General features: G+C 40.2%; 2 pseudogenes; both read right to left on the bottom strand.

Annotated features, from left to right (window-relative positions):
- Positions 1–1,681: 1,681 nt before the first annotated feature.
- On the bottom strand, positions 1,682–1,978 carry LOC110194606 (small EDRK-rich factor 2 pseudogene; annotated as a pseudogene).
- A 29,777-nt stretch (positions 1,979–31,755) lies between these two features.
- On the bottom strand, positions 31,756–122,239 carry LOC144456584 (fructose-bisphosphate aldolase A pseudogene; annotated as a pseudogene).
- Positions 122,240–144,179: the final 21,940 nt, after the last annotated feature.

Genomic DNA, 144,179 nt, shown 5'->3' with positions numbered 1-144,179 from the left:
TATTTTCACCTAGATTTCCCCAGTATTCCTCCCTCCTTCCCCTCTCCCTCTCTGGGAGCTATCCCTTATGACAATATTTGTTTTTCTGTTTTAAAGAGGCAGAAAAGGAAAAATAAATGCACCAAACTGATTAGCATCTTGCTCATAACACTAGATTTTTCCATTCCACACCCTTGGACCCACATGTCTGTAAAGGAGCAGGGGGAGGTGTCTTGAGGTGAATTCTCATAGCTCTTTCTTGGGGGCCAAGCTTGCTCTTTATAGTTTCACAGCCTTCAGATTCAATGATTTTATGGTAGTTGTTCCATTTACATTTTTGCTGTCATTGTATATGTCATTTTCTCTGCTTAATTCACTTTGCATCAGTTCATAGAAATCTTTCCATGCTTTTCTGTATTCATTATGCGTGTCCTTTCTTATAGCATAGTAATTTTCCATTATATTCGTGAATTTGTTTAGCCATTCTTCAATTGGTTGGCACCCATTTTGTTTCCAGTTCTTTCAAGGAGTTTACATTCTTAAAGAAATTGGGTAAGGGGAGAGGGGGATGCCATTTATAGAGATGAGTGTAATGCAAAATAGAGTGTGATAGAGGCAAGGAGAGGATGGGGCAGAGTTCCATTGAACAGAAGGCTCAATAAAGTGCTTTCCCATATATTTGTTTCCACCAGGTGGCAAAACCTTATCAATGAGATAATGTTACTGCATTGTTAAATCTTGTCAAAGAGCAGAATATATTTTCTATTGGGCAGAGCTTCTGAGTTTGCTACCTAGACCATGAATCGCTTTCATAATCTCCCCAATAAATGGTCATCCAGACTCTGCTTGAATATCTCTAGTCATGGGGAACTCACTATTTTATGATGCCTCTTTCCAGTTTGGGAAAGCTCTTATTATTAGGAAGTTCTGTGCATGAGTTAGATAAAGCATTTATGAGATGCTTACTATGTACCAGACACTGCATTGAGCACTGGGAATATTAAATAGAAATCCACCCAGAACCAGTCTTTCCCCTCTCATACATAAAAGCTCTTCAGATATTTTATGTCAAAGATTGTCTTCTGTTTACCAGGGCTAAAAATCATTAGGGTGGCAATTTTCTGCTTATCACAAATCAGTAGTGCCAGAAAAAATCAGAAGAATAGGCCACCTGTTGTGTAAATACAGGAAGTAAAAATTTCTAGAGTTTCTCTGGAGATACGGGTAGTAGAAAGAAGACCACTGCACTTGAAACCATATATTCTATCTCACAGTCCTAGTTCTGCTGCTTACTTGCTGAGTGAACTGGGGCAAGTCACTTTGCTTCTCTGATCCTCAGTTTTCTCAGCTCTAAAATGGGGATAATTACACATCTCACGGGAGAGTATTTATAAACAGTTAAAATTAATAGAACTTTGGGATGCTTTTATTGTAGAATCAGATAATGTCAGAGCCAAAAGGAACCTTAGAGACTATTGTATCTAACCCCTCCATTAGATAAATGAGGAAATTGATATCAAGAGAAATATGACCTGCCCAGGATCCTACACTGAGGGTTTTTTTTTCCCCACAAAGTTATTTTTAATACTCTGGGATGAGCCTCATAAGCACGAAAAACACTGAGGGAAGATAATCCCCTCACCCTCCGGAGTGCCTTGGGGGAAAGCAAGGCTGCCTGGGTGGAAGAATGCATAGAAGGAACTTATTGCAGACACAGGGTGAAGGGAATGCCATCAGTTCTGAGACCTACAGAAGGAGGAGTGAGCATGTTGGAACTGGTTCCGTGCACATGGTCGATGGGCAAGAGAGAGGGGCATGAGCCATGGATTTGCTTGGGCTCTTCCTTCTTCTCCTTTTTCTGCTTTTCTTATATGATCTGTGAGTCTCTCTGCATTCAGGCAGTGGCAGAGAGCCCATCATCCTGGTGTTTTCCATTGCCTGACTTGCTTTGCTTTTTCATGTTTCGGTGAGCATGCTCATGCTGATTTCCGTGAGTCATGATGGTGGCAGCAGCTTCCCATACATTGAGTTTTTATAATTTTTTTGGTAGGTAGATAGGAAAGAAATAATCAACTAAAACCTGGTCCCTAGGAAACTGGACCATCTTTCTCATAGGGTATGCCACACAATGTTGGCAGAATTAGATGTAGAGTTGAGGAAGGAAGGATTGAAAAGGACTGAACTTGTTGGGGGTGGTGGTGGTGTGTGCTGGGGTAGAAGTAGGAACAATCAGTAGATGTCAATACAGAGGCTGGTTTAGGTTTGATATGAGAAAAAGGATTCAACATGGTACAATAGAAAGATGACTGGCTTCAGAGTCAGAGGACTTGGGTTTGAATTCTTCCTCTTACACCTAGTACTACTATGAGCCTGAACAACACGTTTAACATCTCTGGGACTCAACTATAAAATGACAGGTTTGACGAGATGTCTTCTGAGGTCATTTCTGGCTCTCAATCGATGCTCCTATGAACTTCTTAACAATTAGAACTATCCAAGAGTGAAGTGGACAGCCTTGGGAGAAAGCAGGTTCCCATTTATTACAGCCAGGAATAATAATAATAGCTTGCATTTATGGATAGTGCTTTAGGATTTAGAGAACACTTTCTACATGTTACCTCATTTGACCTTCCCAACAACCCCATGAGATAGGTGTTATTATTATCTCTGTCTTAACAGATGAAAAGACTGAGGCAGAGAGAGGTTAAGTGATGTGCCCAGGGAAACACAGCTAATGGGTGTTTGAGGTACAAGTTGAACATTCAGGTCTTTCTGACCCTAACTGTAACACGATTCAGTAGGCTGTTTAGCTATCTTAAAGATCACCCAGGGACAGGGGTAACCACTTGTAGATGCTGATAATATGACCACTTGTAGATGCCTAGAGGACCTCTCTGTGCCTTTCTAATTTTGAGGTTCTGTGATTTTGATTCTGTAGAAGTGGGAAGGATCTGAGATTAGCCATCAGGACTCTTTATGTGGGAGAAAACAGAAGCTCTTCCATAGCTATAAATTAGAATTGTAATTTCATCTTGGAACTCTGCTGACATTAAACAAATGTTCTAGCTTTGTTCTGGTTATAACACTGAGTTTCCATCACGAGATGATATCCACATTATATCAGTGGGCAATGGTTATGGCCTGTGGGTCTTGCACCTTGCCAACTTTTCAGAATTGAGTTCCAGTGACTCAAGAGGCATAGTAGAAGGAAATAAAGAGCCACTTTTGAAATTTAGTACGGCTACATAATGGTGACAAAAATAAACCCGCTATGATAAGCAATCAAAAAATACTTCTAGTATTAGACACTCCCTTGTGCTTTGTACTATCAATCAATCACAAGCATTTGTTAAGCACCTACTATATTTTGGCACTCTGCTAGGTTATGGGGATCATAAGATCATAGATCAAAAACTATAAAGGCCTCCAAAGGCTATGTGGTACAACATTCTTATTTTGCAGATGAGGAAACTAATGCCTGGAAAAGTTACATAGGTAGAAAAGGATCATAGGAGGCATTTAAAGTCAGATTCTCTAAAACGAAAACCAGTGCTCTTTCTATTGTAGCATGCTGGGGATATAAAAACAAAAATAAGAATCTTTACTTTCAAGGAGCGTATATTCTATAGTTTTGTTTATGCCCATGTCTTATCTTTCCTACTGGATTTCACATTCCTTGTGTACAGGACACATACATACACACACACACACACATACACATATATATGTGTATGTATGTATATATATACATACACATACATGTATATGTATGTGTATGTATATATATACATACACATGATATGTGTATATACATACATGCACACATATATAAATTTGTCTTGGAAATATTTACCAAGCACACATGCAAAATACTATGTTAGGCACTGGGAGAGTTACAAAATATCATAGAAAATTAGGGCTGGAAGGGACTTGAGAGGTTGGGTTAGGTGAACCTTAATTTTACATTCAAGAAAATGGAGGATGGCGGGTGAGGTAGAGATGAAAAATGAGGTGGCTGCCAGTTTTTCTCGCAGGGTAAGAGGCAGCAAAGAAAGAGGAAAGAGGTAGCTGGAAGCTGGATTTTTACATAAGACTTTCTCATAGACTATAGCTTTTAGTAACTACTGTTTACATTAGGGCTTTGGCAGGAATCGGCTAATTATGAAACAAAAGCTGCTGAACAGGCAAGGAAGTAGAATTACATTGTGAGAAAAAGCAGGGAAAGCCTCCGAAAGAAGTAGGAAAACCTAGTTCAGGAGTCCACAACCAAAGAGGTGCCCTGGCGCCTGACCCGACCTAACAAATAGGTACAGGAAGTAACTATTTCTATGTGACCGCTAACCAGTAGGAGTAGAGAAAGATGGTGAGAGGACTGAAGAGCTCCACTGTGGCAAGTGGGGAAGATGAGAGGAATTTTCCAGATTGCTGCAGAGTGTGTGCTGTTTATGTTTCTGCCAGTGGCCAAAAACAAAACAAAACAAAAGAAAAAAGCCAGATACATTAATACAATACAGGTTGGTTTCCTTACTAGAATAGACAAAAGGTCTACCAGAATCTTTCTTTACTCTTCAAATTATCAGGAAGAATGAAATGTTCTGCGAACTACTTGAAGCATTTCTTACATTCTTTTAGAGAGAAAATATAGAAAAATGAATCTGGAAAGGTGGATGAAAATTATCATTGTCACCATTATTTAGCCCTACTGAATTTCAAAGGTATCTCCTTATTTCCTTCTTATTATGTGTCTTGAGTCACCAGGACTCAACTCTGTGGCAAGACGTTAGAAGGTGGAAGAATATGACATAGAATTATGAATTGGATTCAAGAGGCAATCAGGAGGAATGCCATTTAGTACTGAACAGAGGAAGAAGACATGAGTCCTGGTGATTGGTGAATCCTTGCTAAGGGTTACCAAGGTGTTCTATAATAAAGATGAATGCTGCCTTCCTTGGTTTGTATCTCAGGAATGATTGAGAACCACTCAAGATTTGACTGAATGTTTGGCACAGAGGAGGCACTTAAGGCTGCCCATCTCTTAACAGAGAAATGGGGGACTTAAGATAGAAAATAAAACATGTTTTCAGATGCAGCCACTATGAGGATTTGTTTCACTTAACTGTGCATATGTGTTACAAGAACTTTTCTCTTTTTTAAAAATTTTTGCCAGTTGTGGTGGGGTGGGGACAAGGTTAAGGGGGAGATTGGGATAGGTTAGCCATGAAAAAAAAAGAAGGAAAAGCGTATTTTTAAAAGCAGAGCAAAGAGAAGAAAAGGAAGAGTAGAAAAGCACAGACAAGTAGGATGACTTTGAAAGTTATGGGTTGAGTACTCTAAAAAGCAAGCTCTACATGATAGACACGTGAGGTCTATTAAGATGTATAATCTTCCTTTCTTTTTCTCCTATGTATAAGGAAACGGCCATTTTATGTGGCAGTTGCTGAGTTCAATTTTTTTCTTAAAATATTAAGTAACAGTAATAAATGTATTCTTCATTTAGAAACTATCTCTTCCCTCAAGGAAGTTACATTCATTTCTTTTCATAGTGCTAATACCTTTTATTTCATTTTCCCTCTCTCAGACTTAGTCTTTATTTTCTCCCTCATTTCACTACACACTCACTTAAAAAAAGAGCCTATGATAACATTTTGCAAGTTACTTTCAAAACTGTCCTGCTTATCTGTGCTTCCTTCTGAACTTCTTTTTTCTATAGTACACTTTAAAAAGTGTTATAATCGCCTTTTCTTTTGGTATCACTATTTCTAACTCTATTTTTCCCCTGACACTTTTCCTACCTAATTAACTGGAAAAAACCCCCAAACCTCTTATAACAAATAGACACAGTCAAACAAAATGAATCCACATAATGGGCATGTACAAAATTGTGTGTCTGTACCTTGTATCTATCACTTCTGTATCAGGAGATGGGTAACATGCTTCATTATAGGTCCTCTAGAGACAAACATGGTTTTTAGTGCTTTGATCAGAGTTCTTTAGTCCTTCCAAGTTACTTTCCTTTACAAGTTTGCCATCTTTGTATAAATTGTTGTCTTGATTCTGTTCACTTCACTTCATCAATTCATACTATGCAGGATTCTCTGAACTTGTCTTTTTCATCATTTTTTATGGCACAATAATAATCTATCACATTCATATATCACAATTTGTTCAGCCATTCCCCAATGGTCTGAGAGGAAATTTAAGGTACCACCTTATCCTAGTTATTTACTTTTCCTTTTGTTTCCCTCTTTTAATCCCTTCTTCAGGACCAGGAAGATTGTTTTGTTTGTGATTATTCTTTGACCAGTTTTATCACCCCTTTTAACTACTCCCCCCATCATCCTGTTTAGTTTAATATATACCTATACCAAAACCATGTGTCCATTTCAGATAAGATTGAATTTCATCTGATGCATGCCCTAACTCTTAGTCAATGTTTGCATACTCATCTTCTCATCCCAATTATGAGATAATAGCAAGTTTTACTTTCCCCCCCATCTATATTAGTGCATTCTTTTTACCCTTCTTTCATCCACACCCCCACCGACATCCTTAAAATAGAATCAATCCACCCTGAAGACCTCTGTTCTTATTTATTTTCCTCAATTATGAAACATTAAGGTCCTAAAAGGATACCATTCTTTTCCCCCTCTCAGAATGTTAGCATGCTATCATCGTGCAGCTCCTTCTAGTCCCTCAAATCAATTATCTCATTACATGTATCTGGACTCACATGTTTGTATTTCAAAGTTCATATTCAGCTCTATTTTCTTTTCATCAGGAATGCTTAAAAGTCCTCTATTCCTTTAAAAATTCATATTTTTCTTCCTCTAGGATTATATTTAGCCTTGAAGAATATCTTAGTCTTGGATGTAAGCCGAACTCTCTTTAACTCTTGGAATACTGTATTCGAAGATCTTCTTTGGTTTTAATTAAAAGCTTCTAGGTCTTGGTGATCCTGACCCTAATTCCTTAGTATTTGAACTACTTTCCATGATTTGATGTGGGAGCTCTGGATTTTGGATATGACATTCCTGTAACTTTTCCTTTTGGGGGTCCCTTTCTGGAGTTGATTGTGGGATTCATTCTATTTTTACTTTGCCCTTTGTTTTTAACACACACACACAGACACACAGACACACAGACAGACACACAGACACACACACACGAGAGAGAAATCTCACAACCTAGATATAATATATAAATATGTATACACATATATGCAGTTTTAATTTGTGATTCCTTATAATATTGTATTTAGGTTTTAAAAAAAATAATATGGTTTTCAGGGATTCCAGTGATTCTTAAATTATCTCTCTTTGACCTATTTTCCACGTCAGTTAAAAAAAGATTTTTTCCCTATTTTTTCTATATTTTGTTTTTGTTTTAATATTTCTTAGTGTCTTACAGTCACAAATTTCTCTTTGGTCTATTCTAGTTTTCAGGGATTTTATTTATTGGGTAAGGTTTATCATTTTGTCTCCTTTCAATTCTTTCCACAAGACTTTGTTTCTTCTAGGCATTTAAGTAGTCCTTAGGGAAAATCTATTTTTTTCACTTTGATTTGTCTGCTTGCAGTTGTTATGAAGTTAGATTTGTAATAATTTTTATACTGGTTATGAGTTTCTTTGATTTACTCATCTCTTCTTAGTTCTTGAATTGGGGCTTTGTGCCTGGGCCATACTCTGCCCCCGGTCACATTTTTAGGTGGGGTGGTCAGTTTTGCTTGGGCTTGTCCTGGGTCCCCTGGGGGGTTCTTGTACTGACTCCTGGAGTTCAACTCCCTTGGATCTTCGAGATTTAGAGTGTTGAGTCTTGGAGCCTTTCCTGGAGTCTAGGAACAGAATGCTAGGGACTTCCAAGCCCCCAGGCCTAGACTGTTCTGTTCTGAGTGCTGTAGCATCATGGTCTCAGTCACCCAGGGACTTCCAGTATTTTACCCTGAGGCTTTCTCAGGTAAGCTTTCCACTTTCTGCCTCCAAACACAGAATGTTATAGGTTTTAGGTGTCCCTGGACATCACTATGTTTTTGCAAGACTGTACTTTGGCTTTGGTGGGCAGGCTGGGGGTGTGCTTTTCTATTGCCTGAGGATTTCCGGCTGACTATTTTTGAAGTTTCTGTATGAAGGGCTGTAGTTTCTCATTAGATGTCTTGATTGTTATTCAGTCTGGTGCAAATGTCAAGGTTTTGCTGGAATAGGCATATGGGAGCTGGGCAGCCAGCATCCTGGTCAGGCAGCCTTGTAGGCAGGAACTCTAAGGAGCTTACATCCTACTGGTGAGGATAATAGAAGGAAGGCAGTGGTAACCAGGATGGGACTCTTTGTTCCAAAAGTTACAATGGTGGTGTGTAGGGGCAAAGGAGAGTAAGAATACTGGTAGAGTTGGTTTGATTATTCATGGTTCCTGGCTTCAGAACTGGAGGTGAGGTGAAAATAGAGAGAGGAAAGAACATCTGTTTGTCCATTTATCTATCTATCTATCTATCTGTCTCTCTCTGTCTCTGTCTCTCTGTCTCTCTGTCTCTCTCTCTATCACAGCTACGTGGCACAGTGGATAGAGTGCCAAGCTGGGATACAGGAGGACCTGAGTTAAAATCTGGCTTCAGACACTTACTAGCTGTGTGACCCTGAGCAAGTCACTTAACCCTGCCTTAGTTTCCTCATCTGTAAAATGAGCTGGAGAAAGAAATTACAAACCAGTCTAACATCTTTGCCAAGAAAACCCCAAATGTGGTCATGAAGAGTCTGAAATGGCTCAACAACAACATTTAATTATTATCTCCCTATTAAAATGAGAGTTCCTTGAGGGTAAGGACTCTTTTTGCTTATCTTTGTAACCCTTGGACTTAGCTCTGTGCCTGGCACATAGTAAGGGCTTAATAAATGCTTATTGATTGACTGAAATATACATATATGTATAATAATAATAACTAGCATTTATATAGTGCTTTAAGGTTTGCAAAATGCTTTGCAAATATGGTGTCATTTTAGTCTCACAAAAGCTCTGGATGGTAGGTACTGTTATTATCTCCATTTTTACAGATATACAAAATAGATACACCATGATTTTGAGGAGAAGACATGAGCAGGGGGCATCAGGAAAAGTAGAAAATCATCTTTGAGCTCAGCCTTGTAGGAACCTAGAGCTTCTAGGAGACGGAGGTGAGAAGGTAGTATGTTCCAGGCATGGGGAATAGCTAGGGAAAGAGATAGAGTGCTGTATATGAAGAACAGCAAGATGCTAAGTCACTGTGGACCCCAGTGTGCATGAGGGAAAGAAATAAAGATCCTGGACAAGGAACTGAAGGTATTAGGACCATAGGTGGTGTTTTTTTTTGTTTGTTTTTTAAATCACTGTTAACCATTAAAGGTTTGAATTTAGAAGGGAGAAGCAGACATGGCAAATTCATAACCAGTTAAGGAGATGATGTTTGAGAACAGGATTTGGATTTCTAGAAGATGCTTAGAAGCTCTTGGCCAAGAATCAAGTAAGCCTTAAAGAGGACCAGAAAAATTCTATCTGCATGGAGATTTGTGAGTGTCATCAGGAGGACATTCAACCTGAAAATGCAGGTGAGATGGGAAGAGAGGGAAGGAGGCATAAACTGCCCATGTAAATTTGCTAAGCCGGATACCATAGAGAGCAGCAGGTATGATTCAATTCAATTCAATTTGATGAACACTTATTAAGCATCTACTGTGTACCAGTCACCATGCTAAGCACTGGGGCTACAACTAGGAAAAAGAAAGACAAGCTCTCAAGGACCTTATAATCTAATGGGGGAAGATAATACATAAAAGGGACTTGAAAAGGAGGGGGTGTGGGCTGATATTCTGTGGAGTGGAAACCAAGCAGAGTGACTGATGGAAAATGGAAAGTTACCTGGCAAGTTCTGAGCCCTCTACAAAGGAATGTTTTGGAAGTTTATTGCTTCTCCCTCCATCCCTCCAATCAGAGGGGAGAGCCAGTTGAAGGAGTTGAGGTGTTGACTATCAAATTCTGAGTCAACCAGCATATTGATGAGATTGAAGCTGATCAGCTTATCCTAGGGGAGGCATGATATTCTGTGGAGTTGAAACTAGCAGAGTCACTGATGAAAAATAGAGAATATGATGTAGGAAATTACATAGGAAAAGTAACTGCCTACATTAGTATAACACCTACTATGTTCCAAACATTGCACTAAGGAGTTTACAATTGTTATTGTATTTGATCCTCATAACAATCCTGGGAGGTTGGTGCTACTATTATTCCCATTTCTTATAGATGCAGAAACTGAGGCAAACAGAGGTTAAGTGATTGCCAAGGGTCACACGGCTAGTATGTATGTGAGGTGGATTTACTCAGAAAAATAAGTCTTCCTAACTTCAAGTCCAGTACTCTATCCACTGTGTCATCCAGCTGTGAATGAAGAAAATTAGTAATTCACAGGAGGCAATATTCAAGAAGAGATGAAGTAATGAACAGTATATTTGCATATAGACATATGAGACTATCAGAGTTATGTCTGACAAAAGAAGGTGATTACTATTACTACAGGGAAGGAGATAAGGGTGGTATCTTTTCCTATAATGGCCTTCTTGTCTTGAGATGCTTAGAGAGACGAGTGTGTGGGATCCATAGAAGAGGAAATAGGGAGCATTTGTTTAGGGCTAACTTGAGGCTCAAAGTAAACAAGTCAAAGAATAAAATTCTTACTTTTTAGGCTATACAACCGAGGTCCATAGGATAGGAAAGATGGCATGAATTTGGGGGGGGGCATTCACTTCCAACTAGCAATGAAGACAATGTATGTGGTTCAACTTGTAGGTGATGCAGCACTCAGGAAGCTCCAGTTACTTCCTCCACTCAAATGCCTCCCAAATCTCTATCTCCATTCCTAAATGCTTACCTGAATTCTTTTCTCATATTTCCAGGTGGTAGTGGTGGACATTCCAGTTGGGTATGCCTGAGCACTGAAAACTCAAGTGGTCTTAAACTGACCTTATCTTTCCTCATGGACCATCCTACCCCCCAACTTCCTACTTCTGTAGATGACACTGCCATCCTCTCAGTCACCCAAACTGGACACTATGGAGTCATCTTTAACTCTTAGCTCTCTGTCACCCATCCATCCAATAAGTTGTTGAGTCTTGCCAATTCTATCTTTGTAATATCTCTCAAATATGTCCCTTCTATGCCAGATATTCTTAACCTTTTCTTTCTTTCTTTTTTGGTCATGGTCCCTCTTGGAAGTATGGCAAAAAACTTCTTAGAATAATTTTTTTAAATGAGATGAGTAATGACACCAGTGAAACCAATTAAATTAAAATACAGTCATCAAAATATTTAAAAAAATCAAAGTCCATCCATCCAAAGTTAAGAACCCCTGTCCTAAGAGTTATTACTTGAACAGAACCTTGAAAAAGGAAATTATTCTAAGAAGAAGTGAGGGAAGAGCACATTTAAGGCATGAGGAGCAGCTGGGTTTACAAGCAAGAAGGTGAGAGGTTCATTGTCAAATTTAGGGAACAGAAAGTAGGCCAGTTGGGCTGGACCATAGAATTTGTGGTGGCTTTCCGCTAACTCAGAGATTCTTTACCTTTTTGTATCATGGACCTGTTTGGCAATGTGGTGAAAGCTGTGTATCTTTTCTCAGAACAACTCTACATTTACAAAATAAAGCAAAGAAAATCAATCATATGGAAACAGTTATCAAAATATTTTTGAAAAAGGCAAGTTTATAGACCCCAGGTTACAAACCCCTGCTCTATACTAACATGATCATCACCATAGTTTAGGAGCTCATCCCTTTTTCACCTTATTTTAGCATTTTTTGGAAATGCCATAAGCATACTGGACTCTCTTTCCCTTCTAATCCACCATTGATACTGCAGCTTGAATCATTTTTCTAGTGGACCCATTTGGTCACCAACTCTACTACCCCAACAGTGTCTTTTTCTCCTCAGTTTTGTGGCATCCAATTTTGCTGAATACTTTTTTATAACACTAATACAACCAATTATTGCTAACTCTCTGTGTGACCTTTGATAAATATTAGGAAATCTTGTAGGACCCTTCCTTTTTAAGATTCTATGAACATACTCATGAAAACTGCATTTGAGATCATTTAGTTCAATCTTTTATTTGACAAATAAGGAACCTGCTGCTAAGAGAGGTTTATTTATTTAAGAAACATTTATTAAGCCTCTACTGTGTGCACAGCACCATGCTAGGTGCTAAGAGAGAGAGAGAGAGAGAGAGAGAGAGAGAGAGAGAGAGAGAGGAGAGAGAGAGAGAGAGAGAGAGGAGAGAAGAGAGAGAGAGAGAGAGAGAGAGAGAGAGAGAAGTTGAGATAAGAAAAAGGCCATGCTGTCCTGTAGTTTAAATCACTCGCCCAAGGTTCTTTCCAGCTGTTCCTTTGATGTATTATTTGATGGGTCGGTGATTTTTGCTCTAAAAAAAACATTCTAAGATAAAAATAGAGCCTTCCAGTTATTTTCTTGGAGAATTTGGAAGCAGAATCATGATAAAAAAAAATTCCAAAGAAAAAAACTAACACAGGGTGAGTGATCTCAGGGAATTCATTCTGGGTGGAATCAACAAGGGAATTTAAAAATTTCAGTACAATACAGTGAATAATGGCCCCTCAAGTGGAGACCTGTCAGCATTTTATTGATCTGCTCTCCTGACTTCTTATTTTCTGAGTGCAGTTTCTAGACCGACACTTTTTTCCCCCACTCTGTAAGAAATTCAACCCACCCACAGCCTGGCTTTTGTCATCAGGAGAGTTTCTACCTGGGATTAGCACTGACCTTTTTCAAGGAGCAGGGATTACACCCTCTTATCTTTCTTATTTCTTTTTTAATGGACAAATCTAGTAGAATAGCTGGAATAGCCTTTTCTCTGTTTTGTTGAGCTAAAGATGTTTCTTCTTTTCCTTCTTACCCTTCCTCTCCTTCTTCCCCCGCTTTTCTTTCTGACAGTTCTTATCCTACTATGGGACCTTGCCATTTGAAATGCTCTATTTTTCTTCCTGTTTTATTTTTCAACTCAACCTGCATCCTTCCCCCTTTATGGCTCATGCAAAAGCCCTCTATATTTCTTGGCTTTCTTTTGGGAATGACATAAGCATCTTAAAAAAAAAAGCAGTGTCTGGCACCATTCCATTGGGGTATTATGCAACATTAAAATCATAAAATGTCAGGGCTGGAAGGGACCTTAGAAGATAGAATGTAGACTTTCAGAACTGGAAGGGATGTTAGGACATAGACCACAGATTGTTAGAGTTGGAAGGAATCTTAGAATGTAGAATTTTAGAACTTGTAAAGGACTTTAAAACATTTAATGATAGAAAATGGTATTGAATTAGGTTGTCTCTAAGATTACTTTCAGCTTTTAAAAATTCTCTAATTTTACAAAGCAGGAAACCAAGACTCCATGAGATGGCTAGCCCATGGTCACATATCTCTGGACTCTGGAATAGAACCCAGCACTCAGGTTTCCCAATGCCCTAACCAATATTCTTTCTGTGCTGCCATACAATTATTTCTGAAATTGATGAAAAGTTTATTTGCGGAATCTGAATTGTTTACATTTGTGAAGTGATTAGAATAATCCCAGGGGAAGGCTAATCTGTATTTAGAAGTATGTGCTTTCTTAGAATCACAGAAATTTAGAATTTGAAAGGATGTTGGTGATCAAAGTGAAATTCCCTGACTTGTAGGGAGATTACCTTTCCAGAATAATGCCGGACAAGCACTTGATATCTTGTACTTGAACACCATCAGGTGGAGCTCACCACCTTTCAAGATAACTCATTCCATGGTCATATACTATTAACTGTTAAGAAGTACTTCCTGGTACAACCAGAGAGTGGTGCTGTCAGTAGGGCTGGTAAACAAGGTGAAGAACTCTTTCTGGAATAACCGTTGGTCTTGGAAAAATAAAACAGGTATAGCCACTCGTTCACAACTTCTCCTAAACAAAATTCTCTCTCTCTCTCTCTCTCTCTCTCTCTCTCTCTCTCTCTCTCTCTCTCTCTTCTGTTTCTTTGTCTTTTTCTCTGTGCCTCTCTTTGTCTCTCTCTTTCTCATTCCCTTGGTTTATGGCTCTACTCTGTCTCTCACTTAAGTGGTCAAAAGATTTGCATCCGCTTCTGAGAGAGGACAAGGGGTAGGGGAGGGAGGAGATAAAATTGTCTAAAGTACTTGCTTCTGTGAGAAAAAAAAAAGAAGTTTGTTTCCTAAGCCTCCTTTACTACTTAAACCTGCTTGTTCATGACTCCTAATCTAGGGTTAATGCTTGTGTCCAGAATCATGTGATTTAATCTTTTGCTGCTATTGAAGAGCTTAAAATAGTTATTAATAAATAAATACCGTATGGTTCTCTGTCATATGCCTCAAGCCCTCAGCCAGAAGAACTCCTGACAATTTTTAGAGCATAACTTGAACGAACCTTGATCCTTTGGGTATCTCTGTATAACAGTACCAAACATTGTTCCTTTGGTGCTTCAGCCACCTTGATTGCTTTTTGAGTTGTATGTTTCCTTATTTTCAATCACGATCACTTCTTTATATCAAATAGGCCAGTTTGCTGCTAATTAAAATAGCACCTTGTGTATTACAGAGCAAAAATCTGTGAAGTGAGCTCCACCATATCTTCCATGATTATTTCCCTTCAAGTATCTGGGATTACATCTCCCAGAAACCCAACTCCAAAAGTCAGCTAGATTCCTCCCCAGGGTTTGTAAATTTGCAGTCCCTTGCAAAATCAGCTGCAGTACACTTGACATCTGGAATTTTACAAAACAGCATCAGCATAAATATCAGCACTTAGAACAAAGATGATTATCCTAAGCCTCTGGCACCTCAAGGTGCCATTCATAGCAAATGTACATCAACAATACAATAGATATGTGTAGAACTGTGTAAAGCATTGCTTGACAGTCTGATTCAGTGACTTGAAGTCTAAACTACATTTAGCACATAATATGTGCTCATGTTATAGCAGTAGCTAGCTACATGCAGTCTATGCGTATCCATAGAACACAATCAGATTTGCATAATAGCAAGCAGAAGTAAAGCAATAATAACATCATAAGCCTACAAAATAGTAACATATGCAAAACCATCAACATTTGGGCAAAGTAACAGTGCCACACATTTTCTCATGTTTCCCTGGTGCTCGTCCTTATTTCTTCCTCTTTGAGAGGAAAAACTACATTGTCTGTGTAAGATTTCATCTCCCAGAAACCCCCTCATGCTAGGAACTTATTTCCAAAGTCTGTTACACTGGTATTGCACTGACTACTGGGCCCTTTGAAGGGTTAACCCCAGTCAATCAATCAGCCAGGAAGCATTTTTAAGTGCCTACTCTGTGCTAGGTACTGTGCTAAGCCTCAGAGTGCCCTGAATGAAACAGTCCCTTCCCTCAAAGTCTCTAAAACAAGTAGGGGAAGTTTGTTTTCTGTGTGGCTCCCTTGTCTCCTTTTAGTGCCTATAGTTCTCAGATGAGCAGAGTTTTCATACTACCCATCCTTCCATCCCTCTACTCAGCACCAGTCTTTCTGCAAAGTTCTGATATTATCATGTTCATTAGCCCTTTCCCCTCTTGAACTACTGGTCAGTCCTCTCCAGACCTTTTTTTAGGCGACTCAGGTGGATCTCATAGAACATTTTGTCCCAGGGTGTTAATAGCTGATACTAGCAGAATTCTCCCAGTATCTTCTAGGTATCAACTCTTCATGTTTGCCCTCATAGTCATTCATATGTGTGTATGTATACACATATATATGTATGTATATATATATATATATATGTATATGTGTGTATATAAGGAGAAAGAGAGAGAGAGAGAGAGAGAGAGAGAGAGAGAGAGAGAGAGAGAGAGAGAGAGAGAGAGAGAGAGAATTCCTTCACTCAAAAATCTTGAGTGCTCCCAGGTGCCTCTGGAAGAAAGGTCAGACTTCTCTGCCTGTCATTCAAGGCCCTTCAAGATCTGGTAACAGCCCATTTTTCTAGCCTTAGTTCATACTACTTTGCTCTATGCACTCTGCATACCCAGTATACTGGACTATTATTTGTATCCAAAAAGTGCAACAAGCTCTCTTGCCTCATGTCTTTGGTCAAACTGTTCCCAGGACCATACTGAGAGTCAGCCTTGTACAGTGGAAGATTCACTGACCTAGGAGCCAGAAGATTTGGGTTCTACACTTAGCTCTCCCTTCTCTGAAACTCAGTTCTCTCCTTTGCAAGTAAGAGCATTGTGTTAGATAATCTCTAAGATCCCTTTCAGCAGAAATTCTGTGTCCAGAGGTTCCTTCTATAGCTAACATTCTTACAAGATCAGGTCACTACAATGCACAATATTATGCTCTAAGTAGACTAGAGAATTTCAAAACAAGGTCTATGTAAGGTCCTGAGTGAGATCAAGGAAGGCTTCCTGGAGTAGGTGGCCTTTGATTTGAACTTTAAAGGGTGAAATACATGAAGGGGAGTAGCTAATAATAATAGCTACCTTTTATATATTAAGGTTTGCAAAGCATTTTATGCATTTCATTCTCACAATAACTATGTGAGGTAGGGGCTATTATTGCCCCCCCCTATTTTATAGATGAGGAAACTGAGGCAGAGAGAGGTCAAAATGACTTAGTACCACACAGGTAGTGTCTGAGTCAGTACTGAACTTAGGTCATTGTGACTCCAAGTCTGGCACTGTAGCTATTATGCCACCTACCTAAATTTCATAGGATTTAGATCTGGAAGCAACATTAAAAATTACCCATTTTATTTTATATGTGAATAAAGGGAGAATTGAAGAAATCAGGTGACTTGCCGAATTCCTTGGACTTAACCTCCATTGAGTGCTATTACAATAGAGATGATCTACACCCTGGTGGGATCTATTTAAACATATTAAGGAATTTCATGTTTTTTTCAGTTAAATTCACTTTAACTAAGCTCCTACTATGCACAGAGAAGTCTGAGATGTGGAAAGGTCCAGAAGGTCTGGTAGGGTATATAGAAGAAAGATACAACATTCACACTAGACACAATCTCTACCATCAGGACATTTACAGTCTAGATGTGACTTGTCTACAGAATAAACATAACATAAAGCAGGGTGTGAACAAACATAAAAGTGGTACAGCATGCTATGAGATCATAGCTGCAGAGGCAACATGGAAGGCTTTGTGTAGGAGGTGGCAAAGAGTAAGGCCTTGAATCATAGCTAGAATTTCAGTTGGCAGAATTGGGGTGCAAGTGTATTGCAGGCTTAAGGAATGTCTTGAGTGAGGCATACAGATGTGTCCAGCTCTGGCTAGGCACATTTTGGGAATACAAAAAAAAAAGACTCAGTGTTTGTGTCTATGGAGCTTATGATATGGTTGGGGAGAAAAGTTATTCACACTTGATATAAGGCATGAGGCACCAATACAAGAGATATCACAGGGCATTAAGTTTCAAAGAGGGAGAGACTGCTTTGGATCATGGTGGTTCAGGGAAGGCATTCTGGAAGAGATGCAACTTGAGTTGGGCTGTGAAGGATGGGTTGGGTCATCATGTAGAATCTTTATTCTCACTCCCTTTTATATTGGCCCCTCATTTCTGCTCCTAACACTTCTCTTTGCCTTCAGTCTCTCCCCATTCCAATACATCTTTCATGCAGCTGCCAAAATAATCTTCCTAATGTACAGGTCTGATCACGTCATTCCCCTATTCAAAAATCTCCATCAAACGATTGAGGAGTGTGCACTCTAGGTTCTCTTAGTCTGGTAGTGTTCTGTTCTAGTCAGACCACATCTGGAATCCTGAAGACTGTGCTCAGATCTGAGTACATATTTTAGGAAACCATAGCCTGTGCAAAGGAGAGTGTCTGGGATGGGAGGGGGACTGATGGCTATTTTCTATAATGATCATTGGAAGGAACTGGGATATTCAGCTTGCAAAAGAGAAGATTATTATGTGGCAGAGGGGTCTACTTGGCTCCAAAAGAAAGAACTGGGAGCTTTGGGTAGAAGTTGCAGGCTGTAAGGAATCCTTTTTAACAATTAGCGCTTCCTACTAGTTAGGCTACTTTGGGAGGGAAAGAAGGAGTTTCTTTTCACTGGAGATCTTTGAGGAGAAGGTGGATGACTACTTATCATGTACATTGTAGAAAGCATTCTCACTGAGGTAGGAGTCTGAAGGTGATCTGCTCCAGTTCCGAGATTCTACAATGCTTAGTGACAAAACAGAAACTTTTCAACCTGGCATTTTGGGCAGTCATCAATCTAGCTTCAACTTATTTCATCTTCCAGTTTTATTTTATACTACTTTCTATCACACTAATTAGTGCTTCTGCCTATCCAGATTCCCAGTCTTGTCCTTTCCTGTCCTAACATCAAGCTTTTGTGACATTCAATCTCCGTGCCTGGGACTAACTTCCCTCATGTCTTTACTTATTGGCATCTCCTTTAAATATGATCTCTTCCTTGAAGCCTCCTGATCATTCCACATAAAAGTGGTCCATCCTTAGTCAGTCAACTAGAATTTATTACATGCCTACTATGTGATAGGAATACTGCTAAGGCAAATGGCAATCCTTATTCTCAAATATCACAGAATTTAATGGGGGAGACAACATGCAAACACCTATACACAAACAAGATTATCTATCATTTTTCTTTCTTTCTATCTATCTATCTATCTATCTATCTATCTATCTATCTATCTATCTATCTATCTATCTATCTAACGTGTATGTATTGGGGGTAATATCAGAGGGAAGGATCTAAGATTAGGGAGGGCTAGGAGAGGGTCTTATAGAAGGTAGGATTTTAGCTGAGACTTGAAGAAAAGCCGGGAAGCCAGGAGGCAAGAGATGAGGATAGTGTTCTAGGCATGGGGGACAGGTAGTGAAAATGCTCAGAGTCTAGAGATGGAGTCTCATGTGAAAGGAAAGGTAAAGCAGCCAGTGTCACTTTATTGAAAGTATGTATGTGGGGTGTGTTTGTGTGGGGAATAAGGTGTAAGAAGACTGAGTAGGTAGGAAGGGATTGAGTTATGAAGGGCTGTGAAAGCCAAATGGTTGATGTGGTCAGATAAGTAAGAAGAAAACCAGGAGAGTAGCGTCACAAAAACCTTGAGAGAAGAGAGCATCAAGGAGAAGAAGGTGTGTGCTTAATAAGGTTCTCTCTTCTATTACAGTTATCTATGCCAGTGCCCCATGCCTTATCCCTCTAATGGCGTGTAAGTTCCTTGAGGGCAAGACAATATAATTTTTCATCTTTGTATCTCCCCTAGTACTGAGCACAGTTAGTAGAACATATCTAGTCAATGTTTGCTAAATTACATTGTTTTTTGAAGGTGGAATGGTAGTAGATGGGGGGAAGAACTGGAGAAAAATATAACCTCTGCTTAAGCCATACAGAAAACTGGAGCCATGGGAATGTACTCCCAATTTACTATTTCTAACCATTCCCAGCCACTGTGATACCATTCAGCCTAAGTTAGAAGATGTCAAACTCCCATTCTATTGGCTGGATGGACTTCAGAAGATCCTCATTACCAGTGGTGTTAAATGCAAATAAAAAAAGGAACTACTAAACTGTACATAAGGATTCCTGCAGGCTACACATTGACTTCAAAAAACCACATATTAAAATTATCTTCATTCTATTGTATTTTTATTTATGTTGTTAAATATTTCCTACATTTTAATCTAGAGTTCAGGCTGCACTCAGGAGTGTTGCTGGCCACAGCATAATTGACACCTCTGTTCATAGCTATGCTTTAACCATTGTGGTATAGAAGTCAGAGCACATGGAATATTGGGAATCTGAAGACCTAGACTTGGGTTCTAGCTCTGTCTCTAGCACTGACTTTCTGTGCTACCTTGGGTACACCACCACCTCTATCTAAGACTCAGTCTTAGCTCTGTAAAATGAGTACACATGGGACTAGGTGACCTTTAAGGGCCCATTCAGCTCTAATAGTCCTACTTTTTATATTCTAAAGCATCTTCCAGTTCTGATATTCTATGAATCCATGATTCCTTGATTCCAAGAGCCATGGAAAAACCTTCTTGGTCTAGATCAGTACTCATGAATGACCAAGGTATAATGAAGGTAGGTAGGTGTAAATGAAGTACCTGTTTTATCCTCCACAAATTGGATTTGAAGACCTGAGTCTGTTTTTTATAGTCTATAGCCTAATGATGAGCCATTACACTTCTGAAGGGCTTAGAACACTTTTGCACCTGTGATCCCATTTTATCTTTCCAACAGCCTTTTGTGGTTGAGTCAGAGATTAGTGTGATTTTTTGTTTTTTGGCTGAATGGACTTGGGAAGATCCTCATTGCCAGTGGTGTTAAACTCAGACAGAAAAAAGGAACCACTAAGTTGTACATAAGGATTCCTGCAGGCTACATGTTGACTTCAAAAACCACATAACCAGAAACCATCACAGGCTATGGTTTCTGTGGTTTTCATAGTCTTCATGTGCCAACTGAGGCTGTTGGGGTCGATGACTTATGCGGTCTCTTCTAGTAACTGTATTCTGTGATCTGTGTTCCACCATTCTGTGTTATAAGGTATGTTCCAATTCTCTTTTCTGTTTTGACATTCTATATTCTGAGGCTTCTTCCGACTATAACATTTTATATTCTACTGTAGGATTCTATGCTCTAAGGTCTCTTCTAATGCTAACATTCAATTCTAAAGGCCCTTTCAACTTTCAACATTTTACATTTTAAGGACCCTTTTAGTGCTGATGTTCTATGGTCTTCTAGAAATTTTGGCTTATGTTAGTTTGGCATAACCAGTTTGTAGAATCTTAGACCAAGGACATAAACTGGGAGGAATGTGCATGAATGACTGGCACTTTTGCCAATGGGGGAAGATTGGTGTCATTAGGAGTTAGTCCATGAATAGGCACCTAGGGGCTCATTTTGATGTTTGGGAAATAATAGACATTATTCAGAACAGCTTCATTTTTTTCATTGTTGAAAAAAATGGTTGTAATTTGGATTTTCATTATTGCTAAGGTTCTATTTTTTAATTTATTTTGGCTGAGGCCCTGGAACCTCGCAGAGGTAATTTTCTTCTTAGAAAATACACCCACATACTCTCACTTACTGAAAAGTTTTTTTTTCTTTCTGTTGAACAGCTCTGTTAATGTAACGGCTTCATTGGAATGGGAATTGCAATTTGCTCATTGTAGTGCACAGCAGCATTTTGAAGACTTGGGTTGTAATTTGCCAGAAATGGAGTTCCACCACATTGGTATTTTCTGTGTATGGCTATTGCTGGATTTAGGTCAAGAAGAAACATGGCATTTTGTGTGTATTCAAGGTAGCAATCAGAGAGTTAGAGAATATTAGAGTTTTAAGTGAGATCAGACCTTAGAATATTAGATCTGGAAGTAACATTAGAACATAGAATGTTAGACTTGGAAGGGGCTTCCCCAGAGTTACAGAGCACTAGAACCAAATTCTGTCCTCTTTGAGCAGGGACTTTTTCCTTAGATTTATCCCTTTGCCCTATCCTATTCCTGAACCCCATTAAGGCTTGGATCCTTTCTTTTCTCTTTTCAAGGATGAAAGCTACTGATCTGAGATACTAATTAATACTAAACTCCATGAGGTATCTTTATCCCCCAGTACATGGTACAATGGTTTGCATGTGAACACAATATTTATTGATTGTTCAAATTTAGAGATCACTCATATTGCTTTTTCTAAGGTAATTTATTTGTTCAAAAGCCACCTGACTTCAGTTTAGCTGTAAGTCATTTATATCTGCATATAGTCTATTAATTCATTGCTGATGGTGACAATTTGTTGACAGTGATTGTGCTGGAATTTGCCAGAAAGGGAAATTCCATCACATCATTTGCTATTTGTGTGACCTTTAACTTGTTATTTTGGGTACAAAATAACCATAGTAAGATCAAAGATTGTTAGAGCTGGAAGATACCTAGAAGAAGAACAGGATGTAAAACAGTCATCCTTGAAATCAAGAACCATGACCTAGGGATGATGAAAGATGTTGACCTTCCCTGAAATCAAGGAGGCAGTGTAACATAATAGAAAAAGCACTGGGGCTTGTGTCAGAGCATTTGTGTTTAAATCCCACTCTGATGATTACTTACCTGTGTGACCAGAGGCAAATCAAATGACCTCTCTGGGCCTTGGTCTGCTCAATTGTAAAAAAAGAGAGCTTTGGAGTAGATAGCCTCTGAGGTCCTTTGCAGTCTACATCTAGGATCCTGTGATCACCCACTGTGCGCAGGGCACTATACAAGGCACATGTAGGGATGCAGAAAAGTGCCTATGCAGTTTGTTGTAAGCTCTTTGAAGATTTGAAGTCTGAGATCCACTCACATGAAAAGATACCTAGCAGTACAAGATGGCAAGTGCCATGTGAATGGTACAGGTTACGAAGAGCAGGTGAATGCACAAAAAGGAAGAATGCCATAGGCGTGAAAGCAAGGATCCAGTATGGAGGGTATAATCAGAGGAAATGGAAGCCCTCTCTCTCCGGCTGTGATGTTGGGCATGCGAGTGGGCAGATGAGGCTTACAGGAGAGGCTAGAACTAGACTGGGTTGGGTCCAGAGAACGTCAAGCTGAGGGGTTTGGATGCTCTTTCCTGAGCTGGGGGGTGTCATGGAAGATTTTTGAGTGGTGGAGTTGAGTGTACAGAACCAAACACAATACTCTGGAGGTGGTCTGGATAATGCAGAAGGCGGCAGAATGATCACCTGTAGGAACTGGAATGCTTAGCCTCTTCCTGAACAGTGGGACTTAGCAACAGAGACACCTGTCACTGGGCACCAGTTATTAGCCAATCAGACACATATGGATCCCAAACAGGGTAGCTGATGGATTTATTCAAGAACAAAATGGAATTATGAACAGACAGTTCTCAGATGAAGAAATTAAAGCCATCTATAGTCATGTGAAAAAATGCTCTAAATCGTTATTGATTAGAGAAATGCAAATCAAAACAACTCTGAGGTACCACATCACACCTGTCAGATTGGCAAACATGACAAAACAGGAAAATGATAAATGTTGGAGAGGATGTGGGAAAATTGGAATGCTAATACATCTTTGGTGGAGTTGTGAAATGATCCAACCATTTTGGAGAACAATTTGGAACGATCCCCAAAGGGCTACAAAAATGGGCATACCCTTTGATCCAGCAATAGCACTTCTAGGGCTATATCCCAAAGAGATCAAACAAATGGGAAAAGGACCCACATGTACAAAAATATTCACAGCAGCTTTTTTTGTGGTGGCAAAGAATTGGAAATTGAGAGGATGCCCATCCATTGGGGATGGCTGAGCAAGTTGTGGTATATGAATGTAATGGAATACTATTGTGCTATAAGAAATGATGAACAGGCTGACTTCAGAAAAACCTGGAAAGACTTATATGGTCTGATGCTGAGTGAAGTGAGCAGAACCAGGAGGACTTTGTACACAACAGCAGCCACGTTATGCAATGACTAAGATTGTTAAACTGAACCCTTCTCAGCATTACAAGGATCTAAGACATCTCCAGAGGCCTCGGGATGGAAAATGCTGTCCACATCCAAAGAAAGAACTATGGACGTCGAATCGCTATCACTTATTTTTACCTTCTGTGGAGTTTTGTTTCATCTTTCTGATGGTTCCTCCTATTGGTTTTAATTTTTACTTACAACTTCACTAATGTGAAAATACGTTTAATGGGTATGTAAATGTAAAGCCTATGTCAGATTGTGCGCTGTCTTGGGGAGAGTGGGGGGGAGGAAAAGGGAGAAAAATTTTCAACTCAAAAGCATATGGAAAAAAAAATTAAAACATAAAAATTAAAAAAAAAACAAAATTGAATTGAAGTAAACATTTTGGGCATCTTACCAACTGCTGATCTGCTGTTTGCCTCCTCACCCCTTTTTCTTAAACAAAAAAGAGTGGAACCATAGAATGAGGGTGCTGCAAGGAATTTTTGAATATAAATTGTTAGAGCAGGAAGGAGCTGGGAGGCAGTTATATTATAATGGAGAGAGTACTGGATTTGGAGCCAATGTATTGGCTAAGTGACCTTGAGAAAGTCGCTTTCCTCCCTAGGTCTCAGTTTCCTCATCTATAAAATTAATCAGTTGTATTTATCTCTAAGGCTCCTTCCAGTTTTACATACCCTAATCTTAGAACACAGAATATTGGAACAAGAAGAGAACTTAGACTTCAAATAATAGTACTACTAGTAGTGATTGTAGTAGTAGTAATTGTAGTAGCAATGATAGATAGTATTTAAGTAGTGCTTTAAGGTTTGCAAAGCACTTTACAAATATTAGCGCACAAAATCCTTGGGAGGCAGATACTATTATTATCTCCATTGTACAAATGAAAAAAACTGACTTTCCAAGGGTCACAGCTAGTAAGTGCCAGATTTGAACTTAGGACTTCCTCACTCCAGGCCCAGCATTCTATACATAACCCCCTAGCTACCCTCCTTTTACAGATGAGGACATTGAGACCTGGTAAAGTGATGTATCTTGTCTAAGGTTGCATACTAAGTTAGCAGTAGAACTGTTTTGTTTTTTTTTTTAAGCAGACCCAGGTTTTCTGATCCCAGGTCTAAGCCTTTTCTACTATTCTCCTCTGCTATCTAACTGCCTTTTACTGTAAAAAACTTCCCCCCACCTTTTTTTTTGGTTTGTTTCTAGAACTCCTCTGATCCAAGACCCATTCATATCTGAAACCTTCACACAGATTCAGAGAAAGTTCCACTGAGGGAGCCTCAGGCATTCTGTGTTTTTATGGTTTCCCATAGCTCTGCTACTTCAAATCACATTAGCCTGAGACAATGAGGTCTTATTTTCCCCCTTGACTCATGCACAAAGAGTCCCGGTGTTGGTGTCCAGCAGTGTTAGGGATAAAACAGGACCATCAGGATGTTTGGTTCAACTTCTCTGCCTGGGGGTGACGCTGGACACATACCAATATGACCTCAGTCTACCTGGCTTGCCCAACTGTCCTATCTCCATTAGGCACTACTTCCTAGACTCTCAGAGAAAGAGTGAGGGAGGGGGAATGGTGGCAGCAGGGAGAACGGAAGAATTTGCTTTGCTATGTTGGTGGTTCCCTTCTTTAAGAAACTCATTATATATGTAAATATGTTTTGCATGATTACATGTGTATAACCTATATCAATTTGCTCATCGTTTTAGGTGGGGGGGGAGGAGAGAGAGGGAGAGAGAGAATTTGGAATTCAAAATTTAAAAAATGAGTGTTAAAAATTGTTTTTACATGCAATCAGGGAAAAATAAAATATTATTAAAAACATTTTATGAAAATTTTATGAAAGCTTGCATTTCCACATTGGTTAACTGAGTCATAGATTCATAGTATGTTAAAACTGCAAGGGACAGAATCCCAGAATCTCAGAGTGAGGAGTTTTAGAGGTCATTGAGTAGGAATGCCTAACTGAGTAGGAATCCCATTTATACACTCTGAAAAGTTATCACTTGTCATTGTTGTTCTTGAAGAGGACCAGTGACATCAGGAGGGTAATGTCTCGACTTGCAAGTGAATTAGATTTAAGTGAGGCAGAGCTGTGTAAAGTCATCAGCCTCATTCTTTCCTCCAGTGTTATTGGAGTCCACTGGCAAGATATAGATCAGGATGATCGGAGATGGCACCAGATGCAGTGGGAAACGTTGGCCCTTTTTTTTTTTTTTTTGCTTTTTGCTGGGCAGTCGGGGTTAAGTGACTTGCCCAGGGTCATACAACTAGTAAGTGTTGTGTGTTGTGTGTCTGAGACCGGGTTTGAACCAAGGTCCTCCTGACTTCAAGGCCAGAGCTCTATCTACTGTGCCACCCAGCTGCCCCTGGCCCTTTTAAGCTAAGGTCTTTCCCAGGTCCGAGTTTGTCTGAGGCAACACCCATTCAGTGACTAAGGGCTAGGTAAAAATTGAGGCAAAAGATGGCCTAGTTTCCTCCACAAACAAGTCAGTCTTGGAAAGGAAAACCCCTCAGAGTTTCTGGCCCAAGTTGTCATTCAATCTTTGTTAGAAGACCTCCAGTGTTGGTGAACTTCTCATCTCCCACGGCTGACCATTTCTCTTCTGGGAAAGCTCTGAGGAGGTTTTTCCTTGCTTGGACCCTAAATCTGTACCTCTGCTGCTTCCATTCATTGGTCATTGTTCTGCCCTTGGGGGCCAAGCAGAACCATGTCTGATCCCTCTTCCATGTGACAGGGAGCTTGTGACTACTGCTGTCTACAAGCGCTGGCTAACCATGCTAGTTCCTTAACCGTTCTGCATTTGACAAGGCCTCCGGCTCTCTTGCCATCCTGGTTGCCTTTCTCTGGATGTGCTCCTGTTTGTCAAAGTCCTTTCTAAAATGTAGGTCTCAGAGTTAAGCACAACACCTTAGGGACCATCAAAGCTAACCCCCTTGGGTGGTTTTTTTTTTTTACATTGGGATCTGTGGCCTAGAGATCCTTAGAGTCTTGTCCAAGGTCAAACATGTACTTCATGCCAGGAACTGGGAGTGGAAATAGTCAGGCTTGATTTTTTTTCTATGACGGTCTTGACATTTATTAAACTGAACTCATCAGTGGTCCCTCAAAACCTGTCTTTTCTCCCAACCTTCCTTTTTCTGCTGATGGCATCATCATCCTAGTCACCTAGGTTGGAAGCCTCGGAGTCATTTTTGACTAATTGGATGTGAGAAATGAGGGAGAGGGAAGAATTTCTTTTCGACATCACCACATTCAAGTTCCACCAGCATTCTGGAAGGTAGAACTAGGCACAGTGGGTAAGCCATTTGGGACCCTGATGCTACCTCAATTCAAGAAAGAATCTTCTTTACAAACAAACAAAACAGAACTGCCCTGTAAAGGAATAGCATGCTTTGCCAGGTAAATAATTAGCTCCTTCTCACTGGAGATAGTGAAGCAGAAGCTGGCTAAGCACTTGTCAATCATACTACAGAGGTAGTTTATTCATCTGAAAGAAGTTTGGACTGGATCAGAGGTGTCAAATACTCAGGTACATATACTGGTTATATTCTCAAACATAACCCATAATAGATTAAAATATAATTGGAAAATATTTAATGAAATAAATAAAAATACAATAAGACATCTTATGTCATTTCAGTTGCATCCAACTCTTTGTGCCCCCGTTTGGGGTTTTCTTGGCAAAAATACTGGAGTAGTTTGCCATTTCCTTCTCCAACTCATTTACAGATGAGGAAACTGAGGCAAACAAGGTGAAATGACTTGCCCAGGGTCACATAACTAGTAAGTGTCTGAGGCTGGATCTGAACTCAGGTCTTTGGACTCCAGGCCCAGCACTCTATCTGCTGTGCCACCCAGCTACCCACAATAAAACATAGATAACCTATTTTAAAAACCAAAACATCATGCGACCCACAGGAATGCTTGTATACAGAATAGTGTTTGCCATTTCTTATTTGAGTTTGATGACACTGACCTAGAGGACTCCTTAAGTCACTTCCTGGCTTAGAATTCTATTATAAATTTCATTTAATTGTGAGATCCATCGCATATAAAGTTTTTATTTATCTATTGCAAAAGTGGAATGTCTGCTAGAGTGGGAAGAACTTTAGACTGTCTGAAGATCTGAGTTTTAGTGTGTGTGACCCTGGTGATTCCCTTTATTTTTCTCATTCTCATTTTCCTCATCTCTGTGTAACATAGGCTACTGGAAGGCCAGGTATGTTAGATTTCACTCTATCTTCAGGGCTCTCTAGTACTCTAAAGGGGGCTTAGGATGTCTTGGTTTTCTGCCAGCAGCTCCAGCACCCACTGATGGCATTCTCCCAAAGTGTAGAGCAGTCCCCTACACTCCAGTTCCATTAGTCGTGAACAATCTGATTAGCTTTTAGATAGAAATATTTACTTCAGAAGGTGTAATCACAAAATAAATAAACTTACTCCTCCAGCATAGGGGAGGTATAATCCTCTTCTTCCCTTGCACTACCTCAGTCTTTGGAGAAGGGAAGAGGATGAGGTTCATAGCTTAGCTTAATTCCTACTCTATTACAAATCTGAACCTGCCTCAGGTTCACATTCTAGGCATCCTGTCTTCCCAGGGCTTCCATGCCAGGATGGCTGGCTGCACCATCCCACCTGCAATCTTGTCTCCAAGGTCATGTCTCCAACTTCTAGTCTGTGGGGACCATCTCTGACACTGAAAACTGAGGCTGGACAACACAACACAGAATCAAACACCCTCAGGCTCATGTCTTGGTGTTGGGTAAGTGGACAGAGGCAATAAAAGTCTGAGTGCAACAGAAAAAGAGTGAGTGACTCGGTCTCACCAATTTTAAAGACACAGGTGGCTAATCAAACCAGGCTACTCTCAGGGTAGGGGATGCAGAAGGATCCATGTTAGCCAAACTGGGTAGTCTCGAAAGGTCTCTCAAGAGTGTTTCCGTGTTAAGAGAACTGGGCATGCCTAGAGAATCCTGAGTTACATATAAAATGGAGATAATAACAATTACCTACCTTACAGAATTAAAACATTAAAATTTTTTTTTTCATTAAAACCCAGAATTTCATTGATATACGGAGATCTTGGTGAGGAAACAAATTGCTTCAAGGCAGCTTTCTAAGACAATAACGTGTAAATAGTTGCTATCTGCATTGCTAGGGAATTTAATTTGCTCAGTTTATTGTAGCCAGTTTATGTCCAGTCTGGACCTGAACTCAAGTCTTACTGATTCTGAGTCTAGCCTTCTAGCCATTATGACTCTCAAAAGGATTATTATGAGGATAAAATGAAATAATAATAAAAACTGACATTTAAATAGAAATTCATGATTAACAAAACCTTTTACACAAAATCACTTAGGTGATCACTTAGTTGATGAGAAATTCATAGAACTGAAGCTCTTTAGATCTGGAAGTGACTTTAGATCCCAGAATATTTGAGATCGAAGGGAGCCTCAATCATCTAATTCAGCCCTATTTTTCCATAGATGGGAGAACTGAGGCTCAAAGAGGTTAGTAAATGACTTGCCTAGGGTCACACACAGTGATTTAATAGCAGAACTGGGACTGGAACCCAAGTGCCCTGACTCTCAGTCCAGGGATTTTTCTAGTGTTCCTAAAGAGGGACATCATGAGAAACAAAGTTCTAACTGCCAATCAAACTTCAATTGGAAATGGAGGTGGGGGGGTGGTAACCTGGAATGGGATCATCAGGTCAGCGGGGAAAACCAAATTCTCTTTGGAAGTGGTTTGAGACAGAGCCGTAATGCACAGAGGCAGCCGGGCAGTACCCCTCACTTCTGGGTGCTGAGCTAAAAGCACACGTTCCCTGCTAACTCCCCAGGCCACTTCCACAGCAAAGATTTCACAGCCCTGAAAGCCTTTGCTTGCATAACTACTGTCCTATTAGTCCACGTAAAGTGATACATTAAAGTTAATAGGCATTATGTAAAAACAGAAGCAGTGCAGACCTCCAACATTTCTGAATCCAGACTTCCTGCTCCCCAGTGTGGCTCACAATTTTCTCCTGTGTATGTGGTAGCTTTTCCTTCTGTGCTTTGATTTAATGGAATTATAGGATCATTGAATCTCAATGTCAGAAAGGACCATTTAGATAATTTAGTCCTGGGGAATGCCTGCTTCTGCTCTCTTGGAAGAATTCTCACAAGACCTACAACTGCAGGTCTTGCTTCTTAGGGAAGATTTCTGACCCTTCTACCTTTCTCACAGGCCCTGAAACTCACTAGGGAGGATCCTGAATGCCATGCCTATTCAGGAATAGTCCTAGGCCATATTTCTTTCCCATTACCAGGGTTGTAGCCACTGTTTTCTCTTCATGCATGATTGTAAGTAAAACTATGATTTGAGAGTCCTTCCTTCCACCTCAGCTTTCTCACTGACAGATTGTAGAAAGGAATTTGATGAGGATGGGATCTAGACCCCCCAAAAGGAAAAGCTCTGGACTTTCCCACATGGCCAAATCTCTGGCATTCCCCTGAGACTATAATCTCATCAACTAGCCTTTCATTGTGGACCTCCCTATGGCCCCAGGCCACTTCTCCATTCTCCCTTGGCTATGTGGTCCAGGTTCATGGAATTCTATTACTTCATAGACTACTTGGCCACTCCTAGATCCCTCCCATGGTCTTTCTGTTTATAAGGTCCATCTTGTCTCCATTAAGATGCTTAAATTCTTACAATCTAGCCACTGCTTAGATTCCTATAATCTAGCCAGGGCTCAGATTTTTATAATCTAGCCAGGGCTCAGATTCCTAAAATCTAGCCACTGCTTAGATTCTTATAATCTAGCCAACAGCTTACTAATATTCAGACTCCTTAAGAGTCTGCCCAATATGATGGATGTTCTAATAAGCCTTGTCTTTGGCTGAAAGAAGGGTTGGGTTGAATTCTTTCAGACAGGACCCATGTGTTCTGATTTTGGGGTCCCAGGACCCCTGAACTCTTAAACTGCATCAAATTCATTGGAGAAGAATAGGGTTGGGTCCATGACCTGACATACTGAAAAAGAGCACAGGATTAAGAGACTGACATTTTTGTCCCAGGTTTGCCATGATCATTATGTGACCTCGCTTAAATTACTCCCACTTTCTGGACCAGTTTTATTTAGCCATAAAAATGAAGATGTTGCACTTGTGATTTCTAAGATCTTTCTAGCTCCAATATGGCTAGCCTTGGAGTTATGGACAAACAGAATCATAAACTCTCAGTTGGAAGGGATCTCATCTAGTCCAATCCTATTGGAGCAAGAATCTTTCTCAAAATATACTGGACAAATGGTCATCCAACCTCAGCTTAAAAATCTTCAAATTACTAAAACTTTAACCACCTCTTAAAGCAGTCTGTTCTACCTTTTTGGGCCTCTATATCACAGTGTTCACCCTTATTGCATTTTTAGTTCAATAAAATCCCCAGATCTTTTGTCAGATTGATAACTCTCTAGTCATGCCTGCTCCAGCCCACCATCTTATATTTGTGAAATTGATTTTTTGAACCCAAGAGTAATATTTTCATTTATCTTATTATATTTTATCTTATTAGATTTAATCTTCCAGCCTGTCAGGTTTTTTTTGTCCCTGACTCTGTCCGGTAGCATGTTAACTATGCCTTTGAGCTTTGTGTCATTGACAAATATGACAAGTGTATCATTTATACCTTTATCCAAACCACTGATAAAAAAGGTGAAACAGCATAAAACAATAGGCCAATCCTTGGTACATGCTACTAGAAATGTCTTTCAACATTGACATTGAACCATCAATGACTATCCTTTGTTTGATTTTTCAACCAGTTCTGAATCTACCAAGTCGTACTACTGTCTGAATACATCTTTCCATTTTATCCACAGCATAACAAGAGAGACATTGTCAAATGCTTTTCTAAGATTTAGGTAAACTGTATCTATAATATTATTCTGATTTACCAATTTGATAATCTTTTTAAAAAAATCAAGTTAGTCTGGCCTACCCTGTTTTTAATGAAGCCATGCTGGTTCTTTGAGATCACTGCTTCCTTTCTTTAAAAAGTATATTGCTAGCTTCTATTTTCATAGCACCTTTGTTTCTTTCTCCCCCACCCCCTCTCTGTCCCACTTGTTAAATAATTGTTTATTGGAAGAAGTAGACTGAGGATGGACCACTAGACACTACAGATCAATAATACTGCACAATTTAGGAGTGATGAGAGAGGTCAGCACAAAGCTTTGGGATCTCAGTCTCTGCCTAGCCTAGACTGTAAGGGATGGTCCTGGAGGATTAGGGCATACCTGGGTAGAAGGCCTTGACTTAGTAGGAGTGGTCAGCAACAAAGAGTGACTAGCTGGCTGCGGCTCCTGACTTTCCACTTGGGGCATACAGCCTGGAGCAGCTGTAGTCCATTTAATATGTTCCTCCTGGAAAGCTTTGACATTTTCTCTTTTTCCAGCCTAGGTCCTGAGGGCAGATGTCTACAGAGCTTGGTCATTAAAAAAAGTTAGGTCCATGGCTTGTGAAAGGGGCAGGTGTTGATGGCATTGAGGTTGATGGAGGCTTGCTCTTCACTCTGGCCCCCAGAAGTATCACGAAGGTGACACCAGTGACTGCAAGGGGCTCAATCTGGCAAAGGATAATTACAGTTGCCATTGTGATAGTCTCCTGTGAATACTTGTGGGTATAGGCATGGCTAGCTGTGACCATTTTAGGCTTCAGCAAGGTCCTTTCCAGATAGATATGGTGGTCACTCAGACCTTTGTAGAGAGAAGCTTGGACCTTCTTGGTGACATGCCAACAATGCTTCAGATCATGTTCTCCATCAGGGAGGATCTTTAACTATACAATGGGGACAGTGCAATTCTGCTGGCAAATTCTGGAATATCAGGCCAGCATGTTGCCATTCTCTGGGAGTGAGTGGGGAAGGCATATTATCCACAATCTGCAGTGCCCAATGCTACTTGGCAAAGTCAGTCTATCCTTGTTCTACTGGGCACAGGGCTTAGCTAGTCCATCCAGAGCTTGGATGGTAGTCTTCCCATTGGATCTCTGTCAGGGCCCCTGTGCCTTTGTCTACATTGATGCCTACACACTACCTTTGGCCTTGATGACCTTGGAGAATGGATGATCATTCTGGAGGAGTACCTCATGGAAAAGGATTATACCCCCAAGACAGGTGTCTACTCAGTCATCTGCTATGACATCTGCTTCCTCTATAGAGGTGCCCATTTCCTCTCTGTTCTCAGTTCCAATGCGCAATGAAATGCTTTGGAATGCTGCTGGTGGATTCATCTGCTGCCAGGATTCCTTTGCCTGGAGCAACGATTGGTGAGCAGTATCAAATGGTTCTGTCCTTTGCTCTGGTGTCGATACTGGGTGTTGATGAGGCGTCTTTTCTTTGGCTGTGATTGTAGTAGCAGAAAGAGACACAGCAGGGGCAGCAGCGGACTGTGGTACTTAGTGGTGGGTGGACAAGATGGAACCAAACTGCTTATAATCAGCACCTGAACTTCTATCCTTCATTTTGCAATATACTCTTTCTCACCCCCAGAGCCATCTCAAATCAAAGAAGAAGAAAAGAAATAAGGGGGGGAAAAGATGTTGACCAACTGCCTATTATTCTGACATTTGAAGCTATGGTCCAGAAATCCAAGTTACATTCTTAGGTTTCATTTTCTCAAATAACAGGTTACTTCCCAAGTCCACCTAAAACTGTTCCCTTTGTTGGTGCAGTGATAAACAGGGAACTTGTGCCCATAGGTTCTTAAGTTTCCTGCCCACAACTTCATAATACTTAGTAATACTCTCTATATTCCTTCGGACGAGGAAGGGAGCAAATATTTATTAAATGGCTACTATGTGCCAGGCCGTGGGTGGAGGTCTTCATAAATGTTATCTTAGAACTGATCAGAATCCTTTATGTTCACGAGAACCATAGTAGGTATGGAAGTAGGTCTCTGTAAATAGTTCCAGCAAGTCTTGATAAACTCTCTGTCACCTCTTAATTATGTTCTTGTTTTGGGAAATTCTCTCAGAGATTTTCTTATCCAACCTGTCCTATGTTGAGAATCTCCTAAAAAAAGTTTCTGATTGATGGCCATATTTTGAGATCATGAATCTTTCATCCAGTATGTTCCCTTTCCCTCCTAACTTTGTGTCATCTGAAATTTGATAAAGTCTTCAACTATTTGAATGGTGTGTCATACGGAAGAGGAATTAGATTGGTTCTTCTTGGTCCAAGAGGTCAGAACTGGAGATTCTACTTCTGACCTCACTGGAAGGAAGTCATGTGGGAAAAGGAGCAGGATGTGGGCTACAGAAGAAGGAAAAGACATTGTGAAGGATTTGGCAATTGTGAAGGAGGCTAGAGGTTGAATTTAGAAAAGGGAAATTTGGGAGGTCTTGGAAAGTTGAAGGAAGAGAAGGAAGAGGAAAAGGTCTAGAGCAGAAGGAGAAGGATTCAAGAATAAGGATTGGAGTAAGACTACAGGAGATGGGAGAACTAGGAACACTGGGTAGAAGTTGAGCAGAGGCAGATTTAGCCTTAAAAATACCAAAAATGTCCTAATAAATTAGAGCTTTCCAAAGTGGAATGGATTGTCTTGGAAGGTTGTTGTTATTTTAGTCATTTTTCAGTCATGTCTGACTATTTCTGACCCATCTGGGGTTTTCTTGGCAAGGATACTGGAGTGGTTACTGTTTCCTTCTCTAGCTCATTTTACAGATGAGGAAACTGAGGCAAACAGCATTAAGTGACCTGCCCAGGATCATAGTTATTAAGTGTCTGAGGCCGTATTTGAACTCAGGAAGATGGGTCTTCTTGACTCCAGGCCCAGAACTGTATTCATTGTGCCACTTTGCTGACCTGTCTTGGGAGGCAAGACCCTTCAAATGAAGACTGGGTTACCATTTTACTACAGAGGGGATTCCTGTATAGCTAGGAATTCAATTAGATGGTCCCTTACAAACTTAAGATTTGACTATTCTGTGGCAAGTATTCCATTTATGCATTTATCCGAGTCACTGATAAAATATGGAATTAAATAAGGCCAAGGATAGATCTATTCCACTAGGGAACTCTCTCCACGTTTATGCTGATTCATTAATAATTACTAGAGAACAGATGATCATTTTGGGTTCTATAGGACAGATAATCATAGAATCATAGATCTAGATCTGGGTAAGGTTTTCAAGGCTATCCAGTACAACTCCCTAATTTTAAAGATGAATAAACTAAAGCCCAGGGAAGTTAAATGATTTGCCTAAAATCATGGGTCAAGAGGTGGGATTTAAAGCCTGGTTCTCTAATTTCAGAGCTAGTGCTTTTCTATTGAAAGTCCCAGAACAAGTGGAAGGGAACTCTGTAAATATAGTTGACCTGAATTTTTGTCAAGAATTTAACAAATTTCTCAAGTCAATATATACTTGATCATTTATTGATGGGCTTTGAGACTAAGTCTTCTGACTCCAGAGTTAGTACTTCTTCTATTGTTCCATTTTGAGTGTGGTCATTCTACCAGTTTGGAAACTTCCTGTTATTCATCCTGCATAGGTCTTTCCATCTTATTCATGAAGGCTAGCATAATTTCTTTGTCAAATACTTTGGTGAAATTTCACACGTACTATATCTAGGGCACTCTACTGATATATGGATCTCATGGAATGTTTCCTATTTGTCTTTGAGAAATGGTTGTTGATTGATTGTTCCAAGAACCTAAAAGAAATGAGGTTAGTTTGGCATGATCTGTTCATGATGACATCATATTGGTTCTTAGTGATCACTGCTTCCTTGAGTTCAAATATCTGAAGCTCTATAATCTGAGTAGACTTTTTATAGATCACTGCAAAGGGCAATATTAGAACCTGTTGGGGGAAGGAATCTTACTCAGTTTAAGGAAGAACTTTTTTTGCCCTTGACATCTCTTCTTTCATAGTATTTTATTTTCCATCCAATTATATGTAAAGACAATTTTTAACATTCACTTGAAATTTTTTTGAGTTCCAAATTTTCTTCCTCCTTTACCTCCCCCTATCCCTAAGACTGTAAGCAATTAGATATAAATCATATATGTGCGATCATTTAAAATGTATTTCCATATTAGTCATGTTGTGGAAGAAAAAATAGAACAAAAGAAAAAATAAAATGAAAAACAGTATGCTTTCATCTGCATTCAGACTCCATCAGTTCTTCCTCTGGATATGTATAGCACTTTTCATCATGAATCCTTTCGAATTGTCTTAGATCATTATATTGCTGAGACTAGCTAAGTCATTTACAATTGATCTTTGTGCAATGTTGCTATTACTATGTACAATGTTCTCTTCATTTTGCTCACTTCACTTTGCATCAGTTCATTTAAAACTTTCCAGTTTTTTAAATCATCCTGTCCATAATTTCTTATAGCAAAATAGTAATCCATCACAATCATCTACCACAACTTGTTCATCCATTCTCCAATTAATGGGCATCACCTCAATTTCCAACTCATTGCCACCACAAAAAGAGCTGCCATAAATATTTTTGTACAAATTTTTGTACAAAAATCCCTCCCCCACTTTTAAAAAATCTCTTTGGGATATAGACCTAATGCCATTGCTAGATCGAAGGGTATGCACAAAAGAAAGAACTTTCTAGCAGTCAGAATAATTTCACAACAGAATGGGCTGCCTAGTTAGGCATCACTGAAGTGTTCAAGGAAAGTTTGGGTGGCTTCTTTCTCAGAGCTATCTTTTACAAAGTGGCACATTGGACTAGATGCTTTCTGAGGTCTTTTTCATCTCTGAGAATTAATGATGCTGTGATCAGATCATTTCCTTCCTTGGTTGACATTGGCAAATGCTTAAAAGGGCATCATTAGGGCACCCCAAAACAAGGGTTCTTTCTGGGTATTTCTTTAGCACGTGAGCTGCCCAGTCCTGGAAACAAACATATCTTTACACTTCATTTCTCCTTTGGCAGGCTGTAGGCAACAGGGCCGTTGCCATAGGAATTGTGTGTTTTGAGAGTATTTTGAGAAGCAGTTTGTATTATCAGGTTTTTTTGTTTTGTTTTTCTCTAAACTTCATCCATTTGATGGTTGCTTTTTCTCTAATAGCTTGCAGGGGATATATATTGACTGGAGTAACGTAGGTACAGAATCTTATTTCCGACTGCTGGGGGTAGGGAGTGATTATATGAAATAATAATAACTATGTTGCCTTTAAGATGATTTCCATAAGTCTACAGAAGGTGAGTTTACATTATAATACTCTTAGTTATTATCTCCTCCTTTTGCAAAAGTTTATAAAATGTTAAATATAAATGAATAATAGCAGGATAGTGACTTACCCTTGGATCATTTCTTTCTGAATGCCATTAAATAAGACAAGAAGAATGAGATCACAACAACAGAAACAATAGTAGCAAATATTTTATTCATAACAACCTAAGGAGGTCCCCATTTTACAAATAAGAAAATTAAGGAAGGTTAAGAGATGTTAAATGTCTTCATTAGAGCTGGTTATGGGATGAGACCAGTTGGTAAAGTAGGTTTCTTTTTTCTCTTTTTCTTTTTGGTGAGGCAGTTGGGGTTAAGTGACTTGCCCAGGGTCACATAGCTAGTAAGTGTCAAATGTCCAAGGCTAAATTTGAACTCAGGTCCCTTCTACCTCTGAGTCAGTAGCTCTATCCACTGTTGCCACCTAGGTGCCCCCAGTAGCTTTCTTTATGGGGGAATCAACTGCTTCTCATCAAGACTGGATACTCTCTTTTTAGCTCCACTGGCATGAATCAGGGTGTCATGAAAAAGAACCCTGGACTGGGTTCAGTAGCCTTGAATTCTAGTCTCAGCTCTGTATCTCCTGGCTATGTGACTCCTCTTGACCATGATTTCCTCACCCGAAGATGTGAAATAATAATAATTCAGCTAGGGGCAGTGGAAATGAAAAGAGCAAGGTATGAGAAGTTTTTCAAAGGAATAATCAGGATTTTGTGACTGAATAGATATGGGAAGCTGAGATTATGTTAACACATCAAACCTAAGCAATGGTGAAAATGGCAAGGTCATTGAAGGGAGTAAGAAGGAAAGGAAGATGTAGTGGGTGATTGGATTTGTAGAGGAGGTGAGTTGAGAAGAAATGTCAGAGCTATCTTGCACAAAGTGCACGACATGAGTTAGAAGTGTCTGTTGGGAAAGGTTGTATGGAATCAGTGGAAAAAGGCAAATGCAGTGACAGTTTGGGTCTCTATTTTCTCATCTCTTGACTACTCCTATGGCTTGGATGAGATAGAAGTCAACCACCTCTTTTCTTTCAGCAAGATATAAGATCATCTCCTTGCTAACTGCCCTGCCTCTATGCACTCTAACCACCTCTCCCCCACCCCCCCATTTGCCCTACTGATGTAACCTAAGGGCCCCTAGATTTTGTAGTCCACTTTGTCTTGGAACTCTTAGGACCTCTTGGCTTTCCCATCCTTACAGATGAAATATGTTCTCTTCCCCAGTTAGAGCATAAGATCCATAACAGCAGGGACTGTCTCTTTTTTTCTATTTGTTTCCTCAGTGCTTAGTAAAGTGCTGGGCATATCACAAGTGCTTACTGTGTTTTTCATTCATTTTAACAGTTTATGTTATTCCAACGTTTTATTTTAGAAGGTACCTTCTCCACAGCTTCCATCTATCTTATCCTATCTAACAACAATCCCCACTCTTTTGTCCCTTATCTTTTCTAACATGGGCAATTATAACAGCCTTCTTACTGGGATCCCTGCCTCTCCTCTCTCCCCTTTCTAATCAGTTGTCATCCATGTAATCTCTGTCTCTGTTTGTCTCTGTCTCTCTAATCTTCAGTGGCACCCTGAATAAGTGTATACTCATGATCATAATATTAAAGGCCCTTAATACCTTGATTCTTACTTTTCTGGTCTTCTCAGGTATGATTCTCATTCATTTTTCTCTATGTTTTAACCAAGTGGAATTATAATTTGGCTTCATCCTCTTATTTTGCCTTCTGTTCCTTTGCTCAAGTAATTGCCAATGTCTGGAATGGACATATCCCCCATTTTCATCTGTTCCGCTCTTCCTTTAAAGCTTAGCTTGGGAGCCACTTCCTCCATGAAGGCTTACCTAAAGGTCTTCCCTCCTGTCATCTGTCCCTCTTCAAATTTCCTATATCACTGTGTCTGTGCTTCCCCTATGCACTTATGTGTACAGATGACTATGGTGTAAAGCAAATTGTGATGTTTTTCTTTGTATTATATTGTAAGCTCCCTGAAAGGAGGGCTCACATCATATAGACTTTTGCACTCCCAGCACTGTGAATCTGGCCTTAAACATAGTAAGCACTTAATAAATGTTAGATGAATTGAATCGAATGGGACAGAATTGATTTCAAGGAGTTTCCAGGGTATGCAGAGCAAGGATGGTACTGTAAAAATCACAAAGGACGTAAAAGTTGTTTTCGGGACCATGGTCTTTATCACAGCTGTCTGGTCCCACCGCACCAGCTTAATTATTATTATACCTGTAAGAGAGGGTGCCCTAATGAGGTTCAGAAAAAGTGAAAAGTCTGGAGGAGCTAAAGCACAGAGACTTTGAAATATAAATGCAAGGCCACCAAGCACGAGTTGGAAGCTTGAATAGCTTAATTGCATATGAAGAGGCCAGCCAGACAATGGACTTTCCTTCAGGGCACAGACTGCATTCATACCTTTGTTCCTAGCCTTCATCTACATAAAATCCCCGCAGTAGTGGTGGAGGTGGAACTGATTGAATTGGAACTGATGATCCCAAGGCAGGGGTTCATAACCTTTTTTATATTATGGTCCCCTTCAGAAGTCTGGTGAAGCTTATGGACCCCTTCTCAGAATATTTTTAAAATTCACAAATGAAGGAAATGTTAAATTTCGTTTAAACATTAGTAAAAATAAAGGTATAATTTTTTTTTCCTCTTCTACATGTTTGCCACTGTAAATTTTATCCATAGGGGGTGGGTGGACCTGAGGTTAAAAACATCTGCTCTAAGTCAAGGTAGAGTATCTTATTGAAGGATAAGGGCTTTGTGCTGTAGGGAGGGTTGTTTAATAGGAAAAGCTGGACTCTCTACCATCTGGCACCTGGAAGTGACAAACAGCCTCAGTGCCATGGTTCTGAGAGAGTCAAAGGCTTCTGCTGATCCTGAGCAAGGGGTTGTTGCTATAACTGAAAGAGCATTGTAGCACTCCAGATGAAAAGATCACTGTAACACTCCAACTGAAGAGAGTGTGGTAACATCCAGTTAAACCAGTGGGTGAAGATGGAAAAGACTGAAGCTGCTTATTGAATAGTGAGCATAGGGAGTGCAGTGGATTGGCTCATCTAGCAGAGATACTAAACTATGAGAGGAGCCCAATGGTCTCACAACCTGCCTGGCCCAGCCTGGAAGTAGCTACCCATCAGTAGAGTGGCTTGTCCAGCCAAATCCAGCAATCACTGTTCAATAGTAGCAGGGCCTGCCTGGCACCATCAGACAGCCGCTTAGCCCAGTTAAGAGCCTGAATAGCCACCAAGGCATCTGCTTGACACAACCTAGAATCATATTAACCTATTCTTCCAACATGCCATGCCTCTGAGTGACCCAGGCCAACAGAGTTGTGGAACAACTTATCCATCAACCCTTTGGAGGGAGAATAGACATTGATGCTTTGCAGTTGTGAGTTGCTTTGGCCACATGTGCTTCCTACATATGTGCCTCATTACTGCTGTACTTTAAGTTTCTGTCTATTCTTCCTCCTACTCCAGTGGACTCTGTGTATATTTGCAGAAGAGTAAACCCCTGGTATTGGGGAGGGGGGAGTGCTTTGTAACTATTATTTGTTGTTCAGTGATTTTTCAGTCATGTCTAATTCTTCATGACTTCACTTGGGGTTTTCTTGGCAAAGATACTGGAGTAGTTTGCCATTTTCTTCCTCAACTCAGGATGAGGAAACCAGCAAACAGGGTTAAATGCCTTTCCCAGATTTGGACTCAGGGAGATGAGTCTTCTTGACTCCAGGCCTGGTGCTTTATCCGCTGTGCCACCTCACTAACAATCCATTAGTAGACCCAGTTCTTTAGCAAAGAAATTCACTCAAATAACATAGATTTAACTATTATCACTGTTATTTTACTTGAGCAAATTCATTTGCTGAAGAACTGGGTCTACTGATGGATTGCTAAAGGAAACACAGTGGTGGGGGCTCTGATATTGTGTTAGGAAGCTAGCCACCCATACTTTTATCCTTAGAACCCTGAAAGTGATAGTGATCACACCTCTGGAGATCCATATTGTTATTGACAGTGCAGGTTGGGTGAATGAACCTAGATAGCAGTGTTACATATCTATTCTGGAGATGTGGAAATTGAGGCACAGAGGATTTTACATGACAAGCCCAGGGTTTATCCTTGTATATGCTACCTGCTGCCCTCACACCAATCCCTGACTTCTCAAGATCTTCCATTGTGAGGCCCCAAACTCTTCCATGACTCTGTCATTGTGTTTTTTTCTAGAATAACATGAAACTTTAGCCCACTGAAAATGCAGGTCTTCTTGAGTGGCAGTTTGGTGTAGAGGAAGGAATGAGTCCTTAACCTGCAGTCCAGAGACTCAGCTTTGCTTTGCTACTATTAAATCCTGGTCCTTAGTTGCCTCATCTGTCAAATGAAAGGGTTGGCCTAGTTGATCTCCAAGGTGTCTTCTTGCTTCAAGCACCTGTGACTCCATGATGAAAATTCCAGGGACCAGAGGCCCTACCCCATCAACTCAGAAGGGATCTTCCACAAAACCTTGGGAGCTCCTTCCTGTCCTCTGGCTCCACGGACATTCCAGCTTCCCCACTGCTAGAGTCAAACTCAGGCTGAATTGTAGAGGGAGTATGTGCTCTGGGGCCAAGCAGGGCTGTGTGGTGGATATTTTTTTTTTGTCAGGTGGTGGCTTTTAGTGAGCCTTGTGTCATATTATTTAGCTAGTTGATCATACTCAGTTCATGTTTGCCGAATGAATGAATAAGAATGGGGCAGTTCCTGAAAATATAATTCCTTTTTTTGAGGTTCAGGGCATGGTTTTGAGAATAAATATGTTTTAAAAACTAACTTGAAACACACTTGACTCTGTGAGGTCATCTCCCTTATTTAGGAGGGAGTAAGAGAAGAAATAGTGGAAATAAAAGTGATAATAACAAAAGAAATCAATAAAATTTATTAAAAATAAATTTATTTTGAGCAAAGTAGTTGCATTCTTTTATTGCTAATGATAACAATGATCAGAACCAATCTTTATGGTGCTTTTCAAAGTGTTTTCTCATGGAATACTAGAATGTCAGCTGGAAGGGATCTTGGGACATTGAATGAACATAATGCCTTGCACTTGGAAGGTGATGAATAAATAAATAAATACTTTGTTGACTGATTGATTTCATGAAGGAAATTAAAAAAATGCTTATTATGTATCTATAAGCACTATGCTTTTCATTGGGTAAATTTAGGTAACACGTGGCTTTGCCCTTATGCAACCTTAAGATCATATTCTCTTTGAGGGATGTGATGACAAATATACAGAGAGCTAAAATATACATTATAAAACAAGTGTACAGGCAGCCAGGTGGCACATTGGATAGAGTGCCAAGCCTGGAGTCAGGAGGACTCATTTTCCTGAGTTCAAATCTGGCCTCGGATACTTACTAGCTATATGACCCTGGGCAAGTCACTTAGCCCTGTTTGCCTCATCTGTAAAAATGAAATGGAGAATAAAATGTCAAACCACTCCAGTGTCTTTGCCAAGAAAACCTCAAGTGGGTTCGCAAAGAGCTGGACACAACTGAAATGACTGAACAACAATAACAACAATAATATAAGACAAGCGTGTTAGAAAATCACAAGACAAATGCTGTCTAAGGTCTAGGGCAATGAGAGGGTTGGCATCATAGAATCATAGAACCTGAGCTTGAGGTGACCTTAGAGGCTGAGAGGTTCAACCCCCTTCTTTTTATAGATGAATCCCAGGGACAAAGTCACAAAGGAAATATGTATCAGAGGTAGGACCTGAACTCAGGTCTTCTGACTCAAAAGCCACTTCTTTCTCCTCTCCCAATCTGTATGTGCATGTCTCTGTGCATGTGTGTGCGTATGTGTATATGTACGCATGTGCATGTGTGCGCGCGCATGTATTAGGATGGGGTTGGAAATCAGTAAAGGCTTCATGTAAGGACATTTGAGTTGCACTTTCAAGGATAGCTAAGAAATTCAGTGGAGAAAGAGAGGAAGGGAAGGGACCCAGGCAGAGGAAACAACATGAACAAAAGTGTGGAGGTGGGAGAATAAGGTGCTCTGTGGGAGGGGGTGGGCAGCATTGTCCTGTTTATCTAGAGCATAGACCAGTGGAGTGAAAAGATAGAAGAATGGAAAGGTAAGATGGTGAGAGGCTGGAGGGTTTTAACTATCAGATGATTTTGAGCTGTACCAGGGAGACAATAAAGGATTCATGGGAGAATTTTGAATTAATGAATGACATGACCAGATCTTTGCATGCAACTGATTCACTGTTTCCTCTCCTTTGCCTCTCATATCCAAAGATAACAACAAAGTTAAAAACACAGGAGACTGGGTGAATGGTGTTGCCACAAATAAAAATAATGAAGTCGGGAGGAGAAACAAGTTTATTGTTGTTGTTCAGTCATGTCTGACTCTTTGTGACCCTATTTGGGGTTGTTTTGGCAGAAATACTGGAGTGCTTTACCATTTCCTTCTCCAGCTCAATTTACAGTTGAGGTAACTGAGGCAAACAGAGTTAAGTGACTTGCTCAAGGTTACATAGCTGATAGGTGTCTGAGGCTGGATTTGAACTCAGGAGGATGAGTTTTCCTGCCTCCAGGCCCAGCCCTCTATCCACGGCACCACCTAGAAAGAGTTTTAGGGGTTATGAACAGGTTGGATTTGAGGAGTCTGTGGGACACGTGGATGGAGATGTCCTATAGACAGTTAAAGAGTCAGGTCCAAATCTCAGAAGAGAGGTCAGGGCTAGATAGATAAATAGTCTTCATAGACATGGTAGTGGAAACTGTGAGAATCCATGAGCCTGCCAAAGGACTGAGTATAAAGGGACAAGGCAAGAGGCAGCACAGTGGGAAAAAGAACCAGACTTGGAATCAGCAGGAAGCTGTGTTTGAATGCTGCCTCTTGAACTTACTAGCTGTGTGATCTTGGGTAAGGCACAACATCACTTCAGTTCTTTGCAAAATAGGGTTGATGATACTTGGGCTATCTGTCTCATAGAGCTGGTGTGAAGATCCAGTATGATCATGTATGTAAAGTGCTGTGCAAGTATCAGTCATCATTGCTATTCGTTAGCCTATAAGCTCCTTGAGGTCAGGGACTGTTCCATTTTTATCTGTGTATTTCTACTCCCAAGTACAGTGTCATCCATGTAGTGAGTACTTAGTAATGTTTGTGTTTATGACCTTAACTCTCTTCAATTAAACCAAGTTCAACATAGAAATGAAGAGCTAGCATATAAAATGGCAGACTAGAGAATGTTTCAGCCTCTATTTTCTTATGTCTAAAAGGAGGGCTTAGGCTATATGAGCCATGTAGCTATTTCTGGTTCTGAAATTGGAAGTGATTCACCCAAAGCAAAACATCTCGTTTTGGGCTGATTTATCTTAAAGATAAGGTAGTAGTAGCAGTAGCAGCCATCATAATGGTGGTGGTGGTGGTGGTGGTGGTGGTGATGGTAATAGTAGTAGCTAGCATTTATATAGTTCCTACCATGTTCCAGAGGCCATGCTAAGCACTTTATAAATATGATCTCATCTGATCCTCACAAAAATCCTGGGAGGTGGTTGTGGTGGTGGTGGTAGATGGCAATTAGATGGTGCAGTGGTTAGAGCACTAGGCTTGCTGTCAGGAAGACTCATCATCCTAAGTTCAAATCTGGCCTCAGGCCATGTGATCCTGAGCAAGTCACTTTACTTTGTTTGCCTCAGTTTCCTTATCTGTAAAATGAGCTGGAGAAGGAAATGGCAAACAACTGTAATGACTTTGTCAAGAAAACCCCAAATGGGGTCATGAAGAGTCAGACACTGTGAAATGGGCTTTGGAAACACAACAATTTTTTAAAAATCATAGAAGGTATGTGTGTATTAGTAATAAATAATATTAATGCATATAGCTAGATGCATATAGAATTGACTTGTGAAATTAGGAACTAGCCAACCAAATCATGCGGATGATAGTATATAATATCTGCCAGGATTATGTGGAAACTAGAGATTTTCTGCCAGAATGTTGAACTCTATATGGTTTGTGCCTTCCTGGGAATGCTAAGAATATAACATCATGTATCCTTAAAAAACAAACAAACCCTAAACTAAAAACAGTAGTAGTAGTAGTGGTGGTGGTGGTGGTAGTAGTAATAGTAGAAGTAGTAGTAAACATTTATATAGTACTTTAAGGTATGCAAAGTGCTTTATCTCTCCCTCTCTCTTTCTGTATTTTATATATATATATATATATATATATATATATATATATATATGTATATATATATATGTATATATATATGTATATATATATATATATGTGTGTGTGTGTGTGTGTGTGTGTGTGTGTGTGTGTGTGTGTGTGAGTGTGTATAAAATCTCATTTGATCCTCAGAACCTTGGGAGGCACAGTTGCTATTATTATCCTCATTTTATAAATAAGGAAACTGAGGCAGACAAGAAGTTATATATAACATCTATTAAGTGTCTGAGGCTTAATTTGAACTCAGGTCTTTCTGACTTTAAGTAACACTCTATCTACTGTGCTGCCTAGCTGCCTCCAATCTGGATTTAGATCCTACTTCCATTTTATGGATGAAGAAACTGAGGACTTTATAGAAGTAAAGAAATACAGTAATTGGTTTGCCTCTTGTATCTCGTGGGAAAGGGCCATGTGTCTGAAATTAAATGAAGAAAACAAAAAATTTGTACTATTGGCAATGGACATGGGTCTCAGAATATGAAATGAAGATTTCGAGAAAAGCTGTGTTCTTGCTTTTCCCATCTGATCAGTGTCATTCTGCTTGGGCAGTATCTTGTGAGAGCTTGTATAATACACATTGCAATGGTGAAAGATGTTGCCACCTTTGGCAAAAATGCCTAGTGGATAAAGTTTTTCTAGGAGAGCCCTTCTCTGAGTTTGTGATAAGTTTGGTTTTATGACTGGAGTAGTTAATCATTCCCCATTTGAGGATTGTCGGTTTTTTCCTTCCCTTGATGCAATTAACATTGAGCTCATTCAATTTCATTTTTCACGTCAGGAAGACAGTGGCCCTGAAGAAGAGAATGGGAGGGGCTGCCAGGAGAGAGGAATGAAGGCCAAGCTGATGCACTGAGGCAAAATGCCCTGGAGAAATAGCGATGTTTCTTGCACAATCACTGCCTGAAAGTGCGTGGCCAAGCACGAGGTCATCTGTAACTGGCAGTGATGGACCTGAAGCATCTTTTATGTCAGGAAGGTACCACCTCTGTGTCTGACATGTCTCCTGATGTGTATTTAACTTGCAGAGTACCAAATGTGGAGATGGGAAAGAGCTTTGTGACCCACAGAAGGAAATGACTTCCCCAAGGTCAGGCACTTAGTAAGTGGCAGAGCTGTGATTTGATTTCTGGCTTTCTGCATCCATTCTCTGATTTGTGAAAACAAAAACAAAACAAAATAAATAAGGAAGAGGTTGCATGGCATAGTGGACAGGGAGCTGGCCTTGGAGTCAGGAAGACCTGGGTTCAAGCTTGCCTCTGTGTGCTCCAGGAAACTTTCTTAAGACTGTTAGGAATAAACTGGGGATCTGTGCCACTGCTGGAAGGAGTTATCCACACTGGGAATTCCCCATCATGATTTAATCACAGATCAGCCTCTGTCACACCCATGGAGGTAATCTCTTTGTCTTTTATTTAGACTTCGCAGGTTTGTTGTGAAGATCAAAAAAGGTAATGGGTGTGAAGAGTTTTATGGCATTTAATGCTCTCCATGATCTGGTATTAACCTCATTTTCCATATTTGTATCATACTTCTCTCCCTCATAGAACTTGCTCTCCAGGCAAAGTGAACAAACTCACAAATTCCTTGAGCACACTCTGTGCTTTCCCACATTTGTCTTTGTTCACCTGATTCCCTGTGGCTGGGGTGTCCTCCCCCAATACTCTGCTGAGATTCTACCTAATTTTTTAAACTCAGATTCAATGTCACCTCTTCCTTAGACTGATTTTTCCTAGACATAGGTGATCTTTCCTTCCTCCTAATCTTGATAGTACCTTCTTTTGAATTTAGTTTTTGTGAGTTTAATACTTACTAGTTATGTGACTATACATAAGTCCCTTAATGCTATCTGGCATTCAGTTTCTGCATTTGTAAAATGGAGATAATCATACTTGCAACCACTCATCCATCTCATAGCATTGTGGTGAGGATGGTACTTCGTAGACCTAAAAGTACTATAGAAATATGTTTGGCATCATGGTTGGCTCTTCAGCCCACTTGATTTCCCAAGACCAGTATTCATTATATTATACCAGGCCAATTGTGGAGAGATACACCACCAAAAAATAGCCTGATGAGTTTTTTTACCCATAGTAACAGATGGGAAAAAGTCTAATAGAGGCAGCTAGATGGCACCGAGGATAGAGTACTGGATTCTGAAGCGGGAAGACCTGAATTTAATTCCTACTTTAGACATTTACTAGCTGTGTGACCCTGGGCGAGTCATTTAAACTCTCTCAGCCTCAGTTTCCTCATCTGTAAAATGGGGATAACAACCACACCTACCTCCCAAGGCTGTTGTAAGGATCAAATGAAATAACATCTACAAACCTCAAAGCATTTTACTATTATTATTATTATTATTATTATTATTATTATTATAGTTATTTTACTGAGGTCATAGGATCATAGGATTTAGGGCCAGAATGGACCTCAATTGGCAAGGCAACTTGGAGGAGCTATAGTCCAGTACAATCACAGCTCCTTGAAGGTAGGAATGGTTTCATTTTTGTCTTGGCATCCAGGCACTTAATGGATACTTGTTCATTGATTGATTGATTGATTGGAGGGAGTGCCCACACCGATGAAATCACAGGCCCTTGAGGCATTGAAGTGTGTTGTCATTAACAATAATAACTGGAACAAACAGAAGGAGTCCTGGAGGGAGACACGCTTCTACACCAGGAGGCTGGCGCTATCACCAGCCGAATTATAGACAGTTGGGGAAGCTGAATTAACAATTCTATCAGCGATGCCAGTCAATGTGGGTGCAGTAACACGGGGAGATGCTGGGAGAGAACATCTGGGATCCACAGTAAGCTTAGGGTTAAGTATTGGGAAAAAGCGTGTTCCCGATTGCTGCAGGTGTTCACACATCCGATTATATTTACATGAAAAATTGTGTGGGATGTTCAGCTGATGGCGCATCATGCATAAAGTCATCGGGTTTGCATAAGGATTAGCTTTAAACACATGTTTTCCTGCCAGATTTATGTCTAGTGTTAATCACATATTTTGAGTCTGCAACGAAAAGACAAAAAGGGCCAGAGCACCCTTGGAACAGCCTCATCACTCCTATTCACTTTAGACAGAATCTCACTGAAGGAGATTATGAGAAGAGTCTCACATATCTTTCTATGAAGCATTATGGTCTCAGTGCCGCTAGGCCTGGGAAGTAAACAGTGTAAATAATGGCACTCCCATTTTAGAGATGAGCAAAGTGAGGCACAGAAAGATGAAGTTTATTGACTAACTGTTCATCACAGGCCCTTAAAAAATAGGAGTGTTGCATTGAAGAGGCAGTGATGAGATTTTAGCCTTGTTTCATGTTGGCAGCTGTCTTCCTATACCCTATTGCCTCTCCAGGACTACTTCATGTAAATACTGTAGTGAAAATTTCCCTTCCTCTGGGCATGCAACATGATGGCCTCAAGAGGTAGCTTGGCCAAAAGTGAACACCTTAAAGAGTAATGTAATTTATTATTTCTGGCATTCAAGGACATGTTGCTGCTGGTACTACTGCTACTACTACTACTACTACTACTACTACTACTACTGCAACTACGACTATTTGTACCTACTAGTACCACTACCACTCCTCCTCCTCCTCCTCCTACTGCTACCATCACCACTACCATAACCACCACCATCACTACTACTACCACCACTTACTACTGTTCTTACTACTACTACCACCACCACTACTACCGCCTCAACTATTCAACTACTACTACTATGACTACCACCATGACCTACTGCTACTATCGCTACCACTAGCATTACCACCACCACCACCATTACTTCTATTACAATTACTACTATGACTACCAGTATGACAACTACTACCACTACCACTACTACCACTACTACTACCACCACCATCACTACCACTACTACTACTGCCACTATTACCAGTACCACCACCACCACCACCACTATTACTACTACTGTTCAGTTGTTTCAATCATGTCTGACTCGTCATGAACCCATTTGGAGTTTTTTTTTTCAATTTAATATTTTCCCCAAGTACATGTAAAAAACAATTTTTAACAATAGATTTTTTTAATTTAATTTTATTTTTTGGCTAGGCAATGGTGTTAAATAACTTGCCCAAGGTCACACAGCTGGTAAGTGTTAAGTGTCTGAGGCCAGGTTTGAACTCAGGTCCTCCTGACTCCAGGGTCGGTGCTCTATCCACTGTGCCACCTAGCTGCCCCAACATTAGGTTTTTTAAAAAACATTTTGAGTTCCAAAATTCTCTCCCTTCTTCCCCACCCCCACTCATTGAGAAGGCAAGGAATTTGATATAGGTTACACATATGTAGTCATGCAAAACATATTTCCATGTTAGTCATATTCTGAAAGAAATTAGACAAAAAAAACAAGAAAAAAAGTAAAGAAAAAGTATGCTTCAATCTGCATTCAGACTCCATCAATTCTTTCTTCGGGGATGGATAGCGTTTTTCATCATCACTCCTTCAGAATCTTCTCAGATCTTTGTATTGCTGAGAAAAGCTTAGTCATTCACAGTTGATCATCTTATAATATTGCCGTTACTGTGTACAGTATTCTCCTGGTTCTGCTCATTTCACTTTGTATCAGTTCATGTAAGTTTTTCCAGGTTTTTCTGAGAACATCCCACTCATCATTTCTTACAGCACAATAGTATTCCATAGCAATCATATAATGACTTGTTTAACCATTCCCCAATTGATGAATTTCTTCAATTTCTAATTCCTTGCCACAACTAAAAGGATTGTTATAAATATATTTGCACATATGGGTCCTTTTCCTTTTTTTAAGTCTCTTTAGGTTATAGACCTAGGAGTGGTATTGCTTGGTCAAAGGGTATGCGTGGTTTTATAGCCCTTTGGGCATAGTTCCAAATTGGATCAATATAAAACTTCACTAACAGTACATCAGTGTTTCAATTTTCCCATATCCCCTCCAACATTTTTCATTTTCCTCTTCTGTCATGTTAGCCAATCTGATAGGTGTAGGATGATAACTCAGAGCTGTTTTAATTTGCATTCATCTAATCAATAGTGATTTAGAGCATTTTTTTCATATGACTATAGATAGCTTTGATTACTTCATCTGAAAACTGCCTGTTCATAGCCTTTGACCATTTATCAATTGAGGAATGGCTCTTATTTTTATAAATTTGACTGGGTTCTCTATATAGTTGAGAATGAGGTTTTTATCAGAAAAATTTACTGTAAATTTTTTTTCACAGTTACAATTACTACATATTTCCTTCCATTCTATTTCCCCCCAGTTCTCTCTCTCTCTCTCTCTCTCTCTCTCTCTCTCTCTCTCTCTCTCTCTCTCTCTCTCTCTCTCTCTGTCGTCTCTCTCCTTTCACCCTGTCCATTCCAAACATGTTTTGCTTCTGACTTTTACCTCCCCATCCCACCCTCCCTTCTATCCTCTTTCCCTCTTATTCTCCTGTAGGGTAAGACAGATTTTTCTACTTAACTGAGTGTGTATGTTATTCCCTTTTTGCGCCAATTTATCTCCCTGGTCTTCCTCTCCATTATGAAAACTCTTTGTGCTTCTTTTATGCCAGATAATTTGCCCCATTTGACTTGTCTCTTTCCCATTCTCCCAGTGCATTACTGTTTCTCACCTCTTAATATTTTTTAAAGATGATCATTCCACTATATTCAACTCATACCCATGCCCTCTGTCTATGTATAGTCCTTCTTACTGGCCTAATAATGAGAAAGTTTTAGGAGTTAAAAGTTTCATTTTTTCCATGGAGGAATGTAAACCATTTAATTTTATTGAATCTTTTATGATTTCTCTTTCTGGTTTACCTTTTTAAGCTTTTCTTGAGTCTTATATTTGAAAGTCAGCTTTTCTATTCACATCTAGTCATTTCACTAGGAATGCTTGAAAGTCTAATTCTCCTTTTTTAGGAGTTCTTTTCTTCAGTGAATTTTTGTAACTCTGTCCATTTCATTGAATGTCCATTCTCCCCCCCCCCCCACCCCTAAGGATTATGCTCAGTTTTGCTGGGTAGGTTGTAATTGGTTGTAATCTCAGCTCTTTTGCACTCTGGAATATCATATTCCAAGTTCTCTGATCTTTTAATGTAGAAACTGCTAAATCTTGTGTTATGGTGACTGTAGTTCTACAATATTTAAATTGTTTCTTTTTGACTACTTGCAATATTTTCTCCTTGACCTAGGACCTCTGGAATTTGCCTATAATATTCCTGGGAGTTTTCATTTTGAGATCTCTTTCAGGAGGTGATTGGTGGATTCTTTCAATTTCTATTTTACCCTCTGGTTCTAGACTATCAGGCCAATTTTCCTTGATAATTTCTTGGAAGATGATGTCTAGGTTCTTTTTTTGATCATAGCTTTCAGGTAGTCCAATAATTCTTAAATTATCTCTCCTGGATCTATTTTCCAGGTCAGTAGTTTTTCCAATGAGATATTTTCACATTTTCTTGTATTTTTTCATTCTTTTGATTTTGCTTTATTGTTTCTTGTGGTCTCATAGAGTCATTAGCTTCCACTTGCCCAATGCTAACTTTTAAAGAATTACTTTCTTCAGTGAGCTTTTGTACTTCCTTTTCCATTTGACCAATTCTACTTTTTTAGGAGTTTTTTCCTTCAGTGAGTTTTTGTAGCTCTGTCCATTTGGCCAATTCTGCTTTTCAAGGCATCCTTCTTTTCATTGGATTTTTGTGTCTCTTTTTCTACTTTTCCATTTCTTTTCCATTTGGTCTCTTTTTCCATTTCCATTTTCCATTTGGCCATTTTTCCATAAGGTGTTATTTTCCTCAGTATTTTTTTGTGCCTCCTTTACCAAGCTATTGACTCTTTTTTCATTATTTTCTTGTAGTACTCTCATTTCTCTTCTCGATTTTTTTTCTACCAATCTTACTTGATTTTGAAAATCCCCTTTGAGCTCTTCTCTGGCCTGAGACTAATTCGTATTTTTCTTTGAGGCTTTGGATGTAGCAGTTTTGACCTTCTCTGTCACCATAGTAACTTTCTATAGTCATGGTATTTTTCTGCTGTTTGCTCATTTTCCAGCTTATTTCTTGACTTTTAACTCTTTGCTAATGTGGGACTCTGCTTCATGAGTGGAGAAGGCACTCCTAATCTTCAGGAGTTTTTTGTAGCTGCCTTCAGAGATAATTCGTGGGACCTGTAAATTTTCATTTCTTCAAAGGTGTTATGATCTAGGGAGAGGTGCATTTATTACTCTCCTGTCTGGTGCTCTGGTCTGCAAGTGACTACAACCACTCTTTTCCATCCTGGAATTTTGACCAGGGTCCCAACTCCCCTGGGGCTGCAAGTTCTGGTGTGCTAGTCCTCCTCCTTGCCCTGACAATGAGACCTAGGACAGCTACCTAGATCCAAATATAGGCAATGTAATAGAATCTTGCCCCCTAGTGCTAGCAAAGGGGCCCCTGTAATATCCTTCTGACCACTTGTCTGCCCCCTTTACCATCTGCAGGCTGAAAAGTCTGGAAACTGCCACTGCCACTACTGATTCAGTTATCCCAAGGTTTACTGGTGGTTAGCCAGGGGTTGGTCTGTGCTGGACTGTATTTCACTCTCACCTGGGTGCAACAGACCTTTCCTGTTGTAGGCTGAAAAATTGTTTTACCCTGTCCTTTTGTGTGTTCTGCCACTCTAGAATTTGTTTTGGAGTATTATTTAAAGTTGTTTGAAGGGGTTTTGTGGAGAGCTCAGGTAAGCCCCTGGCTTTTATCTGCCATCTTGGCTCTGCTCCCCCTATTTGGGGTTTTCTTGGCAAAGATGCTAGATTAGTCTGCTGTTTCCTTTCCCAGCTCATTTTACAGATGAAGAAAATAAGGCAAACATGATTAAGTGACTTGCCCAGAGTCACACAGCTGGTAAGTGTCTAAAGCTGGATTTGAACTCAGGTCTTCCTAACTCCTGGCCTGGTACTTTATTCATTGTGCCATCTAGCTGCTCCAATACCACCACCACCACCACCACAATTACCACCATAGTTGTGATGCTACAGCTACTATGATTATCACTATGACTGCTATGACCATTACCACTACTACTACCACCACCACCACCACCATTACTACTACTACTACCACCACCACTGCCACCTATATCACTAATATCACCATCACCACTACCACTACTGCCACCACTACCTCCTCCTCCTACTATCACCACCACTACCACCTCCATTGTGACTATTAGCTCCCATATATATATATATAGCGCGTCAAGGTTTCCAAAGTGTTTTTTTATGCATCATCTCATTTATTCCTCACAACAACGCTGGGTGTTGGGTATTATTTTTATCTACATTTCACAGATGAAGAAGCTGAGACTGGAGAAGTTAAAAGATTCACCGCGGGTCACATAGGTAATAAGTGTCAGGGTTAAATTCTAGGCAGCAAAGATCACTGGATTTGGAACCCAAGAACCTGAGTTTGAATTCTACCTCTGTCACTTCCAATGTGACCTTGGGCAAATCATTCATCCTCTGTGTGCCCAGGTTTTCTCATCAGTCAAATGAGGGAGTTGGATTAAATGGCCTCTAAGGTCTATTCTAGCTCTAAATCTATGAATTTATGAACCGAGGTCTCCTTGGCTCCCAGCCTAGCACTTTATTCTCCATACTGTGCTGGAAATGAAAGATGGATCTCTACACACAAAAACTCACTGGAAAAACAAATACCAACCAGTCATTTGAACAAATAGAAGTTCTAAAAGATTATAGATTTTATATTAGGCCCTAGAATAAACCACTTGTCTATACATATTTCACAAGTGGCAATATGATGATGTTTGTTGAATTGAGTTAAACATGTATTATGTACTTACTATAAGAAAGGCCCTGCACTGAGGGTAAAAAAGATAAAAAATGGTGAGTCCTGACTCTACCATGTCTTAAAAGTGTGACCTTGAACATACCTTCTTTCATCTTCTTCATTTGTAAAGTAAGCATAATAATACTTGTCCTACCAACCTTGCTGGGTGTGATGAGGATCAAGGAAGATAATGAATATGGACTGCTTTGGTTTTTTCCTTTTCTTTCTTTCTTTTTTAAAAATCCTGAACTTAAGAAATAAAACAAACATTTCCATAACAAAGTAGAGTAGAAAAAAAGAGGATCACATATCTATTATGTATAACTTGCCTTCCTTTTAAATATATAATAAAGTTATCATGTAACTCTTCCCTACTATGCTCCTTGTCCTAGAGATGGCTACAGACAGAAATATGTATATATGTGTATGCGTATACACACATATATGTATATGTGTATATGTGTGTATATCTATATATCTCTATAGTTACATATACCTCCATACTATACACACTTCTGCTTATCAGTTCTTTCTCTGGATGCAGATAGCATATTCTTTTATAGGTCCATTGTAGTTAATTTGGGTATTTATAATAGTCAAAATGACTTGGTCGCTCAAAGTTGTCCTTAAAACAATATTGCTGTTACTGTGTATAATGTTCTCTTGGTTCTGCTCATTTTGCTTTTAACTATTTCATGCAAATCTTTCCTTGTTTTTTTTTTTAATCACCAAGGTCATAATTTCTTATAGCACAGTAGTATTCCATAATGCTCATATACCATAACTCATTTGGCCATTCCCCAATTGACAAGTATCTCTGCAATTTTCAGTTCTTTGCCAACACAAAGAAAACTGCTACAAATATTTTAGAACATATAGGTTCTTTTCCTTTTTCCTAAACATCTTAGGAAATAGATCTAATGGTGGTAATGCTGGGTCAAAGGTGATAGGCAGTTTTATAACTCTTTGAGCATAATTTCAAATATGACTGGACCAATTCACAGTTCCATCAACAGTGAATTAGTGTCCTGATTTTTCCACATCCACTCCAATATTTGTCACTTTCCCCTTCTATCGTTTTGGCCCATCTGATAGATGCAAAATGATATCTCAAGATTGTTTTAATTTTCATTTCTCTAATCAATAATGATTTAGAGCATTTTTTCATGTGACTATAAAATTGTGTTGATTTCTTCATCAGAAAATTGACTGTTCATATCCTTTGGCCATTTATCAATTAGGAAATGACTCATATTCTTATAGATTTGACAAAGTTCTTTATGTTTTTGAGATATGAGATCTTTATCTGAGAAACTGTCTATAACCTTCCCCCCACCCCATTTCCTCCTTTTCTTCTGATCTTGTCTCCATTGGTTTTATTTGCACAAATTTAATTTAATTTAATTTAATCAAAATTATCCATTTTATACTTCATAACATTCTCTGTCTTTTGTTATTCACCTATCCATAAGTCTGATAAGTAATATGTTCCATGTTCTTCAAATTTTCTTGTAACATCTCCCTTTATATGTAGGTCATGTATCCATTTCGACCTTATCTTGTTAATGGTGTGAGATATTGGTCTATGCCCAATTTCTGCCAGATTGCTTTCCAGCTTTCCCAACAATTTTTTTTTACCGGATAATGAACACTTATTCCAAAAACTCAAGTTTTTACACTTGTCAAGCACAAGGTTATTATAGTAATTTGCTGCTGTAGAATGTATGTCTACTCTGTTCCACTGATCTGCCTTTCTATTTCTTAGCCAGTACCAGATTGTTTCAATAATTACTGCCTTATAATATAGTTTAAGATCTGGTACCATTAAATATCCTTCCTTTACATTTTTTAAAAGTTTCTTTGATACTCTTGACCTTTTGTTCTTCCAAATGAATTTTGTTATAACTCAGTAAATTTTTGTTGGTAATTTATTTGAGATGGCATTGAATATATAGATTAATTTAGGTAAAACTGTCATTTTTATTATACTGGCCCTGCCTACCCACGACAATTAATATTTCTTCAATGATTTAAATCAATTTTATTTATATAAAAAGTTTTTTATAATTTTGTTCATATAGTTCCTTGTTTGTTTTGGTAGGTATACTACTATGTATTTTATACTGTCTAGAGTTATTTTAAATGAGATATCTCTTGCTATCTCTTCTTGCGGGATTTTTTTTTCTTTTTTAATGATTTCTTTTTAAATTATCAAGAATTAATTTTCTTCTCCCTCCTTCCTTTCCCACCCCTTGGGGGAAACATTGAAGAAAGGAGAGGAAAGAAAAGGAAAGGAAAGGAAAGGAAAGGAAAGGAAAGGAAAGGAAAGGAAAGAAAGAAAGAAAGAAAGAAAGAAAGAAAGAAAGAAAGAAAGAAAGAAAGAAAGAAAGAAAGAAAGAAATATGGAACATTTATATCATATAAACTTTGTCAAGCAAAACAAATTCCCACTTTGGCTATGTCCAAAAATTCCTTTTTCATTACACATATTAGTCCATCATCTTTCTGTCAGGAGGTTGGCAGTATTCTTTATAATCCCTCTGGAATTATGGTTGAGCATTTCCTTCATTAGAGTTATCATTTTTTTTTTCCAGAATTTTTCACTATTGTTTTTATGATATTAAAATTATAGTGTAAACTGTCCTGGTTCTATTCACTTTGCTCTGCATCACTTTACACAAGTATTTCCAGTTCTCCCAGAAATTGCCTCTTTCTTCTCTTCTCATAGCACAAGTCTTCCTTTATATTTGTACAGCTATCCCCCAATTTATGGGCACCCCCTTAGTTTTGAGTTTGTTGACACAAAAACAACTATTATGAATATTTTTTCATGCATGTGGGACTTTTCCTTTTTTGAGGGTGGGGATATAGGTCTAACAGTGATATTACTGAGTCAGAGAGCATAGACAGTTTGATAAGTCTTGCAGGATAATTCCAAGTAGCTTTTTAGAATGACTAGACCAATTCATAGCTCCACAAAGAATGCACCAATGTACCTGTTTTCCCACAGTGCCACTTGCATTTGAGCTACTACTATTGCAGTGGGGATTTAGGGTCTACTACCCTTACATGATGTAGGAGATTCTATACTGTTACACTATTATTAACAGACAATAGAATATTGGAAGACTAGCACTTTAATTGTCCTGTTATCTCCAATAGCTGAAGAGATGACAGGAGAAAAGGACTAAGTGAACTTATGCCCTGAGAGAACTGGGTTTTACCTTTGTCTTAGCAAAGAATATAAAGAAAACTCTTAAGAAAAGACATTAATGGTATCCAGAAAGAACTGACTTTTAGAACTATGTTTCCAGAATCAAAAGAAGATCACCATTTGTTGTGATGGTAACTTTAGCTATAATCTTTCTCAGAATTGATATATTATAAATACTTATTTATATCTTTGTTATATTGCTTGTTATTCTGTTAATAAATGGTTTAGTTAGTAACCTTATCACATTATCTTTATTTAAACCTAGGAGATTGTGTGTGTGTGTGTGTGTGTGTCTTTGAGATTATCTCTTTCTCTCTCTGGAGATGAGCAAAAGCTTATGGGAAAAGGGCTGGTCTTAATTTATTAAATAAAGAACCAGAAGACCGCTGTTATTTCCAGGTATTATGTAGTTACTTGTTACTATTACAAGACCTGAGAATGACTTCATTTTTAAAAAATTTATTAAATTTTGTTGGAAGCCAAGTGCTAGGTGCTGAGGATACAGGGAAATAGTTCAGAACCAACAAGAACATTACAAGCTGTCAAGAAATCACAAAGATATTTTGGTAGGTGCATATACTTTAATTTCATGGAAAAATGCGAAAAACTATACCATGGAAATTGATGTTATGCTAGAAAGGTCTCTTCTTGGAGTAAGTATACAACTTAAGGAAGAAAAATGGATGGAGAAATCATAAGAGATAGGAAAAGAAAAATTTGAATTTAATATCCTTGAGAGTATAATGGTTATAGGTGGCCAACACAAATTAACACACACACACACACACACACACACACATGCACAACTATTACTTCAAATTTGAGTAACTTCATCTATCCATCCTTTTACACAACCATCCATCCATCCATCTGTTCATACCTTTCTTCCTTCCATCCTTCCTTCCTTCCTTCCTTTGGTCATTCATTTATTCAGTCAAATATTTGTTGAGTCCCATATGATGTTTTTTAAGCATTGGTAGAGAGGATATAAAAATGAATAATGCAATTTATACTTTTAAGGAGCTTATAATCTAGGAGGTGGCCCAAAGTTTAGACATTAAAAATAAAATAGTGAAAAAAACCCCCAAATGTCAAATTCAAACTCCTCAACCTAGCATTTGTAGCCCTGTATTAAGTGGGGCAGGTAAGTGGAACAGTAGATAGAGTGTTGGGGCTGGAGTCAGGAAGATTCATCTTCCGGAGTTCAAATCTATGTGACCCTGGGCAATTCACTTGATCCTGTTTGTCTCAGTTTCCTCATCTATAAAATAAGCTGGAGAAGAAAATGGCAAACCACTCCAGTATCTTTGCCAAGAATACCCCAAATGGGGTCTTGAAGAGTCAGACACAACTCAACAACACAAAGTGGCTTCATCCTATTTTTCCATTCTTCATCGTTGAGTTCTTTTTGTTACTACAAAAATACATTATTCAGTGAGTTAGCCTCCAAAACATTTGCTTTCCTGCTTCTTCATCTTGTTTCACCCTTTTCTCTGTGCTTGGAATGCCACTCCGCCACCTCTCCATTTCTCCTTATTTAAGTTATACCCATGCTTGAAGAACTAGCTCAGATATTCCTTCTTCTCATCTACCCATCCAATGATCTCATTTTGTCTAGATCTCTCAAAATTTTTTTAATTTTCTACTTTGTAATAAAGTTATTTTTGTAAATATCTTATTAACTGTACTAAATTGTAAACTCCTTGAAGACAATAGTCAGTTAACAAGATTTTATTAAATACTCACTGTGCTTTCCCCAGGGGATACAAAGAAAGGATGGATAAAAACAGTTGCTGTCCTCAAGGTGCTTACACTCTAATAGAGGAAAGGACAAATTAGTTAACTAGGTACTTATGAGATATTTAGTAGCTGGAGGTAGTAATCCCAGGAGGGAGGTATGAATAGCTTGAATGATAGCAAGGAAAGGCCTCAAGTTGTAGGTATGATTTGAACTGAGTCTTGAAGTAAGCTAGGGAAATAGGCAGCCACACTGTATTTTTCTTCATAACCCTGCTAGAGCTTAGCAGTGGTATTTGCAGAGAGTAGGTGCTTAGTAAATATTTCTCAAAACAACTGAAAGAATGAAAGAGTGAACAAATGAATGAAAACATGGAGCAGTATGAATGGTAGCCAGGGAAGGGTACTTTGGTTTGGAAAGTTACGGGGATGATGAATAAATTTATAGCAGAGTAAACACACACACTCTTTTCAATGGCTGTAGTAGTATCAGTCTGAGGATGGCTTTAGACAGGAGGGTGGATCCAGGTGAGAAGACTGCTGGCACCACTTATATATAGTGGTCCTCGTGAAGCACTCCCCTATCAGGAGAGCAGTGCAAAGGAGGGGCTGTAGTTTTGGAGCTGAAAGAGTTAAGTCCTCCAGACTTGCAGTGGTGTCAAACATGAAGACAAACATATCTTTCAGTTACATATTGACTTAGAAAACTGTAAATTAACATTATCTATGTTGATTTGTACTTTTGAACTTAATTCTGCTAAAGATTTTCCAATTACATTTTCATCTGGTTCAGGCATCACTCGGGAGTTTATGCAGGCTACTTGAGGCTAATGGTCATCAACCTCTACTCTAGAGTGTGGTCTCTGGTCTAAGGCTACCTGGAAGGTTGCCCTTAAGATGACCAGGGCATGCTCAGGGGCACTACCATACCATCGTGAGACATTAATTATTATTTATCATAATAGCAACACTTTAGCAGCTGTAGCCTACATGGGATTACATATTCTCCTTGCTACAGGTTGCAAAGAAGTCTTTCTGGTTAAGATCTTATTACTGACAATGTCAAAGAGGGAACTTTGGGTCTTAGAGTTCAAGGTTCTTGTTCCACTGGTAGCACTGATTTGACTTTGAGCTGGACAAAATGAAGCTGGCCCTAATTTTCCTTACTAGTAAAATGGGAATAATAATAATACTTGATCTGTCTACTTGGGGAGGGGAAATGTTGTGATAAGAAAATAAGGGATCAGATGTGAATGTGCTATAGAGCAAGTTAAAGGGGAAGGTGTTATCAAATTCTTATTCTAGACGTGTTTAGTTAAAAAAAACGTAGATGTTTGTGAGTTCAGTAGAGCCTGCAGATCTCAGATGGATTTCCCTTGAAACTGTTATGTTACAAAAGTAAACACACAGTTTTCACAAAAACCTCTGCAGAAGAAACATCTTAGAATATCTTATTAGAATCAAAGGATGTCAGTAAAAGGAGATCTTAGAATACGGAGCTCGAAGGGACCTTACAGCATCAATTCTCAGTGTTTTTGAGTACCCTTGGGTGTCCTTGAGACACTTTTAAGGGGTCCTCAAGGCCAAATTCATTTCCACAATTATAGTAAGATGATATTTCACTATTAAGATACTTCTCCTTTTTCCAACCATAAACCTATGCGAGGCCAGATTTTCTTCATATACTTCAATTCAAACAATATAACACAACAGATTGAATGAAGAAACACAGATGAGAATCCATGTCTTCTGAGAAGCCATTAAAAGATTTACAAAAGTATGTAAAACAATGGCACTCTTTTCATTTTTTTTGGAAAATAGTTATTTAAAAAAAGCATGCTGAAAACATGTAATGGATTCATTATTTTTAAATGAGTATGTAAAAAATTAAAAAAATTTCAGTTTAAATTTTGAGTGTGGTAAATATCTAACACACGGCATATCTCATACCTCTATGGTACTCTTTCTCTTTTTAAATTTTAGGTGTTTTATTGTTACTTCCCAATGACACACTCCTCTCTCTCTCTCTCCCAACAGAATCCTCCCTTGTAATAAATAAGTCAAATAAACAGTCTAGCAAAACAAATTAATACATTGGGGTATAGATTTAGGACTGGGAAGGATCTCAGAGAGCAACTAACTCAACCTTCTCATTTTACAGATGAGGAAACCAATACTCAGGTATATCAAGTGACTTGTTCAAAGCCACATAGGTAGAAGTCATCAGAGATAATGTTTGAACCCAGGATCTCTGACCCCAGAGCCACCAATCTTTGTACTGCACCACACTACCTCTCCATGCCTCATTCTGTATCTATAGAATACTTTGTCTGCTTAGTTCCAGATACCTTCTTTACCTTGCCAATCCAAATCCAAATTCGAGGTAGTCATCCCCATTTATGCACACTTTAACCATAGAGCTGCAAGTTTCTTAGATGAGCAGAATGTCAGATCCGGAAAGTATTTCCATATTTTCTTTACTTTTAATTATATAATGCTGCTTTAGAGCTTCTCCTGGGAGCTTGAAGACATACTTCACCATCAGTGCTCTGAAGTCTTAGGTTGGCTGCTAAAATACTCCCAAACTGTAGTCAATGTAATGATGTTTTCCTTCACACTGCCATGGTCATCATGTAACTTGTTTTTCTCATTCTACACACCTTGTTCTTATCAGTTCATACAAGTCTTCCCAAACTTCTCTGAATTTTAGAAATTTCACCATTTCTTACTATGCAAAAGATATTCTATTCCACTCATATACCAAATTTTGTTTAGCCATTTCCCAACAGATGGGCACCTGCTTTCCTTCCAGTGCTTTCTTCTGTGACTTGATATCAGTGAACTTGGCTGACCTAACTCTGGGGAGATGGTGTCATGGTCTTTACTGAATCATTCAGAAAGACAACCAAAGCACTTTCTTTGGTTCTATCATAGGTTTCTTTGAATTCTAGATTCTGTGATCATAAAAGATATTTAGTCCAAATTCCTCATTTTGTACTTGAGGAAGCTGGGGCTGAAATAAGTGAAGAAAGTCATTGCATTGTGAGAGGAAGACCCAACATTTAAATCCAGGTCCTCTGACTCTTTCTGTCTACTCTACTGCCCCTTTGGTTTTATTCTCCTCTCCCATTTGGAATGTCCTTGTAGCAAAGAGCTGGATTTGGGAAGAGGAGAGGAAGAATCATATTTGGATCAGGCGCCAGATGGAGAATTGGAAGAACAGGCACAGCCAGGTACAGGCAGGCTATTCATGGAGTTTCAAAGGGTATTTTTTCCTTCTCTTATTCTCTGAGATGACCCCACCCTCCTGTTCTTGACTGTTTTTAAGAAACAGGCTAGAAAGTTCATTTGATCCTAGGAAGGGACCAGGATATCATCTAATTCAACCAGTTCATTTTACAGAAAAGGAAACCAAGGTCACAGAATCACAGAATTTGAGTGTTGGAAGGGACCTTAGCGGCCATCTAGTCCAGGGGTGACCTTGAGGTCACATGTGGCCCTCTAGGTCCTCAAGTGTGACTCTTCGGTCAAAGAGCTGTCCACTTTTGGACAGTTCCATTTGTTAGGAAGCTTCCTCCTTTCCTCTCTGAAGTCTAAATTGATCTCTGCAACTTTCACCCTTTGTTTCTGGTTTTACTCTGGAGTCTAATTCCTCTTCCATGTGACAGTCTTTCAGATACTTGAAGACAGCTATTGTGTTTTGTTTGAGTCTTCTCCAGGCTAAAAGGTCTAGGTTAAATGACTTGCCCAAGGATATATAACCAGTAAGTGTCTGAGTTGGGATTCCAACCCAGGTCTTCCTGATTCCAGATTTGGCACTCTCTCCACTACACCATGAGACCTTGAAGGGACCACAAGAGTCATCTGTCCTCAATCTCTCATTTTGCAGATTAGGACAATGTTGCTGATGGAAGGAATTTTTGGAACCATTTAGTCTAATTACTTTATTATACAGATGAGTATAATTTTTTAGTGGAAAAAAAATCTGGATTGGAAATAAGACCTGTGTTTGGATTTCAGCCTTGCTACTTATTTACTCCCCATGTTACCTTGGGCAAGTCACTTACCATCTCTGAGTTTCCTTATCTGTAAAATGAAGGGGTTAGACTTGATGATCTTGTAAGTTCTCTTCCAAGTCTAAGTTGATGATCCTATGATCTCTTATTACTCTAATATTCTATATTCTAAGGCTCCTTCCACTTCTAAAATTCAATATTTGGTGCTTTAATATGCTTTGTTCAGTGCTAACATTCTATGATTCTTTCTTTCTCAATCCTTGAGTACCACATATGTGTTTGGGATGTGTGCATGGTAGAATGACAAATTGTTCCTGGCCTTAAGGAGCTTACCATCTCCTCAGGGAGATAAAGACATAAATGACCAAGAAGTTAAATAATTATACATGATTGTAGGTTCTTTAAAATAATAATGGAAGACATTCATAAAGTGATTACAAGATTGCTAAATGAGGAGTTGGACTCAACTGAAAAATAATTGAATAACAACAAACAGAGGACTGGGCTGCCTAATGGGGTACTGGCTTCCTCCAGAAAATAATGACAATCACTTGGTATGTTGCAGAGCTGTGCTGTTAAACTCAAATAGAAATGAATCCCCAAGGGCCACAAATTGACTTAGAAAACCACAAATCAACATCATCTATTTTGTATTATATTTTTATTTATTTTGTTGAGCACTTCCCAATTGCATTTTAATCTGGTTTGGCAGCCCTCCTTGGTAGCCTCAATTTGACACCTCTGCTGTAGAGGACAATCTTGTTCAGAACTAGGGGTGCTAGATTCCATGATTATGTTCTTCTCATCACACTAGGCTTGGAACCAACAGAGAGGACTCTAGCACCTTGGGAGCTTGTAATCTTTGCCAGACATTGTACTTCTCTTGAATGAGAAGTAAAAGTTAAGTTTTCTGAATTTATGCCCCTTCTTCCTGTCTTCCTTAGTATAGAATCATAGTTTTTGAGAAGGAAGGGATTTAAGAGATCTAGTCAAAGCCCCTTGTTCTACAGATTTTACAGAGCAAGACAGAGAAATTAAGTGACTTGCCCCTGGTCATACAGAGAGAACAAGGTTAGCTCCTCCATGAACTATCTCCCCCTCCTTTCTTCTCTCTGGTGTCATTTTTCTGACATGTCACGTCCTGCCTTGTCTTAGTTATTTATATAACTCTTGGATGACAGGGATTGCATTTTTTCATCTCTATTTTCTACAAATAAGAACCTGGGCCTTGAACTTAGTGATGAACATTTATTGAACTGATTTGTTTTGTTGATATGAATTGATGATGAATAAATAATAGTAGAGCTAAGTGGTGTAGGTCATATTTATATCTAGGAGAGGGGAAACTGAGAGCTGTGAAGTTAATTAATGTCATATGGTAAGTTCATGGCTAAGTTGACACCAGAGGACTGCATCCCAGTGCAAGTGTCATGAAAGCTACCCTCAAGTCAGCTTTTAAAGATAAATTCATTTAGGCATGGGAGAGAGACTTTGGACCTTGGATAATAGAACACATGATCTGGTGAGGAACAAGACCTTAAGACTCTTCTCTGCTGAGGAGAGATAGCTACTCCAGGGCGTCTCTAGGCAGCTGTTGCAGGGAGGAAGCAGAGTGGATAGCTCACCTGGAATGCAGCATGTCATTTGATACCTTCCTATTGTAACTAATTGTCCTGGCTAACTAGGTGCTGAATTCACTTTGTTTTCCTACCTGCCAAAGGGGTACAGGTGCTGTTAGAGCCACCTCAATTTTCCCACCCTGGGACAAAATGCTGCTTCCTCCTGCAGTCCCCACTTCCTTTCTTCCCTGGTTCCTTCCAGCTCTGCCCAGAGGCATGCAGAGAAATTCTGTGATATAATAGAAAGAATAATGGAATTGGAGTTAAAAGACCTTGGTTTGAGTCCTTTCTCCTGAATTCCTAGCTGGGTGACCTTGGGCAAGTTAACTGTCCTTCCTGACCCTCGGTTTCCTGATCTCCCATGAGATGATGTATAGAAATCACTCTGTAACCACAACATGTTCTATAAATGGAAGCTTCCATTGTGCATGTGGGTAAGGCCTCAAAGGCCCAGGCCAGTCTGGATTTTCCATAGTCGTCAAGAGAGAGCCTAGGCAGGGAAGTGAGCATTGGGGGGAAAATCTGCCAGCTCTGCAGGAGAGGGAAAGGATGTTGGCAGGAGGACTGAGGCCACTTGGCTTCCAGCCAGGGGAGAGGGAATAGGGGCCAGAAAGCAGAAGGCTGGACAGCTGGAGAGCTCATATATCTCCTCCTAGGGCATAGCCTGCTAGCAAGGGAATAGATTTTCTGTTCTGGCTACATATATAAATTAAAAGGAAAAGCAAGGAGGGAAAAGATTTGCCCAAAGGCTGACTTACTCATCCCCTACCCTTGTCAAACACCTCCTTAGCTCACCATTGTCTGGAGGATCACATTTACTTCTGAAAGTCTTCACTGAGTTCCTGCAAAGTGAAAAGGTTCGTGGGAGGCATGAGGCAGGACAGATCTTAAATCTTTTTTGTTTGTTTGCAGTGACTATCAAGGCTTATATTTACCCAACACTTTCCTCACTGTGAAGTTGGTAGGGCAAATGTTATTTTCTCATTTTATGGATAAGAAAAGTAGGAATTAAAGTAATTTGCTCAAGGTCATATAATTGGATAGTCTTGGTTTCACTAGTAGGAAATAGTTAAATAGCAATATAAATACTGGGTCATACCCTTTCCCACCTCCCTGCCTTTGTCCCACAAACAAGATTCTCCATCTCTTGGCTCCAGGTATTTTCCTCCTACCTGGAATGTTCTCCTTCCTCTGCTCTACTGACCTCCTTGGCTTCTTTTAAATCCCAGCTAAAATTCCACCTTCTACAGAAAGCCTTCCCTAATCCATCAAAATTCCAATGCTTTCCCTCTTTTATTATTTCTGATTCATCTTGTTTATAGCTTGCTTTGTATGTATTTGTTTGCATGCTGTCTTCCTCATTAGATTGTAAGCTCCTTGAGGGCAGGCACTGTCTTAACTTTTTTTTTTTTTTGGTATCCCTAACGCTTACCACAGTGCCTGGCACGTAGTAGGTGCTTAATAAGTGTTTATTGATTGATATTTCTAACCCCACTACCTAGGTCCAATTTACTATTTGTATACTACTTACTATTTGTCCATCTACTCTTCAAGGACCATAGGTTTAGAGATGGAAAGGACCTTGAGGCCATTGAATAGATGAGGAAACTGAGACACAGACAGGTTAAATAGCTTGCCCATGTCCACACTGCTAGTAAGTGTCTGAGGCAGGATTTGAATTCAGTTCTTCCTGAGTCTAAGTCCAGCAGTAACCATCATTGCTATGCCACCTAGCTAGCACAGTTTTAAAGGACATCAACTCTGTCATCTGGGCCATACCCAGCCTATCTTTCCAGCCTCTTCTTCCAAGAACTTTTCAGTTGTGCAAGATCACAGCTTTAGAACTTGAATGCACCTTACAGAGAGAGAGAGAGAGAGAGAGAGAGAGAGAGAGAGAGAGAGAGAGAGAGAGATTGAAAAGACAAGACACATAGAAACAGAGGCAGAGAGATAGAGACAGATGCAGAGGAAGAGACACAGAGAGCCAGAGACAGGAAGACAGAGAGAGAGAGGGAGACAGACTTGGTAGGAATAAGTTGGCTGCAGCACATTACCAATCCTAATTTGAGGATGAGAAAGATGTTATCCAAGAAATATATGATGGGAAAAGGTGATGGACTGGTGGTGTAGCAAGAGCTAAGAACAACAGATGGTCAGCCTGAGTATTTCAGTGGTCCCCATGAAATGTTAAAGGCAGTAGAGAAAGGCCTTTAACAGTTGGGTAGACCCTTTTATGGAAGATTTGTGGGATGACATGGAAAAGAATTGCACAGATGATCAGGAATGGCTGGGTTCTGATCTGTAGTACAGGAGAAAATCTAAGTGTGTTATAAATGAAGAAACTGAGGTTCAGAGAGTTTAAGCCATTTGCTCGTGGTCACACAGGAGTAGAGAGCATTGGAGCTAATCAGATATGGAGTAACTGCCCTAAATCCGACAATGTTTCTGGTGCACCGGGCTGCCTCTAAGGAGGCAAACATGAAGGATAGAACAGTCTTTCAATAACAGATTTCTCCCAGGATTTTTGAGGCAGATCAGGGACTCAGACCCAGGTCTTCTGAGCCTAGACTCTGGTGTCTTTCCACAATATTTCATGTCTGCTGAAGTTAAGCTTCTGATCCCTTAAGCACATGACTATATGGATGCATTTACACCAGAGACCTTGGGCTCAACAAATAAACTCTATAAAGTCTCATCTTACAGCTTCAGAGAGAGAAAGGAGTAAAAAAAAGTGCTGTCACCCACCTCTTGTCTTCTCTCTGTCTCTCTTTGTCTCTGTCTGTCTGTCTCTCTCTCCAATTTCAGCCCCTTTTTCTGTCTTCTAGTTTGGTCAGGATACCTGGAGAGTAGGTTGCCATGGAAATAGACAGATGTAGAGAACAGCATGTAATGGCTGGAAGGTGCTGGTTTGCAGCACACCTGTTCTGAGCAGAATGTATTTGGTCTAAGGCTCTTCTTGACAGATGCCTATTACCCTCTTATTTCAGAGGACAAGGGTGGTATAATGAAAAGTTGTCTTTTGACAGTAAGTCTCAAGACCTGGGTTCCAGTCCTGCTTCTGCCACTGACGTGCTGAATGTCAAGGATCAAATTGTGTCACCAAGGTCACAGTTTTCTTGTCTGTAAAATGAGGTAGCTGAAGTAGATGGTCTTAAAGGACCTTTACAAATATAACATTCCATGCTATTTTTCAAGGTCCTTTTGAACTTATTTGATACCCTGAGGCTATTTCTCTCTCTCCCTCCTTCCCCTCAAAGCACTGAGAAGGTAGGCAACTTTCACTGGGGTTCATGGTGGGGGGAGGAGGAACCCAAGATCATGGAGTCCTGGAACCATTTGGAAATATTAACTCAAAGACAGTGACATTACTTGTTTCATTGCAATTGAAGGATTTATTAAACAACTCTTATGTTTCAACACTCTATGCTTGACCCTTGTTTATCTGCTGCCCGAGTAGAGAGCAGGACACAAACAAAAGTAATGAATTAATTACTTTAGTTCAATTTGAGAAACATTTATTAAACAACTATTGTGTTCAAGGGAACTGGTGCTGGGCCCTTGGGCATACAGAAAGATAATGCTTGTCCTCAAGGAGCTTGTTGTAGAGGGGAAGATATACACAAATAACAGGATACAAGGAAGAACAAGATGAATGCTTGAGAGAGAGCAGAGAGGGCTGACTTCCTACCAGTGAGATCTTGGGTAAGTCACTTAACCTCTGAGGCCCTCAGTTTCCTCATCCATAAATGAGATATTTGGATCTGATCAGTCTGTAGTCTGTGAGTCTTTTTCAGCTGACATCGTGTATATTAAAAATCTGTTCTAAAGTTCCTTCAAACTTTATTTAATATTCTATGTTCTGAGAACGCTTTCAACTTTAACATTGCATTCTGAAGTACATTTCAGTTCTTACCTTTTAAAACCTTGTAATTCTATGATTCCTAAGATTCTCTGAAAATATTTCCATTAGGAGAAAGTTCTCAGTGCCTCTGTAATTTCCAGCAGAGGAGGGGAGGGGAGAAGAAAAATGGTATTTTGTTAAACTTTCCATGATCTCCTTATCTGTGCAATTGCAGCAGCTATGAACAGTCAGCCAAGGCAATCACTTTAATAAATCAATCCGCCCTGGATTTCCAAGAATGCCAACACGCTGCTTTGACAGGGAGGAGAGAGTGCGGCAGAACTAGGAGTGGAGGGCAAGAAGCCTTCGTTCTGCCTTTTCTGCGCAAAGGCTTTTAATGCCTTGGGACCGCGCCTGTCGAGCCCCGCCTAGAGGCTGCTTAGGAGGGAGAGAAGGGCGCCCAGACTGCCTGGGCGCGGGGCTGAAGAATGGAAAAACAAAGATACTCCCTTATCACCAGCCTTTGTGTACTTTAGCTTTTGATGGTGAACATCGGATGTGAGGCGCTGCCAGGAGACGTACAAGCTGCGCTCTAAAAACCTCTTCTTCCAAAAGCCCTCTTTTCTTTCTTTGGAAGGGGCTTTGGATCTTCCAGGCAGAGGGGCTGGGAGGCATAGAATCCCAGGCGTAGAATGAGAGGGGCTTTAGAACAAGCATTTTAGAGTAAAGAATAGTGAATTTTTGAGCTGGAAGGGAACTTAGAACACAGTAAGCATAGAACAGAACAGCCAGTCAATCAGTACACACTTATTAAGCGCCTACCATGTGCTAGGGGGAGGTAATAAAGAAAGGCAAAAGAGAGTCCTTGTTCTCAAGGAGCTAATGGGAGAGAAAACTTGCAAATTCCAAGGAGTTACCAAATTGGGGGAGACATCGGACAAACCACCATGAACAAAGAAGATAGGATAAATTGGGGTTGATTATAGAGGGAAGGCACTGACATTAAGGGGGATCAGGAAAGGTTTTTTTGTAGAAGGTGGGATTTTAGCTGAGACCTGAAGGAAGCCAGGGAAGCCAGGAGGTAGAGATGAGGAAGGAGAAAATTATAGGCATGGGGGAACAGCCAGAGTAAAGTTCCGGAGTCCAGAAATGAAGAGCCTTGTGCAAGGAACAGCAAGGATGGAGTTGTAAGAGATTTTAGAGATCAGCTAATGCAATACTCTCCTTTTGCAGAGGGGGAAACTGAGGCCAAGAGGGGTAAAGTGATGGGTACAACATCACACACAGAATCCCATATGTCCACTTTCTCCCTTCTTTTCCTTTATGAGCTTCTGAAACCTGTATTTATTTTCCAAATCAGAAATCCCCTGATGAAATTTCATCTTTGTATAAAAACTCGTATTTAGATAGTGCTTTAAGCTTTACAAATCATTCTCCTCCAATCACCTTGTGCAGGATTACTATACACAGCCTACAAATGAGGAAACCAAGGCTAAGAGGGAGAAATGGCTTGACAGAAGTCATACATCTAGGAAGCAGCACAGCTGAGATTCCAACCTATGTTTTCTAATTCAAAATCCAATACTCTTTCCACTACCACAACTGAATTGCCAGTCCTGTTCCAGGAATAGTCAGAAGGAAAACTTAATTTTCATTCTCAAATATATTTTCTCTTAAATATTGTTTCCATTGAACAACATTGCCAGGCTTTGTAAGACTCAGACTAAAGCTGAAAAGGACCTTAGAGATCTAATCTGAACCCTTCGATTTTTTGTTGAAGAAACAGAGGTCCTAGAAAGTTCAATGAACATAGAGTAAGTTCCTGCGGGGGGGGGCACTAGAATGAGACTAGTAGGTTAAGGGGATGCTGTAGGTACATTTTAATTAAATTTAAACAAAAGCTGTCAAGCCATCAGTCTATACAGGATGGATGGATCTGGAATAGGCAACAGTATACTTAGGTGGATTACTGTTTCAGTGGCCCAATTTAAAAAGGAGTCATTTTGGGCTCAATAGGAACATAAAAGGAGAGTTAAAGTAGAATGTCCCAGAGCTTCGGCCTTGGCCCTGTTCTTTAAAAATATTTTTATTAGTGACTTGATGTCAAACTCATGAGCATGCAATCTATTTCTTTATTCAAGCTGCAAGGATAACTAATATATTGGAAGCCAAAGTCAGGATCCAAAAAAGATTGCAACAGACTAAAATGATGGGCCAGGTCTCATAATATCATAGATTTAAAGCTGGAAAAAACCTTAGAGATGATTGAATCTAATGCCCTCTTTTTACACATAAGCAAGCTGAGACCCCTAGAGGTTAGGTGACTTGTTCAAGGTCATACAGCTGGTAAGGCAGGATTTGAACCTATGTCTTCTTGGTACCAAATCCAGTGATCTATCACTACAACAGCCAAACTGCTACTGTAAGATGATTTTTTATTCATGCATGTATATATGTAAACACACTCACATACACATATGTATCTACACATACATACACACATATATGACTTTTGAGATACCCTGTTTGTCTATCTCTTTATCTGTATGTCTGTAAATGTTTGTATATATTTGTATTTGTCTGCCTGTCTCTGTATGTGTATATATCTATATCTGTCTGTCTTTGTGTGTATATGTGTATCTCTCTCTCTCTCTCTCTCTCTCATCCACTTCAAACCCTCCCCTCCCCCGATCTTTTTAGATGACCTGTCTAGCCATGTATCTCTTATCTCATACTTGTGTATACAGTGTATCCTAAAAGTCTTAGTGCAGTTTAAAGCGTTAATAGAATATATGCATGCATACATACAGACGTGAATGATTACATTCCACATATCTATGTATATATGCACATATATATGTGTACATTATACACATGTGAATTCATACACATGTATGTGTATATATAGGGAAGATAACAAGCATTTAAGTGCCTACTGTGTGCCAGGCACTGTGCTGTGGAAGTACTTTATGAATATCCTATTTGGTCCTCACAACAACCCGGGGAGGTAGGTGCTTTTATTACCCCCATTTTATAATTGAGGAAACTGAGGCAGATAGAGGTTAAATGACTTGCCCAGGGTCACATAGCTTGTTAAAATATCAGAAGACAAACTTAAACTAAGGTCTTCCTGATTCCAGTCCTATCACTGTATCCGCTGTGCCACCTAGCTACATACGTGTGTGTGTGCACGCGTGTGTGTAATGGTCTGTCTTTGAGGTTTTTTTTTTAAATCGTGTTCAACAGCACAAGATATGAGAACCACAGGTAAATAAGAGTTCACTTGTAAAAAGCTTTGGGGGTTTTAGTGGATAAGTTCAACGTACATCAACAGTGAAAGATGGCAGCAAAAAAGATGAAGCAATCTTGGGCACATTAAGAGAAGAGTATCCTGAAACAGCAGGCAATAATCCTACTATCCTCTGCCCAAATCAGGCCACATCTGGTATATTTTATTCAGTTCTAATCACAACATTTTAACGATGATATTAATAAGTGATCAAGATGGTGAAGAGTCTTGAGGTCATTCTACATGGAGACCAATTGAGATATTTAGCCTGGGAAAGGAAAGACTTGTAGCCAATCAATGTTGTAATCAAAGTTGCAATGAATCAACGAATCAATCAACAAACATTCATTAAGCACCTACTATGTACCAGGGACTGTGCTAAGCAAAGAGGCTGATTTAGTCTTAATGTCAGGAAAAACAGTGAATGGGCTCTTCCAGGAGATAGGGTTCCCCTTCCTCAGAGGTCATTAAACAAAAGCTGAATGACTGGCTCTCAGATATGTGTTGGGGGGGGGATGGGATTCCTGTTCAGTTATGTTTGGGACTCAGATGGCTTTTGAGGTAAATTTCTGCTGTGAGATTCTTACTTGGAGATACACAGGTTCTGAATGAGGTAGCAATGGACAGATGGCAGAAAAGGGGCTAGAATTCTGGTCTGAGACCCCAGAAGCCTGGCTTGATGAGGGAGAAAGATTGGGGAGCTGTTCCTTTTGCTCTCTCCTCCCCCCGCTTCGAAATTGCTTGACATTATAAGATGATTGCAGTAATTGGCTAATGGCACTAATGTAATTTGCAGGGCTAAGTTATCAGTGTACTTAAGATCTATATCTATAACCATCTATATCTATATAAACATAGATATAGGTATCTATCTATATCTATCCATCTATCCATCCATCCATCTATCTATCTATCTATCTATCTATCTATCTATCTATCTATCTGTCTATCTATCTATCCATCTTTGCCAGTAACTGCTAGTAAACCTGCCATCACTAGTGATATTTCTAGGTAGGATAGTGACCAATAGCTTATGTGATGTTTGGTCCCATAGGGCAAAAATAGGAGTCATAGGCAAAAATTGAAGAAAGAAAGATTTTAAAAACTCAATATTTAACAAACAAAATCAACCACACCAAAACCTTCCTAGTAATGGTAGCTCTCCCTAAATGGAGGGGACTACATCAGGAAGCAGGGAGTTTCCCATCACTTGAGATCTTCAAGCTGAGGGTGGATAACTATTAAAAAAACCTTTTTATTGATACTTTTAAAAATTAACATTGTTATTGTTTCCCAATACCATCCCTCCAATAGAGCCCTTGCTTGTAAAAAAAGAGAGAGAAGAAAAGAAGGTTAAACAAAGCAAATTCACTCCATTCCATGGCTGAAATCAAACATTGTACATGTGTAGTCCAAAACTTTGGGACATAACCTAGTTCCGTGGAATGAAGGCTGGATTCAGAATCAGAAGACTTGAGTTCGAATCCTGACTCTTCTACTTGCTCCCCTAGTGTTGTCAGTAAATTGTTTAACATTTCTAATTCTTAGTTTTTTGAAGATCGCTTTTGCCTCAAACTCAATGATCCTGTGATCTCTTTGTTGACAACAGGACATTTATATTTCATCATCGGAACTCTAGTGTTAAGTTTTATGAGTGCATTGTCAGGGGCAGCTAGATGGTCCAATGGATAGAACACTGGACCTGGAGTCAGGAAGTCTACTTCCTAGCTGTATAACCCTTAGCAAGTCACTTAATTGATATCTGCCTCAGTTTCCTCTTCTGTAACATGGGGATAATAATAATAATAATAATAATAATAAGCTCCTACTTCCCAAGATTGTTGTAATGATCAGATGAGATAATATTTATAAAAATGATTTGCAAAACTTAAAGGATTATATAAATGCTTGCTACTATTATTATTACTTTGCTTTATGTTATTGTGGTCATTTTGTAGATTGTCCTTTTGGTTCTCTGCGTCAGTTCATATAAGTCTTCTCAAGTTGCTCTGAATTCTTCACAGTGAATAAGTATTTTTCGGAACATTGTAGAGGGGATTTCTAGCATCTCATTGGATGGCTGCTGGGGTCTCTTCCATTTGTGATATTCTTTGATTCTGTTTGCTATGTGGAATAATATTTATTAGTCAGTGTATGTGTGGAGCTTTCCATTGGTTCCAAAAATGGGGGATTATTCTATAGGGAAACTGGAGAGGTCAAGAAAATCCAGACCTAAGAGGAAATCTAATTTGACTAGACTGGAGATTTTGAGGGGAATGGTATATGAAATGAGCCTAGAAAGATAGGTTGGAATCAGACCACTGGAGACCTTGAATGTCATAGTAAGGTGGTTTTATTTTATTCTATATGTAATGGAGTGATATCTGAAAGAACTGTCTGATTGAGAGCTGCAAGGCACTTCATAGATTTCCTTGTCCAACCTCCTCTACGATGGAGGAACGATTAAATTCACAGAATATTTATTAGATACCTATAGTGTGTAAAGACACTGGAGGGATATAAGGAAGAAAAATGACCCTGTTCCTATTTTTGAATGGGGGATATGACATACAGGGTTGTATACAGTTTTGAAACTACATTAAGACTTTTGGAACAAGCTATATGTCCAAATAAGTATAATCCAAAGTAGAAGGTGGAGTAGGTAACAAAAAGGTCCAGAGAAATGCTCTAAGGAAATGTGAGGAGGGAAAGGTCACTTTCAGCTGGGAGTGAAGGGGAAAGACTTCTAGGAAGAAGTAGTCTTCAGGATAGCCTTGAAGGAAGAAGAGGATTTTAACAAGTAGCTATTTTGTTGTTGTTTGGCTGTCCTTGTGACCCCATTTGGGATTTTCTTGGTAAAGATACTAGAGTGATTTGCCATTTCCTTCTCCAACTCATTTTATAGATATGGAAACGGAGGCAAACAGAGTTAAGTTGCTCAGGGTTACACAGCTAGTAAGTGTCTGAGCCAGATTTGAACGCAAGGGAGATTAGTTTTCCTGACCCCAGGCCCGGCACTCTTATCTACTGCACCACCTAGCTGCCCCAGATAGAGATATCAGATTCCTCTCAGTTGCTAGTTAATAATGATTATAATAATATCTAACATTTACATAGTGCCTATATGGGCTAGTCATTGCACTAAGCACATTACAAATATTATCTCATTTGATCCTCACAGCAACCCCGCAAAGTAGGTGCCATTATCCCCATTTTACAGATGAGGAATCTGAGGCAAACAGGGGTCGAGTGCTTTTCCCAAGACTCCAAAGTGCTTTCATATCTGTTGTCTCATTTGCCCTTGTGTCTGCTTGAATCCTTCCAGCTTGAGTGTCCAGTTGGGGAGCTTACTACTTATGGCAGCAGCCCCTTTACATGGGTGTAAGAGTTGAAAGAGATTCAGCAGTGTGCTGCAGCCAGCTTACACTGTGAAATTTTCATTGTGAGCATTTACGCCTTGGAAATTGGCAAACATTGCAAATCAAGGCAGGGTTTATTATTTTATTGATTGTCTAGACTTAAGAAAGTGATGGGGAAAATGTTAATGATGCGTATTAAACTTGTGTCCTGCACATATATAGGGGTGTGTGTGTGTGTGTGTGTGTGTGTGTACACAAACACAAGTAAAGAAAAAAATATATATATACCAAAAAGAAAAAATATAAAGTACATATGCTGAAAATAAAAATATATAAAATATATTTGCCCAAAAGAAAATATATTTATATTTTTCATATATATAAATTATTTTTCTTACATACACACACACACACACACACACACACACATATATATGTATGCATATCATCTATATCTTTTCAGCAAGTCAGTTGTTAAATATTTACCAGCACACCACTGGAAGAGATCATCCCTGGAGGTGGCATTAGCTGGTAGGATGTTCTTCCTTATATTAAGCCCAAATCTGCCTCCCTGCTAGCATCCTCTCTCTCTCTCTCTCTCTCTCTCTCTCTCTCTCTCTCTCTCTCTCTCTCTCTCTCTCTCTCTCTCTCTCTCTCTTTCTCTCTCTCTTTTTCCAAGCTGGTCATCGTTGTCCTCTGTGGCCAATAGGGGAAAAACCCAGCAACAACAGGAGATCTGCCTTGTGTCTTCAGGCCAAGGTTCTTGAGGAGCCACCCTGGAGACTGCCCAAGATTCTTCTGGCACCCCATCTGCTGCTGTCCAGGGGCAACACCTTGTTTGCATATTGCAAGAGAAGCTTCTTCATCCTCTTTGGAATCCTGGGTTAATCAAACATTCTTTCAGAATGCTGAGGGCAATGCAGCGTGCCTCAATAAAGATTAATGGGCCAAAGGGTTCCATTCAGCTTTTAAAGTGGGACAGGCTGCCTTTATCCTGATTGCTTAGCAGTTTGCAGGATGGGAACTGGCCTTTCCCAAAGAGAGACATAAAGAAATACTCTTCTTACTGGATCCCTAAGGGAAACTCTAATTGGGGCTGCTTGCTCAACCCAAGCCCTGCTCAATAATAAAAAAAATGCTAGCTAGTTTTTATATAGCGCCTACTACTACTAAGTGCTTTACAAATATTATCTCATTTGATCCTTACAACAACCTGGGAGGTAGGTGCTATTATTACCATTTCCATTTTACAGGTAAGGAAACTGAGGCAGAAACAGTTTAAGTGACTTGCTTGAGGTCACACAGCTAGTAAGTACTTGAGGCTGGATTTCAATTAAGGTCTTCTACATTCCAGGCTCAGCACTCTATCCACTGAACTGCCTGGCTGTCTCATGATTTGCTCCCCCTCCCCACCTCCAAATGATTTTCTATTTATTTTGCATGTATTTATGTATGCATATGTCATTTCCCAAACAGATAAAAATCAAACAGTCTTTGCCTTCAAGGGGCTTACATTCTTTGCATCCCCAGCACCCAGCCAGAATATCTGCCACATAGTAGGCACTTAACAAATTCTCATTGATTGATTGATTAATTGACTGAGGTCTACCATCCTCCAGGTTTATATGTTAACAAAGTATCTATATAGGTTTGCTTTCTTTCTTTTTTTAATTTTATTTTTTGTGAGGCAGTTGGGGTTAAGTGACTTGCCCAGGATTGCGCCGTTAGTAAGGATCAAGTGTCTGAGGTTGAATCTGAACTTAGGTCCTCCTGACTCCAGGGCCATTGCTCTATCCATGGCGCCACCTAGCTGCCCACTAGGTTTGCTTTCTAAGAGAAATCGACAGATGTTATTTAGGGGCAGCATCAGGTATTGGAAAGAACACACTGCTTTTTGTGTAAGAAGACCTGGGTTCATGTCCTGGCTGTGACCATAACTAGCCGTGCGATGCTGACAAGTCTCTTAATCTCTTAGAATCATTTTGCATTACCTGCCTCAGGAAGTTGTTACAGGGAGAGTACTTTGCAAAAGAAAAATGTGATAAAAATGTGGGAGTTATAATGATAAATTTTATTTTGTTCGATTATCAAGCATTTATTTCTGTCTCTTGCCACCTCTTTCCAGGGTGGGGAGGGAAACAAACCCTTGCCACATATAAGCACAGTCAAGCAAACAAATTTCCATAATGACTATCTTCAAAAATGTGTGTCTCATTCTACACCTTGATTCCATTACCTCTCTGTGAGGAAGGAAAAAGCTTTTTTAATCGTCAGATTTTTAATCATCAGAACTCTAGAATCATGAATGACCATTATTTTGATGTGAGCTATTATTAGAAAGCAAAAAAAAAAAAGCTCCCAGATCTGTAACCTTGGGCAACTACTTCCTCCCCTTCTCTGGGTCTGTTTCTTTCTCAATTCCTGTATTTATGTAAGGTATTTTTTTTTATTAGCCTGCCCAGCCTACCTCCCAGGGCTGGAGTAAAGATCAAGTGAGATCGTAGTAAGCATCATTATCCTCTATAGTGGGGGCAGCTAGGTGGCACAGTGGATTAAAGTACTGGGCCTGAAGTCAGAACTCCTTGTCGGTTCAAATTTGGCCTCAGGCACTTACTAGCTGTGTGACCCTGGGCAGGTCACTTAACCCTGTTTGCCCCAGATTCCTTTATAGCACTTCAGGGACATTTTTTTTTAATAGCTAAGACTGGCAGCTTCTTGAAGGCAAGGCCTGTGAGAGTTAAACAGGCCAGTATGGACTTAGAAACAAAATAAGAAAACCTATGAGCTGATAAACTTTCATGCAAATTGTTTTTATGTCCTGACTACCTCTGGTTCAGAAGTGCCAGAAGGTAGGTTATGTTACAGGCTAGAACCTAGCTGAGACTGAGCAGGTATGCTTCTTCTGAGAGTCGGAGATAAGACTGAAAGCTGAGCACTGGGGACTTCCAATATTTCATTTCAAAAAAATAATTCTTTGAGTGAATATGGAAATCTTCAGAAGGTTTTTCCCATGTGCTTTTATTAGAGTGTCATATTCTTGTTTGTAATGTAGTTTTTAAGAACCTGGAATGTTTTTTTCTTTAGACAAGGGGGTTCTTAGCCTGAGTTCCATGAATTTTTAAAAATATATTCTGATAACAATATTTTGACGTAATTAATTTCCTTTTATTTTATGCTTCATCAGACTGCCAGAGGGGTCCATACTACAAAAAAAAAATGGTTAAGCGTCCCGGACTTTCACTTAAACTTATAATTGGTAATTATGTTAACAACAATAATTAGAGCCAGCATTTATATAGCATGTTCAGATTTGCAAAGTGTTTTTCAAATATTATCTAATTTTACCCTCCTAAGAACCTTGGGAGGGGAAGCAGGGAATAAGCATTTATATTGCCCTTAATTTGTGCTAGGTACTGTGCTAAGAGCATTTTACAAATATCTCTTTTGATCCTTACAACAATCCTGCAGGGTAGGAGGTGTTGTTATTCCCATTTTACAGATGAGGAAAGTGAGGCAAACAAGGTTAAATGACTTGCCCAGGGTCACAGAACTAGTAAATGTCTGAGGCTAGATTTGAACTCAGGTCTTCTTCACCCTAGATCTAGCATTCTCTCCACCATGCCATCTAGATCCACTGACTACCAGCCCATAAATGCCTCTTGTTCTCATAATGTAGTTAAAGCATTGTCCAATGTTAATGTAGATGCTATATTTGAGTAGTTTAGGGATTCGTGACACCTCCAGTATAGACCTCTCCATCCACAAGCTCTCCACATATTAATAGAAAGGTTTTCATGAGTTTCTGTGGCTAAAAAAATCCAGGTCCTGCTGGGCACCCTTCTTGCCATGAGTCTTTTCACGTGCACGCTGCATCATGGGGCTAACTTGAAGACTTTCTAGCTTTGAAGGATGGGCCAAAACTTGTAGGAACCAGGGGCCCGTTTCCAAGCCACAATTATGTATATAGTCCCCAGGCACTAACTGGGAACACAGTAAGGTGCTGTAGTTTTTCAGTTGGGTCTGATTCTCCATGATCCCATTTGGGGTTTTCTTAGCGAAGATACTGGAGTGGTTTGCCATTTTCTTCTCCAGTTCATTTTACAGATGAGGAAACTGAAGCAAACAGGGCTAAGTGACTTGCCCAGAGCCATGTAATTCTGGCCCCAAGGCAGCTGGGTATAGGGCAAAGAACAGAAAGTTGGCATTGGAAGACTTGGGTTTGAATTATGGTTTTGATGTTCACTGACTATGTGATAGTATGCAAGTTATCTAATCTGTCTGAGGTTTTGTTTCCTTGTCTGTAAAATGGGAATAACAGATACTTAGGCTGCCTGCAACGCATGGCTACTGAGAAGAAAGAATCTTGTAAAACTTGAAGGGTTATTAGCGTATTTCATATGTGACAGATTGGGACAGGGTCATGGAATCAGTGTGCCTTCTATATTCATATTGGTATCAGGTTTCTTTTCCTTTATGAACTCTTGTGTAAGTTTACATGGTGCCACCCTGTGGTTTCTGTCTCTGGGATTCATCCCATGGAACTAGTTCTATCTGTCCAGGAAGGTGTAAATCTCTAGGAAGAGATATGATTGCTCTCTGCCTGTCTGTGGATTATGGGAGTCAGGTAGGTCACTATAGGAACTTACCTGTAACGAGATTTATCCCCAGGCTCAGCTGATTATTGTTCCTCCTTCATTCTTGGAGGGGATCAATGACATCTACAGGGTGATTGTTACTCACCTGAGAGTGTCCCCGAGGCAGTTCCTTTCCCCAAACCAACAGAAGAGTAGTGGGAAAAGAGGAGGCAGTTACAGACACTAGACATTTTATGTAACAACTGCAAGGTCAGAGGCTCCCCTCCTTCTCTTTCCCTTTGTCCATTACCGGTCTGACCTTGGAGGATGAACCCTCCAGTGAGGGGAGAAACTTACACTTGAAAGGGGAAAAAATGAACAGAAGCATCCTAGGCAGTAGCTGGCAGAGAGCAAAAATAATGGAGAAGGAAAGAGAATTTGGTGCAGCAGAAAGAGCTCTGAGCCCAGAATCAAGACACTGGGGTCGTGGTCCTAGATCTTTCATTAACTTAACTGTGTGCCCTTAATAGGAATGCTATCTGACTTGTCTGGATCTCAGATGTCTCATCTGTAAAATGATGAGGAGAAGAGGGAGACAGATGTTGTGCTGTATGCCCTCTTCTTCATTCTTCAACATTCTCTAATCTCGCATTCTGTATTCTAAATTTCCTTCCAGTTCCAAATTCTATATTCTAAAGTTCCTTCCAGTTCTGATATTCTGTGTTCTAAGGTCCCTTCCAGCTCTGATATTCTGTATTCTAAGGTTCCTTCTGGTTCTGATATTCTGTGTCCTAAGGTCACTTCTACTTCTGTCATTTTGTGTTCTAAGGCTCCTTCTGGCATTGTCTGTGAAAAACTTTGTGTGTGTGTGTGTGTGTGTGTGTGTGTGTGTGTGTGTGTGTGTGTGTGTGTGTGTGTTTGTTTTTGCTTATCAGCACAAGAGGCAAGAACATTTTGTTGTTTTCGGACCTTTCAAAGCCAATCAAGATTTGAGCTGGTAAGTCTGGAAGGCAGAGGGGTGACCCAATTCCAAGGAAGACAGAGGTTGAAACTGTAGCACCTTGCTCGGTTCCACTTAGCAATTTGGAATCATTTAAACCTCCCTCTAGCATGTTCTGAACAGTGAATGAGAAACAGCAGTTTAGGATGAAGGGGGGTTAGGAGGAATAAGTTTCTCACTGAAGTAGGGTTAATGACTTCCTTAATAGCCAGTCTTGGTGATTCTCAGTAGGAAGTTCTCCCGGGATGAGCTGAGTTGGGGGCTGGGGGCTGGATGCGTCATGGAGGGATGAGTCAGGCAGCTTGCTCTCTTGCCTGGCATTACCCCTGCACCTCTCCTACACCTACTCTGTTTGCAAAGCCTTAATTCTACCCAGATCCATCCGGTATGTCTCAGAACAGAGGGATTTTCCTGAGATGATAATATTACCTTATGCTGGTGTAGCAAATTATATTTCTCCAGAATGATCTTACATTTACCATTTCATCTGATCGTCTCACCAACCCTGTGAGGAAGGCAGGGCCAGTATTGTTTTGTCCTCATTTTACAGAGGCCAAGAGAAGGAAAGTAAATGACAGCACTCTTTCAAAAAATAAAATGAGTGTTCAAAATGGAAATGGACAGCCATGGGAGGTAGTAAGTTCTTCATCACAGGATGTCTCCAAGAGGCAGAAGGAGAGAGAAGGGAATAAGCATTTATTAAGCACTTACCATGTGCCAGGCACCGTGCTAACTGCTTTACACACATCATCTCATTTGATCCTCTTAGTACTTTGAGGTAGGTGCTATTACTATCCTCATTTTACAGTTGAGGAAACTGAGGCAGACAAAGGTTAAGTGACCCACACTAGAAGACCACTTCTCAGGCGGACTGCGGAGGACATTCCTAGTTTAGGGAGATGTTAGACAAGATTCACTCGGAGGTCCTTTTCCAACTTGGAGTGATTGATTGTATGCCTTGGGACAAATTATAGGCTTTTGATAACTCATTAAGGGTAGCGAGTGGCAGAGTCCAGACTCTAACTCACCATTGTCTGCACCATTGTCCTTTCCATTGGAGCACACTGCCTCTTGTGAGTTCAGGGCAGGAGTTATTGTCCCCAGTTTGATACCCTTGAGTACAAAAAAGACTCAGGATGCCTTTGCAGGCCCTAAGAGATAGTATTGGGACTCTAATTTTGCCCAGGAGGAGGCTCAGAGTGGATATATTTTGAAGTGCCAAGGGAGGTCTATTTGGGACAATCTTACAATCACAATCTGAGAGCTAGCATTTATGTAGCACTTTGAGGTTTACAAAGTGCTTTTTATGTTACTTCATTGTCACAATATCTCTGTGAGGGAGGGGACATTATTATCCCCATTTTACAGATGAGGAAACGGAAGCTGAGAGTGGTTAAGAAGTGACTTGCCCAGGAGTGTGACTTCCACACAGCTGAAAAGTGTCTGAGGCAGGATTTAAGCTCAAGTCCTACTTCTATCAGCACCACGAATCCCCTCAACAACAAGTGGCCATACAGCTTCTACTTGAAGACTTTCTGAGATGGGAAGATCATTACCTCCTGAGTAATGGACCTTGAAGTCCTGAGACTTCAAAGAAGGCATTGTAGGAATTTAGCAGGTATAGGGGAAGGGGGAGGGAATGAGTAAGAGTAATACTGCAGGGAGGAAAGGAAATGAAGTATAGAAACTGATCCTTTCCCTTCTGGAAAAGATTGGAGAGCTTAGGTAGACAGGAAATTGGAAAAGGAGGATCCCAACTCACTTGTATCTCAGGTACCTTAAATGGTCCCAACCAGGCCGTTCCAATCAGCTCCTTTTGACTCACAAGTCACACCAGGTCTCATTCAAGTACAATTCCCTACTGTCATGGGCAGGCAGAAAGCAATCCTTGTGTGCTGTGGATTGATTAGGCTACTGCCTGCTGTCCCTTCCAAAAGGAGGAAATGGAGCTACCAAAGGGCTTGGAGGAGAAAAGTGCTGTGGGATGATTGTTTAGTATTTTTATAGTCTCCTAAATACACACGGCCCCTTGCACTAGAATCGTGTCAACTTCGAGGGGAAATACTCTCTGCATCACTTCGGTTCACTGCCTTGGCTGCTCAGCAGGCAGGGAAGAAAAATAGAAACAAAGGAATATAGATTTAGGGCTGCAAGGAACTTCAGAGGTCATCTAGACCAACCCATGCATGGGTGAGGAAAATGAGTTCCCAAGAGGTGGTGTTTACTTGTCCAAGATCACACAGGTAGGAAGTGGCTGTCAGGATTTGAACCCAGATCCTCTGAATCTACAGTTGGCATTCTTTCTCCCATACCATTTTCTGAGCCTCAGTTTCCTTATCTGTGAAATAGGGACAATAATGCACATACTTATGGGGTTGAGAGGAAGAAGCTTTTTAAACTGTGAGGCTTTCTGAAAACGTGAGCTGTTATTATTATTGTCAGAAGGCGCAAAGTACACACAAGAGACTGTGACCCTGCTAACAGTCCTGTGAGGCTGTGGATAGAGCAGGTATTAAAAAAATAAGTAGCATTTATATAGAACTTTAAAGTTTGCAAAGCATACTGTATATACAATCTCATTTGATCCTCACAGCCCTGAGAAGTAGATGCTACTATTATCCCCATTTTTACAGATGAGCAAACTGAGTCAGAGAGGTTAAGTCACTTTGGGCAGGTTACACAACCAATAAGTGTCTGAGGCAGGATTTGAACTCAGATCTTCTTGGCTCCAAATTCACTGATTTTACCAACTCTGTCATCTAGCTGCCATTTAGAGACACAGCATCTACAAGCTGGAAGGGGTCTCAGTACCCAAGCAGACCAACCTATACCTAAACAAGATAGATCAATGACCATCTGGCATTCCCTTGAAGATTTCCAGTGATGGAGAACCCGTTATGTCCTGATGCACCCTGTTCTGCTTCTGAGAACCTCTAATTATTTAGAAAGCTCCCCTGCTCAATGAACTCCAGTAGCTCCCTATTACCTCCAGGATCAAATGTAAAAGATCTTTTTGGCGCTTAAATTTCTTCCAAAGCATAGCTAGCTCCTTCTTACCCCCTCCTCCCTAGTTTTCTTATACCTTACTCACTTCCAGGTGAGTAAGCTAAACTGAACTATTTGCAGTTCCACAAACATGGTCCTCCATCTCCCATCTCCAAGATTTTGTCCTGGGTGCCCACCGTGCTTGCAATGTTCTGTCCTCTCCCCTCTACCTCTTAGCTTTCCTGGCTTCCTTCAAGACTCAGCTTAAATCCCATTTCCTGCAGGGGGCCCTTCCAGGTCCCCACAGCTGCTAGCACTTTCCCGCTGAGATTACTTCCATCAACTAACCAGATATACTCTATATACTAAATATAGTACATATATATATATATATATATATATATATGTACATATATATATATATATGTACATATATATATATACATATACATATATACACACAGACATATATTTCATATGTACCTAGGTATTCACATGTTCTCTCCCCCATTAGAAAGGGAGCATCTTGAGGTCAGGGACTGCTTTTGTTTAATTTGTTTTTGTTTTTTTTTTTTTGCCCATCTTTGGATCCCTAATGCTTACTCAGCACACTTCCTGACACATGTAGTAATTGCTTAATAAATATTTGTTGACCGACTGAGCTGAAAACTGCCTCCCTGCAACTTCCACCCACAGCACCCAGTTCTATCCTTCTGGGTCCATGCAGAATAAGCTTGTACATGACAGCCCTTTAAATACATAAAGACAACACTGTCCCAATCTCCTACTCCCACCTTATCTCCTCTTCTGTAGCCTAAACATCTCCATTTCCTTCAAGTGATCCTTGTTTGGCATGATCGTATCCTTCTCTCTGTCTGCCTTCCCCCTCCACCTTCTCCCTCTCACTTCTCCCTCTTCTTTCCCCTTCCCTTTCTTCCCCCTCTGCCCTCCCCTCCTCCCTCTCTTTCCACTCTTTCCCTTTCCCTTATGTCTCCCCATCCTCCTCTCCCTCCTACATCTTCTCCTCCCCCTGCGTCCACTCTTCCTCCTGCTCCTCCCTCTTTCTTTCTATTTTAGAAGTGAAGAAACTGAGACACAGAAGTGAAGTGACTTTTCCCGTTGTTGTACAGCAACAGGGATGGGTCTTGAACCCAGGTCTTTTGATCTTAAATGCGGTGCTCTCTCTTCCCCACCCCACAGTCTCCCTGTGATGCCAAATGCATTCTCAAATAAAGATTTCACAGGGAAGCACTCATCTTGCTTCAGATCTTTCAGCATCTCCATGAGGATACTGCCAGTCCTGCTTAATTAAAGTACTTGTGAATGGTAATGGAAGCCGCAGTCTCAGATCTAATATCTTTGAACAATTCTGTCTTTTCCCACCAGCTGAGTTTTTAAAAAATGGTAATTTAATAAGAGCCCATCCATCTTCTGTGAAAAGGGATATTTCTGCTGGATCTGTAGTTGAAGGTTATAAAATATGAAGTCACTGAGTCCAAGAGAAAGCCCAGAGTACTTGGGATACCCTTGTGTGGATTTTCAAAAGATAAATATTAGCTCAGTGATCTTAATTTGGGCGTGTGGGAGAAGTTAGGAAAGGGAGAGCTCATAAAGTAAATAAATTATTTCTACTGATTTTCATTATCCTGTCTTTGATAAGATTAAAAATATTAGGATGACTTGCTAATCATAGAAGTAATGTAAAGTTTATAATTGGAGAAAGCCAGAGAAGCAGAGGAAAAGGCAAGATTCACCCATCCACAAGCTTGGTGCTGTCTTTCAATCCGCATCTGTTATCTCTCTCTCTGCCTGTCTCTTTGTCTGTCTGTCTGTCTCTCTCTCTCTCTCTCTCTCTCACTCTTCCCAGTTTCTATTTTTGTGTTTGATCGTTAGCTACAGATAGAAAGATTGGTCAATAGATTGTGAAGGGAAAGAAAGGGAATACGCATTTATATAATGCCTGATATGTGCCTGACACCATGCTAAGTGCTTTTAAAAATGTCTTATTTCATCCTCATAAAGTACTGTTATTATTATTCCCATTTTATAGTTGAGAAAACTGAGGCAGACAGAGGTTAAATGACTTGCTCAGGGTCACAAAGCTAGTAAGTATCTGAGGCTAGATTTGAACTCAAGTCTTTTTGACTCTAGGTCCAACACTCCATCCACGCCATGCATCACCAACTGTCTATCTCTCTTTCAATTTAACAAGCATTAATTAAGTGCTCACTTTGTTCTAGGCTCTGTGCTAGGTATTGAAGCCACAAAAATAAAAATGAAGACTATCTCAAAGTATTTATTAATCTCTCAACTGATCTCCATATTAATTATACTTATTAGACACTTCTTAAGTGATTATTGAATTGAATTGAACTTCCCTGGAAACCATTCCTCATCCTGACTCACCACCATCCTCCCGGTGATATGGACTCATCACTTCAGAGACCTCTTTGACCCTTTTGTCTCACCAATCTCCCTATCCCCTATGATTTGGAATCTTCTCACCATCCTGGCTACCTGCCTCCCATAAATCAATGAACTTTCTACAGAGGAGTCCCTGGAACTGAACACAATACACTAGACATGGTCTGATTGGTAAAGACAACGGACCTAGACACTGCATCTCTACTAATGTAGCCAAAAATCCCATTAGTTCTTTGGGTTGTCTTGTAATTTGGTTGACTCATATTTAGCTTGTGGCCCACTAACCCCACCAAGTTGTTCTCTGTCTTCCTTCCTTTACTAGACTGTAAACTTTATGAGGGTAGGGCCTGCTTGTGATTCATCTTTACGTTTCCTGGACCAGTGATCATAGTAAAGTTTCAATGGGATTTAGACTCTAAATTGTTGCCTATGGAGAACAGGCTGGGTACAAAATCATAGCTCTTAGAGTTCTAAGGGACCTTGGAGGCTATTTGTTCAATTAGATGAATAATCCATCTAATCCCATATCTGACCAGCCTCTACAGCATACCTGAGAAGAGGTCATCTAGCCTTTGTTTGAAGACTTTCAAAGAGGGGGAACCCACTACCCACCTGGGGTAATCCATTCTACTTTTGGCTACCTCCAATTATTAGCTTTTCCTTTCGTTAAATCCAGGTCTTTCACCAGATTTCTAGGGCTGCTGCTCCTGCTGGACGATGATGATAAAAAGTGAGCATAGGCATTCATAGAGCATGGGCTGGGTTCCCCGGTACACCCCAGGGAAAGCCTTATCCTTGACCCTTCCCGTGAAGGGAAGGCTCACCTGGGTCCATCTAGCCCATGCTTTATGGGGGCCTATGTATGTGATATTTACAGAGGGCTTTAAGGTTTCCAAAGCACTTTTCATTCATAGATTCTCATAGTGGTAGCTTAGGTGGCACAGTGGGTATAACTTTGGACTTTATGTCAGGAAGACGTGTTCAAATCCAGCCTCAGATGCTTATTTGCTGTGTATTCCTGGGAAATTCATATAACCTCCCTCTTCTTTGCTTTCTTTGTCTATAAAATAGGGATAATAATAGCACATACGTCTCAGAGTAATTATGATGATAAAAATGAGATATCTGTAAGGCACTTTGCACAGTAAATGCTAGCTGTCATATTATTAAAGAATTTTGTAAATGCTATACTGAGCCTCACAATTATTCTGTGAGATAGGTGATACACATTCGCCTGTTTTATCAGGAGTATATAGGCTTAGTGATGTTGAATCACATGGTTGTGAACCTAGAAAGTCACTGAAGTGGAATTCGAATCCAGGCTTTCTAGATGTCAAGTTAGCATACCTTCTAATGCAGAACAAATCTAAGCCCTTTGTGATAACACGTCAAATACTCAAACATAGCTATCATTTGCCACCCCCACTCCAAGTCTTTTCTTATTTAAGCTAAATATTTTTGTCTCCTTTAACTGATCCTCAGAGACAGCACAAGCTTGAGACCTCATATTATCTTTTTTTTTTTTTAAGGCAATTGGGGTTAAGTGACTTGCCCAGGGTCACACAGCTAGTAAGTGCATCAAGTGTTTGGTCTGAGGCCGGATTTGAACTCGGGTACTCCTGACTTCAGGGCCGGTGCTCTATCCACTGCGCCACCTAGCTGCCCCGACCTCTTATTATCTTGATTGGGCAGTTAGGTGGCACAGTGGACAGAGTGCTGGGCTTAGAATCAGGACGACTCATGTTCCTGAGTTCAAATCTGGCCTCAGACACTTACAAGCTATGTGGCCCTGGGCAAGTCACTTTACCTTGTTTGCCTCAGTTTCCTCATCTGTAAATGAGCTGGAGAAGGAAATGACAAACCACTCCAGTATCTTTGCAAGAAAACACCAAATGGGGTCGTGAAGAGTTGAACATGATTGAAAAGGCAACTGTATAGCAAGAAGTATCTTGATTATCCTCATCTGGATGCTCTGACACTAGGTGGTGCTGCATCTATAGTCAAGAAGACCCAAGTTCAAATCCAGCCTCACTAGTTTTGTGACCCTGGACAGGTCATGTAACCTCTTCTTTACCTCAGTTTCCTCAACTATAAAATGGGGATAATAATAGCACTTGGATTGAAGGGCTGTTGTGAGGATCAAATGAAATAATATTTATAAAGCACTTGTGACAATGCCTGACACATGGTAGGCACTTGATAAGTGCTTGCTTCCTTTCTCTCTTATTAATAGTTTAATAATCCCACTATTGGGTATATGCCCCAAGGAGTTCAAAGACAGGAAGCCCCATATTCCTGAAACTGGTACATGATGTACCTGGAAATTGTGTGTGTGTGTGTGTGTGTGTGTGTGTGTGTGTGGTGAGGGTTGTGTTACCAACACAGGATTGATGGGAAGGAAAGGGAAGAGGAAAGAGGGTAGTTGAAACAGCACAGATTTTATTTAAATTCAGGAAGCTCCCCTAATTCTATCTTTGATCTGAGTCAGGTCACCACTACTCTGGCCTCAGCTTCCTCATCTGTAAAATGAGGGCGGTTGACTAGATGACCTTGAAAGTCTCCTCCAGCTTTCAACTTGTCTGAAATCTAAGGACCCCAAAGAGCATCTCTGTCTGCTACACAGCTTTGCCCAGAGCAGGCCCAAGGTCAGCGATAAGACCCAGCACTATTCAAAATCTGTTGTCGTTTCTTATCCGTCCCTGTTTCCATGAGCACCCACCACAGATCTGTCCTGGTGCCTGCATGCCAGGGCTTCTCTGAGATGATTAATGTGAATTGGGAGGAGGCTACAGAATCAGTAGGATGGTGTCAGACCCAAATACAGGGGATTTTTTTTGTGTACACCATATGCTCACTTAGCACTATCAGAAATGAAGAAACATGTTCAGGAGGGGGAGAGAGAGAGAGAGAGAGAGAGAGAGAGAGAGAGAGAGAGAGAGAGAGGAGAGAGAAGAGAGAGAGAGAGAGAGAGAGAGGAGAGGGAGAGAGAGGGAGAGAGAGAGAGAGAGAGAGAGAGAGAGAGAGAGAGAGAGAGAGAGAGAGAGAGAGAGAGAGAGGGAGACAGAGAGAGAGAGAGAGGGGGAGGGAGAGAGAGAGAGAGAGAGAGAGAGGGGAGGGAGGAGAGAGAGAGAGAGAGAGGGAGAGAGAGGGAGAGAGGTATTTTCCAGCAGTGACTTACACCAGATGTTTCAGAAACCAAGGAGAATAACCATAGGGACCTAAGGTGTTAAAGGCGGGAGAGGCCTTACAACAAAGAATGTTAGAGCTGGGAGAAACCTAAGAAGATAGGGAATAGATAGTTTGGGCGAGGATTCACATGGTCTCAATAATTAAATTGTGCAGGAGGTACTGAACACATGCTCCCCTCTAACACCTTCAATGGCTCTCCCTTGCCCCTTCCCTCCCAGTCATTACAAAAAGGGATGGAAGGGAGTTCTTTCTACACCAGGAATTCTTTGTACACCATCCCCAGTGAGTGGTAGCAGTGCCTGTTCATTAATCTCCAGGGAAAGGGAATCTCCTACCTTAAGGGGAAGATAGCTCTAATCCCTAGCTATTTTCCTTATATTGGTCAGAAATTTGCTTTTCTATATTTCTATCACACCTAGTTCAAGTAGAATGAGTTTAGTTCCCCTTTTTCACAATAGTTGTAACCCCAGCTCTTAGCAGAGTGCCTGGCACATAGTTGGTGCTTAACAAATGCTTGTTGATAATGATGATGCTGGTAGCCCAAATATTTGAAGACAGTGATCCCCCATTCCCTGTCCCAAGCTTTCTTTTCTCTAGACTAAAAAGCCCCAGTTCTTTCAATTGCCCCATGCATGAGGTAAATAAACATTTATGAAGCTCCTACTATGTACCAGGTACTGTGTTAAGAGCTGGGGATAGAAACACAAAAAGCACAGTCCCTGCCTTCAAGGAGTTGATGATCTAAAGGAAGAAAACACAAAAGGGGAGGGTGAGGTGGAAGGTGCCCATGGGATGGCATCCACTCCAAAGGAATGCAGTCCAGAGGGAAATGAAGCAATGGCTCGCCTGGAAGCCTCTTTAAATGAAAGCTTCAGGAGGACTTCTTTGTTCTGCCCTTCAGTCCTCCAGTCAGAGGGGCAAAGGCGTAAGGTGTGAGTGGTGGGTCTGTACCATCTCGAAGGATGGTGATGTTCTTGAGGGCATGGTGGAGTCCAGTCTAAAAGAGGACAGCTAGGTGGGAGATGGTTGACTTGAGTTCAAATTCTGTCTTGGATATTTGCTATTTGTGTGACCCTGCAGAAGTCATCTACAGTAGTTTCTCTCAGCCTCAGTTTCCTCATCTGTAAAATGGAGACCATAAAAGCATCTATCTCCTAGGGATGTTGTGAAGATCAAATGGGATAATATTTGTAAAAGTGCCTTGCAAAACTTAAGAGTGCTATATAAAAGCTAACTTTTAGCTATTACAGCACAGGGCACATAGTAGGTGCTTAATAAGATTTTGCCAAATTTAAATTTATTAAATAACTACCTGCTACCCTGTCATCTGGCATCAATCAATATGTATCTTTGTAATTCAAAGTATTAAAATCTCTGACTTGGTGGAAAGGTACACAATTTATGCCTGAGGTCCTTTTGTACATTTATTAGTGGAGTGGCTATAGGCAAATGTGGGTAGGCAGGTGGCACAGTGGATAGAGCTCCAGCTCTGGAATCAGGAGAATCTGAGGTCAATTCCAGCTCAGGCACTTATTAGCTGTGTGTCCTTGGGAAAGTCACTTCACCCTGTTTGCCTCAGTTTCCTCATCTGTAAAAATGAGCTGGGGAAGGAAATGGCAGACCACTCCAGTATCTTTGCCAAGAAAACCCCAAATGGGGTCACAAACAGTTGGACACAACTGAAATGACCCAACAACATAGGCAAATGACTTCAACTCACTTGTCCTCATTTCCTCTTTTGTCGAATGAGAGTTATAATGCTTCCACTATTTGTTTCATAGGGTGGTTATGAGGAAAATCTCGTGTAAGCCGTAAACCAGTAGAATAATACTAGCTGACATCTACATAGGGCTTTAAACTTTAAAGCATTTTTGGATGTTTATTATCTCATTTGACCTTAACAGCTCTGTGAAGTAGGTCCTGGAGGTATTATTATCCTAATTTTAGAGATGAGGAAACTGAGAATCAGGCAGGTTCAATGACTTGCTCCTAGACATACAACTAGTGTACTGTGGTGGTAGGATTCAAACTCATATCTCCAAGTCCATCATCAAGTCCAACACTTTATTCACTGTACAATATAGTCTATGTGTAGAGCAGAAGTTGTTATTCACATTTTAACTGGACATGAAAGAATTGTTAGATAACTGGCCTTGTGCTCCAAATTCTATAGTTTCTATGTGCAGATACCTTTAGAGTACTTATACCTGACTCCAGCTTTCCTACTGAGTGGAATTATTTCTACTATTCATGGGCTTATGGAATCATAGAGTCAAGTGGGAAGGGACCTTAGAAACCACCAAAAACCATCCCCTCATTTTTATTTTATTTTTTGGAGGCAATCAGGGTTAAGTGACTTTCCCAGGGTCACACTGCTAGTAAGTTTCTGAGGTCGGATTTGAACTCAGGTCTTCCTGACTCTAGGGCCAGTGCTCTATCTACTGGGCCACCTAGCTGCCCCCATCTCCTCATTTTTAGGTAAGAAAATCAAGTCCTAGAGAAGTGAGATTACTTGCACAAGGTTACACATTGGAGTAAGGGATTGGAATCGAAACCCACCAGCTCTGAATACAGTCCTCTTTCCAGGGCAGTGGGAGCTATTACAAACCAGAATGTCCTCTAAGTTCCAGACACTGCAGTCCTGTGTTTCCTTCCCTTTGCTTGCATTGTCCAGAGGCAACCTCAATTATTTTCCTGAATTTTGCCCTGAATAAAACCATAAAAATAGTACTACCTTTGCCTGCCAACAGCTCCACAGTCCTTCACTGGCCCAGTTCAAGAGCGAGTTGCTGCGCTAAGGCCTGTTATGCTCTTTCATTTGATTTGAAGAGTTGAGGGAAACCTGCTAGAGGTAATAATGCAGAATCTTGGACTCCTAAAATATTAGCATCAGGACAGTTCGTAGAAATGGCTTTATGAAACCTTCCCTCCACCTTGCTTTACAAAGGAAGAACCTGAGAATTGGGAAAGCAAAGTTACTTGTTCAAGGTCACACAGAAAGGTAATGGAAAAGCTAGGACAAGGACTCAGGCTTCCTGGCTCCTAGCCCACAGCTCTTACCACTGGACTATGCTGCTTTTCTACTGATTGAGCTGTTGCTTTATAATTATGTTCTAATTGTGGCATATGCAAAATTCTGCCTCCTAACTGGATTAGAAGCTCCTTAAGGCCAGGGCTTGGATTTTTCTGCTTGTTCCCCAACCTCTTAGGACTTAGTACAGAATTTTACACATGTGAAATGGATGGATGGATACATTAATTAATGATTTATTTATTCACTGAATAGGTAAATATTCAATAAGGAGGAAAGGAAGCTGGCATTAAGTACCTACTATGTGCCAGGCTCTGTGCCAAATGCTTTATAAATATTATCTCATTCGATCCTCATGACAGCCTCCACCCCCCCCCCCCGGGGTTGGTGCTAGGCATTATTAAGAGGCAGCTAGTAGCTCAGTGGATAGAACACTGGGCCTGGAGTCAGGAAGACCTGAGTTCAAATCCAGCCTCAGACACGTATTAGCTGTGTGATCCTGGGCAAGTCACTTAACCTCTGTTAATCCACTGGAGAAGGAAATAGTGAACCACTCCAGTATCTTTGCCAAGAAAAATCCCATGGACAATGTTGGCATCCTATGCTCCACAGGGTCACTAAGAGTCAGACATGACTGAACAGCAAATGTTATTCTTATCCATTTTGCAGATGAGGAAACTGAGGCAAATATTTTAAGTCACTTGCCCAGGGTCACATAAGCTAGTAAGTGTCTGATGTCACATTTAAATTCAGGTCTTTCAGACTTTACACTCAGCATTTTATCCACTGTATCACCTAGCTCTCCAGGTAATATAACAAGCAGAAACTGAAGGGAACATGGTGATAGCAACTGGTTTCAAAATCTTCTGAGTAAGGTGTTGTCTCATCCTCATTTAGCTCATCCCCTCATTTAAATATGAAAAAACAGAAATCTATAGTAGGTACTTGATAAATGCTTATTGACCAAATTCGTTCATTTATACATGCTTTATTCTTTCATGGGTTTATTCATTCACAGATTGTTCATTCATGCATCTATTCATCCATCCATCCATTCATCTATTCATCCATTCATCCAGTCAACTGAACACTTAAGAGTTCAGTATTTATTCAGTAGCTACAATGTGTTCAGTGCTGGATCTGGAGTAGGAAAGACCTGAGTTCAAATCCAGCCTAAGACACTTACTAGCTATGTGACCTTGGACAAGTTACTTAACTTCTTTGAACCTCAGTTTCCTCTTCTGTCAAGAATGGGGCTGGACTAGGTGATCTCTGAGATCTCTTCCTGCTCAGAAACTGATGATGTTGATAAACTTTCATTTGCCTCAGTTTCCCCGTGTGTGAAGTAGTGATAATAACGGCACCTACCTTCCATGGTTATTAAAGGATCAGATGAGATAATATTTGTAAAGTGCTCAGCATAGTGCTTGGCACATAGCAGGCACTACATGAATGCTAGCTATGATGATAATGATGATGCTCTGTAAAGCTTAAAACACTATATAAAATTATTATTATTATATTACTATCACCATCTTACCCATATTTACACAAAACTTTACTGTTTATGAATCTCTTTCATTTCCACTATTTCATTTGGTCCTCACTCTGGTGAGGGAAGTGAGGCAGAAGTTATTTTTCCATTTTTCTAGATGAGGGCAGGAAGGTTCAGAGTATTGACATGCCGTGCCCAAGGTCGTAAAGCTTGGGCAAAGATAGGAGCCCCAGGTCCAACACTCTTTCTCAGATTGGGCTGTGGACAATTGGGCAGTTATTTAAAAGAATAGATGTGCCCCCAGGGGCCAAAGGCCACTGGACAGAAAAGGTATAGACATCAGGAGGAGACAAAAGAAATTAAGGTTAATAAAGAAAAGGTTAAAAGGAATAAAAGATTAATTAATTAACCCAAATCAAAGTTACAGAGGCAGTTGCTAATAGCTTTTATGGAACTGACAGAAGACAACGTCACAACTAATGAGTTTGTCTTATAGGGGGTGTTCTTTTCAGTGAGTAACTGTCTTCTTTACCTTTTGTCTAGAGAAACTGTCCATCACAGGCACTGATTTCACTCTTCCTAGTTCTACAAAGTCGTTTTCGTATGTGTCTTTCCCTCAATTGAATTCTGAGTTCTATGTGTCTCTTTTTTGGTATCTGGGGGCCTAAGTATAGAATCTCACCCAGAGTAGATGCTTCAGAAATGTATGTTGAATTAAATGACTTTTAGCAAGATGGAGTGGCAGCAGTGGAAATAGACAAGAATTGGTCTTTAAACATCTGAAGGTTGCCCTGTGGAAGGAGCGTTAGAGACACTCTGCTTGGAAGGCAGATTCAGGAGCCATGGAGGTAAGTTGCAGGGAGGCAGATTTTTGGCTCCATATGAGTAAGGTATGCACAAAGACCATTGGATGTGAAGACTGGGAGAGTTGGATTTGAATCCTGGTTCTGTTTCTTAGTAGCTGTGTAATCTTGGGTAAATGACTTCCACTTTCTGGGTCTCTCAGTTCCTCCTTCATAAAATGAACGGGATTTTATTAGATTTAAAAAAAAGTAACAGCATCTATATAGCACTTAAAGGTTTGCAAAGAACTTTACATGTTGACTTGTTTGATACTTATGACAATACTATGAGGTAGCTGCTGTCCTTAACCTCATTTTACAGGTGAGGAAACTGAAACAAAGAGAGGTTAAGAAACTTGCCTATGGTTACAAAGTATTTGAGGCTCTATTTGAATTCAGGTCGTCTTGTTTCCAAGTCCCATACTCTATCTACTGTGCCACCCAGCTTCCTAAAGTCCTTCCCTGCTTTAGATAATATTACTCTAACTTCAAGTAATCAAAGTTAGGAATGAGTTCAAGTAGTGAGCTCATCAATCAATCATTCTGTATTAAGCACCTACTATGCACCAGGCACTGTGCTAAGTGCTGGGGATACCAAAAAGAGGCAAAATACAGTCCCTGCCCTCAAGGAGCTTACAGTCGAATGGATTGGAATTCCCTCTCACTGGAGGTCCTGAAGCAGTGTCATGGTGGACTGGTCAATGGGGACCTAGTCTTCCATTGCAAAGAAGTCAGATAATTACTCATAGGGGTTTCATAAGGTGAGTCTGTAAGTGGAAGCTGGGCTAGGTGACTTCCAAGGGCACTTCTTCTACAACTTGATGATTCCTTGAAGGTATTGATGGAAAAGATATGAAGGATGACATAGGCATTGGTGACTGATTACACTTTCCAAGACAGCATCAGCAATACTTCCCAGCTGTGAAATGGTGAAAACAGCACTGGGTGTAGAATAAGAGGACCTGAGTCCTGATTGTATCATTTATTATCTTGCAAGTCATACAACTTCTCTGAACCTTATGTGGAATCTTACTATCATTCTCTGCATCTAGGGCCATTGAGAATATGCAATGTGATAAAGACCTTTATAAATGAATATTCAGTTCAGTGCATCTCACTGTGGGATGGGACATGAGGTCATCTAGTTCAGATCATACCTAAAAAAGAATATCCTCTATAGCATGCCAACTAGTGGTCAGCCAGTCTTTGTTGGAATTTCTCCATTGATGGGGGAACTCATCACCTTATGAGGCTATTTGTTCTACTTTTCTATAGCTTTAATTTTTAGAGAATTTTCCCTTGCAGTGTAATTAAGTATTCCTTACTTCCTTTCATTGTACCTAATTTTACCTTCTGGGGCCAAGAAGAACAAATCTAATCCTTCCAGGGGCAAGGTCTTTAAATACTTGAAGACAGCTCTCGAGCCCTCCTCCCCTCTCCCCACCCAAGTCTTTTCTTCTCCAGGTTAATCATGCCCAGTTCCTTAAACTGATCATCCTTTGGCTTGAGCTTTAGATGGGCCTCTCATGGCTCTTTGCTATCCTACTTGCCCTCTCCTGAATGCTCTTTAGCTTATCTGTGCCTTTGGGGCCCAGAACTGAACACAACACTTCAGATGTGGTCTGATCAGGGCATACTATGGAGGTCCCATCACCATTAATTCCTGGAGGTACCACCCTTCTGAGGAATGCTCACGATACCTGCCTCAAAATGGTTGTGTTGAGATTTCTATGTAAACTTTTGAATCTGGTACAGCCTTAGATTTCATTATTGCCATTTAATAGTGAGGAAAATGAGTTTACAAAGGTTTTCTCAAACTAGTAAAGGTTGGAGCTATGACTCAGGCTCAGGTTTTCTGGCTCTAAGACTAGAGATTTTTCTCTCTACCTTGCTATCTCAATTTGAGGGATAAAGGTAGGTACTGGACTTGTGATTTCATTGGTAGAGAAAATGCCCAGGTGAGGAGATTCCTAGACCAATGTAGCTTTGCAGGTTTTCTGCAACATCTTAGAGAGTTTTCTAGAGCATTGAGAAGTGACTTGCTCAGGGACATACAGCCAGTGTGTATCAGAGGCAAGAACTGAATCCAGCATTGAATCTCCCTTTTCCTCCCCCTCCTTCTCACTTTCCCTCTTCCCCTCCTTTTACCACTCCCTCTCCCTCTCCTTCTTTCCCGCACTTTATCTTTCCCCCTCCTTCTCCCTCTCCATCTCCTCCTTCTTCTTCCTCTTCCTTTCCCTCATCCCCTCATTCTCCCTCTCCATCTCCTTCTCCTTCTCCCTTTCCCTGTCCCCATTCTTGTCCCTCTCCTCCACCTCTCCCCTTTCCATTTCCCCCCTCCTTCTCCTTCTCCTTTCTCTCTTCTCTTTCTCTTCTTCTCCTCCTCCCTCTCCCCATTTATTAAGCCCCTATTATGTAATAATAATAATAATTGCTAACATTTATAAAGCACTGTCTGTGTGCCAGGCACTATGCTAAGAGCTTTACAATTATTATCTCATTTGAGCCTCACAACAACCCTGAGAGGTAGGCATTATTATTATCATCCCCATTTTATAAATGAGAAAACCGAGGCAAACAGCAGTTAAATGACTTGCGCAGGGTCACATAGTCTGTAAGTATGTAAGGTAGTTATGAGCTCAAGTTACTTACATGCCATTTAATCTTTGTAATCTTTATTTTCCTCACTTGTAAAATTGAAGTAATGAAGCCTAAGGCAGCACCAGGTTTTAAGTCCCTGCCCTCAAGGGTAGCCCAACACACACATTTATAAGTAATCATAAACTATATTCAGAGTGAATAAAAGCAAGTTTGAGTTGAGGTACTGGCAACTGGGGGCCTTGTGTAGGATAGGAGTTGGCACATGAACTAAGCTTTTAAGGTAGCTAGGGGTCCTGAGAGGTAGAGGTGAGAAGAGAATGGGGAAACTGTTACCTAGACAAAGGTATGGAGGTAGGAAATTGAATGTCTTTCATAGGGAAACAGATTAATTTGGTTGGAGCATACAATGTGTGAAAAGAAATTATGTTTAATTAACCTGAAAAATAAGATTGTGAAGTACTTCCTAAGCCAAAGACAGCATTGATTTGAACAAGGTTTCTTACCCTATAGTCTGTGAAAGTGGCTTTTTAATATCTTGATAACAATTTCAATATAATTGATTTCCTTTGTAATTCTTCATAATTTATTTTATGTATTTAAAAGAAAACATGTTCATAGGTTTCACCAGACTGCCAAAGGGGTCCCTGTAGTAGTGTGTTAGAGCCAGCTGGGACCAGCCCACTTACTTGAGAGTGAGCTGATTGTTAAATTTTTAGTGTGAGCAATTATATCAGAAATCAGCAAAAGCTAAAAATCAGCTCTTGATTTATTTTATTATTGATTGGCTAGCCCGGGATTGGGCTATAGGCCAAATCCTCCTGCTTCTCCTGCAGTCTGTTGTTTTTGTGGCCTGCCAGTTAGGAAAACCATTGGGGCCATATAAAAAAAGCTAGCTGTGAGTTTGCCAACCCATGCTCTAGACTTAAGAAAATGCTAATAATATAGATTAAATTTAAAAGTGTGTTGCAGGTACATATCGGTTGTGAGCCTGAGGTACTAGCAGGTTCCCAACCTCCGGGACTAGGGGAATGACATTCCTCTCTACAGTAATAGAGAAGGTAGGAGGGGAGAGGGTTTAGGGGGAGAGATAATGAGTTCTGTTTTGGACATGCTGAGTTGAAGATGTTTGCTGGACATCCAGTTCAAAATGTCTGAAAAGCAGTTGGAGATGTGACATTTGAGATCAGCAGAGAATTTGGGTGGGATAGGTAGATTTAAGAATCATGAGCATAGGGAAAAATAGTTCTAAGGGTATATCTCACTGCCTAGGAATGGTAGGTCCAAATGGAGGATTGTGGAGAGAGCAGATAGGTGGGGTCCTTTTATCTGTAAGCTAAGGATTTTTTCCATAAGGGAAGACAATATGACAGAAGAAAAACCCTAGAAATCACAAAACCTGTCTCAGCTACAACTTGCCCATATAATTATTGATAGTTCAATTTCCTCCTTCAGATCTCAGCTTTCTTCTCCATAAAAGAAGAAAATTTGACTAGAAGATACAAGATCCTTTTGAGCTCTTAATTTTGTTCTGTGAAATCCAGATTTTCCTGTATTAGTGTTGCTTAAAATAAAATTTGCCTGAGTTGTGGATGACGATTGGGCAGGATTGTTATTGTTATTGAGTTGTTTCAGTTATATCTGACTCTCTGTGATTCCATTTGGGGTTTTCTTGGCAAAGAAACGGTTTGCCATTTCTTTCTCTAGCTCATTTTACAGATGAGGAAACTGAGGCAAACAAGGTTAAGTGACTTGCCCAGGGTCACACAGCTAGTAAATGTCTGAGGCCAGATTTGAATTCAGGAAGATATCTTCCTGATTCCAAACCCAGTGCTCTATCCACTGCTCCATGTAGCTGAGATTTGGAACTAAAAGCCTGAGCCATACCTAGGCTTTGTTTTAGCACCCAGGCTCCAGGACTCCCTTCTGTCTGGGGACATTTTCAACAGTGTCCTGGATACTGGATTTGGACTTAAACGTCCTAGAGTCAAGTCTGATCTATCTAATGGCAGTGTGTCTTGTCCCCAGTTTCATTTGTAAAATGGGGAAAATACAATAATTGGATGTCTTTCCTCCTCTAGTTGCTCTGAGGATCCAGTGAAAGGGTGTGTGAGAACCGTAGGTAAACCTTAAAGCCCTATGTAAATGTCAGCTATTATAGAAAATGGCAGGCTAATTGGCTAAATGGAAGATGAGGTAATTTGGGAGATGGTAATAAACCCAAGTATAAGAATAGAGCAAAAGAAGGTTACTGGATCTCTTCTGACCTGAGGTGAATGAATTCCTTTAAATTGGTGTTTTGCTCAGGGACATTACAGTAAACCTTTTAATGTGTTTGCAAAAGAAACACATGCTCTTTCATGAAGTCTCCAAGTCTAGCGTTCTTTCCAGAGGGCTTCAGAGAGTCAGGAGAGATCTGGGTTTGAATCCTGCCTCTGGCGCTTAGTAACCATGTGGTCATAGGTAAGTCCCTTCATCTTTCTGAGCCCTGGTTTCCTCATGTGTCAATAAGTAAGGAAAGAATGAAACAGGCATTTATTAAATACTTACAATGTGCCATGAGCACTTTATAGGTATTTCCTTTGATCCTTAGAACAACCCTGGGTTTTGGTTGTTCAGTTGGTTTTTTCAATTGTGTCTGATTCTTTGCACCCTCATTGGGGAAAGATACTGGAATAGTTTGCCATTTTCTTCTCTAGCTCATTTTACAGATGAGGAAACTGAGGCAAACAGTTGCCTGGGGTTACACAGCTAGTAAGTATCTGAGAATGGATTTGGACACAGTACTTCCTGACTCCAGGCCTGGCGCTCTATCCAATGTGCCACTGCGCCACCGTGCCACCTAGCTGTCCTGATTATGATCCCCATTATACATTTAAAGAAACTGAGGCAGACAGTGGTTAGGTGACTTGCCCAAAGTTACACAGCCACTAAGTATCTGAGGCTGGATTTGAACTCAGATCTTTCTGACCCCAGGTCCACTGTGACATCTAGCTGTTAATAATACTTGTGCTTATGGTATGGCTGTGGCAGAATTGATGGTTCTTCCCCTATGAATTTATTAAGTACCTCCATTCTACCCACCACTGACTGTAGTCTGGGACTGCAGCGATAGAAAGCTAAGGTGAGGCATGATTGCTGTCCCCTTGGGAGAGGGATATGGCACAAACACAGATAACAATAAAATACAATTATTAGATGTTTAGTGCATGATTAGAGAGATCAGACAAAGCGTTGTATAAAGCCTAAGGGGGAATGGTTGTCACTGACAAGGGGGATCTGAGGAATCTTCAGGAGGGGTCATTTGAGTTGGGCTAAAGGATGGGTAGGAACGATTAGGTAAAGAAGGAGTGCAAAGACATCCCTGGCCATAGGGGATGATAATTCCACCTATCCAGTGTGCTAACCCTTTACTCCCCTCTAATGTCTTAGGACCCAGTGATACTGATCTGCTTGCTGTTTCTCACAGAAGACTCTCACCTGCAGACTCCATGTGTTTTCACTGGCTGCCCACCATGACTGGAGTTCTCTCCTCATCTTTGCCTCTTGGTTTTCTTGGCTTCATTCAAGTCTTATTCTTCAAGAAACCTTTCCAAATTTCCTTTAATGTGAATGTCTTTATGTCTTTCCTCTGAGATTCTCTCCAATTTACACTGTGTATATCTTTTTGTACATAGTTCTTTGCCCACATCACCCTCATTAGACTGTGATTTCTTCTTCTTCTTCTTCTTCTTCTTCTTCTTCTTCTTCTTCTTCTTCTTCTTCTTCTTCTTCTTCTTCTTCTTCTTCTTCTCTTCTTCTCCTCCTCCTCCTCCTCCTCCTCCTCTACCTCCTCCTCCTCCTTCTCCTTCTCCTCCTCCTCCTCCTCCTCCTCCTCCTTCTCCTTCTCCTCCTCCTCCTTCTCCTCCTTCTCCTTCTCCTTCTCCTCCTCCTTCTCCTCCTTCTTCTCCTTCTTCTCCTTCGCCTTCTTCTCCTCCTTCTCCTCCTCCTTCTCCTTCTTCTCCTTCTTCTCCTCCTTCTTCTCCTCTTTTTCCTCCTCCTTCTCCTTCTCCTCCTCCTTCTCCTCCTTCTTCTCCTTCTTCTCCTTCTCCTCCTCCTTCTTCTCCTCCTTCTCCTCCATCTTCTCCTCCTTCTCCTCCTCCTCCTCTTCCTTTTCCTCCTCCTCCTCCTCTTTTTCTAAAACAGGGGCTCCTTTTGCCTTCCTTTGTATCATTAGCACTTAGCACAGTGCTGAGCACATAGTAGGAGCTTAATGTTTGTTGGCTTGACAACAATGCTACAAAGGCAGGAGAGAACAGAGACCGTTTAGTAGACAGAGTGTGGTCCATTTTGGCCAGAGTATAGACTATGTAGAGGAGACCAACATGAAATAAGATTAGACAGGGAGGATAGTGCCAGATTTTGGGGGGTTCTGGAATGACAGACAAAAAAGTTCAAACTTAATTCTAGAGGCAATAAGAATTTCAGATTTTAAGCTGTTTAAAATTTTTAAGTAGAAAAGTAACAGGAGTAAATCTCTACATAAGACAGATTATTTTGACAATGGTCAAACATGGATATTAGTGAAGGATAGATTGGAAGGAAGAAGGAAGAAAGGAAATATGTATTTATTAAGTACATACTATGTGCCACTTTAAAGACACTGTGATAAACACCTTATAAATGCTGTTAATTACATCATTTACCTATTAAATTCATAGTTCCATAATTTATTTATTAATTACATTATTTACATTAATTAATCACAATATTTAGAAATATTATCTCATTTGATCCTTGGGATACCTTGGGAGATTTGGGAAGGAAGAAGTTAGAAAGACTGGTTAAGAGGTTACTGTACTGGAGCAGTTTGATGGTGCAGTGAGTAGCGAATCGGTCCTAGATTCAGGAGGACCTGAGTTCAAATCTGACCTGAGACACTTGAAACTTAGTAGCTGTGTGACCCTAGGCAAGTCACTTCACCCCATTGCCTCACAAAAAAGAGGTTACTGTACTAATCTAGGAGTATGGTTTATAAGAGTGTACTAAAATGATGAGATTAAGAATAAAACATAAGGAAAGGATATGAGAGGGGTTTTGGGGGTAGAATAAACTAATTTGGTAACTGGATTTGGTAGATGAGGGACATCTGTCAGAAAAATATTAAAAAAATAATCCCAAGGTTTTGAAAGTGAGAGATGATGGGATTAAATGGTGGAGATTAGTGAGACAAAAAGGAAGGAAATATAACATGCCCAGTTTGGGACTTATAAAGTTTGAGGTTCTGGTTGTTAATCCAAGTAGAAATACTCTGGAGGCAAGTGGAGGTATGGACCTGGAGTCTAGGAGAGTAGTCAGGGCTGGGGATACTGATCAGGGAACCAACTACATAGAAATGGTCCTTGAAAACATGGGATAAATAAGTTTGCTGAAGGAGACAGTGAATGAAGACGAAATAAGAGGGCCCAAGGATGTGTTGGGAGCAAGGCACAGTGGAAAGAACACTAGATTTGGAGACAGAGGACCTGGTTTCAAATCTCAGCTATGCCACATGCTCACATAACCCTGGGCCTTAGTTTTCTCATCTGAAAAATGAGGGAGTCAGATTATATGACCATTAAGGTGCTTTCCAGTTCCAAGTTTATGATTCTTTGAATCCATGAGGAGTTAGAGGACTAAGAGAATTAGAGAAGGAGGAGGAAAGCCAAGAGCTTGTGTTGTCTATGAAGGTAGAGAAGAGATAGTATATAGTAGGATAGGGTGATAACTGTCAAAAATGCTAAATAGAAGCCAGTGAAGATGAGGGCTGAAAAATAAAAAGGTCATTGGAATTGATAATTAGAAGGTGATTGGAAACCTCTGAAGGGACAGTTTTAGTAGAGTGTGGGTAGGGGGTGAAAGCCATGGGGTTGAAGAGAGAGTGGGTAGTAAAGAAATGAAGGCTTTCATCATAGGTCAGTTTCCCCCAAAAAGTTTATTAGCAAAAATGAGGGGAGAGGGAGAGAGAGAGAGAGAGAGAGAGAGAGAGAGAGAGAGAGAGAGAGAGAGAGAGAGAGAGAGAGAGAGAGAGAGAAAGGGAGCTTCCAGCCCTTCCCTTCACCTTTCATGCACTCATTGAGAAAGCAAGAAATATGATACCCCTTATACATGTGAAGTCATGCAAAACATATTTCCACATTAACCATGAGCTTCCTACTTCACTAAGAAGATTAAGTCATCTGCTGCAAGTATTGGAGGGGTGGGGAAGGGTGACAGGAGAGAGCAAAAAGTTTGGTGCTGTCTCCATGAATAATGGGATAAAGTCCAATAAAAGTAAAGTAGTATCATCAAACAGCAGTGAGGGTCCAGCTGGAGTTATAGACCATGGTTTTGAAATGGGTGAAAGAAGCTCAATTTTTAAGACTTCCTTCAACTAAACTCAGCAGCTCTGAAACAGGAGCAGAGAAATCTAATGGGGCAGGGGTGTTGAAGGGAAGAAATGGTGGCAGCTACCAGGAATGAATATTCCTGATTCAGAAGTAATAAAAGCTTAAGGCGGTCATAGGGTGACATCTAATAAAATCATTCTCTGACATCTATATAGTACATTTAGAGTAAGTTATCATCGTTGATATCCTTTTCCAGCTCTGAGATTCTATGATTCTGAGTTCATGGGGTCCAACTGCTATTCAGGGCAGGATTCTCTTTTATAACATTTTCCACAAGTGTTTTCCTAGCCTTCACTACAGCAATGGGGAGGCAGCCTGTTCCATTGTCAGTTACAATTGTTAGAAGATTTTTTCTTTTTTTTGAGCTTAAATTTGCCTCTAAATGTGCGGTCATTGTTCTAGGCTCTGGGGCCAGGGAGAACAATCCATTTGATGATCCTGCAGATAATTAAAGGCAGATTTAATGGTTCCCCCCAAATCTTTCCTTGACTGGGTTCCTTTGGTAGAGTCTTATCTGACTGGACTTCATGTCTTCTCTCTGGCCTGGTCACCAGCTTATCAATGTCCCATTTAAAATGCAGCAAAACTGAAGCACCATGTTCCATGGTCATTCCAGTGCAGAGTAGAGTAGGACCTTTCAGCTGGAAATGCTTTCTGATGAGATCTCATGGCTCATAACAAATAGCTCTCTTACACAGAGCAAGAGATGGATAACTTTGTACTCCTCTTAGGCACTCACCATTACCTTTAATCCAATTATATTTATGTATGTCATGGTTTAATCTTCTCCTTCTCCATTCCTCTAGTGCCCTGAGAGATATTATCCCTGCTCTTATGAAGTTTACAGCATTAGTCATCTTTGGTAGCATCCCTGTGCTGAACATGATGTCTTCCCCATAACAGGCACTTACTATATGTTTGTTAAATGAACAAATAAAATTATAATGTGGGGTACAATTTGGAAAGCCTGAAGACTTCAATACATTCACATTGTTTGTTTGGCAAGTACTGTGTGCCTGGCTCCATAGGGAAGAGAGAGAAGGAGCAGAAGGCTTCAGTTTCTGGGAGCTCCTAATGTTTGGAGGGATCCCCATGTCAAATCTGTGAATGAACAGTTTTGTGAAGCCTCTCATATTTTGTACTTAATAGCGTTTAGGCTCCTGAGCCTGGAGTTCAAGATCCTCCAAATCGTCATGATTTGGTGCAAAGAATACTAGATTGAGGGGCCACATGACCTGGGTTTAAATCCTGCTGTTTGCTACCTGCATGACCTTGGGCATCAGTTTCTTCATCTCTCACATGAGGTCATTGGATTTCGGAGGTCCCTTCTGGTCTCAATCTATGATCCTACGATCATTCTAGACTGCTCTCCTTTTGTTCCTCTATGTCATGTCCTATACTGCAGTCAAGCCTGATGACTCATTGTTCCCTGAAGATTGCGGGCCCCACCTTATTACCTTTGCTCATTCTATGCCTTTCACTTGCTCTGCCTTTATTCTCATCTCAATTTGGTGAAATCTTACTCATCCATTAAGACCCAGATCACGTCTAACTTCTTCTATGATACCTTCCCTGGTCCTCCCAGACAAATCTGATTTTTCCCCTTGTGAAACTCTCATAGCCTTTTGTGTTAAGTGCAAACAGAGAGATCCAAAGAGGGGTAGCATGGTAATAGTAATAATAACAAAAGCCAACAATAGCTTTCATTAAAAAGCACTTTAAGATTTGCCAAGTGCTGTACATTTATTATCACATTTGATCCTCAGACCAACCCTGTGAGTTAGGGGCTATTATTTTTTTCAATTTTACAGATAAGGAAATTGAGGCTTAGAGAAGTTAAGTGACTTCCCCAGGGTCATAAAGCTAGTAAGTATCTAAGGCAGGAGTTGAACCCAAATCTTCCTGATTTCACACCCAACATCCTATCCACTATCTATATAGTAGAGTAATAGGCATCAATTACATAATGATTTGTCCCATAAAACTAATCCATCCAAGATGGTGGCTATTTTTTTTTTATGAAGGCAGCATGGCAAAATGGAATGAGCAATGGATTTAGAATTTTTGAAAGACTGGGTTCAAGTCCCAGCTCTATCACTTATAAGGTATTTGTATATTATGGGAAGAATAAGTCACTTCAATATTCTGAACCTCTTTTCCGTACTGTAAAGTGGAAGTAAAGATACTCAGGACTGTTGTAGGAAAAGTCCTTTTAATCTGTAAATCTCTAGAGATACATGAATTTTTATTATTTTATTATTTTATTATTGTTTTGTTAGCATCAGTGTGGACTTGAGTATACATATTCAATTCAATAAACATTTATTAAGTACCTACTATGTGCCAGGTACTGTGCTAAGCATTGGGTGTTGTCCTACTAGACTGCATGCGTACGAAGGGCTCCATAAATGTTTCTCTCAGCACAGAACATAGGATTTTGCTCTGTTCTCATACATTCATTCATTCAACAAAAATATGGTGCCATGGAAAGATCACTAGACTTAGAAATCTGAAGACTTGGGTTGAAGTTCTGACTCTGCTATTTATTAGCTGTGACTTTGGGCAAGACACTTGCCCCCTCTGGTCCTCATTGATAAAATAAGGCTATTATTGTTTTTTAGTTGTTTTTCAGCCATGTCCAACTCTTTGTGACCCCTTTTGGGGTTTACTTGGCAGAGATTCTAGAGTGGTTTGCCATTTCCTTTTCCAGCTCATTTTACAGATTAGGAAACTGAGGCAAACTGGGTTAAGTGACTTACCCAGGGTCACACAGATAATCAGAGTCTGAGGCTAGATTTGAACTCGGTAAGAAGAGTCTTCCTGACTCCAGGCCTGGCACTTCATCCATTGCTGGACTTAAATGGACTCCAAGGTCTCTCGCAGTCTTAATATTCTGATTATAGTGATTAAGTGTTAATCTGTGATGTATAAACTATAGTGGTTATGAGTTCAGAAGTGGGAAAGGTCTTCCTGGGTAGGGGTGTATCAAGGAAAGCTTCCTGTTGGAAGTGGGGCTTAAAATGGCCGTTTAAGGATGCTTGGAGAGGTAGAAAGGAGATGAGAGGATAAGTGTAGCATAGGTTCCCTAACAGGCCCTCGGAAGTAGTGAAAACAGGTTAGGAAAACTCATGTCAGGAAGAAAAATGGGAATAGAATGGGAGGGAGCAGCCATAGCAGAAAAATGAAAGGCCATGAGGAGGATGATAAATCCGTCCCTTACCCCGTGAGATGTGAGGCAGAGTTTTTTCCACTGAAAAAGTTAAAATGATTAATGGACCTGATTTTCACCCTTGTAATTCAGCAGGAAGAATCTCCTCCTATGGATTTATGCCAGACGGAATTTGAAGCCCATGAGCCTCCTAGGTCATGGATTGAGCCTTGGGAATGCTAAGTTCATGGCTTAGTAGGAGTGATCCTACCCCACCCTATCCCCCAGAATCATAGGGTGTCAGATCCAGAAGTCCCGTTAGAACATAGAAAGTTAGAATGGGGGATGGCAGAACTGGAAGGGGCTATAGAACATAGAATACCCAAATCAGAAGGGACCATGGAACACAGAATGTTAGACTACAAAATGGCAGAGCTAGAAGGCTTCATTGAACAAAATATTAAACTGGAAGATGGCAGATCTAGAAGGGCCTATAGAACATAAAATGCTAGAGTCAGGAGGGACCATTGAACATAGAATATTAGAACACAAAATGGCAGAGCCGAAAGGGTCCATAGAACATAGGTGTTAGAACGTGGAATGCCAGAGCTAGACGAGATCTTTTTAAAACTGAAAAGAAACAGCATGATGTTGAAGAAAGAACACTTTGCCTGGCATCAGGAGGCCTGAGTTTGAATCCTAGCCCTGACAGTTTTGGCCTCTGTGATCTGGGTTGAGTTATTTCACTTTTTTGAAGTTCAGTTATCACAGCTATAAACTTGGGTTAATACCTATATTGTTAGGTCGTTGTGAAGAATGAGCTTTGTTAACCTTATAAATTATACAATGTGTACTATTGATATCTAATAATAGTAATTTATATTGTTAGAATATGAAATATTAGTCTGAAGGCACATCAAAGATTGTCCAGTCCAAACTCATCATTTCACACACGAGGAACCTGTGACCCAGAGAGGTTAAATAGACATCATTGAGACTTGAACTCAGGTCTCTGGATTCCTAATCTAGTGCTGGAATATGGAACACTGAATTTAGTTCCAGGGGTCACATGATGAGAGGCTTTGACAAAAAGGACTAATCCAAGACCAGATGTCATAGTAATGCCTGTAATCCCTGCTGCTGGGAGAGGGTGAGGCTGAAGGATCCCTTGGGAGAGTTCTGAGCTTCAATAGGACTCCAGAGGGCTGATTAGGTGTCCAAACTAAATCTGGCACAAATATCAGAGTGAAGGGCCACCAGGCTGCCTAAGGAGGGAGGAACCTCCCTGGAGCTCAGTGAAGTGTTCTTTCTTCCACATCATACAGTCTCTTTTCAGGTCTAGTAAAATCTCCTGTAGTGCTGGCATTCTACGTTCTAACATCTATATTCTTTCTATGGACCCATGTACATAGCTCTGCCATTTTGTGTTCCTGGGCAGAAAAACAGGGCCGTTTGAAGCTTCTGTGCTGATCTAATTGGTCTGAGTGGCTGCTGAGTTATAATTCTGGGTATTATGACAGGAAAACCAGGCTCAAAACAAACAAATAAACAAACCAGAAAAATCCAGAGGGTTATTCCTAGAGGCAGCTGGATCATTCAGTAGATAGAGCACTGGAGTCAGGAAGACAAGTTCAAATCCAGCCTCAGATACTTACTAGCTATGTGACACTGGGTAAGTCATTTAACTTCTGTCTGCCTCAGTGTCCTCATTGGTAAAATGAGGACAATAACAGTACCTACCTTCCAGGGTTGTTTTGAGGATCAATAAGGTAATATTCACAAAATGCTGTGCAAACCTTAAAATGCTATGTAAATGCTAGCTATTATTATGTGATGGTACTAGGGATGGAAAGGAAACTTGAAACCATATTAAATTTGGCTTTTTTAAAAGTTTTTTTAAGTTAGGGAAGAAAAGATTTAGGAAGCTATATGGAGCTATTTTTAAGTAGTTGAAAGATTATCACATGCAGGAGAGAATGGACTTATTCCTTGTGGCCTCAGAAGACAAAATGAAGGCTAGGTCAATTTGGCAAACATCGTTGTACCCAGTTTAGTAAATACCAAAGGGTTTTTTTGGGAGGGGAGGGGGAAGGGGCATGAGGAGATATTTTGGAACTGTGATTTCAATGATGTAGGAAACCCCTAGTGAAGAATTTCCCTCTAGTAATGCAATTTTACAACTATTCATTCCATGTTTAGTCTTATACTGTTTCTAGGCATACTGAGAAGTTAAGTGACTTGCCCAGGGTCACACAGAAAGCATTTGTTGGTTCAACTTGGTCTTCCTGACTCTGAGGCCAGTTCCCTATTCTCTAGCTCATATGGTTTTTCATGCAAAGTAATTTCAATAGGTAAAGAATGTTCAACAACTTCGGGGTGGGGGTGGGGAGGAGGATCTAAGATATCGTGTGGGATTCCTTTAAAAGAAGCATGGAATTCTAGGAAGAGGAGGTTAGGAGGGAGGGCACTGTAGGCACAAAGGAATAATAGTGTGAAGACTCCCTTGTTAGAGGCACAATGTCATGTATGAGGAATGGTTGGGAAGCCTGTTTGAAATGGGGAGTGTGGGAAGGGGCATCAGGAAATAAGACTGAAGGCTTCAGCTGTGCCACTTAGTAGCTATAGGACCTTGGCAAGTCATATAACTTTTCCACTCCTCAATTTCCTCATATCTAAAATAAAGGTGTTAGATTCGCTGACCTCCAAGGTCCTTCCACCTTGAAATATTAGCTGCTATGTTGTTGTTGTTCTTATTCTTCTAGCTTGTCCTTCATTCTTGAAGAGGACCAGTGATATCACGAGGGTGATATCTTGACTTACATGTGAATTGTACTGAAATAAGGAAGAGCTGTGCAGAGTTGTAAGCCTCACTCTGACTATTGGGTTCAAAGATGAAGTCTTCTTCATTATATTTGCTGTGAGAGCTATTTTTTTGGGAGGGGTGAGGGTAGGGCTTCTGTCTATATCTTATAAAGCTCAGCCTTGTGGTTAGTTAGAAAGCTAATTCTCACGCTTAAAGATTTGTTTAGGGAATGAGGCAAGGTAGCATCCCCCATGTCCCAACCCCACCTGTCTCTCATGCTCTCCAGGTCAGGCTAATGCTGGGTGGGCTTCAGGTTAACTACACTATTTGAGAGAAATTAAGTGAGGGATTTTCCCTGCCCCATTTTCCCTACTCCAACATGTAGGCTGATACTCCCACTTTTGCAGACCTAAGTAGGATGCTCTGTCCAAGGAGCTATCCAAGAGCTAGCCCTCTACAAACCTGGGACATCAGACAATCTTTTCCATTCTCTTTCTCCTTCATTTTCTATACCCACCTGAGGGTGATGTGGTGTGGTGGAAAGAGCAGTGAATTTGGAATCAAAAGACCTGGGTTTGAATCCTGGCTATGCTATGCTGTGTGCCTTTGGGTAAGTCATATAGCATCTATAGACTTTGGTTTCCTCCTCTATATATGACATCATAGATAATAGATGTGCTGGATAATCTCCAGGGTTTTCAACAAATGGGCTATTTGGTCTTGACATCTGCCCTGAAGCTACATTCTCCTATTTGTGTAGCCTCCTCCTATTAGAATGTTAAGACCTTTGAGTAAGGTGATAGATGTCATGTGGATACTTCAAAGTGCTTTATCTCCTTTGTTTCCTACAATCTAATTCTTCCTGATGCCTTCTGTGTTGATCCCGCCATCCTTCTAGCCATTTGCTTATGAACTTTTGGGGTCATCTTTGATTCCTCCCTCTCCTTGGCATCCCCATATCCAGTTACTCACCAAGCTCTGTTGATTCCTCCTCTGAGATATCTCTTGCATCCTGGTTTTGAACCCCAAATTTTAGATTAAAATTCTATAGGTGGGGTAGCTAGATGGTGCAGTGGATAAAGCACCAGCCCTGGATTCAGGAAGACCTGAGTTCAAATTTGGTCTCAGACACTTGACACTTACTAGCTATCTGACACTGGGTAAGTCACTTCACCCCATTGTCTCACCCCCCAAAAAATTCTATAGGCAATGGGGAGCCACTGAAGATTTTTTTGAGCTGGAGAGAGACGTTGATCAAATGCACTGATCAAAGCAGTACATTATTAGGAAGTGGTAACTCAGAGGAAGAAGAACTATAATTAGCATGATGCAAATGACAGTTTGTCCCAGGGTGTCAATACGCAGAGAATGCTTCCTTCCCATAGCCATGGACACAATTCATAGTCCTCCACTGGCTTATTTCTGCTATGGGAGCAGTCGTACCAAGAGAGGAGTGGTCCATGATGATTCAGGGAGAAGGTTGGATCTAGTACAGAGCTCCAACTCCAAAGGTTACCTTCCCCCCAGATCCTGTAAGGATGAGGGATAGATGTCCTTCATCCCATCATTATCAATAAGCTCTCACTTTACCACAAACTGGCCCTCCCCAATAGTTTTTTACTCTCGGTCAAAATATTCATAGTTGTGGCTCTGACAGAAAGCATCAAAAGGGGGGATATCAGAAGCTAGGAAACCTGTTAGGAGGCTATTGCAATGGTTAAGGTGGGAAGTGATAAGTGGGAGTGGATTGATGTCGAAGACCCAGGAGAAGTAAGAATTGTCAGGACTTAATGGCTGATTGGTTGTGGGGGAAGAGGGAGGAGTCAAAGATGACACTGAGGTTTTGAACAATCAAATAAGAGAAGAAGTAGATCATTAGAAAAACAATAAAGGACCAGACTAATGACCCATAGGGCCTCATTTGCTCTCCAGTTAATTAAACAGACAACACAGATGATGCTGCCGTTAATAATATCATTCAATTACTGTGCTAGGTAGCAGGATAGTCCCCAGGAAACCATTACCCAGAGCTGATTGAGAAAGGGAAATTTCTCTTTGGGGACAGATAAAAAAGAGTTGTGTCCTTGGGCAGCTGACTGCCTCCTTGGGCCTAGGAGGGACCATGAGATAGGTTCCTTGAGTTTGGGGGGAGGGCATAGGAGGTTGGTATCAAAGGAGCCCTTCATGCCTTGTTACTGATTTTAGGCTCTGTGAATAGTGTTTCAGTGTCCAGAATGAAAGATGTCTTGCTGCTGCCTTCTGCCCTGATCAGACCCCAATCTGGGTTTTCTGGGAGCCATGTTAAGAAGGGTGTGGATGGGAGTGTATCCTTAGCCACTTTTGTTGAGGAGACTGAAGGCCAGACAATATGAGGATCAGTTTAAGCAAGTAAGGCTATTTCATTGGGTAATGAAGAATTAGTGGGGACAGGACACCTGTCATCAAGTGTTTGAAGCCCTGTCATGTGGAACAGGGATTTGACTTATTTTGCTTGACTGAAGAGGGCAAAACTAGGAACTGTAGATGAAAATTTCAGAGACAGATTTTGTTTCAGTCTAAGGAAAAAAAAAACCCCAAACTTCCTAACAATTGAAGCTGTCCCAAAATGAAATGGGCTGTCCATGGATGGAGGTAGCGGATTCTCCATTGCTGAGGTCTTTAAATGAATACTGAGAAACTCTTGGTGGGGCAGCTAGGTGGTCTAGTGGATAGAGCACTGGCTCTGGAGTCGGGAGGGTCTGAGTTCAAATCTGACCTCAGACACTTGACACTTAACAGCTGTGTGACCCTGGGCAAATCACTTAACCCTATTGCCTAGCAAAAGGGGGGGAAAAACTATTGGTGAGGGAAACAGTAGGAGGGATTCTTGCTCATGTATGGGTTGGCCTAATGACCTCTGAAGATTTCAGCTCTCAGGTTCTGGGGTTCTGCCTATGTTAAGAGCTGGATCTTCAAACGGGTCGGGTAGTTGGCCTGCTTCTCCGACCTGCATAAAGTCACTAGTTACAAATTAAATGAGTTCTAGTTCAAAATTCAGTCCAAATTTTCTTCCTGGGCTACTGTAACAACTTCCTAACTGGTCACAGTTTACCAATTCAGCCCATGAAACATTTATTTATCGCCTATAGTTTTAGGCTCTATGGGAGAGCCATTTTAAATAGGACTGTTTAGCTGTTCAGTCATTTCAGTTGTGACTGACTCTCTGTGACACTATTTGGTGGTGGTGGCTTTTTTTTTTTGGCAGAGATACTGGAGTGGTTTGCCATTTCCTTCTCCAGCTCATTTCACAGATGAGAAACTGAGGCAAACAGGGTCAAGTGACTAGCCCAGGGTCACATAGCTAGTAAGTGTCTGAGGCCAGATTTGAACTCAGGTCCTCCTGACTCCAGGGCCATTCTTGGGGAGCTCATATGTAAGGAGGCCAAGAAGAGGGGGAGTTCATTACCTGAATATATCTGTTCTCTTTACTCTGCTTCCTAAGAATAGGAAAGAATGTAAGCTCTTTGAGGACAGGGGCTCTTTGTTTTGTTTTTGCATCCCCGGTGTCAAGCACAGTGCCAAGTACATGATGGGCACTTAATAAATGCTTGTTGACTGACAGGTATTCACTGCATCACTAACCCTTGTCATCCTTCTTCAACAAATTCTTCCATATGTCACCAGAGGGCTGGGATGTGAGAGAATGGATGGTTCACTGTAATCTCATTTCTGCCATTCAAATAATAATAACAATAGCTAGTATTTATATAATGCTTTAAGCTTTACAAGGTGCTTTACACGTGTTAATTCATTTGATGCTCACAATAACTTTGTTGGGTAGGTGCTACTATTATTCCCATTTCACAGATGAGGAAGCTGAGACAGAGAGATTAAATTATTTGCTCAGGGTTACTCAGCTAATAAGTACCTCAGGCAGGATTTGAACTCAGGTTTTTCTAACTCCAAGTTTCATGCTATATTTACTGTGCCAACCTAGCTGTCTGGTGCAAAGAAGTACAACAGTCAAAACACATGCTTTCCTGGTTGGTGGGACAATTTTTATATATGGAAGGCAGCAAATTCTTATTGTCACTATCAACACCCATATCTAGGGATTACTTTTAAACTAAAATTAAATGAACACTATCCGTGTTTGGGTAGTGAGGGGAAAAAGGTGAACTAGGAGATCTGGAATCTGGTCCCAGATTTACCCTTGAGTCATGATAAGACGTTGGGCAAACCACTTTTAGCTTATATCCTTACCTGTCAAACAGGGAGAATTAAAAACTCCACTGCCAGGGGCAGCTAGGTGTTGCAGTATATAGAGCACTGGCCCTGGAGTCAAGAGGACCTGAGTTCAAATCTGGCCTCAGACACATAATACTGTGTAACTCTGGGCAAGTCACTTAACCCAAGTTGCTTCACAGAAAAAAAAATTTAAAAAACCCCAACAACTCCACTGCCTGTCTCCTAATGATCTTGTGAGGGTCATATGAGATTATGGATGTGAATATCTATTGGAAACTGTATTTTCCTAGGGTAAATGCAGCCACTCCATCACATACTGGAAAGACAGGCCCTGGTGTAAGAGAAAGGGCCCTGGGTGTGGCATCAGATCTACTTTTGAATCCAGGTTCTGATGTCTTTGTTCTCATTTGTAAAATGAGGATGAAAATACTTGTACTAGTCAGTTCACAGGGGTGTTAGGGTGAGAGCACTATGTAATTCTTCAAGGTCTACAGAAATGAAAGCCAGATGCTTTTAAGCTGTTACAAGTTTGATTTAAAACCAAATGAAAAATCATTATCTGTGGTGCTTTGGTGATGCTGCTAATGGGGGTTCTTTGGATGAGTGAAGGTATGATGGTCCTTTCCATCTGGACACCACGTGAAACAAGTGCTATCTCTTGGGCTAGGCTAGATGTGTCTTGCCATTGGAGATACCACATAACTGGCTCACCAGAAGAAGCCACGTCTGGCTCACCGGAAGAAGCCACCTCTGGCTCACCGGAAGAAGCCACCTCTGGCTCAGATCCCTTTATGCATCAGGTGTGACATGCTATCCATCTGCAGTCTTTTCTGATCTTCATTACCATTAGTTATCCTTACCTTGAGTAGTGCTTCTGTGAGCCTGGGTTTGGGTCTTCAGCTAGAATGACTCCTGCTTAATAGACAGTAACCAACTGTTCCCACTGAGAATGGGCAGGCAGAAAAATGAGGCCTAACCCTAGCCCTTTCCCCAGACTGAGCCCTGCCCCTGGTTACAGAGAGAGCCCTAATCCTGTCCACAAACTGAGTTCTATTTATGGTCACAGAATGAGCCCTGACCTTGGCCATAGACCAAATCTTGGTCACTGACTGAGGCCTGACCTTGGTCACAGACTGAACCCAGACCCTAGTAATAGAACCGGGATCACAGACAACCTTGACCCAGGTCACAAGGCTTAATCACAACCACGCACTAAATCTTAATCACTTGCCTCATGCCCTGTGTTAGCATAGGTTTGTTCTAAGTATGTTTCCACCTTAGATGTTTAGGTGAGAATTTGAGGTTCTGAAGGACATTAGGGACCATCTCATGTAACATCTACTTGAATTATGAGTCCTTAGTGATACATGAACAATAGAATGTTAGAGCTGGAAGATATCTTGTAGACCATCAAGCCCAGAGGTTCCCAAACTTATTGGTCCTAATGCCCCCTTTTCAAAAAAAAAATTACTCAGCACCCACCTAAAAATCTACTTTCTTTAACCCTTTAATGTTTTTTTCTTAATTTACATAATCTCAATTTTTTTTTAAAAAAGACTCATCTTAAATTTAATAATTTATTGTAGATTTGTGGGTTTTTTTCTCTGCATTGAGATTTTAATGACACAATATTGTGTCATGTGACCATATAGTATCATATGGTAAACAAATCATTACATGCACATATTCCTGCTGATGCATGCTGGACTTCCTGACAATGTGCCATGCACTTCTTTGTCGACACTTGTTTGTTAAGACCTATGGTGGACTTGACCACTGATTTGTTATAACTTGCATTATGTGTGTTTATTTGGAAAATAATGTAATCACTATGAATTTAACTCTGTTACACAACAGATGAAACATATAAATGGTTTTCAAGTTTTGTCTCTTTTCTTCTTTCCCTAAGCTTCCACTACCCCCTTCTTTTTATTCAATGCCCCCCAGTTGCTCCTGAGGCTATTACCGCCCCCTTGGACTGTTTCAGCACCCTCCATGGGCTGGGATTGCCCACTTTGGGTACCTATGAGCCCAACCGTCTCATTTTCTAAGTAAGAAAATGGATGCTCTGAGAAGTTAAGAGACTTGATCAATGGCCAGGGAGAAGGTAGCAGATCAGTGATTTGAATCCAAGTCCTTGGCATCTAAATTCAGTACTCTTTTTACTGCATTGCATTGAATGACTCTGTACAACATCCCTGGCAAGTGGCTGTGCTTCTGTGTAAACACCTTGACTGACAGGGATATCCCACAAGTGACTGGGCTGCTGAATAGTTTGGAAATTCTCCCTCATATTGAATTCAAAGCTGCCTACCCATAGACTCCTTTAGTGCTCCCTAATTCTGTCTAGTGGGGCCAACAAGAGGAAATCAAATTCTTCTTTTACATGGTAGCCCTTGAGGTATTCAAGGAGAGCCTGTGGCTCCTTGTATCTTCTTTTCTCAAGCCTTAGCGCCCCCAAGAACTTCAGCTAGAATTATTTGCAAGGTGTAGATTCAAGCACCATCCCCATCATGTTACCCTCCTCTGGAGGGTTACACTCGAGTTCATTGATGTCCCTCCCAAAATATGGAGAATCAAGGGCAGTGCAGGTTGGCACTGATCTAGGCACTGAATTCTCTCTCCAGGGCTGGGGCTAAGAATTCTTTGCCATCCTCTTTGCTGGATTTCCTAAGAGTCTCCTGGCCTCTCGGAACCCATGGGCTTCAGATCTAACTTCAGGTACTGTGGAGCAAGGGGTGGGGGGAAACTGGATTTATGTATGATGAAAAGGGGGATCCTTAGAATAGGGGTGGGAAAGAGATTGTTGGGTGGAGAGAAGCTATGAAGGCACCTCAGGGTAGAGTTTTGAGGGTGGGAAGGGAAGGAAAATGGAGAGCATAAGAAAAGAGCATAAGAAAAGATACAGAATATTTAAATCATAGGTCACAGAGTCAGGGATCAGAGTTCTGAGTCATAGATTGCAGTATCATAGGGCATTGCCTCCTAGCTCATGGAACACCAAGCTGGAATTCACATGCCATATGAAATACATATTTCCTAACACTTGTAGCTGACCCAAAGCGGGAGGTGGTGGCCAGATGACCTTTTGGAAAGGATGTTGTAGTGAGTATTCCTGCTCTAGTATAAGTTGAATGAGATGACCTCTGAATTTCTTTCTGACATGGAGATTCTTTGATCTTATGAATAATTGAATCAAATAATCAAACCCAGTGAATAATTAACTTATACTAAAATAAGACATTTACTTTATTTTGGACTGGATATTCTTGTCTCTCTTCTTGAATGTCAGTTCCTTCTCTGTTATAACCATTCACTCACCCTCTTCCCCCTACCCCACCTCATTGATGAGTCCTTTTTCTTTCTTTGCTCTCATAGTCCTGTCCTTTCCACCTGTAGCATTTCACACTTGGACTATTGCAACAGCCTCCTACCTGGTCTCCTAACCATCAGACATTCTGTCTTTAATCTGTCCTGTGCAAGATGCCAAATTCATTTTCCTAAATCACAGTTTGGGTCACATCCATTTCCTTCTCAAAAATCCTCAAGGATTCTTCACTGAGGGCAGGGCTTCCTTTAGTGGCCTGAGCAGTTTCTGAACTTACCTCTTAAGCAAAGAGCTTACACTCCGGGGAGACACAACATGTACATAAAGTGATTTTGAGAGATCGAGAGCACTTGAAGTAACTGGAGAATGAGCAAAGGCTCTTTTTAGGAGCTGAGCTTTATGGGAGGCTAGAGGGTGAGGAGAAAGTGTATTCTAGCCTTGGGGGACCAAAGGCACATCTTGTATCTCCCCTATTAGACTCTGCAAGCTCTTAAAAGGCAGGGAATAGGTTTTATCTTGTTATCCTCTCTAGTGCTGAGCAGTATTAGGCTTAATAAATGTTTTTTTGAATTGACTTCTATTAAGGGTAAATCCCTCAGGCCCTCTGGGCCTCATCAGGAAAATGAGGGGATTGAATAGAAAGAAAATGTCCCATTTTAACTAACATGAAATGTACCTCTGACATTGTATTTTCCATGGTGTTACCAATGGGTTGAAGAAACTGGACATGTTTAGCATGGAGAATAGAAGAGAAGAGGGAGATGTAAGAATTGCCTTTAAGTGTTTCAAAAGACTATGATGTGTAACTGAGATTAGATTTGTTCAGCTTGACCTCAGAGGGCAGAACTAGGACTACCCAGTGGCAGTTTTAGTGAAGTGTGTCTCAGCCTGATGCAAGGAAAAGGTTCCTAAGTAATCAGAATTATCCAAAAGGTCTGTATTGTGTAGCAGTGAGTTTCCCATCCCTGGAAGTATTCAAGCAGAGGCTGGTTGACCTTTAGTTAAGGATGTTGTGGAAACTATTGCTGTTTCAGTACAGGTGGGACTGGAAGGTCTATTTAAATCATAAACTATCAGAGCAAAAAGGGACCTTAGGGACCATCTATTTGAGCAGGTCTCAAAGTGGGCTCTGGGGGTCCCTGAGACCTTTCAGAGGAATTTGCAAGGTCAAAACTGTTTTTATAATAATTCTGAGATGTTTTAATTTCTAATACAGTAAATATTACTGCATTACTGCATTAGAAACAAGCACTTATTAAGTGATTATTATGTGCCAGGAATTGTGCTAAGCAAATATTATCTCATGTGATCCTCATAACATCCTTGGGAGATAGGGACTATTATTATCACCATTTTATAGTCGAGGAAACTGAAGCAGATACAAGTTAAATGATTTTCCCAGGATCACACAGCTAATAAGGGTCTGAGGTTGGATTTAAACTCAAATTTTCCTGACTCTAGACCCAGCATTCCACTTTACTACTAGCTGCCTGGGACCCACATAAACAAAAACTCTTTGGGATCTTCATGAATTTTTGAGTGTAAAGGGATCTTGAGACCAAAAAGTTTGAGAATTGCTGATTTGGTCCAACTTTTAGCACAGTAGGAACCTGGGATACAGAGAAGGGAATGAATTGCCCAAGATCACATGGCTAGTAAAGCTTTCAGAGCAGGACTATGAGCCCATGTCTCCTGATGGTCACAGTCTAGGAGTCATGCCTGCCCTCTAGGGTCCCCCTTCAGCTTGAACATTCTGTGTCCTATAAAACACATTTGAAACCCCTTATCATTTTACATTTTTTGGAATTATATTATTTTTCCCCAATTACATGTAAAAACAATTTTTAACATTTTTTTCAAATTTTGAATTCCAAGTTCTATTCCTCCCTCCCTCCTTCCCAAGACAGTAAGCTTTGCAATCATGCAAACATATTTACATATTAATCATGTGAAAGAAAATACAGACCAAAAAAAAAACCCACCATGAAAAAAGTAAAGAAGGTGAATAATAATATTTTTCACATTTTCATTTAGACTCTATCAGTTCTTTCTTGGGAGGTAGATAGAATTTTTCATCATGAGTCCTTTGGAATTGTCTTAGATCATTGCATTACTCAGAATAACCAAGTCATTCCCAGCTGATCATTGTACAATATTGCTGTTACTGTGTACAATGTTTTCCTGGTTCTGATCACTTTGCTTTGCATCAGTTCATGTAAGTCTTTCCAGGTTTTTCTGAAATCATCCTGCTTGTCATTTCTCATAGCACAATAGTATTCCATTACAATCATATGCCACAACTTGTTAAGCCATTCCAAGTTGATGGACATCCCCTCAATTTCCAGTTCTTTGCCACCACAAAAAAGCTGCTATAAATATTTTTGTATGAATAGGTCCCTTTCCCTTTTTGACCTTTTTTTGGGATATATACCTACTAGTGGTATTGCTGGGTCAAAGGCTATGTATAGTTACATAGCCCTTTGGGCATAGTTCCAAATTGCTCTTCAAAATGGTTGGATTAGTTCACAGTTCCACCAACAATGCATTAGTGTCCCGGTTTTCCCACATCCCCTCCAATACTTATCATTTTTTAATCTGATAGGTGTGAGGTAATACCTCAGAGTCATTTTAATTTGCATTTTGTTAATCAGTAGTAACTTTAGAGCATTTTTTCATATGACTATAGATAGCTTTGATTTCTTTATCTGAAAACTGCCTGTTCATATCCTTTAAACCATCACTTTGTATTTCTACCATTCTGTTGACATTTTAATACTCACCAATCATTTTTTTCCCTAAAGTATAAAGGTATCTCATATACCTTCCTGAGAGTAGGTTTTGACTGGAGGTTGGAGGGAAATAGATCAATAAGTGCAGAGGGCAAAAAGTGCTTGCAGAGAGGATGGCGAGGCAGAGCTTCTGAGGCTTCGCTGTCTGAGACAGGGAAATGGATGGGGCCTGAAGGAAGCCATCAATGACTTCACATTTTTGCTTCTGGCCGGCATAGTCAGCATCATTCCCTGAGGCTCTTTCTTCCCCATGTCTGGAAGATAGTTTCGGTCTTCTTGATCTCAGCAGGTTTTGTTTTCTTTTTTTTCAATTGTGGACAAGAGTTTGAGGGTTGTGGAGGTGGGGAGAGAAGATGGAAAAACATCCGAGCCCTGGCAACTTATTGATCTGAAGAGAATCTAAGACCAAAGGAGCTGGCAATTAGAATATAGAATGTTAGAGCTGGAAAGAACTTGAGGGCACAGAATGTTTGAGTTGGAAGTGACTTTAGAATAGAGTATGTTAGAGCTCAGAGGGACCTTAGAATATAAAACACTATTGCAGAAAGAGACCAAGAATATAGAATGCTAGAACTGGAAAGGACTATGCAGTATCAGAACTGGGAAGGACCTTAGAGATCATCTCATTTGACAGTAGGGGAAACAGAGGACTATAGATTATAGTATACTGTATACTATACTATGTAGTATACTATATAGTGTATAGTATACAATAGACTATAGAGGTGAAGTAACACAATTGTACATAACAAGTGAGTGAGTAAAAGGAGGAGTAGAACCCAGGTTGCCTGAGTTCATGTCCAGTGCCATTTCCCCCTATATCACACTGCCTCCCAGAGGGGTGCTGAATTGTCTGCTAGCAAACGTGAAGACCAGCCATCAGATTTCACCAACCAAAAACTCCTGAGGGCCCAATTCTAAGTGATTGAATGCCTTCCAGAGTATCTAGCCTCTAATAAGACAGATGCAATGACTTTTTTTTTCCCCTCCCCTCATGAAATCTTCATTCCTCATGCTCAGGCAGCAGTGTTATGGGACTTTTAATTCAGAGAACTCATGCCTTCCCAAGCAGAAGGTCATTCTCAATTCATCTTTCAGGGCAGCACAAAGCAGGCTGGGATGAAAAGCAGCTTATCCTCTTCCCTGGACAGGTTCTCTCCAGAGAAGGAAGAGGGATATTGATGCTGTGCTCCATTTAATTGAGCCTCCTACCCATTCCTTGCTTATTTTTGCCTGTAAGTCATGGGAATAGTGGAAGCCCTGGGCTTGGCGTTTGGAGATCTGAATTTTAGTCCTGACTTTTTTGGTGAAGGTTTTCCTGAGTGCTCTCTAGCAGTCTGACCTAGAGCAATTCAATTCCCCTCTCTTGACCTCAGTTTCTTTCTCCGTGAAATAAAGGACATCTAAGATCCTGTATAGCTCTGACATTCAGTGATTCTCTGTTGATACTAGACTGCTTTCCTGGGATACCTGTCATCTCTTTTCCTTTCCAAATCCTACTCCTCACTGACCACTCAGTTTAAGTCCCATTTTTTCCAGGAAGCCTTCTCTTGACTACTCCAGCCTTCACTGACCTATCTCTTCCCCTATAATGCTTCTTCTCAGTGGGGTACATTTAACACCCCCCTCCCCCTGCCTTTTTTTCCATGCAGCATTGCTCACTAATTATTTCATGTCTTTATGTCTTGCCTCCTCACCTATAATACCAAGCTCATTGTGAATCATGGGATCATTGCTTTCTTTTGAAATGACTAGTTCAGCTGCCAGTTGCCAGGGACATCCTGCTCTAGGGGCAGGAGCCTGGAGCAAGCTGAGCTGAAACCATTCAAGCAGACAGTGCTTGGCTGGATCTGATTTCACAGCTTCATCATTACTTGCACCCCACTCTGGCACACACTAGCTGGGGGCCCAGAAGCAGCACAAGCCATGACTCAGATGGTTTCAGACAACCAAGAATGACCCCACCTCCCTCCTATTGCCCCAAGGACAACACAAGGCAGGTGCTACTGAAGCTGCCCCAGTACCTCCTTGCCTCAGTCTCTCTCCTTAGCTCCCATTTCTCTGATGCTGACCCAAAACCTTCTTTCCTCAACTCCTCCACATCAATCAATCAATTACTCAATCAACAAGCTTTTATTAAAGGTCAACTATGTGCCAGGCACTGTGCTAAGCATTGGTGACTCAGTGTAAAAAGCAAAATGCTGTCAGGCCTTAAGGAGTTTCCAAGTCCAATGATGGAAACAACATGCACATATATAGGTGTGAACAAAACACATACAAATCAGATATGAGGCAGCCTCAGAGGGAAGTCACTAGCAGCTAGGGCAACAAGGAAAGGCTTGGTGTAGAAAGTGGTGCTTGCAAGGAATCTTGAAGTAAACCAGAGTCTGAGAGAGGAAGGAGAGGATGGAGGGCATTCTAAGGCATTGGAGATAGCCAGCACAAATCATGCATCATGGCTGACCTGTGTCTTCACCGTATCACTCGATACCTGCAGCCTTCCGAAATCTCCCAAACACCCCTGCAGCAATGCCAGTCAACACCTGTGGCATTGAAGGCCTTAGAAAGACCTTTCCCTCCATGCTTTCTGAAACTTACAATTGGAACATATCATCATAGACTCAGAGCTAGAAAGGCTCTCAGAGGCTAATTATGTAATCCAACTTGTACCCAAACTGGAATCATTTCTATAATATTGACTTTTTTGGCTGCCACATCACACTGCTGACTCATATTAAAACTCTGAGGTCTTTTCTTTCTTTCTTTCTTTCTTTCTTTCTTTCTTTCTTTCTTTCTTTCTTTCTTTCTTTCTTTCTTTCTTTCTTTCTTCCTTCCTTCCTTCCTTCCTTCCTTCCTTTCTTCAAGAAAAACTAACCCTGCCTCCATCTTGTATTTGTGAGGTTGAGTTTTTGAATGCAAGAGTAAGACTTTACATCTATCCCCACTGAATGTCAATTTAGATTTATCCCAGTATTCTATCATGTGCCCCGTAAGTTTGTATTTTCCTGGATAAATAGTCCTCTTTCTTTCCACTGATCATTATATGGCATGAATGCCTGGTTCTTCACCCTCCTACTTGCCCTCATGTGAACACTGCAGCTAACCAGTGTTGGAACTAAAATGTAGCATAATACTCTGGACGTGCTTTGACTGACTTGGTCTGGCAATACTCCAGTTTTCCCATTTCTGGGCATGATGTTTCTTTTTTGCATTATCTTTCTTTGTTGTCATATCTCTGGGTTGACTCACATTGAGTCCACTAAAATCCGTAAAACTTTTTCCAAATGAACTATTAAGTAAACTTTCCATATCTTGTACCTGGGCAGCTAGGTGGCTTAGTAAATAAGTGTCAGCTCTGGGGTTAGGAGGACCTAAGTTCAAATCTGACCTCAGGCACTTACGAACTGTGTGACCCTTGGCAAGCCACTTTGCCCAGTTTGCCTCAGTTTCCTCATCTGTAAAATGAGCTGGAGAAGGAAATGGCAAACCACTCCAGTATCTTTGCCTAGAAAATCTCAAATAGGGTCATGAAGAGTCAGGCATGACTGCAAATGAGTCAACAATAACAACATATTACACCTGGGTTCAAAAAGTTGTTTTAAGTACAAGGTTTTACTTTTGTCCCTGTTACATTTCTTCTTATTAATTTTGACTTAATCTTTGTAGTTTCACCTCTTCCCTCCTCACACAGCTAATGTAGATCTTTGGATGTAAACATCTTGACAAATATTTCAGTAAAGACTTTGTACAAATATTCTACCACTATTTATCCCCTTCATTTTCCTTCCTCCTCCATCTCTGTCTGTATTACCATATTTTTTTTACCCCATAATAATATTCACATTTTTAGAATTAAGATTGTCTCACAACAACTGTGAGGTTCACAAAGCAAGTGCCATTAACCTGATTTGCTCACATTCACATACATCTTAAACATCAGCCTTTTTGAATATTCCTTTTCTAGACCTGTTGAGAATTCTATATGGTAAAAAGACAGGAGTTCAAATCCAGGTCCTGAGTTCTGCTTCTGCTTAGTGACTATAGACACAGATACCTCTGTTGCTCCCTGATGAATGGTTATATGCTATTATACATCTGTATACTATATCTTCACAGGGCACTGGGCACAGGCCTCTCAAGAGCAATCATCGTTGAGTAAGCCAGAGGAGCCAGGCCCATCTAATTGACTCCTGTGACAGATTGGTGGGGCCTTAATGAGGGCTAAGATAAGATCAGAGGGCTAAGATAAAAGCAATTAGAGGAGGAAGGAAGGAGGGATAAATTAACATCTGAAAGATAAAATAAGGGGAAAATAAATAGATCAGATATGAGACAGTGGAAAAAAAGGGGAGGTGAAGTGTCCTGGATTTAGGGAGGGAAGACTTGGGATGTAGGTGGTGCTGGTTTTTATTAATCCATGTTAATGTGATGATCTCAGGAGATGGGTGAACACTGGCAAATTATCAATATATGGTTTGGGTTGGGTGGGGCAGGTTTGTGTCTGATTACAAGAGGATAAGTATTTAAATTAGAACTCTCACCCCCCCCAACCCCACTTCCAAGGCCATCCAGGGGGGGCCTGGAAGGGCAGCCAGTGATACTAGCTTAGACTTAGAGCTGTTCATTTTAGTTCTGAGAATTTACTGGGGCAATGGCTTAGGATATCTTGGAACTTTCATATTATTTGTGAATCTGTTCTTCTCTTATTGGTAAACTCTTGCTGTACATAATGCATTTTGTCTATTGAAAATCCTAGGATTCTAGGGCTTACTGGGAACTTAGAGATCAGCTAGTCATTTACATATGAGGAAAATGAGATTACAAATGGGTGAAGTGATTTTCCCAAAGTCACACAGTTTGCAAGGAACAAAGCCAAGATTAAAATTCAGATCCTGGAATTCCAAATCCAGTAGTATTTTTCCCCTAGTATTTTTTCTAGTAGGGAATTTGGAAAAGAGCTGGAGCTAGAGGTATCCAGGTGTGCTTTAAAGTGTTTGGGAGAACAGATTGGGGCTATTAGCCAACAATCAATAATCAATCAATAAATACTTATTAAGTTTCTATTAAGTGCAGCTAGGTGGTGAGGTAGATAGAGTTCCAAGACTGAAGTCAAGAAGACTCATCTTCCTGAGTTCAAACCTGGCCTCAGACACTTACTAGCTGTGTGGTCCTGGGAAAGTCACTTAATCGTATTTGACTCAGTTTCTTCATCTGTAAAATGAGATGGAAAAGGAAATGACAAACTACTCATTATCTTTGCTTAGTGAAACCCCAAATGGGGTCATGAAGAGTTGGACAGGATTGAAAATGACTGAACAATCACAAAAAGAAGCCACAGAAGCCAGTAGGCTCTCCACCTAAGGGAAGGGAGAGCATTCTAAGCATGAGGGGCAGCCAGAGAAAATGCCCAGATTGAGAGATGGTATATCTTCTTCCAGTGTCACTGGATGAGAGAGTGGCAGATGTAAGAAGACCGGAAAAACAAGATGGGGCTAGATTATGAAGGGCTTTGAATGTCAAGCAACATTTTGTTGATCTTGGAAGGTGATAGGGAGCCCCTGGAGTTTATTGAGTAGAGGAGCAACATTATCAGATCTGTACTTTAGGGAAAGCTGGCTTGGGGCCACCAGAAAGGTAGGACCATAGATTTCTGGTTAGAAAGGATTTTGGAGGCAATTATTAAGTCCAATCCTCTCATTTTACAAATGAAGAAACTAAGGCATGGAAAGATGAAGTGACTTGCCCATGGTCACACAGACTAGGCATATCTGAGGCAGGATTTGAATGTAAGCATCCCAGATTCCAAGTCCAGGGCTCTATCCATCACACCACCTAGCTGCTCTGAATCTCTCATGTTATTTTCTTTGAACTTTTCCATAGCACTTACCATATTCTTCTCTGGATCACAGCTATCAGGTCTGGTAGAGATGATCATGTAGAGACACTGCATGTTCCTTGAGTGTAGGAACCAAGCATTCTTTTATCCAATTACATTCAACAAATATTTATTAAGAACTGTCTGTATGCCAGGCACTGTGTCAGGACCTGGGGACCTCAGAATATGGCAAGAAAGTGGCAGCAAGACAGAGTACTTTAAGAAATATATGGAGAAGGCAATCAGTTTCAGTACTTTGAGAAAGAAAGGGGTCAAAGAGGGTTTCTTTAAAAAGATGTGCCCTAGGGCAGCTAGGTGGCCTAGTGGATAGAGCACAGGCCCTGGAGTCAGGAGGAACTGAGTTCAAATCTGGCCTCAGACACTTACTAGCTATGTGACCTTGGGCAAGTCACTTAACCCCAATTGCCTCCCCCCCAAAATAAAAAGATGTGCCCTAAGTTTGGCCTTGAAGGAACAGAGGTTTATTAGGTAAAGGTGAGGAGAAAGTGCTTACATGTGTGGGGTTCAATTTTAATCTCATAAGGGTGTGGCCCTTTCTGACTTTGGCAGGTCTTAAGGTGAAAGGTGAAAGGACAAATGCAGTAAGATGGTTTGAATAGCAGCTTGAGCAAAGGCAGGAAAATAAGAGACAATGAATAGACCTGCAACAGGATGAGACTGGGGAGCAGCTAGTATTGGCTGGAATGTAGGAAGAAAGAAGGGGAATAGAGTTTAAAGGAGGCTAGAAACATATATCGAAGCCAGAGACCCTGGAAGTCTTCATTGTTAGACTAAGGGATTCTTTAGGATACATTGTAGGCAATGGGGAGTCACGGAAGGTGTTTAAGAATGGGAAATAACTTGGCTGGTCAAATTACTTTGAAAACTGTGATGGCTAGATGGAGAAGAGAGAGTCTGGAAGTAGGTATACCAGTTAGGAGACTTTTATAAAAGTCTAGGATTTGAATTGATAAGAATCTGAATTAGCATGGTGTGATATGAAAGGAGATAAAAGAATGGATATAGCAAAGATAACATCAAGTCAAGAATTTCTTAAGCACCTCCTATATGCCAGGCACTGCTAAGCAAAGAAAGGCAAAAACAGTCCCTGTCCTAAAGGAACTCCCAATCTAATGAAGATTAAGTTAGACAATTTTTGTAAAGTGCTTAGCACAGTTCTTGGCACAGAGTTGACTCTTAAATGTTTATTTCCTTCCCTTCTAATGGAAAAAGTTGGGGTAGAATCAGAAGACCTAGGCGACCGATCATATCTTCTTTCTCCTTCATTGCCTTTTAGTCCATTCCAAATATCAACCTTGCATTTCCTCTAGTGCTTTGATCTTTGTTACTTAAATAATGTCAGTATTGAATTAAATTTGAGTTGAAATTGTTTAATTGTTGAGTGCAGTTCAGTGTGATGGTTGCCCAGACACAAATCGAGTCTTTTGATCTGTTAGCCCCTGGCTTGCTGTAGTACAGTTGTTGGGGTCCCATGCTAGATATTGTCAGGAAGCTTGCTGTATGGATTAGTTACAGGACATCACAGTGATGATCAACACAGGGGAGTGAGGCCATGGAGACACACACACACACACACACACACACACACACACACACACACACACACACACTGAAGGTGCTTAGGGGAAGGTCATAATCAGTTCTCCAGGGATGTGTACTTCATGTGTCAGACAGCCTCTTTGCCAGCTGCCTGTCAACTAGCCTGGCAACACTGTATTGGGTTGAATATAGGCCATGCTTTCCCCCCAAACCTGGCTTATGTAAAATCTGAATGTTGCCTATAAACAGTGTTTTTTTCAGTGAATACATGTATACATATGACTATGTGTGTGTGTATGTGTGTGTATCCAATATATACATAGGATGGATATATGTGTCTATATGTATATGTGTATGTGTGTGTATACATATATATCTATATATCTATCTATCTATCTATATATATATATATATCTCCTTTTGAAGAGATTTTATTTTGGAGGTACAGCACATATGTCTATATTTATATCTATATCCATATATCTCCATGGAAGCTCATATTCAAACCAATGTGAAAAATAGGGGGGAAGGGGAATAAGCATTTATTAAGCACCTACAGTGTGCCAGGCACTGTGCTAAACACTTTACAAACATTATATCATTTGATCCTCACAACAGATCTATGAGGTAGGGGTATGTGAATGATCATATGGTATAATTCGAGGTACACTAAAAATCCCTTTTCTGTCTCATATCATCTACCTGTCTGCCTGCATTTTCTTCATTAGAAACATCTGCAGGTAAACCACTGAAAGTTTTTGTTAAAATATAATTTCATCATCTGGGAAGTCTGATCCTTAACCATTTAGCAACAATTTTCAGGTAGTTTCATTCATTCAGTGAAGATTTTTTGTTGTTGCTCAGTCATTTCAGTTGTGTCCAACTCTTCGTGACCCAAGAGTTTTCTTGGTAAAGATACCTAAGTGTTTTACCATTTCCTTCTCCAGCTCATTTTACAAATGGGGAAACTGAGGCAAACAGGGTTAAGTGCCTTGCCCAGGGTCACACAGCTAGCAATTGCCTGAGGCTGGATTTGAACTCAGGAAGATGAGTCTGGTTCCAGGCCTGGTACTCTATCCATTTTGCCACCTAGTTGCCCTCTAAAGATTTACTGAGCACTTATTTTATGGAAGGATTCCTGTCCTGGTGAAGTCTTCATGTGAAAGTCTCATGATTTTTGTGTCTTGATTTAACCTTCTAAAAATAGTGATGGCTATTTTTTAATATCCTTAGAGGGATTTCATTGAATCTTAGAATTTTAGAACAAGAAGGAGCCTTACTTAGTCCAATTTCTCCATTTTACAGATTTGGAAACTGAAGCACATGACATGCCCAATATCAAACACCTACATAGTGGCAGACGTTGGCCTTCTGACTCCAGTTGAACAAAAAGGGGATCCTTCTGAAACTCAAGAAGCTCATTCTATATTCTAAGGTCCTTTGCAGTCCTATATTAGAACCTAGAACAGAGGATGTTAAAAATTAGGAAAGACCTTAGAACATAGACTGTCAAATCTTAGAACATAGAATGTCAATGGAAATGTTTGAGGTGGAAGGAACTTAAAATACACAGCAATAAATATTAGAGCTGGGAGGTTTTCTCTTCAAGGCCTCTTCTTTCAACAAGCAAAGAGTATAGACCTAGCCTAGTGGATAGGGCACTTGTCTTGAATCTAGGAAGAGCTGGTTTCAAATTCTGCCTCAGATATTTACCCACTGTGTGACATGGGGCAAATAATTTAACTCTCTGTGCCTTAGTTTTTTCATCTGTAAAATTGAGAGGACTAGATTCAATGACCTCTCACCTCCAAATCTATTATAATAAGAATATCTGGGGATGAAGGGTGGCCTTAGGAAACCACTGAAATGTCAATTCATGTATCATTCAGAATCTAAGTGCCTAGTAAGTGCCAGGCACTCATTCTGCAATAGACTGTACCCGATTCTCACCATAGTTCAGAAAGAGGTTAGTGAGTAATCCATCATTTAGCTCCAGACTGACTCTCCTTCTGACAATCTATTTCTGTCAGTGATAACACCACCCTCCTAGTCACCCGAGCTTGAAATCTTCAGGTTTCTTTGACTCATCATAAGCCACTTAATTTGTGCGCCCATCCCTGCTATATCTAATCAGTTGCTGATAATAACACACACACACACACACACACACACACACTCACACACACACACATATCATTTGTTGGCTTACATGTTACTGTATCTGATCTTCACAGCAACCCTCTGATATAGGCAGGGCAAGAATTTTTGTCCCCATTTCACAGATCAAGAAATTAAAAGGCCTTGAGAACTGAAGGTCACATGGTTTCTGAGCAGATTCCTGGTTGATGGTTCATTCTGCTAAACTACCGAGACTAATTTTTGCTTTCCCATTGAATTGCTTGTATTTATGACTTTAAAAAAGAATTCAATTTTATGTTACTTTTAGTTCTTAATTCTCTCCCTTTCCCTCCTCCTTGAGGAAAAACAAAACCTGTTACAAATATGTAGAGTTATACAACACAAATTCCTGCTTTAGCCATGTTTTGAAAGAGAGAAAGGAAGAAGGAAGGAAAGAAAGAAAAAGGAAGAAAGGAAAGAGAGAGGAAGAAATAGAGAAAGAAAGACAGAAGAAAGAAAGCAGTAATATACTTCAGTCTTCATTCTGAGTTCATCAGCTCTCTGTCTGGAGGTGGATAGCATATTTCATCATGAGTCCTTTGGAACTGGGTTGGTCATTGTGTTTATCAGAGTTCCTAAGTCTTTCACATATGATTATCTTTATAACATTGTTATTATATGCATTGTTTTCCGGGTTCTACTCACTTCATTTTGCATCAGTTCATACAAGCCTTCCCAGGTTTTTCTTAAATCATCCTCTTCATCATTTCTTATAACACAATAGTATTCCATCATATTAATTTTGTATTAATGTCTTTACCCCTTCCCTCAAAGAGTTCATAGAGGGGATGTATCTTTTTCTTCTTTGAAAATATTTAAAATGATGTGTATGTCTATCTTATTATTGTTATTTTCAAATACATTGTTAATCTATAAAAAAAATAGACTGCCGTGCTGGGGGATACAAAGTGTTTTACATATGCTATTTCACTTGATCATCACAGTTATCCTGTCAGGTATTATTATCTCTGTTTCACAAATGAGAAACCCAAGGATCAGAGAGGTTAAGTAACTTGTCCATAGTCACAGAGCCAGGATGAGTCAAAAGGATCTTGGGTATAATAGGACATAGTATTTTCAATTAGGGCTTTATAAATGACCTAGAAATTTTGTTTCAGGGGGTAATTTCTGTATTGACCTTATGTGGAAGGTTAATAAAAGTATAACAATTAATCACAAAAATTCCTTTAGTTACCCCACATCTTAATAAAGCATTTTCCGCAAACATTCCATTTTTTCCCCCTTTATAACAGTCTTCAATGTAGTCTCCACTCAGCTGCCAGGGGGATTTTTTCTAAAGCATAAGTCTGATCATGTCTCTACTCTGTGAGCTCTGATGGCTCCCCATTACCTTCAGGATAGAATATAAATTCTTCTGCTTGGTATTTAAAACTCTTCAAAATCTGACCCCTTCATATCTTCCCAGGATTCCTATACATTCCTGCCCTCCACATATTCTATGATCCAGCTACGCTGGTTTACTTGCTATTCCTTGAATGCTACTCCATCTAACATCTCTATGCCTTTTAATTGTTCCCCACACCTGGAAAGCTCAGCCTCCTCACCTCTATCTCTTGAAGGAAGCCGGGAAACTAAGACTTGGCTCAGATCTCCTCTTCTCCAGGAAGCCTGTCCCTCACACACTCACAAATAATTCCACATTCCATCCTGTCTCCTCTGTTATTGTTGAGTTGTTTCAGTTATGTCTGACTCTCTGTGACCCCATTTTAGGTTTTCTTAGCAAAGATACTGGAATGATTGGGCATTTCCTTCTCCTGCTCATTTTACAGATGAGGAAACTGAGGCAAACAGGGTTCAGTAACGTGCCTAGGGTCACATAGCTAGTAAGTGTCTGAGGCTGGATTTGAACTCGAGAAGATGAGTCTTCCTAACTTCATGCCTGGCACTTTATCCACTGCACTGCTCTTCCAATAGATTACCCTCTATTATCCTCACTCTCTCACTTATTTTCAGTCTCTCCCTGCCTGCTGGCTGCTTCTCTACTGTCTACAAACATGCCCATGTTTCTCCCACTTGGTCCATCCATTCCCATGAAATATTGTCCTATATTTCTCCTGCTCTTTAAGGCTAAAATCCTCGAAAAGTCCATCAACAATAGGTATCTCCACTTCTCTTCTCATTCTTGTCTTAACTCTCTATTGTCTGGCTTCTGAAATCATTATTTAACTGAAACTGTTCTCTCCTTATCAATGATCTCTTCTTTGCCAAATCTAATGGTCTCTTCCAAATCCTCATCCTTCTTGACTTATTTAAAGCTTTTAACAATGTCAATTGCCTTTTCCTTGATAGTGTCTTGTCTCTAGGTTTTCATGACCCTACTCTCTCCTGGTTCTTTTCCTACCTTTCTGACCACTCCTTCTCAGTCTCTTTTGCTCATTATTCATCCAGGCCCTACCACTAACCAACCATAGGTGTCTCACAGGCTTCTGTCCTAGGCTATCTTCTCTGCTCCTTTTATATTATTTCATTTGGTGAGCTCATCACTCACATGGATTTGATTATCATCTTCATAATGACAATTGAAAATGATTCTCAAATTTAATTATCTAGTCCTAATCTCTTTGCTTACTTCTAGTCTCACATCTCCAACTGCCTATTAGACATCTCAAACTAGATGTCTTATAGGTATCTTAAACTCAACATGTCCTAAACTGAACTCATATCTTTCCCCTCAAATCTTCCCTTCCTTCCAAACTTTCCTGTTATTTTTGAGGGCAACCATCACCCTCCCAGACCCCCAGGCTTGCAACTTGGTTGTCATCCTGAACTCTTCACCTTCTGTCATCCCCCATATCCAATCTGTTGCCAAGGTCTCTCCATTTTACCTTTATAACATTTTGGTGCAGGCTCATCTCCTCACACAGGGACTAGTGTACTAAGCTGCTGGTTGATCAGCCTCCCCCACGTCTCTCTCCACTCCAGTCCCTTCTCTACTCAGATGCCAAAGTGATTTTCCTAAAGTGCGTATCTGACCATCCCACACCCACTCAATAAACTCTAGGGAGTCCTTGTCCTCTCTAAGATCAAATACAAATGTCTGTTTAGCATTCAAAGGCCTTCAAAACCTGGCCCCTCTTCCCATCTTCCCAATCTTCTTATACCTTATACTCTGCCACGGACTTTTTGATCCAGCTACACTGGTCTCCTGCCTTTGCCTTGGGTGAGAGCCTCCATCTCCTGACTCTGAGCATTTTCACTGGCTTTCTCCCCATGTTTGGAACATTCTTCCTCCTCATCTCTGCCTCTTCATTCCCTGGCTTTCCTCAAGTCCCAGCTGAAATCCCATTTTCTTCCAGAACCGTTTCTCAATCTTTTGTAATTCCAGGGCCTTCCCTTTGATGGTTACTTTTCATTTATGCCTGTTTGTACCTTGTCTGTACAAAAATGTTTGCAAGTTGTCTCTCCTGTTAGACTGTGAGCTCCTTGAGAGCAAGGATTGTCTTTTGCCTTTCATTGTATCCCTAGTATTTAGCACAGAGCCTCACACAAAATAGGCATTTTATAAATGTTTATTGACTGACTGACCTTCCATCTACTCTGCATATGTTTTATTTTTACCTCATTATTTATATGCTGGAACATAGTAGGTTGCTTCATAAATGCCATCATCACTGCCCATTAGAGTGTGAGATCCTTGAAGGCTATTTTTTTTTTTGCCTATGTATCTCTAGTACTTATCATGGTGTCTGAGACACAGTAAGTGCTTAATAAATGCTTATTGACTGAGTCATTGGGAGGTAGGGAATATAATTATTACTATTCCCCTTTTACAGATGAGGAAATGAGGCTAAGAAGAAGTGTATTGGTTTGTCTGTGGTCCAGTTTGTCAAACGACTAGGTGGGGATGCTGGGACCATAAACTAGGGTTCCTAACTCTGAATTCAGTGTTTTCTTTCCCCATTCTCTTCCATTCTACCCAACCTGACTCTGGTTTTGTGAAAAGAGTGCTAGATTTAAAGGTTGGAGAGACATGACTTTGGAACTCTGGGGAATTCACTTAATTTTTCTGAGTATTCATTTCCTTACCTGTAAAATAGGGCCAGTGACATCTGTGGTCTCAACATAGTGGAGTTGGCATGAGGATCAAACGAGATAATATTCACAGTGGGTGTTCCAAAAGTCTTGGTGCAGTCTTAAGTTATTTAAACTGCGCTAAGACTTTTGGGACACCCAGTATAATGCTTTAAAGATTCTGAAGTGCTTTTATATACATCAACTTTCATTATTACTTCAACCCATCTTGTATTTGTTGGAGTTGCTTGCAATTTGGTCTTTCTAGGCTCTCAGTGTACCATGATTCATGATCATATAAAATGACTGGGACAATAATAATATTAACAGGATAACCCTCCTTGGCACAGCTTGGAGTCATTGAAAATGTTATACAAGATTCCAGAGGTGATCAACTGGATCTCTTTCTACTCTACAGCCCTGGTCTTTCTGCAGTCACAGTCCCAGATACACATATCGATGGACTGAATTCTGTGGACTGAATATTTTTCATCTATGTTGATGGTTATTTAACATTGTTTTTCTAACATGGGAACCCAACATCAAACCAGGAATAATGATGCCAGCAGTCCTTTCTTTCCAGGACCTCAGAACATAAAGGACACCACCATCCCCTCATGTGCTCCATAATAACCAGGCCTCTATTTTCCGGATGGCATGAGTGGCCTACAGAGGTTAAGGGGTTTACTCTCACTCATATAGAAAATTAGCAACAAAACTAGAATATATCTCTAGAAGGCTCTTTATAGTAGAACATGGCTTCTAATATTTTTCATTACTTTAGAGGAGGCCGGGGTGTGGGGGGGAAGTAAGCCAAATTTAGAATTCTAGACTAAGAATGTTAGAGAAGATATCTTAGAAACTTGAATGTTAAAAGCTGAAACCTAGAAAGTCAGAACTTTCAGCTCAGCCCTATCTCCACAATTCAGAGAGGAAGAAACTGAAGCCCCAGGCTTCTTTTCTAGCTTCCAAGGTTTCTAAATGGTGAATGGACACCAAGGGAATCAGAGGGAGATAGTAAGTAGCTGAATTATGACTCCCTCTTGGCTCCCAGCTTTCTGCTTTTTTTAAAAGTGATTTTTTTAGCATCATAATTATTTCCTTGCATACCTCCTTTTCCTCTCCCCCAATAGAGCTTTATCAGACACAGAAGATACATCTCGGGCCGTCGCCAGTCATCTTGACTTTTGTCTTGCCACTGCGCTTCAATGACTCCAGAAGAGAGAGTGAGGCTGACTTTTTTTATGTAACTCTGCCTCACTTAAATCCAATTCAGACACAAGTAAAGACATTATCCATCACCTAGTGATGTCACTGGTTCTCTTTGAAAATGAAGGATGCACGACAATGGCAAAAATACCGCTATCACCACCAGCAAACTCAATCTTCCCGTATAAGAAAAGAAAAGCTACTAATAGAATCTCAGAATCACAGAATTTTGGAGCCATAATGAACCATAGTGGACATCTAATCAGTCAGGCAGCAAGTATTTAATACAAACCTACTATGTGCCAGGCACTGTGCTAAGCGTTGGGTAAGCTCAGCTGTGCTAAGCTTTCTAATAATAATGATGATGATGATGACACTAAATGCTAGTGGTTTATATACTGCTTCAAGGTTTGCAAACTGTTGTACAAATATTATTTCATGTAATTCTCACAATAGTCCTGAGAGGTAGTGCTATTACTATTTCATTTTTTTTTCAGATGAGTAAAGGGAGGCATATAGAGGTTAAGTGACTTGCCCAAGGTCATACAACTAGTAAGTGTCTGAGGTAGGATTTGAACTCAGGTTTTTTAGTCCAGCACATACCTAAAAGGAATTCCTCACTATAGCATACCTGACCATATGTCATCCAGTTGATCAAAGGGCTCTGATGAGGGTTAAGCAACCCTCTCCCAAGGCAAACCATTCTATTTTTGGACAGCTCTAATTAACAGGTAGTTTTCCTTGATATCAAGCCTAAATTGTTATTTTTTACAGCTTCAACCTACTGCTTCTATCTCTCCACTATAGAACCAAGAAGAAAATGTCTAATCTTTCTTCCTGAGGATCACCTTTCACACACTTGCTGATATTTATCATGTTACTCCTCTGAATATTCTTATCCCTAGGTTAAACATTCCCCAGTTTCTTCAGGTGCCCTTCGTCTGACATGGACTCAAATGCTTGTTGCCTTCCTTGGGCATTCTCTGTGGTGCTCAGGATGAACAGACCACTCCAGAGAGGGTCTGACCAGGGCATAGGACAGGCTCCATCACTTTCTTATTCCTTGAAGCTATGCCTCTCTTAATGTGGCCAAAGGTCACATTAGCATTTTTTGATGTCACATTTCCACTATGATCTTGGGATTCCATTTTCGTCTTTGTATTAATAATAATATTTGTAGCTAATGTTTATATAGCACTTTCTACGGGCTAGGAACTGTGCTAAGTGCTTTACATATATGTTGCCATATGATCCTCACACTAATCCTGGGAAATAAGTGCCATAATTAGCCCCATGTTGCAGATGAGGAAATGAAGGCAAATAGAAGTTATGTGGCTTGCCCAGGATCATATAGCTAGTATCTAAGACCAAATTTGAATTCAGGTCTTCTGGCCTCTAGGACCTGTGCTCTATCCACTGCACCACCTAGGTGCCTATTTATTCTAGTGCATTTGCCTCTTTATATTGTAGTCATTGTGCATGGAATTCTTCTGTTCATTACTTACTTCATTCTCCACAGATTCATAGACATCTTCCCCATGTTTCTCTGACTTCTTCCCCTTTGTTGTTTCCAATGGGAGTGTCAAATTCTGTTACATTCCTGTAGCACAATTTGCTTAGATATTCCACAGTCCATGAGTACCCAGTTTATTTTCAGTTTTTTACTATAAGGACTGTGAAGAATATGTTGGCACACTGGGATCTTTTTTTTTTTTTGTCTGTGACTTCCTTGGGGTATAATGGACAGTAGTGGAATTGCTGGATCAAATGGGATATGAGCAGTTTTTAGTAACTTTTCTTGCATAATTCCTGGTTGGTTTCCAGTACCTTGTTAGAGGGTCGCTGGCTCCATTTCCGAACTCTACATCTTTCTCAGAGAATTGTTTCCCTCAAGGAACAAATGGATAATGATAAAGTGGGTTTTCAGTCTTCCTAGGAGGGTAAGAGAAGGGATTAGTTAATTAATACTTTTAAATTTGGAAAAAACCCAAAAACTCCACTTCTTTATTCCCCACCTACATCCCGAAGGATTTGAATTGGTTTAAGGAATAAACAATCATGTAAAATAGGGTGGAAAGGACAAAAGCTAAGCAGAGACTATCTAAGAAGAGCTGAGAGGGTAGATGTTACTAGGCAGCTGAGATACACTAATTACTACCCATGGGCACTAAACTTGGCTCTAGTTTCCCAGCAGCTCAGGCCCAAAGAAAAACATGATGTTCCATATGTATCATTGTCCCTGTAGATGAATTTGTGTGAACTCTCTTCTGTAAGGAAAAAAAAAACCTGCAAACTTTTTTCTCCCTGGAATTATTCTCAACAATAAATTTATTGTGGGTATTTGCATGAAAGGCATTGACTAACTTGGCATACATCTTCAACTATGGTCTAAGGACGTTTGTTCAAGCTAAGGCTTTTTGGATCTCTTCACTGTAAAGGTTGAGGGTATAACTATTATAGGCAGGTTTTGAAGCCCAAGGGTTGTGGGTTGAATGAATGAATAATGCTATATATATAAAAATTTTAAAGCGCTCTTTCTGTACAGAGTTTTGTGCTCTATGTTGGAGGATTTACAAAGTTTAGATAAGACATGGTTTCTGCCCTAAAGGAACTTACAGTGCAGTAGAGTAATAAAACATAAGCACAGATAACCATAATTCACATTTATATGGACCTAGGGATGGACTGTATACCTAATGATCCATGACAAGCCTAGTTCTGTTCAGATAAGCTCAACACTAGGTTGGCTACGGGATGATGAAGTTTTTGGCTGTAGAATCTCAAATACTATCTGCTATGTTTTAGAGGGGATTCAATCTATGTTGGTGGAAGGAATGACTATACCAATGAAATTACAAATGCCTGAGGCATTGAAGTTACTTTAGAAGTCCTAACGGGTCTGAATAGAAAGGTCATTATCAAATTGGAGGCTAAGGGAGGGCTTGAAGAAGCATTTGAATCTGACTTTAAAAGACAGGTTGGAATGAATGAATGGTGTCCAAAAGAAAAAGTTTGGAGATATTACAGATGTTGAAGTAAGCGGATATGGGCATTGGTGTGGAGGAAGACCATAATCTATGGCAGCCCCTCTCCTCCCTGCCTCCCCATTGTCTTATTGTCTTATGAAGAAACCTAGGATACATGTGAAGGCCAATCATTCCCTTCTCAGGTATTAAAGTGGAAGTCTGAGGAGCACTGAGGAGCATAAATTATTAGTATACTTAGACTTCACTAATTCAGACTCTGAGTTTTATTATCAATATTGTTATTTCTATTGTAGCATTTATATGGTGCTTTAAAGTTCACAAAGTGATTTATATATGTTCATCTCATTTGATCATCACAACAACCCCAGCAGGAAGATGCTAGTATTGTCTCCATTTTACAGATGAGGTAACTGAGACCCAGAGAGGTTAAGTGACTTGCCTAGTATGTGAGGCAGAATTTGAACCTAGGTTTTCTTGTACAGCAACTTGGATGAACTGCTAAAAAGACTTGCAAAGTAGAGATCTTCTAACAATTTTTTAAAAGGTAAAAAGGCCTTAGAGGCCATTTAGCCCAATTCCCTCCATTTACAGAAGAGAAAATAAAGGCTCTGGTCCCTACTTTGCCACTAACCAAACCTAGGTTTACTGCCTCCAACTTTAGTTTTGTTTTAGGAATCCTCTGTTACTTTTCTTTTATATTCTCTGTCAGGGTTAAAAAAAAAGGGGGAGGGAGCCTAGGTGAGAGGAAGGTAAGGAGGAACAAAACAAGAGGGAGTAAGGGAAGGAAGGAGATAAGAAAGAAGGGAGGGAGGGACACAACATATTACTTTTCCAAAGGTCTTTGAAGTATATCCCTAAGAAGTGAAGATCCCACTATAGAAAGAAAGGATGGTTTTACAGGTAAGAAAGATTTTCTCTGATGTAGGAGTTATGAGATGCTAAAAAGATTCCTCAAGGAAACTTCTCTCTCCTTCCTTGGAGGTCTTTACTAATTGTTAAGGGTGATTGGCCTTGTGTGGAAAAGGGAGGAAGGCAGATTAGCAGGAGCTTTAAATCAGTGTTTACTTTAAGACCTTAAGATATACCAATGATCCTGAAATTCTGTTAATTTCCAAGAACTGGAGTAGAGGGAAGGTAAGGCCAAACATCTGTTTTTTTCCCCCAATTCTTGGAGTGAAGATCAACTGTCTCATCAGTTTTGCCTTTTGCTGAGGTCTAGGAAATGCAGAAGTCCTGGCTGGCAAAAAACTACTGGACTGGGTTTCTTCTGACATCATTTTTTTTTTTTTAATGTCCGGGTCTTACAAAGCCAGTATATTCCCATGCAGCAACACCACAAGGACAGGCTGGTGAGATTCTGTCCAGTGGGGCCTCTGAGAAAAATCCATTTGGCATCATCTTCCTGTGCACAAACATCAAGGAAGACATTATCTGTTCCCCATATGAAGGCTGTTTGCCTCTCTAGGTTTTCCCTGCTTACAGTGTGTCTGTAGTGAATGAATGAACTAATGAAAAAGCATATATCAAATGCTTACTATTGTGCCAAGCACAGTTCTTAGTGCTGGGAATACAAATATGCAAGTAAGACAGTCCCTGCCCTCAAAGAGCTTACATTATTTTTTAAAAAATTTTTATCAATTTATTTTGATTTATCAACAATCACTTCCATATGCTTTTGAGTTGAAAATTTTTCTCCCCCTTCCTCCCCCCCACCCTCCCCAAGACGGCACAAAATCTGATATAGGCTTTACATTTACATACCCATTAAACATATTTTCACATTAGTGAAGTTGTAAGTAAAAATTAAAACCAATAGGAGAAACCATCAGAAAGATGAAACAAAACTCAACAGAAGGTAAAAATAAGTGATAGCGATTTGACTTCCATAGTTCTTTCTTTGGATGTGGACAGCATTTTCCATCCCGAGACCTCTGGAGATGTCTTAGAGCCTCGTAATGCTGAGAAGGGTTCAATTTAACAATCTTAGTCATTGCATAATGTGGCTGTTATTGTGTACAAAGTCCTCAAAGAGCTTACATTCTAAAAGAGAAAGACAACACACCCAGGGGAACGGTGGCCAGAGAAGGATACCTTGTTGTGCGCAAAACACAGGAACTAGCAATAGAAGACCTGGTTTTGAACTCTGATTTCTACACTTGGATTTTTATGAAATTGGACATATCCCTTAATCATTCTTTACCTCAGTTTCCTGTTTATAAAATAAGGATGATGATAATTTTACTATCTATCTCAGAATTGAGATATGAGGAACCAACTTTCTAAACTATAAATCAGCATATACATGTAAGCTGTAAATGATGATGATGATGATGATGATGATGGTAATAATGAAGATTGTGAGGATAAGGATGAGGGTGATTGCTTTCTCAAAGCCTTCCATGGGAATGACTTTTCCCAGAATCTAACACAAGCAATATACAACAGTTTTAGAATCATAGATTCATAGCATGTTAGAGTTGGAAGGAACCTTAGAACATAAGACTATTGGAGTTGGAAAATGACCCTAATGACCACCTAGTCCAAGCTTTCTCATGAAGCCTATGGGCCCTTTCTCAGAACACTGTTTTTAAATTCATAAGATATGTAAGGTTGCAAAGCAAACCAATTCTGTTGAAATATAGGGTATCAAAACGTTAAAAAAAATTCACAGATTCCAGGTTATGGACCCTGAATCTATTTGGCAGGAAAGTCTGCAAAACTGAAGCCCAGTGAAGGGAATTTGCCCAAGGTCATACACCTGTGGTAGACTGTGGTGGAGTTGAGACCAGAACCTGGCTCTCTCTCAATCTTAAATCTGGAACTATTTTCACTCTACTTTGTTTCTATGAATTCTTAGGATAGTGACACAGTATGGACGTATTCCATATTTTTCCCCCATCCTGCTTACTATAGACTCATTCTCCTCCTTGAAATGTTTTCCTTTCCAGGACTGATGGTTGCTTATGAGGAGTCAGAGAATTTCAAAGCCCTGATTTTTTGGGACATGAGTAAGCCCAAGGCACATGGGCAGACCAACGAGATGCTCATTCCAATTTTAACTTATGAATCAGCTGTAAATCTGTGGGTGCTGTCACTGAGCTTTTTTCTTCCCAGAATCCTAAGGTTTAGACAAATTACTTAACCTCTTTAAGTCTCTGTTTCTTTAGATGTAAAACTGAGATACAAATGCCTGTGCTGCCTCTCTTACAAGGCTGTTGTGAGAAAAGTAGTCTCTGAACTAGAAACTGATGTATAAATATGACGTGGCATAGCCACTTTAAAGCGTTGCTGTGAGATAATGTATGTGAATGGCTTTGCCAACATTAAGGCTCTGTAGAAATGCCAGTTGTTAATAATATTTTTATTATTGTTTTTATCTGGTTCATCTTATCTTTTTCAATGGGGTTCAGATAGAAACAATCCTGAGACAAGTCAATATCCTACTCTTATTCTTTTATCAATCAATTAATCAAAAAGCATTAAGTACCTGCTTTGTGCCAGTGCTAGATGCTGGGGATATAAACACAAAGAATGAAACAATCCCTAAGGACTAATTATTACACAGGTGGATGAAATAGTTGCTTTTTGTAGTTGAATAAGAGTATTAAGATATAAGCTCTTTCCTGCCAGGCTTCCTGAAAGCATCCTTGGTATGACTCCAGTGGCAGATTGTAGGGATGGCATGTACCTCATCCACTTCCCACGTGGCTTGGAGTTCTTATTTTAAAAAACTTTTTTGCTCCATGTAGCTTGGAGATTGGGGCAGCTAGGTGGTAGAGTGAGGAAGACCTGAGTTCAAATCTGACCTCAGACACTTACTGTCTGTGTGACCCTGGGCAAGTCACTTAACCCAGTTTACCCCAGTTTCCTCACCTGTAAAATGAGCTAGAGAAGGAAATGGCAAACCACTCCAGTATCTTTGCCAAGAAAACCTCAAATGGGGTCACAAAGAGATGGACATGGCTGAAAAATGACTCAACAACAAAGCTTGGAGATTATTAGCATTTGGGGTTATGATAGCTATTAAAAACATTGCTCTTAAGTTTCTATGGATTAATGTTATATTCAAGTAATTGGTCTGTGATAATGTTTCACTTTCTATATAGCTATTGTTTGAAGTCTTCAAGTTTTGAGATTTGTATTTGTAGTGTGAGCATTGGTTCATGAGAGATAGTGAACTTCTGATGTCTCATTCTAGCCACCAGGCCATGTTTTTCTAGATATTTTGAAGGTATGAAGGATTGTGATCATGATTATTATTGCTATTATCAGTAGAACAGAATATTTTTATGGAATTTAAGCTATATACCAGTTTTGGACATGTTGAGTTTAACATGTTTGTGGGCCATGGAGATGGAGACTTCCCTTAGGCAACTGGAGATAAAGGTCTGAGGTCCGGAATTGTCAGGTTGGAGGCAAAGAGCTGGGAGTCATACAGGTGACAGTGGAAGCTATGGAAATGAATGCTATTGCAAGGAGAAGGATTGTAGAAAGAGAAGAAATGAAGAGCAAGCACAGAACCCTGATGAATGGGCTTTGGGAGGATAGGGAGTCAACAAATCAGACAGAAGAATGGTTTCAGGAGTAGGAGAGCCAGGAGAATGTTGTGTCTCTGAAGCTAAGGGAGTAGAATACCTAGACAGAGGAAGTCATCAACAGTATCATGCTTCAGGAAGATCAAGAAAAATGAAGACTCAATCATTGGATTTGGGTGTCAGATCATTGCTAACCCTGGGATTGTTGTTTAAAATTGGAACAGTACTCAGAGGCCATGTAGCCAAACCCCCTCATTTTACAGATCGGGAAACTGAAGCAACTCTAACCTAATAGTCTATGTTCTATGCTCTAATAGCTCTAATATGTGTTCTCTGTTCTTGCAGCTCTACCATTCTATATTCTAAAGATTCTTCCAGGTTTAGCATTCAGTATTCTAAGGTCCCTTCCAATTTTAACATTCTACCTTCCAACATTTAATGTCCTGAGGACTATTCCATGCCAACAGTCTGTATTCTAAGGATTTTTACCATTCCAACATTCTAGGTTCTAATCTTACGTTCCATGTTCTATGGAACTTTCTAGTTGTAACATTCAATGCTCTCAGATCCCTTCCAGCCCTTACATTCTAATACTTCATGAAAAATTCACTTGAAAATTTCTTGACAGTGACAACTACAAGCTCAGAATTCTCCCTCTCTTAGACAAAGCTTTTTTTTTTCTTTTGGGATCCCTGGAACCCAATAGAAATGATTGGTTTTATTACTCAGCATATCTGCCTGCATTCCCTCCCCCCCACCAAAAGACAGGCTCTATTCATTTGTTTTATTTTGTTAACCAGCTGAAAAAGAAGAGATGACTGAATCCTCTTCTTTGAAAATTGTCTCCCAGGACAGATCGAATAGACACATTAAGCACATTAAAGGAGTCATAAAATATCAGGCCAAATGGTTCAGTGTGATATTTTCCAGCTGTCACTGGCCTCGGGGATACTTAGTCAATTGGCTTAAGACTTCAGGCAGCACTAGCAAGACAGAAGAGGTAAATGCCTTCCTCTCTCTTCATACCCATCCTCCCAGTTTGAGGCCTACCTCCTCTGGGAAGACTCCCTGCACTATTCCGGTCCTCATGGAGCTCTCCATTTTCCTGAACCCTTGGTAAGCACTTCAAATCTTGTACCATATCCCCTGGAGCCCTTCTCACCCACCTCTATCTATTGATGTCTGACCAATCCTTTAAGTCACTCAAATGATTTCCCTCTTATAAAACCTTCTCGGCCCCTATAACCCCAAGGTAGACTGCAGTTTCTAGCTTTTCTGGTCTCATAGGACTTCGGGGCTTTCTAGTCTTTTTACACCTTATTTCCCCCCATGCACTCTAGCCCACTTGCTGTGTTGTAGGCATGACATGCCATTTTCCAACTCTGTGCATTTGCCGTGGCTGTCACCCAGGCCTGGAATGTGCTCTCTTTTCACTCCCAAATCCTAGCTTCTCTGGCTTACTTCTATATTCGGCTCAAATCTCATCTTCTTTAACACTTCCCTCCTCCCTGAATGCTGGTATAGATTGTGCTAGCATAGTGATACCATTTTGGTCCTCTTTGAGAATGAAGGACAACCAATCAACCAGATATTGTGAATGTGCATAGTTATTTGTGTGCTGTCTCCCCCGTTAGAATGTTTTTGCTTTTACTTTGCCTTTAGCACAGTGCCTGACACATAGCACATGTTTAATAAATGCTTTGTTCACTGACCAACTCTCATGTAAACTATGATAGAAATTACATAGCTCTGCTCTGAGGCAAAGGGGCAGGTAAAGAGTTTAGGTAAGATACAGCCCCTGCCTATTGGGATAGGAAGTACAAGGATCACGCCCTTTTTAAAATCCTTTTTGCATTGGATTGGATTGCTGATTTATTAAGCACCTACTGTGTGCTAGATATGAGAAACAAAAATAAAAATAAAAACCTGGAGTTATATTCTGATGGGGAGGGCGGAGTGGTCAATTCCCCTCCTCCCCATGACGTGCCTCCCAGGTTCCCCTTTTCATCATCCTGGGGCAGACCAGATGGTCTTGAAATGCTGTTTCTACTTCCCACGTATGGTACCATTGGACCCATTTCCTCATTGTCCTTTTTCTTGTTGACTCTGAGAAAGA

Source organism: Phascolarctos cinereus, unplaced genomic scaffold, assembly GCF_003287225.1.
Source record: "Phascolarctos cinereus isolate Bilbo 61053 unplaced genomic scaffold, phaCin_HiC Scaffold_4;HRSCAF=312, whole genome shotgun sequence".
Lineage (NCBI taxonomy): Eukaryota > Metazoa > Chordata > Mammalia > Diprotodontia > Phascolarctidae > Phascolarctos > Phascolarctos cinereus.
This window is presented reverse-complemented; position numbering and strand designations above follow the sequence as displayed.